This window comes from Balaenoptera musculus, chromosome 20, assembly GCF_009873245.2.
Source record: "Balaenoptera musculus isolate JJ_BM4_2016_0621 chromosome 20, mBalMus1.pri.v3, whole genome shotgun sequence".
Lineage (NCBI taxonomy): Eukaryota > Metazoa > Chordata > Mammalia > Artiodactyla > Balaenopteridae > Balaenoptera > Balaenoptera musculus.
The window spans coordinates 9,768,211-9,899,600 of NC_045804.1; the positions used below are offsets into that span (position 1 = coordinate 9,768,211).

The window sequence follows — 131,390 nt, forward strand, 5'->3', positions numbered from 1 at the left end:
AACAGTCGTGTGCAAGTTTTTGTGTGGACATGCTTTCAATTCTCTTGGGCATATACCTTGGAATGGAACTGCTGGATCACATGATAACTCTACATTGCATGTTCTGATGAACCACCAGCTGAGGGGACAGGCTAAGGCTTGTCCATCTCCTTACCCTGAGATGCTATGCTGAATGTCTTCTCAACTTTTGAGCTCTACCTCACTGTGACTCTTCCCTGGAGTTATGTAGGCACACCTGGAAAATGAAATAATACTAAGAATGTATTATAAAGGCTGAAGGCACATTTCTTGATCTTAATTTAAAGTTGATGTCTGACATTTGTTTCTTCTTCCAAAAAGGGTGGGGGCGGGGAATGACTATGCTAATGATCATTTTTGCTCCGCTCTCCTTAGCGGAAGACAGAACCATCCTTGCCACTTCCGATCTTTATCATCACTAGACTTAAGACGAGAGGTTCAAGTGACACATCCTCCCGCGGAAGTGCACCTGACAAGCACGACCTTCCTTCTCAGGGCCCATCCGGGCATGAAGCAACGCCACAGGCAACAAAGTGGTTTGGGCAGATTTGGAGTTTATTTGCTGCAGTTCCTTGGCGCTAGTTTACAATGCAAAAAAACCAGACAAACAAAAAACGATTGGAATAATTATAATTTTTTTAAAAACCCTGTCAACAACTTTCAGTCATTTCTTTATATTTTGACAAAACTTTTTTTTAAAACAAATACAAAATAATCTAAAAGGAGAAAAACTATACATGGATTATTTACACCTCTGATAAATAGACTAATACTGATCCAGGTGCCTCTCTGTCTAGGTAATATTTGTGAGAACCAGGGCCAGGGACTCGGATAGCCAGAGGGGCTCCAGCACCGGCCCAGACCCCCTGGACCTCTGCTGGCACCACCCTGGTTCTCCCGCCCAGAAATTTCAGGTTCCCAGCCTGGACCCTCTTCTGCCACCTTCACGAGCTCTGGCATTAAAACGCCTGAAGCCATTCCAGGTAGGACCTACATGAAGGGGGGGACCCCAGAAAGTGACCCCACCACTCCCCTTTACAAAAGCTATTTCCAGAGATGTGAGCCTGCCCGGAAGGTGTCAAGAGGAGCCAGGGTCACACTGGCGCTGCAATGGCCCAGCCAGCCCTGCTCTGCCCGGACTGGGCGCCGGGCCCCGGACGAGAGTCCCTGAGAGAACAGCAGGAGAGCGGCGGCCACGGCTCCTTCAGGCCACGCGATAGGAGGGCAAGGCCGACTCCAGCGGGAGGCCGACCACTCACCCTCTGGCTCCCCGCCCCCGCCCCTGCCGCGCAGACGAAGGCCCGCTCCTCTCCAAGGGCCAGCGCGACACGCACGGCGTAGTCCAGGTGAAGGCCGGTTCGGAGGCAGAAAAGGCTGAAGCCCTAAGGTGATCGGGTCAGACCTGCTCCTTCCTCTAAAACGAGGAATGGAGTTCAGGGGCAGGAGGAAGAAAAACCAAATAAGAAAAAGGTTATCCCGGAATCTCTGATGGGACTACCTTCCTCACAGTTTTGGTGATTAGGTATGTAGCTCAAGGAAAAATGCTGACTATTTTAAAGCCCGACAAGAATGAATCCTGAAAGAGAAGGAACAGCGCAGGCGGGGGGCGGGTTCCCTTCTCCCCGCAGTGTTCCCCAGGCACCTGGAAGGAAAAGCATCAGCTGGAGTGGCCGGTGCTGCCCTGCAGGCCCCGAGTCTGTCCTCGCTGCGCGGCCCCCTCTCCCCTCTCGCCACCTCCTCCCTCGCCCAGATGAGGCCCCAGAAGTGCGGGGAGGGGGCCCGCCCGGCCCCTGCCCCTGCCCGGGCTGACACGCACAGCGGTGGCCCGGGGAGCTTCTTCTCTAGGGAGAAGCTTCCCGAAGTAGACAGGCAGAATGCCTGGACAGCTCCACCTTCTCTTTCTCTTTCTTTAAAAAACAAAAATATATCTTTATAGCATGTGGCTTCTCTTCCATTCCACTTTTTTTCTTAACATATAATAAGATATGGGTACACATATTTATGGTGCAGGGTTGAAGGCTTCTTCCCAGGGAATAACCGAGAGGTAAATGGTCGGCTCCGAGCTCTGCTATCAGACCTGCTGAGTGGAGACTTGCGGGGAGGCGGCATGGCCGACAGGAGCTCTGTTCTTTTTAGAGAGAAAGGCTCAAAACCCAAGCGTGAAGGCATCAGGCCCCCTTCTCCAAGGGTGACTGCCTACCCTTCTCCCACTTAAAAAAATTAGCAAAAGCTGAAGCTAGTCTCTAGGAATTCAGGCCGATGCCTGGCAAGATGCTCCCACTGCATGGGAGGCAGGGAGGCTGCACCGGGCCTCACTCGCCGGGCCTCACTCGCCGGGCCCACCAGCCCTGCTGGCTGCGCAGACTCAATGTCTTTTCGTGGAAGAGACCTTCTTCTTCCGCGCGGCTAGCATCTCGTAGAAAGGGTCCCTGCTGATGGCTGCCCTGCAACACAGAAAAGGGGAGAAAGCAGAGGAGACTGAGGAACAGGACCAGGAGACACGACCCCAGGCAGGGGCTTCCTAGCAGCAGCCGTGCCCCAGACCCCCTCCCTGCTCGACCGTCCCTTTAAAGGCCACATCACAGCATCAACCTTCACTGTGTCCACATGTGGCGTAAAAGACAAGTTTTGAGGGAGACACGTGGTACAGGTGACAAGATCACTGTGGGGTGCTTATTGCCTGTTTCAACCAAGTAATCAATTTAAGTTGAGGCATCCTCTACACCCTCACAGCTGTGCTCTAACGCAGCAAAACAAGCGCAGTGCTTTAGTTCCGTCATGACAGTGGCGTTTGTCTGGAGCAGTGACCACCACACAACCCCGTGTGTCCCCTGGCACGTGGTGCGTCTGATTGGCGGCCACCGTCTGTACCGAGCAACTTCTGAGTCCCCAAGAGCACCAGCTCGACAGCCAAGACCCATCACTGGGCAGTCAGGGCCCAAGCAAGCGGCCAGCAGCCTGCTCTGTGTCCACAGCCTGGTGGGGAGGGAGCCCAAGCAGCCCTTGCACTGGCCCCAGAGACACCAGCACAGGTGGTGATGGCAGGCCTCAGCCACCTGTCGTCCCTCTGTATTTGTCATTCTCCACTTTTAAGCAAGGTGTGATCCACGTTTTGAAGTTTAATTTACTTTTCCTGAGAAGTAGTATTCCAGGTGCCAACTAGCTCCTGGGCCAGTCACAAGCCCACGTGACTGTGGACCGCACTTAACCAGGTGCACGACGGCTCCTGCGGGCTGACCGGGCCCCGTTCACAGAGAGGATGTGTCCGTGTGAAACAGCAACTCAGCTCCGGGGGAGGCAGGAGCTGGACAGGGCCCGGAACGCATCCCGAGGGACCCCGCCACGCAGGCATCTGACCGCTCGGAGTGCAAGGGAGGGAATCCTGCTTCCACCTTCAGAGCATTAGGGTGGGTCCACCTCCGCTTCCTGGGTGGGCCAAGCCCCCAGGGACACCGCGGCACATCTCCAGTCCACGCGACGGGGGGCCAGGGCGCAGTGAAGGGCTTGGGGCTGGAAGCTCTGCCCCGGCCTTGCACATACGTGTGCTCCTTCTCACGGCCGTCCTCACATGGTCCCTGGAGACACTCCGCCCCAGCCCTGGGAAGGCAGAGCGGAGACGACACCAGGCAGCAGGAGCTCTCCCTCAGCGGCCACCGTCGCTGCGCTGCAGGTCTGTCTGCAGAGACACGTGATCCTGTGTGACCACGTCCCCAGAGCACCAGGACCGAGGTAGCTGGACACTCCTGGGAGGAGCACTGATGAGAGAAAACGTGCCTGCAACTTGACCTTCTGCAAAACCTCTCCAGCAACATCGCAAAGAGCTTCCACCTGATCAGGTCCCTCCTCTGGTGCCTCTGCCCCAACATTTTCACTGGGAGAGCGTCAGAGCCAAGGGCGGCTGGAGCTGAGCGCCACACGTGGAGGAGGACGGCTCCCTGAGTCAGAAGGCTCGGGATGACTGAATTCACCTCGCTGTGCCTGTGTCCTCATCTGTCACCTGGGGACAACCATCCTGCGGCACCCACCTTCGCAGGGCTCTGGAGAGGGTTAAGGGTGCTGAGCTGTGGAGCTGGAACAGTGTCTGCAACTCCCACAGGGAGATGAGGCCAGCTCCGGGCAGACCCCGGGAACCACCCCCGAGGAGGCTCTGCATTCACCTCGATGGAGGGACTGAACCATTCCAAGCGTGGCCGTAAGGAGGGCTCGGCTTCTCTGGCTACCGAAGTACAATGACATGAAAGACAGAACGTACACCTGCAGACAAAGCCTTTTTGGAAGAACGATGAGTCGGGGGAGGCTACCCACAATGCCCTGTCCACACACGCTCTGATGCCCTAATGGTCACGCAGGACAGCACACAGACCCAGAGACACACGGGACACGCGCGCCGTGCACACTCAGGAAGTTGGTCCACACTAAAGAGAGCACTTCAGGCTGGGCAAGATGGACTAATAAATGGTATCAGGACAATCAGCCACTCACTTGAGAAAATAAGGTTACATCCTTTACTTCGAACCACGTGCAAAACATACATTTCATAAGGATTAAAGAGTCGAGTACTGGGCTTCCCTGGTGGCGCAGTGGTGGAGAATCTGCCTGCTAATGCAGGGAACACGGGTTCGAGCCCTGGTCTGGGAGGATCCCACATGCCGCGGAGCGGCTGGGCCCGTGAGCCACAACTACTGAGCCTGCGCGTCTGGAGCCTGTGCTCCGCAACAAGAGAGGCCGCGATAGTGAGAGGCCCGCGCACAGCGATGAAGAGTGGCCCCCCCTTGCCACAGCTAGTGAAAGCCCTCGCACAGAAACGAAGACCCAACATAGCCATAAATTAAAAATAAATAAATAAATAAAAATTAAAAAAAAAAAAAAAAAAAAAAAAGAGTCGAGTATTTTTTTAAAAAACATGTGGTAAGAAAAAGGGCACGGGGACATGGGTAAGGAGCTCTCCGTGGCCACCTGTCCCCAAGGCGCTGCTACTCCTCCACGCAGACCTCAGGGCGCGTCCAGCACAGAGGACCCCTGAGCCTCATTATTGGTGGTGACGCCAGAAACGCTGCGGTGCCTCGTGGGCTCCACGGCACGTGGGACGGCCCCTGATGACACCACACTTCCGACAGCCGTCACCACCCAGGGCTACCAGGGTCCAGGTGGCGTGCTGAGCACAGTGCTGCGGCACCTGCCTCACCCTCAGAACAGCCTTGTGCCTTAACACCATCATCCGGAAGGGCGCGGCAACGTCCCCGGGAGTCCCCCAGGAGTCCCCCGGGAGCCCCGCCTCTCACTGCTGTGTGGTGAGAAAACTGGGGGTCTGGGAGGAGGGCAGGCGACGCCGAGAGTCAGAGCGGGAACTCGGCACGGGCTGGCCTGACTCCGAACCGGTGCTCTCCTGTCCTGCCCGTCTGAACCGCACAACTTTCAGAGACTCTTTGTGTGGGAATAAACGATCTGCTCCTTCCCCCCACCATCACCTCTCCCCCCTTCAGCCGTTTATTCACTATTTAACCCTGGCCCAAACACTACACTTGTTTTAGGAGAGGTGCCAAAACCACCACAAAAACTAGAGCATGCCCAGCCCCTCAGGAGCAGGCCGCGGCCCCGGCGGGAGAAGGCCCATCACTCGGGGCGACACAGGACCTGCAGGGCCTCGGTCACCGGTCAGTGCGGCCTCACTGGTCTCCAGGGGAAGTCTCGAGGCCCAGTAATGGGGATGCCCGAAGGAAACGGCGGGGTCCTGTCTGATGGACGCAGCCCTGGCGGGGAGAGCGAGGACGCACTCCCAGGAGCAAGTGCCACCGAGACGGGTGTGGCCATGGGCGGTGGGTGTGCTGGCGGGCGGGACAGGGCTCACGGAAGCCCCAGGGAGGAGTGGGGAGGAGGAGCTGCCGGGGCAGGGCACCACCCCTCCCCCGTGATAAAGCGCGGTGAAACAGGTGGCGCGAGGACCAGGAGGAGCCCTGGACCCGAGGATCCGTGTACACCTCCCTTCCCCCAGAACCACCGCTTCCTCACAGCGCAGCAGGGAGCGTGAGGCTCTGCCTCGCAACCCCGGGTCACGGCCACGTGACTCTGACAAGCATTCATTACTTACCTTCTATGGGCCTCAGTGTGCCCATCTGTAAATGGGACGACAGTGTCTCACAGGATTAAGAAATTATAAAAGGGAACGGTTACAATCCCCGCTGAGCTGCCACCATGAAGACAAAACCCACTTCCTAAGATATGAAAAGGCCAGTCTGGCCAGTGGCACCTGTGCCTATAAGCCTGCCCACCTGTCCCCTCTTTGGGGCCATGAGCTGCACTTGGGAAACCTAGATGTGAGGCGCGCTCTTAAAAACGCTCAATGGTCAAGAATCCAGAGACCCAGGGAAAAAGTCACTGGGGAATCACAGTCAAACTACTCGCTAAGGATTCAGCATGCGGGGCGCAGAGGCGGGATGGGCAGCCCACGGGACAGCTGGAGCGTCACTATCTGAGAGGCGAGGTCGCCACCTTCATCGGCCACCTACTTGATGCACTTGATCCAGTCCTCCTTCTCCTCAGGCGTCGGGGCCGAGATGCGGTACACCGTGTGGTTCCCCTCCACCACTCGCCCGTCAGCCTCCGTCTTACAGGCCTTAATCACTTGGTCTTTGTTGTCGGGGATGTAAAGCTCAAAGCAGTTCTGAGAATTAAGAAAGAGAGGGAGAGAGTGACAAAGATCTAAGAAAGCTGCTGACCAAGAAAAAAGTTAATTTACTTCCCAAAAAGCAAATTTTTATTTCAAAAAAAAAAAAAAAAAAGTTAACTTCTTTCTTTAGTCTCACCTTCATAAAATATAGCCAACATATGTTTTCCTTTGGAAAAGAGGAGCCTAGAAGTGGAATTCTGGAGGATGTAGATTGTATATAAATAGGTTTTATTAGCAAAGATATTGAGCAGATGATACATGGTAGCTCTACTCCTAATATATAGAAAATATGGAGCGAACTGCAGGTAGCTTAATGCCTTTTAAAGCCAAGCCAGCAATACGATATTCCAAAACAGAGGAAAAATATTTATAAGCGATCTGAAGATCATAAAATAAGTGGTCCAATCATGAGAGCTTGATGCTGCCTTTTAAGGAAGGACAACTCTATACCTCGTGTGATATTCAGTAAATGACACTAAAGCTGATGGACAGAATGAAAGAGGTTATTTAGTCTCACCTTTGGCTTGAACTGTAAAGATAATTTTAGAAGTTAGGCTAACTTAAATTAAACCATATGAGTACTTCCGGGGTTCTTCTCAAGTACAGCTGACCCTTGAGTAAGGCGGGGGTGGGTGCTGACCTTCCGCGCAATTAAGAATCCACGTACGACCGACAGTCGGCCTCCGTCGGTACAGCAGTGCCTCAGCACCCGCGGACTTAGCCAAGCACACACGGCACTCTACCGTAGGAGTTACCACTGAGAACAGTCCACGTGTCAGGGGACCCACACAGCCCCAACTTTGTTGTCCAAGGGTCAACTGTAAACCTCTGCAACTTCTTCCTGTGTCCAACAGCTGCTATGCCCATCCCTTCTGTCCCCCCAAAACATCTCACCAAAAAATACTCACTGGTTTTTTGGAGTCTTCCACCTCCCGGATACTCAGGTTCTCTAATGGGATAATTCCACGGGGCTCCTTATCCTGCAGAAGAATTGGAGAGAGAAGACCTAACTGCTCAGTTTATGAACGCATGTCCTGTTACCTTCCTCCCGGCAACTCAGCCCAGCTCCCGTGACTCCTCCACGACATGAAGTCCACAGAGCAGCTTTAAAAACAAGAATAGGGTCAAGAAACGTGTGGGTGTTGTCAACATACCACATATGAATCCCTAAGACCGAAAAGCCTTTGGAGGAGGAGCTTCCACAGATGCTCTGAAAGAGTGAGTGTGACAAGAGCTGTGGGTGGCCCTCCAGTGGGGAACATGTAAGCCCCTTTCACACAAAAATTATCCTGCTTCTTTGTCTGGCCCGCCTACTCATCTTTCAAGCCTCAGTTCCAGTGTCAGCAACCCTAGGAAGCTCAAGTCTCACCCGAGGTGCCCCTGTTCTGGGCCCGCAACGCCTGGACTATAGTCGTGTCGTGTGTCACTACCTTCTCACTATCTCCAGCCTCACCTCCCCCCTCCAGACTGTAGGATCCTCAAAGAGACACTGCCTGCCTGACAACTCCACCTGGACCAGAAAGCACCTAAACTCCTGTCCAGAACAGAGCCCTGCGTCCCCTCACCCCCAACTGGCCCTCCTCCAGGGCTTCCCATCTCAGCAAAGGCCACTCCCACACCTGCCGGGCCATCAGCCTTCACCTCTTCTCCCTGATGTCCAGACAACCAATGGCCAAAGACTTTGTTCCAAGTTCAACAGTTTAACTGGGCTATGCCTTGGCACCAAGCTTCCTAGGACAGATATTCCTAAAATACCATATGCACTCTTTCGATCTGCAGATTCAGGTTTGTTTCTCCTTTTTAGGGAAATAATCTCATAACTTGTCTTTGCATTTGCAGGTCCCATTCATTCTGGTATTGGGATCACCCCCATCTGTCCTCCGCACCTGTTAGCTTGCCCTTAATTGTTTTAATGCTTGTCTTTCAGACACAATCTCTATGACTGTCTCAAGCCTCTCCTCTAGGATAGTGATTACATTTCTAGCTAATCATCCCTTAAAGTTTTAACTTATGTGTTAATAAATAAGTTATAATTCTACAGTTATATAGTCATATTCTTAATATATAGTTTTGGGTCTCATTTAAGTCTGAAACTACTGGAGAGCCAGCTATTGGTGTTCTGGCCACTTCCAGAGTCTCAGGAGAGAAGCGAGTGGAGGGATCGCCCCCCTCAGACACCCCGAGCCCCAACTCTCCCCTGGGGTGCTGGTGTCCGGCATCTCTTGGAGCTGATGCTCACCGCACACCCCCCACGGACAGTCTTCTTACATGAACACACACCCGGAGCTTTCACTGATATCGCAGAAAGTGAGTCCTGTTTTTCCACTTTTCCCGTTTCCCCGGTTTCTACCCTGCAGCAGACCTCACCACTCCTCCATCCGAAGGGGGAGGAGGGAAGAATTCTTACTCGGTTTACTTCTCCCAGACTTGGGCACGGGGAGGTCTGGGGCTGGTTGTGCCTGGCCATGCAGCAAGGGGCCTTCTGCTGGCTCCGGGCTGTGCCGCGGCCCCTGCTGCCTACTGCGAAGTGCGGTGAATGAGTTCTGCCCTTTCCTCATCCGGCTGCTACGTCCCCACTTATTTCTACTAGATTTTTCCTCTTTGTCAGGTAATTTCTGTGTGGTTATCTCCACCTACCATCTTAACCCTGAGGCTCCCCCCTCGGCATCTTCAGAAACGTTTTCTCTGGATTCCCACTGCCTGATAAAATGCCGGTGCGCTGCTAGACTGAATTCAGCTAACGCCACCATGGTCGGCGTCACGAAGAACCACAAGATTCTAGAATCTCACTGCATTACCACTGAGACTGTCCCGGGACTTAGGGGTGCACTGTTTAGATGCCCCGCACATGGTTCATATTAACCCAGAGACCAGTGAAAAAGATTTAAACAGGATTTTAAAGATGTCACCGGTCTAGAAAAAAAAGTTAATACATGGGGCGGGGGGACAGGGGCAAAAGAGAAAGAAATTTACCAAGCTGTTCACAGTGGTACTTTGGGGGGTGAAAAAAAAATCTATCTTTGTACTGTTTTGGGTATTTGAAATACAGTACTCTCATAATTGAAAGGATTTTAATAACAGAAAAGCAAAGCCAGTTGCAGAACGTACGTGGCATGGGTTTAGCCCCCATAACGCACAAAATCCTGGTCAGCATTCCCTTGGAAATTGCTGAGTGACTGAATTCTGAGCTGACACTGTCATGACTCTCACTCCCCACGTGAGAAGCCACATCCGCACGACGTCTGCAAGCTGCAGAACCACAGTGTGGAACACAGTGGAAACCCGCTTCACCGCCAGGCTGCAAAGGGCCAGGCGTGGACCTGCATCCTGGCTCCTAGCGAGCTTCACACAGACACTGCCAGGACTCTCATCCCATCTTGCTCTAATATCTTTATTATAAAAGATGCTTCTGAACCTTCGTTTTCTCAGTAGCATCTCAACTGCCCTGATTTACTTAAGACACATTCCAGTGCTGCCAGTGGTATATGGTTTGCTCTTCCGATGACCAGGGAACAGGGCAGAAACGAGGGCCTCCAGCTGTGGGGAGCCCGTCTGAGCGGGCTCCAACCTGAGGCTACCAACCTGCTGGGCCTCCTGGGGGCTCCTAGAGGGAGCTTCGGAAAAGGTTTTACTGTACAGTCTTTACTCTCATAGACTCTGTACAATCTTTATTCTCATAGAATTGTATGTATTGTAATTCCATTCCCACTAAATAAAAACCAACAAAACTTTCAGTTTAAGTAAACGTCAATTTCTTAAAACTCCAGGTAATCTCCCATTTCATTTCACTTTCTTTTCCTCTATTACATATTTTGCCCCTTGGCTGTTTCTTCTAAATCAAGTGCTTCAGTATTTCTGCTACCATAGAATCACAATTACCTTTGTTTCCCTTTCAATGGGGCCACAAACTCTCTCTTGGCCATGGGTCCAAGTTCATTCTTTCTAGCTCGGCTCTACAACCCATTGCTAAGGCCGTGTATGATGTTGTCTGCCACTGTCTCCTGGCAGGGCGCCTGGTGTCCCAACGGAGAAGTGGATGTCAGCTCTGAGCTACGGTTCCTGTGGCCAGACACCCCACACCACACCCGGGCCCCTCTCTTGAGATTCGTCTTAGCCCTTCCACTTCACATAAACTCTCCTAGTGCCCCAAAGATGCAGCAGGACAAATCTGACTGTCTCCCCCTGTGTCCTCCAACCCTGTCTCATTAGAGCCGTTTAAACACAAGGCCTGGTCCACCCCCGTCCCAGCTGACCAAGCAGGCGCTCACCGTCGTGTACTCAAAGTAGTAAAGGCAGTTGTCAGTCAGAATGAACCAGCGTCTTTTCCAAGTCTTTACCCTGCCACCTGCAGAGCAAAGAGAGATGCGTGTTGGATAGGAGTCAACCAGCCAGCGCAGGCTCCGGGGGGGGCTCGAAGCTCTGCCCCCAGAGAGGGTGCAGGACGAGGAAGCGGGGGCAGGGCGCCAGGAAGACACTGAGACCATGGCAGATTTACATCAGTAACGAGACACAGAGCCAAAACAGAAGCGCCTTTCACAGCGTGAAAGTCTGTGGGTACAAGCAGAGCAAGCAAGTTGGGTGGCCCCCTGCAGATGACATCAGGACAGCAGATGAGAGCGCGGGCTGGGGAGGGGGCTGGGACGGTGATGGACCAGAGAAGCGTCAGCAGAAGCCTATGGATGCGGTGGAGATGGGCGAACACAAGAGGAGGGGAGAGGGTCAGCGCCCTGGCTACGCTACACTGCGGGTCCACCAGCCCAGGGTTTTATCAGAACGGGACAGGAGGAGGAACCAGTAAGTAAGACATTTTAATCCCCTCACAATCAGATCCAGCTCTCCTGGAACACGGGACCCAAGTTCCTACGGTTTCACCTTCTACCCCACCTTCCTGACTGTAGTGCGTTTCTACACTGGCTTTTTAGGTTTCTGGGCCAGTGTCCTAAATTCCCCCAGAGTCCTGGGTGGGACAAAGCAGGATCCTTGGATCAGGGAAGAATCCACTGGTAAGCAGAGGTCCCTATTCAATTCTGGACTTCTCACCGGAATCTTGAAACAAAAATAACTGGAGGAGGAGGAGGCCACAGGCCAAGTGAGCTCTCGCGGGTGGCTGTGAGCTGTTGAAGGTTCCCTTAGTCCTTCTCAATATTTCTCAATAAGAAGAATCACCGGGGTCATGAAGTTATCCCAAGATGACACAAAGGAAGGGAAAGTTCACTATGGCCTCGGTGAGTGAAGGCACATCCTGCTCTCAATCTGACCATGAGCAAAGCCTTTCTTCTCCTCGACTTACACCGGGTCCAGGGAAAGCTTTCTGAACATGACCCATATGAAAGGCCTGCATGTGGTGAGATACACACAGCATTTCATAAACACTTCTTACTGCCCTGGACAGGATATGCTCCTTTGCTGACTTAACCTACAGAGAACATCACTCCTCCAAACCTCACAAAGAACAAGGACCACAGGGCGTAAATCTAGTGACCCCAGCCACGCTTCCTTGCTTGCCCCGCACCATGAACAGCTGAGCACAGGGTTCAGAAGGAGTATCCCAGCTGCCAGGACGTGGCCGTGTGATCCAGGACGTGGCCGTGTGATCCAGGACGTGGCCGTGTGATCACGCCAGGTTTCCTCAAAGGATCCGACTGCTGGAGCAACGCAAATCCTGCCACGGAAATGAAGTGTCCAGCGTCGGTCCTGGTAGCAGTTTTGAGGACTACTGGACTTTTGGGCCCCTTGCACGGCTCTGCTTGGGTGCCCGAACTCTGAGAGGTTAAGCGACTGATCACGAATTGCCGAGGTTCTCAATGGCACCGCCTCACGGAAGGAGTTTGGTCCTGAGCCAGCACGCGCTACGCCCCCACCCACACCCCCTGCTGCTGTCAAGCGAAGACCAACTCGACTCTCTGTCCACAGCAACTGTCAGCTTCTGTGAGCACGTGCCTCTGGCCCCTAAGGCCCTAGGGCGTGAATCAAGAAAACCATGGATGGAAATACGACATGCGTGAGGAAATGGGAAAGGCTGGGCAGAACCGAAATAAATCAGGAGGAGAAAGAACACAAGGAATATACTTAGAACTGGAGCCAATTTGTCATAATAAAGGAAACCCCCTGCCCCCTTTCAGAACCCGAGAAAGCAGCTCTTCTGCCTCTTGGGCCTTCACCCCCACATGGGGCTCAGCACACAGGACACCTCAACCCAGGCCCACTGCCATGCGCTCCCCTCACAGGACCACCCCGGGGGCACCTGGGGCTCAGGAGGTCATGGAAGAGGGGTCAGATGTCACAAGGAAGAAGATGGGAGGAAATCTAGGACAAAAGCAAAGCCAGACAAATCCTCTCCCTGGTGATGAAAGCTTGGCTATGTCCCTTCCCGACAACCTGCTGCATTAACGAGACCCCTACCGTGAAGCATCACGCGGTCCCAGGGACACATTTCATGTTGAAAGGGAAACAGACATGAAACAAGCAGACAGACCGATGCGCGCACCTAGGACAGTCCCTGAGGAACTCACAGGACCACCTCCCAGCCTGCGGGCCTCTACCCCGTAGATGTAAAGGCCAGACGCTGGCTCCCCCGGAGCTGGGTGGGAACCACCGGACAAGGCCCGGAAACGTTTCATAAATGTCAGTGTTGGGGCCGTTCTTTCCCTTGAGGCTCTGCTCAAGTGAGGCTGAAGCAGACACCTGAGGACCCCTCATCTAGAAAACATGTTTCCCTGAGTCAGCAAGTGGAGAGCAGATGCCAACGACGTAACTACGAGGCCAATTTGGGGGCTTGAACGATGACTCATTGAGAAAGAGGAGGGAGAAAAACAAAACAAAACATAAAAAACAGAGCCGAGGTTGTAATGCCCTCCCCTAAAACACAGGAGATTAAACGGAAGGACTTCAAGAAGGGATTTGGGGGTTTTATCTTTTTTAACTTTACCTGGCCTCATTCTGAGTTTAAGAAACACCATTTCCCTTTTTCATGCAAAGGCAAAAATGTCCTATGTTGTCTAATTTATTTATTTTCCTGGTTTGCTTCTCTGGTCACGGCACGTGTGCCCGGAGCACACAACTGCGGGGATCACAACCTCCTCCCCCTCCTCTGCTCCACGTCAGAAATCTCTGAAGTTCCTGAGTGTCAGTTTGAGTCAGTAATATAGCATACGCCTGGCCAATAATTCCGAGAGACAATTCAGTGAATACTTTGTCTGCTTTTACAAATCCACTCTTAGGGTGTTTTCTTGCACTACTGCACTTGGGAGAGTTCAAATTATCCCACATCTGGGTGCCCAGCTGTTGGATGCACTATGCACGACCCCTCCAAGGGAAACGTGAAAATCACTCCGCACCCCCAATCCTGACCAGTTCCCTAGGGACTGTACGGTAAGTTAGAAGCAGCATTAAGACTACCACCAGCAATTTAAAACAAAATAATCAAAAGTAACAAAATAAGAAAACGCTGCAGCGATTACAGTGGCCTGGGCAGAGCGAGCGAGCAGGTTGAGGGGATTACATACCTCCTGGAGTTTGGGGCAAGGAAAAGGAGAGCCAAAATCATGGAAACATACAAATGAGGGAGAAAAGAAAATTAAAACAAAGAAATTAAACCCGACTCCTTAATCTTAAGGTGCACTGTATTAGTCATTCATGTCTGCCTCGTGGGGACGGGACATAAAGACAGCAACAGGGCAAACGCCACTGTCCAGCGTGTGAATGAGGGGTTGGCCTCATCTGCCACATCCCATCTGGTAAAGACAAGATCTGAGGCACCACCAAAATCCTGGCCTCAAAGATGCCACAAATCAGCTCTCACCAAGCTGAGGTTTATTAGTATATCCTGAATCCAGAGCAAAGACAGTGAAGATTACTTTGGGGAAAATTAAATGTCTCTCTTCGGATGGCTACCTCTTTTTAAAGTGTGTGTAAAAATGCTCACACACAAGCCTGTGAATACATATGTACATATGTGTATACACAAGAATACACAATCTTACGGTTATATGCATACACAGACATATACACACAATTGCAGACGGCTGGAAGGCCTGCCTTCTGTGGCACACACATACGAAGGGGTGATCTGAAGTGTGCTACAATGAAAACACAACGTGAAGAGTTTAGGAGGGTTTGGTGGAGGTCTGGAAAAAGTAATGCAATGACCTAAAAACGAGTCTCACATTTAGTTAAATTTTTTTCTTTTTAAAAAATATGGGATGCCTCATGAATTTACATGTCATCCTGGTGTAAGAACCAAGATAATCTTCGTACTGTTCTAATTTTACTATCTGGGCTGTCAAAGCTAACACTTAGTATTAGCATTTAAACAAATTTCCCTGGAGGGGGAAGCAAATCCAAACTTGGATGCACTTTTAAATTTTCCAGCAGGTTTCCTTTTAACTCTAGCCACTTGGCAATAAAGATGCAGAGCAGAGTGGCCACCTCTGGGGTGAGTAATTTTAGAGCCTTAATTTCGAAGAGTCTACTGGCTTAAAGATACATGAAATGTTGACAAATTCAAGAGACATTTAAAACTCCGACCAGTGAGGTGGTGCTTAAGGAGAATTTATGAACTAAGTCATTATGTATAAACACGAGGACTTAGGATATGCTTTTAAAAGGGAATACAAATCCTACTGCCATCTGAAGTAGTCAGAAATTGAAGATTTCATTTCAGCGCTTCCCAGACGTGTCAATAATGGCATAGAGTGTAAGGACTTCTAATCTCACTGGGACCAGGAGCTGAAATAGTAGAGGAGGATCATTCTAATGACACCTCCTGATAATGCAGGAACCCACACGTCAAAAGGCCAAGGCAGAAGAAAACAGAGGAGAGTACTCTCTCAGTGGCCAAAAAATTAACATCATTACATCCGGGGGCTCTCTCTGCATTCTGAAACGGTTAATGAAATAATCACATGTGCATATGAATGTGTATAAAAACCTTCGTTTTGGTTACTTTGTCACCTTCATGGCAAGGCATGACCACAAATCTCAGCAATACAAGCTCACTTTTGGCAGAGGGAAGAGGAATAATTTTTAATTTTTCTGAATGAACAAAGTCATTAACGTGGCTGATTTGTATTGGAAAGGAGGGGGGAAAAAAAAAACCAGCGCCCAAGAATGAGTAAGAGTGCCGTGGATTGTGCTGCAGCCAGGGCCTTGGGTTTGCCATGCACGCTGCCTGTGGGGAGCCAGATGCAGAAGGAAGTGATGATGCACCGGGGTGGGGGAGGCGGGAGCACCAGATACAAACTCGTGATGGGAAGTAGAGAGAAGGGCACAGCTGGCCGCCCTCCCAGTGGTCCAGGGGGCCGGGAAGGGAAAAGGACCAGGTCCTCCGGGAACTGCCCCAGAGAGGAAATGTGGAGCGCAAACACATGTAGGCAATACTTATGCGGGCAAGCCTGTCCCCAGGAGTCTCTGTGCGTCCCGTGGGGCACTAGCCGTGCATTCACTTCCTTTCTGGAGGCGATCTTGTTAGAACAGTACGAATTCATACCAAAGTCTCTCCTTAGCGCCTCCTGCACCAACCCCCTTTTCGCCACAGGGCAGGCGCGGGTGGGCGAGCGTGCATACACACGTCCTTTCTTTCTAAGTTTCTGCGTTAGGAGCCCCAACCCAGACGGCATCACTTACCGAGCTTCAATAGCCAGCCTTCTCGGTCTGGGTTGAAGAAAGTGTGAGTAAGGTCATTCCCATCATCTTCTGGGATTTTAAAGGGTTCGTTTTTTATGCTCTCATACAGATTCTGGGATAAAAGATGACACTGCATGTCTCTGACCCTAGAAATACCTCTCCTCCCGCCCTTTCCCATCATTCATTTAGTAAGTGTCACTGTGTGCCACGCACTGGTAGCATGGGGAACGCCTCTCCCTTCAGGGGCTCACAGAGACAAGAGAAATAAGACGCCTAATGGACACTTAGGAAAGAAAAGAGATCAGCCCGACTTCCATTCGAGCCTTTAGCTTCAGATTTATAAACCACTTTCCCCCACTGACTCCTCACTGGGCCTCACTACCAAGTTCTTAATGAAATTCACATAATTATGTGTATGGTCCGAGCAGACACTGGATGATCCCATGTCCCTCCCGTCCGCTCCATCAGCGCCACCCGGGACCACAGTCTTGAATCAGCGCCAAACTCACCCGGAGCAGCTCCTCGGGCAGGTCTCCCCCGTCGTTGATGCCTCGATTCATGGCGATGAACCTCTCCACGGTGGGCTTGTCTTTGACATTGGGGTTATGCAGGCTGGTGTTCAACATGATGATGGCAAATGAGAGGACGTAACAAGTGTCTAAAAGAGAAAAGCAAAATCCGATAGGAAACATCCCACCCGAAAGAACAAGTAACGCCGGATGAGATAGAGAATAAAAAGCAGTGCTCTCATAAGAATGGGCAAAATCCAAGCGCCTGGGTATGCTCTAACTGAAAGGTTATATACTGTTCACTGAAAAGAGCAAGGCACGGGAAAGAACATAAAGCATTCAAGACTTAAAGATGTTTATTTCTTCAGATTGTAAAAGAAGAACACATACAGCATAGAAAACCAGAAAAGCACAATGTATAAAAAAGAAGATATAAACTACCTATAATCTCACCACGTAGTAATAACTTATTTTGCTTTCTTACATAAATGTGCCTACGTGTAAGGTATCACAAATGTATCTCACAGATACAGACTGTAACACAATTAGAATGAAAACAGATACATTGTTTTGAAGTCTGCTTTTTGGCTAATCTTATTAGCATTTTTCCATGTCAATAAAGCCTCTTAAAAACATGATTTTTAGTAGTTGCATACTTCATAATTCAGAGGTACCCTAACTTACATTCTTACTACCTTATTGTTAGAATTTGGATAGTTTCCAACCTTTTACTATTATAAATACCATTTAAAGCAATGTTCTTAGGCAAGAACCTAAGCCCTTTTGTTTTAGGAATGACCTAGTACCTAGAAGAGAACCTGGCAGGCACTGCCAACCGCAGGAGAGGACGCCCCCCCCCCCACCAGCCCCGCTCACCTGTTGACTGGAACACCCCGTGGTTGCACTGACAGTAGCGCTGGGCAAACGCCTCCATCATCCGGTCAATCTTCTGGGCCTCTCCCGGCAGCCGGAAGCTCCACAGGAACTGCCTAGGAGGTCAAGACAGGGCAAGTTATGGGACTTGAGGAGATAATTTGTTTCTCCGTGAATGATTTCTGCGGCAAAGGGAGACGTGGGGGACTTCAGCCTTCAGTCAAGTAACTCTGAACAGATGCAGGCTAGCTCCTCCACATCACCACTCTCTCGATCGGAGGGAATGCATTTAGAAAACAATTAAGATTTTCCTATTCAAAAGAATGGTTCTGCTCCTCAGACTGATACACGACTGAAATATAGATAATGCTCATTTTAAAAGAACTCCAATTTCCAGAAAAAAAGATGACATAGCAGGAAAAGAGATTTTCTATCAAAGCGTTCATGACTGATCCCTTTAAGTCAAAGAGAGACCTGTGGTCAACAGATTTAACTCTGGATTATTTTCATCTATCTAAATGACAACACAAAAGATGATATCATTTACACTAACGGCAGTGAAAATACCAAATGACAATTTCTCAAAAGACACAGGTAATAGATTTAGCAAAAAAATTAATGTTGAGTTTTTTCCTTCTAAAATGAAGGGCACACTATCTACTTCCTATCCTAGGGCAGGAAATTAAAGGGTTTTCTAAAGCGAAATTGGGAAAGATTCAAAGTGTAAATATTCATCAATTTCCAAAATGTTAAATGAAAGACCTGAGGAACAGTTCTGCAAAATCTGCTTTCAATTTAATTCCCTTTAATCATCCCATCATTTCAATCATAGGCCAACAGACTACTTTCCTTTAAGATGCTTCGAGATACTCAAATAACCGCCAAAGGTAAATTTCATTAAAGTGCCAGCCAGGGTAGACGCATAACCAAAGACCCGCCTCCCGCTCCACAAGTTGCTAGCTTTGAATGCACTCACCGTAAGGCCTGGACGAGGTTGAGATCGGTGAACTCATGTAGCTCCACAAACGCATGAAGAACCTGGATGTTAAACTCATCTCTAGCAAGAGAAACAAAAGATACGGGGGTCGGGGGGAGAGCAGAAGTCAGACACTGATGCTGAGAATCCAAGGTCATCCCGACCCCCAGCCCGGCCGCCTCCCACGCTGAGCGCTGCGGCCCCGCGGCCGGGGCGGGGCGGGCAGCCCTCTACCTGCAGCTCTCTGTCTGCTAGCTGAACACAGGAGGAGTCCTTCCGCCCCCAAGCACGCCAGCTGCTGTTCCCCAGCACCCCTCGGGACAAAGCTCGGAGCATCCTGGAGTTTGTTTCTCTAGGTAACTAACTGCTGACCAACCTGCCACAGGTGTCTCCGGAGGCCTTACCTCTCCCCCAGGTAGTCACCGATGGCTGTTTTGTTGAGCCCTTCACCTTTATACAAGAACTGGGCGATGTCTTCACAAGTGTTCTTCAGCAGATCATTCTCTATTAAGAATTGGATCCCCTGGAAAGACAGCAAAGATGCCAATGGTGCCTTAGACCCCAGGAAGGTCCGGAAAGGAGACAAGGGCACAGGAAGAATGGGTGTGAGTGCTCTGGACACAGAGGAAGTATCTACTAAGTAATTCCAAGTTCTGCAGGAAGCAGGGCTCACAACATGAGCTGCACTCTACAAACAGGCAGGTAAGCTGTCTCAGTGCCCCTGGGTTCCAGCTGACACCGTGGACACCGCCACCTTACAGACTATGGACTCTGGCTGCTGCCTTTCCACTTACTTTTTTAGGATCCATGTTGAATTTTTTCCTGCCCATGGCTACCTGTTTGTTCCTCTGCATGTTTTTCCTGTAAAACAACCACCACAGCCATTTAAGTACTCCAGGTATTCGAGAATTTTTGAAAGACTGATATGACCCCCACACGCGTCCACTGATTTGCAGGGATTTCTGAGATTTATCCAGGAAAGCACAGGCACACTTAGGTCTAACTATGGAAGGACACTGAAATCCTGACCCTGGCCCCACGCTCATTTGTTCCTCCTACCGCAGTGGGTTTCTTTTTTTAACATGATTTTTTAAAACTTTATTGAGGTATAGTTTACATATAACATACCCATTTTGAGTGCACATCTGAATGATGTTTACTAAGTTTACTAAGTTGTGCAACTATCACCATAATCCAGTTTTAGAGCATTTTCAAAACCCCAGAAGTGTATGCTATGTAAGTTAATAGCTTATTGCCTCAATCTGTTCGTCCATTCATCTGCTGGTAGACATTTAAAGCTAATTCCAGTTTTTGGCTATTTTAAATAAGAATACTGTAGATATCCTCGTGCATGTGGGCACGCTCTCATTTCTCTTGAGTAAATTACCTGGGAGCTGAATTGCTGGGCACAGCACGGATATATGGTCAACATTATGAGAAACTGCCATCCCGTTTTCCCCAGTGTTTACACTGCTTATTCTCACCAGCTCTCGGCAACTCGAGACGCCACCTGTCTATTTAATGCCAGCCGTCCTAGTGGGTGTGAAGCAGCATCTCCTTATGACTAATGATACTGAGCATTTTTCATGTGTCTATTATATACATATAAAAGTGTTCAAGTTTTTTGCCCATTTTTTAGTTAAGCTGATTTATTTATTTATTTGTTTGTTTGTCTGGCTGCGCCGGGTCTTAGTTGCGGCACGCAGGATCTTCGTTGCTGCGTGCGGGGTCCTTGTTGCAGCGTGCGGGATCTTTTTTAGTTGCAGCATGCGGGATCTAGTTCCCTGACCAGGGATCGAACCGGGGCTCCCTGCATTGGGAGCGTGGAGTCTTAACCACTGGACCACGAGGGAAGTCCCTAAGCTGTTTTTTTATTAGTAAGTTTTATGTGTTCTTTCTATAGGTATTCTGGATACAGGTCCTTTTTCAAATTCGGGTATTGCAAGTATTTTCTCCTCATCTGTGGTTTGCCTATTCATTTCTTTTAGGAGTATATTTTATAAGAGCAGAGATTGTAAATTCTGATGAACTCCTATTTGTCCATTTCTTTTAAGCTACAGTTTTTTTTTTAATGGCAAGTAAGAAAGCTATAATTCAGAACTGACAATGCAGTGACTGGATGTGATGAGCTGGCCGATTTCTGCAGGACATGCAGCTTCACTAATCCCTGATGGCCCTGCCCACACAAGTTTAAAATAACAAAATCAAACAGTCTCATGAAGCCAGACAGGGAGACTCAGGCTTAGAAAAATACAGACATGTAGCGAATTAGAAATAGCCCATTTACGACATTAAGCAGTGAGAAAATGGTCTGGGAACCCCATTCAAAATTAAACTCTCAAAGCAACTAAGATTTCACGTAGTTAAAAGAAGAAAATAACCTGTAGACACCCCTTGTCACTTTGTGCTATAATCTCATTTCTACGTTCTCTTCTCTTAAGTCTTAGGGAGGCACCAGCAAGCTTGTGATGACACCCAGACACAACTGGGCCTCCAGCCTTCTGGAACTGCACTGGCAGCATCCATTAAGCTTTTCCTTTACCGAAAAGGAAAAACAGAAACTCGAGAATAGGTACACAGTGGACAAGAGAAGGGAAGAAATAGTTCACACGACCATTTAAGGGCAGTTTAAGGCTTTGGGGGACCTGCCAAGTTCTCCAGTTCAGCCTTTCCAACACTGTCAAAAGCCCTCACATTTAGAAGTCCCTGCGCTGAAGGCAAAAAGTATGGTTACGTACGTGCTTGCTAGGCAAAGAGGGCAGAAAACACACTTTCTTCTTAAATACACCATGTGTGTACAATTGCAGGCTGGCACTTGGCGATGCTACAACCACAAAACCACTTGGAAGAGGACAGACTCACCTCTCTTCTGTGGACCCCAGGTTTTCAATTTCATTAGCTACTTCTGCTATCTCATCCTTCAGCCTCTGCAAAACACACAGCCCAGAATTACCAGGAGGAAGATACAGATCAAATTAAAATCTCTAAAATCTCACACAACTCCCTCCAACCAAAAACTAAAATAAAGCAAAATGAAATTAAATAAGATGACGCCCCCCCAAAATCTAAAAATTTTTGGAAAATTCATCTATTCAACAAATATTTCTTGGGTTCCTACCAGATAGTAAACATTCTAGGGAATACAAAGGTGAAAAAGATACCTCCTGACCTCAAGGAGTTTACAGTCTAGGACAGAAATTTATAATCATACACACTATGTACAGTATGTATTTTTCCACTGAAAACGGCGGCCTTAACACAGTCTGCTGGAGCACATCTGCAGCTCACTGAACAGCGGGTGACAGAAGATTCCCTGGATAAACCACTCCCCCCAACGCCCAGGCTGCCCGGCCAGCAGTGCTGGTGCTGGGCCAACAGTGCCGCCAAGTGGCTGGCAAAGGGAACGCCGATCCCAGCTCTGCCTTCCACCCCTCCCCCATCTAAGCAGGCCCTCAGAGTGGACGACTGTCACGCTGGAGGGGGCTTTGAGTGAAGAACTGCTAAGCTTTCCCAGCACTTACCAGTGAAGGAGGAATCAAAGAACTAGGGCCACAGTAAAGTATACTCACACCAACACTAGAGCACACCCTGTCTTTCCGACGATACACTTTGCAGCTTGGGGTTACAGGGTGTGCCCCGCCCACCCCACCCCCACCCACCCCGTCCCTGAGCTCTCAAATGTTTTACAGAGCAGAGAATTCTAAAAGAATTGGCTTCCCCAGGGGCTAAAATAATCCAACTAATGGCAACCTATCAACAGGTGTTTTCATTCCTATTTTACAGATAAAGAAACTGAAGACCAAAGAGGCAAAATTCTCTATCTAGAATCACCCTGCCAGAAAGTGGCCGCCAGGATGTGGACATGGGTCTACTTAACCTGAAGCCTGGGTTCTAGTCGCAGTCAGGAGACCTGTCACTCTAGCCTGACAGCCGGCCAGCTGGGTGCAGCTTACAGAGCACTCCTCCTCTCCGAGATTCCACTCTCACTTGTTAAGCAAAGCTGGTTATCAATACCTGCACTTTATCAGAACTGTGGTGAGACCAAGTCAGAAGGTGTCACGAGAAGACACCTGGTCGAGGTGGCTGCCCAGCTCCTACCTGGATGTCGGCCAGCAGCTCCTGCTTCCTCCGCCGAATGTTCTCCAGCTCCTGGCGCTCCTCTGCAGTCAGGTCACTGGGAACTACAGAAAAGGAGGGAAGGATTACTAAGAAAGCTTTTACCGCGCCAAAAATAAATACAATCCAGAGACCGCAAAAGGACAAAGGTACCACGGAAGAGGTGAGACGCCAGTGTCGGAAATGAACGACTGCTGGGGACGGATCTGGCTCCCATTCTCCGTCACGATTACCAAGGTTAGAAAGGATAGTGGATCACAGAGAAGAGCTCTGATAAAGGAACAGCTGTCACAAAAAAACAAGAGAGAAAAGGCTGCCTGAGATGAGATGAGGTTGGCTAGGAATGAAAGAGGAGGACTGTTGGCCAGGCCCTGGCCATTTCCATCCTGAGGGGTGGGGGGCTCAGGCCCCTGGGTTAAGCCATCTCTCTAGGCCTCGGCTCCCTCACTGGGTCCAGCCCCGACACAGGGCGATGTCCATGACCCTAGAGGGGAGCGGGAGGCAACAGAGAAGCAACGTGAATGACAGTTCTGTGCCATTCTGGAGGGGGAAGGGGAGAGACTAGTATGTACAGAGAAAAAAAATCTAGAAGGACACACCCCCAAACTGAAACAATGTTTAACTCTGAGGATGGGGTTATGGGGACTTTTCTCTCTGCTTTATACCCTTCAACATTTTTTGAATCATATTTTTAAATGAGCTCTTTTCATCAGAACGAAGTCACTTAATTCCCCATCACAGTTCTCACCACAAAACGCTTCCACATTCCTCAAGACTCCATCTCCTTTAAAAGCAGGGGCTCGGGGTAGGAAGGCCCTACAACGGTCCTTCTGAGCGCGCGGGCAGCCAGTGGTCGATGGAAGAACAGGCGTTGGCATCAGGCATGCCCGGCTCCAATCCCAGATCCAACCCACCACACAGCACTCAGGCCACTTTGCACAGTTACTGAACCTATTCAGGCCACGTTCAGCACCAATAAAATGGGGACACCCTCGCCCATGCACTGGCTGCTGTGAGGGTGAAGTCCCATAGTCACTGAAGTGCACCCCATCCCGCCTGGGGCTTAGGAGGGGCTCACAAGTGTTGGTCCCATTCCCTTGGGGGCCACAGCAAAGGTCCCCATGTTGCCAGATGGGAGGGGCAGTACCTGGATGCTTCTATCCTTCGCGCAGGCGCCTCAGTAAGTGAGAACGGCTCCGTATGATGTGGTGGTCACAAGCCGAATGTGGGTAGGAAGCACTTGAAATGTGATTAAGCCCAGTTTGAGATGGGCTGTGTGTGTAAAATACACACCACATTTTGTACCAAAAGAGTAACATATCTCTTTAATACTTTTTGTATTGATTACACATTGAAATGATAAGTTGGTAAATAAAATATATTATTTTAATTGTGCTCACAGGGGCTGCTGGAGAGTAACACTGCATTTGTGGCTCATATTACGTTTCTACTGGGCAGCACAGTGGAACAGTTCTGCTTGAAGGCATAGCAGGGTGCACGACTTGCCAAGCATGGCACTGAAACTGAATCTACTGCGATCTACTCTCTGTAGTACTGAATCTACTCTCCCCAAATATATCATAAAAATCATGTAAGACAACAGAAGAGGGTAGAAACAACAGACCACGATTAAGTCTCAGCACAGGTTAGTTAGTTACATTAGGTTCTAAGCTGATTCTTCCTTTTTTATCCAGCTTTTTTCCCCACCCTTGTCTAGAAAAGTGTCTTTTTTAAAAAAATAAATTTATTCATTTTTATTTATTTTTCTTTTTTTTTTTTTAACATCTTTATTAGAGTATAATTGCTTTACAATGGTGTGTTAGTTTCTGCTTTATAACAAAGTGAATCGGTTATACGTATACATATGTCCCCATATCTCTTCCCTCTTGCATCTCTCTCCCTTCCATCCTCCCTATCCCACCCCTCTAGGTGGTCACAAAGCACAGAGCTGATCTCCTGCTGCTATGCGGCTGCTTCCCACTAGCTATCTATTTTACGTTTCGTGGTGTATATATGTCCATGCCACTCTCTCACTTTGTCCCAGCTTACACTTCCCCCTCCCCGTATCCTCAAGTCCATTCTCTAGTAGGTCTGCATCTTTATTCCCGTCTTGCCCCTAGGTTCTTCTGACCATTTTTTTTTTTTTAGATTCCATATATATGTGTTAGCATATGGTATTTGTTTTTCTCTTTCTGACTTACTTCACGCTGTATGACAGTCTCTAGGTCCATCCACCTCACTACAAATAACTCAGTTTCGTTCCTTTTTATGGCTGAGTAATATTCCATTGTATATATGTGCCACATCTTCTTTATCCATTCATCTGTCGATGGACACTTAGGTTGCTTCCATGTCCTGGCTATTGTAAATAGAGCTGCAATGAACATTTTGGTATGTGACTCTTTTTGAATTATGGTTTTCTCAGGGTATATGCCCAGTAGTGGGATTGCTGGGTTGTATGGTAGTTCTATTTTTAGTTTTTTAAGGAACCTCCATACTGTTCTCCATAGTGGCTGTATCAATTTACATTCCCACCAACAGTGCAAGAGGGTTCCCTTTTCTCCACACCCTCTCCAGCATTTATTGTTTGTAGATGTTTTGATGATGGCCATTCTGACTGGTGTGAGATGATATCTCATTGTAGTTTTGATTTGCATTTCTCTAATGATTAATGATGTTGAGCATTCTTTCATGTGTTTGTTGGCAATCTGTATATCTTCTTTGGACAAATGTCTATTTAGGTCTTCTGCCCATTTTTGGATTGGGTTGTTTGTTTTTTTGATATTGAGCTGCATGAGTTGCTTGTATGTTTTGGAGATTAATCCTTTGTCAGTTGCTTCATTTGCAAATATTTTCTCCCATTCTGAGGGTTGTCTTTTCGTCTTGTTTATGGTTTCCTTTGCTGTGCAAAAGCTTTTAAGTTTCATTAGGTCCCACTTGTTTAGTTTTGTTTTTATTTCCATTTCTCTAGGAGGTGGATCAAAAAGGATCTTGCTGTGATTTATGTCATAGAGTGTTCTGCCTATGTTTTCTTCTAAGAGTTTGATGATGTCTGGCCTTACATTTAGGTCTTTAATCCATTTTGAGTTTATTTTTGTGTACGGTGTTAAGGAGTGTTCTAATTTCATTCTTTTACATGTAGCTGTCCAGTTTTCCCAGTACCACTTATTGAAGAGGCTGTCTTTTCTCCACTGTATATTTATTTTTGGCTGCATTGGGTCTTCGTTGCTGCACACAGGCTCTCTAGTTGCGGCGAGCGGGGGCTACTCTTGGTTGCGGTGTGCGGGCTTCTCATTGCGGTGGCTTCTCTTATTGCAGAGCACGGGCTCTAGGTATGCAGGCTTCAGTAGTTGTGGCACGCAGGCTCAGTAGTTGTGGCTCGCGGGCTTAGCTGCTCTGCGGCATGTGGGATCTTCCCGGACCAGGGCTCAAACCCGTGTCCCCTGCATTGGCAGGCGGATTCCCAACCACCACGCCACCAGGAAAGTCCCTAGAAAAGTGTCTTTTAAACTTCTCCAAGACCCACAGTTAAGAAATGTATTTGATTTCACGACCCAATCTCCCCCATACACAACAGTATCAAAAACGATACCCTTGGGACTTCCCCGGTGGTCCAATGGTTAAGACTCCATGCTTCCACTGCAGGGGGCATGTGTTTGATCCCTGATTGGGAAACTAAGATCCCACATGCCGCACAGTGCAGCCAAAAAAAGAAAACAAAAACAAAAACAAACCCCTCACCACGTGAAATCCATTGACATTTTCTACTGTTTTACTCTTAGTTTTCCTAACAGCCGCTGTGGCCCACGAAACTGATTTCGTAGCCTAATGAACGCACTGAGTCCTGTAGTTTGAAATACACTCCTAATTCACTAGAGGCTGGAAGACAGAGCCATCCAGAGATTCCAACAGACCACCTACACCCAGCCCAGGCCTTCCAAGTGCGGCCTCAACTGTGTCTCTGTGAACTCAGGGGTGAGCATTCCAACAGCTACTTCAGGAGAAAGTTAACTAACAACAGATCAGTTCTAGTTAGAGCGAAAACCACTCTAAGAAACAACACAAACTCTACTGACTCATACCCCATTCTAGAGAAAAGCACGCCTAAAGGAGTTCACTCTGCTTCTTCTGGACTTCACAAACCAGAAAAATTTCTAGTCCATGAAGATGAGAAGTTCCCTTTAAGAAACTAATTTCCTGAGCTTCTAACATAACATGGTTTTGCAAATTTGAGGCAATAGTTCATTTCTTTAATAGCTATTCCATGGGGGAATGAATAACCAGGCTTTGACTCTGAACCACAGAGAAGGCTTGATCAGATCACTAAGGAGTCTCGCCCCAATCAGAGGCAAGACTACGGTCCTCATAACAAGGCTGATGAAAAACAGAACCATGATGTGAAAAATTTGTATCTCAAGACTGCTGGATACCCTGAGAAGCCAATTTCTATTGTTCCAAACTGGAAACTCTCAGTGGTGGCTTCCTTTTCAGAATCTAAGCACCCAGCCATTCTGGGTTAGCCTTCGCACAAGACACTTTTTCTGGAAGGTCGCAATCTAGTTTCTGCAGTAGAAGTTCAAAATGTGCCTGCGGTCCTCCACCTTCTGAGATGCTGCTTTAGAGAGAGTAAAGGAATAAAAAAAGGTACAATCCTGCAATACCACAGAGTACGGGGAGAGGGGCCATCGGCAAAAGAGGCTTCAACGAATTTCCAGGGCAAAGAAGGCGGAGCGCCAACACCTCCCTCTGAAAGCAGACTCCACGAGGGCAGGGACCTTGCATGCCTGACACTGCCGTGTTCGCAGCACCCAGCACAGTGCCTGGCACCCAAAGGTTCTGAATATATATTTGTCCCCAGGCAAAAACAAAGGAGCTGGACCGGCACGTGGAGAGCAAGCATGGGAGAGGGTGCCCAGGGCGGAGCCTCGATGCCTGTATTTGGGAGGCCTGGTACTGCCCTGTGGAGAGCAGACTTATGCCCCAGGCCCGTCCCCACACTTGGAGCTCCCACTCAGCCCATCCACCGTATCATTCTTCCGCGCACAGAGATGGCTGAGCCTCCGGCCCGAATGGCAACCAGCAGGGCAGGGAGCAGATAATCTACCCTGGAGCAGACAGAGATAATTAAGGGAACAGAAGAAAACTCTGAAAGAACAGGAAACTATGAAAAGGCGACAATTACAGAAAAAGAATAAGCTCTTGGAAATTAAACATATTTTGCCCCTCTAGCCTCTCCCAAAATAAAAAAAGTCAATAAAAGGATAAAAGATGAAGCTGAGGCACTCCTACAGAACAAAGTGCAAAAGAAAAGACTTGAAAAAAGAAGCAAAACAAAATATAAGCAAGAAGTCAGTCCATTCAGTATAATAAAGTTTTTTTTAATCTCAGAGAAGCCCTCAGAGTAAAGTTCAGAAGTTGAAGGATTAAAGACGATCCTAAAACCTCGATGAGGAGTAAAGAGGGGAACCAGACCACCCACAAAACAAGAATCGGGCTGGAGCAACAGAGATCCCGGAAGACAGTGGAAGGGGCTTTCAGAGTTCTAAACAAAAACGATTCTGACCCGACACGCACGCACGCTCACAGTGTGGAGAGGATCCGATTAGAACAAGAGGCCAATGGGCTGCAAGAAGACCATCCTCAGGAAGAGTGGACGAGAGAATGAATGGGAAAGAGCTGGAGTGTTTACGATGGGAGAAGGCATCACTTGGGTCTCCTCTCAACAGAAGAACAAGGTAGCTAGAAACAGGAAAAACAAAGGCTAGAGGGAATCAGGGTTCAAGCCACATGCCAACGGGAGGCAAGAAAGGAGGCATCGACCTTGGTGCTGGGAAGAGCTCCCAGGAGGGCACACACTCCTGTCGCGGGGAGGGTGCCAGTGGGGAGCACGTGGCACAGAGGCCACTTCAGGTTCCAGGACAGAAGCTGTATGTAGTCAGCTGTGAGCATGCTGAAATGGGGAAAGAGCTGACGGAGGTGTGAGGGCCCGAGAGAGGCAAGGAGCACACGAAGGGCAAGCGGGGTCCCCGCACCTCCTCTTACAAAGGAGCAGGAGGCACACGTGAAAGATCACAGACAGAAATCAAGGTTGTGAATGTGTGTATGAGAGTCTCAAAGATGAAAATTAAGCGACCAGACATTTGTGAAAAACTATCAAAAATGGACAGGGAGAGAGTGAAGGAAAGAATGCTGCAAGTGAAGGAAATCAGGAGATAATCTTTGACTTTGATAAAATAATCAGCAGGAAGAGAATATCAATACAAACCTGGCAGCATCTACCAGAAGATCAAAAACCAGAAAAAGTTCATTATGAGTGGTTGCTTCTGGGTAGGGGGGTCTGGGAATGGAGAGAGATGGGGCACATGAGCTCCTGAATACTTGCTTAAAAAAATACAGTTAAGTACTACTGCATTTTTTAAATGAAAAATAAAAATGTTAGTCTACCTATGGTCACTAGAAAAAGACAGGCCTTCTATTGGGCTGGCCAAAAAGTTCGTTCGGGATTTTCCATAACATCTTATGGAACATCAATATGTCCTGGTGGTCAGATGGAAGATACTTCTAGCCAATGTGCAGTTAGAACCAGCAAGGCATTTATCCACATTTACTTTGAAGCTGTCTCCTGACATTAACCACGCGATTTCTAAATCGCTTCTCCATTCCACACTTAGTACCCTTAAATCACAGCACTGCTTCCCTTTTGGTTCAACAAATCACCTAAGAACTAAAAAAAAAAAAAAAAAAAAGAAGCAGATTTAGATCTCATTTTTCTAGTGGAATTTTGCTCTGAGGTGAGAAAAAAAAAATCCAGCATTTTAACAAATGTATTTTCCTCTGCTTAAACTTATCAATGCAACACCAAATTTTCAACTCAAGCCCTCATTCTCATGTTGCCCATGAGGAAAAGAAAAATTCCACAGACAAAATGCTTAATTTCATTTAACAGCATGAAGAATCAAAACCATGGCTGGAGAGCCAGAGGAGTAAGTGATCCCTAGGATCCTAGCTGGCGTCTCAAGGACCCTGGAAGGCTGCCACCAGGACACGACAGGAACAGCTGGTACTCAGAAACCACCGCATCCACTCGGCACCCCGAGTTTCTGAGAAAGCAGCGTGGGCCCCTGGGAAAGGCATCTATCTACCCAAGCCCTGGCGTAGCCATTAGGGTTAAACTGTAAAAGATCTGATGGGCCAGATGGCAGATCAACAAACAACTCCTCCCCCCGCACCCCCACCCCCCGACTGCCACGTGCTGCAGCCACGCTTCTGTGCCAGGAAGGCAGCTAAACCCTCTTCTCCTGAAAAGAATGGCAACTAGGGAGGCAGCGGCCTGCGCATAAAGGACACGGGGCAGAGGGCATGGAGGCCTTGGGATTTCGTGCCTGCAAGGGTTAATTTCAATACAAGGTGTCCTGCTTCCAGCACGGGGACCCGTCCAGCAGCAGCCCCTCACCATTCCCTTGCAGGGCTCCAATTTAATGAAGGGGATTAAAGAGCCTACAACAACAAGAGACCATTGTGCTCGGCTGTGAATAGAAAAGCCACACAAGGGGACCTTCTATTTATTTCTTTATTTAAATGTTGCTCTGCGGATTTAACCGGCAGAAACCCAGGGCAGCAATGTGCTCCATCCAGCGCATACAAAGGAGGCTCTCTTAAAGGGACAGCGCCCTCCTTCCGGGCTGGGGGCGGGCAGATATGCACATGCGGCATCGCTAGGTCCAGCTTCTCCCTCTCCAGCGGTCACAGTCACGGGCAGGTGCCCAGAGACCTGCCCTGAAGTCCAACTGAAAAGGCAGATCTTCTGACAGCAGTTTCTGCTCAACAGGAATACAGGCGGCTGCCAGCCAAAAGGGACCACGTTGTCTGCCCTTCGTCCCCAGGGGTGACCTATATCAAAGTGTTGGAGGTGCACTTCAGGGCCCAGACACAGCTCCCTGAGGTCCTCCAGCTATACCAGGTCCCTCTGCCTAGCTTTAAAATACATCATTTGCGTTATTTTTTCCACCATAATCATCAACCATCATCCTTCTTATATATAGCCCTTGCCTTTCGGTGGATAAGAAGGGTCTAAATTTAAACCAGCACAGCAGGGAAACATTTAAAAAGGTGAGGCCAAGAGTCCATAAGGCCCTCCCTTTTCCCCACGTGTGGAGAAAGTAGACAGACAGGTCTGGTCTCCACGCAGCCCAGGAGGGCGTCGGTGTACAGCAGAAGCGCTTCCAGGCCTCCGGAGCCTGCGCCGGCCAGGGTGCCCTGCTAAGCAAGGCCAGACCCTTTCCAGGCTGGAGTTTCATGAAACTGAAAACACACACAGCCTCAGAAACCACCTGCCCACCTGGAGCCACAGCAGCCTGGTAAAGTAAAGCATGAGGATTAGCAGACGCAAACTATTATACACAGAATGGAGAAACAACAAGGTCCTACTGTATAGCACAGGGAACCATATTCAATATCCTATGATAAACCACAATGGAAAAGAGTATGAAAAAGAATACACACACACACACGTATATATATAACTGAATCACTTTGCTGTACAGCAGAAATTAACACAACATTGTAAATCAACTATATTTCAGTAAAATAAATGTTCTTAAAAAAGAAAGAAAGGTAAAGTAAAGCACTGGGCCTTCCTGTACCCTCTCCAGAAACTGTTACCAGCTCCAGAGGGAACATGAGCTATTTACAAACAGCTCTTGGGTTCAAGAGCGCAAATCTGGGAAGCTGCCCACGGAGTGAAGGCGGTGTGCCTCCAAAGACAAAGATCAAAGGGCCTGCGTACAGAACTCACGGTGTGGTGGGTGCTGCTCATACCACCAGGCACTTTCTGAATCAGCCTGTGCAGATCCTCCGGTCAGATCACTCACTCTGCCCCACCCTGGGGTAAGTCACGTTGGTCTCCCAAGAGATCCCAGTGCCTTCCAATGTGAAAAAACCCAAAAGACTAGAAAGAACTCAGGCTTTGGTGACATACAGTCAGCAGACTTTCACAAAACTCTCAATTCTATGCTGACGTTAGAAATACATGAGGTCAGATCTTCATGATGGGGATAAGAAAACAACCAAAATTCACAGGGTCCTTAAGTAAAGGCAACATAGAGATGAGTGAAACAGAAAGCTACAATGACTAAGGGGCTTCGCTGACAGCCTCACACTTAGAGACAGACGTCAGGGTAGTTGTCAAGACCAGAGGGCACAGGAGGACGTAGCAAAGGGATGTGACCGAAATCTGAAACTTGTGGACACACATACGGCCAACAGTCTGCTGACTTGACCACCTCACACCTTTACAGAAAGTCTCCCGACTTTGGGAAACAATTCCTTTCCCCTCCAACTAAGTCAAAACTACAGCAACCCTCTGTATAATTTAATACCATATTATTCTGCCTCGAAAAGGAAGGAAATTCTGACACGTGCTAGAGCATGAAGGAACCCGGAAGACATTATGCTAAGTGAAATAAGCCAGCCACAAAAGGACCAATACTGTACGATTCCACTTACATGAGGTCCCTAGAGAAGCCAAATTTACAGGAACAGAAAGGGGAATGGTGGGTGTCTGGGGCTGGGGGAGGGGAGAATGGGGAGCCAGTGTTTAACGGGGACAGAGTTTCAGTTTTGCAAAACTTCTGGAGAGGGATAGCGGTGATGGTTGTCAACAAGGTAAATGAACTTAAGGCTACTGAACCGTTCACTTAAAAGGGTAAAGTTTATATTACATATATTTCACCATAATTAAAAACAAATGAAACAAAATTTTAATAGCAATATCCTGACTTGCCTATTTCTGCTTACCTTAGTCCCTTTCCCAAGAAGCTATGATTTGACTTTTGTGTAAAGCACTGGAAGAGAAGTGTCTCACCACCAATTTACAGCCTAAGTGATTCTAAAAGAAAGAATTAAATTGGCCCGTGGCTAGCATAACTGACATTCAACACAGGAGGTGAGAGGTGCCTTCTAGCAAATTGCCCAGGTGAATATTTACTCTTCTCGCTTAAATTCCTTCCACACAAAGACCACCCAGTCTCCCACCTAGAAGTAAGTATACTAAAGATTTTATTACCATAGTCTGCATCTTTAAGGAAAACTTTGTTCCTGTCTCAGTCTTTGAGACATCTCATCTAACCACTAACCTAACAACTCAGGCCCCCTTAACTGAGATGAGACACTGCCCAGGGATTGGGGAACGGGGGGAGGGACACCTGTGTGGGGCTTCACTGCCTAGTTGCTCTGTGACCTGGAGAAACCACCACCTCTCCCTGCCCTGGTTTCCTTAAGCAGGAATGGGCATGTCAGAATCCTTGTCCTTCCCAATGAGAGGGTGTATAATAAACAGCTCCATAAACTGTCTCATGAAAGCAGGGTATTTTATCATCTTACCTTACATAGAGGAGGGAATCAACACATTTTATCTAAGAAATCCTAGAACTCAAAGACCAGTCTGCATAACCTTATGATTCAACCAGCTAACCAAAGGGAAAATGAAGTCAAATCTCAAGGTAGTAAAAGAAACAAAGTCATAAAATTTCATCCTAAAAGTTTGGTTTAGAAAAATAAAGTTAACATCTGCTTTCAAGAAAAGCTGAACACTAGAAAATAATCATTTTAAGAACCTCAAGCTTTTCTAAAACCTAGCAGTGGTACTATGTGATCCAGCTGGACTTCTGCAGCAGTTTCTCTCCAGCACTCATACTTGCGATCTCTGTCTCCAAGGCTGTTTTGGAAAGGGTCACAGAGACTGCAAGCAGCGCCGGAGCCAGCTCGGCAAGGAGAGCCATGTTCTACCTCTGGCTCCTTGAGACATCGCGCAGCCCTCGTGCTCTCAGGGCGAGTCTGGGAGCTCCCATCCCAGCAGCAGAACCGAGCATCAGCGCCCCTCTCCTCCCTCCCCACACCAGCTGCCATCTCTGGCACTGCACAGCTGTGCCACCACACCCCTTCCCTCCAAAAGAGAGGCTCGGTGAGGGCGTGAAGAACTGAAGAAGTCACTTCGCTCTCACTTTACCCGCCTTCCTAAAGCCTATGTGTACGCTGGCCCTTTGTAAAACCCTGAATACTTCTGCAGACTGAAACATTGCCCCCCACCACCACCTTGGCTGACAGCTGGAACAGACCCCTGGCACCAAAATAAACGTGGGTCTCCAGCTCCTCTTCTGTGTGCATTTTTGGAAAGAGGGCTACCATACCGGGGGAAGGTTCCAAAGTTCTTAATGAGTAAAATAAAAACTCCTAGGGTGGGCTGAGAGGGGGACCTTGCCGGATTTGCCCCTCTGCTTTCTGCCAGCCTATTTGTAACCTCACCAGAGCAGGACCACAGAAATCGGTTATTAGCTTGTTCCTCAATCTCAGGCCTAGAAGAAACCACACTGAAGGCTTAAACCTCTATTTGAAGAAGCTACTGGAAAAACCCTAGGAGGAGAGAGCAGAATGCGAAACCACAAGACAGACATGCAGAGAAGCAGCCGCTGCACACATCACGCTGCTGCCTGCTCCTGGGTGGGAGAGGCCGGCAGCGGCGGCGCATAATAACAACAACAGAGGGATCCGCGCTCTACAGGAAGCTGCACACGATGGGCTCACACGCGCCACCCACCCAGCCTCTTACCCAGGGCGAGTCCCCTCTCCGGCAGCCCCAGGATCCCGGCAGCCCCAGGGTGGCAACGTCAAAGCCCAGGCAGCCGGCAGCTCTCAGCTTCAGAGGCCATGGTGGCCCGGCACCGCGACCCCCCAGTCCCAGGCCCCCGGCTGCCCCCACAGCGCCGAGCGGAGGCAGCGATGGAGCCCGCAAAGAACGTGCGTCCGCACAGCCAGGGCAGAGGCGGCGGCTGCGGACACAAAAGCTGAGCGGAAACCCGGGTGGAGAGGGAACCGATGCTGGTGGGGAAGGCAGGCGTGGACGGAGATGTCGCCGGGCTGACACTTGGAGCGTGTGCTCCGTCCTCCAGGCTTATTTCCATGAATGCGATGACAGTGCCCCGCCCACCACGCCCCCACTCGCGGCCTCGGAGGGGGGACGCGCCAAGAGCCTTTGCTCACAGGCTGCAGCGGCTTTTTTCTCCCCCTTGGAAGCAAAAAGCTGATGGTGGCTTCCCAGGGAGGATGTTAACCCTTACTTAAGGGACCCTCTCCCTTCCTGAGTGGATAAACAAGCGGGCAGGATCCAGAGGGCAGGCTGTCCTGTCACCCTCAGCGCAAGGCCACCTCCTTTGCCCAGCCCCGTGTCAGCAGGCAGGGACGCTGACCACGCCGCTCCAACACCATCCACCCCCCGCCGGCTTCCCGTCCTCGGAGGCCCTAGGCCCCCTGTCTCCACGTGGCACGCTCCAGCCTTTTTACTAAAAAGGACCTGCCTCCCACTCAGGCCATGTGCTAGCCGCTCTCTCCACACACGGGCCATAGGTGTTTCCGCACCAGAGGCTGCAACAGAGCGTTCCAGTATATTCTGGCTAGGCTGAGTGAGGCAGGTGGGTCCAGGGACGATACTGTAAGATGGCTGGTGACAAGAAACGTCGCTACAGCCTGAGAGGAGTGGCTCTCAAACTGCAGGGCGCGAGGATCACCAAGGGCACCATCAGACACACAGATCTGGGACCCCAGGCTGAGACTCGGGTTCCAGAGGCTCAGGGCCCCGTGTTAAGCCAGAACACAGGGTGACTGGAAGCCCTGTCTGCAGACCCCTCTGGGAAGCACTGCCTTTGACTAATAAGGGAGGAGACATAAGGATTTTAAAACAAGTGCCAAATAAGCAAGGAGAAAAAAGAGAAAATAAACCACTACACTAGATGAGGTTCTCCGATCTCGGCACTATTGACATTTTGGGGATCATTCTGTGTCGAGGGCATCCTGGTGCCTTAGAGCACATTTAACTGCACCCTGGCCTCCACCCACTGGATGCCAGTAACACCCCACCCTATCCCCCAGATAGGACAACCCCAAACGTCTCCAGATGTTGCCAAATCCCCTGAAGGGCAAAAGTGTCCTGCTTAAGAAGCACTGGTCCAGGCACATGACAACAACAGGAGGAAAAACACTTAAAAATCCCACACCCTCCCCTGCCTTCCAGTCCTCTGCCCTTAGGAAACCGCTGACAGGAGGCATCCTCCCCCACCACACTAACGTGCGATCCATACTCTGAGGTCTCCTCATCACCAGGAGGGTCACCAGACCTAACCAAACACTTGGGCTTTGCAGCCTAGCCTGTCTTTAAAGAAACAGCCACAATATGAACAATTTTATTTTTGTGTCGAAATGGCAGTTCTCATCTAAAAGAATCATACCAAATCTACGAGAAATAAACCCTAAAATTATTTATGAGATCTTTGCTTTAAGCTGCAAAAGGGAGACAAGTTTTCAACAAACACATGGACTGAGAGTCCCTAACTGACACTCAGTCTGGTGAGCTGCCCATCCCTCACCCGGCCCCAGGGAGAGCCCATCCTCCCTGGTCCACCAGAGCACCTCGTCCCCAGCCTGTTTCCGTTTCCTTGTCATTGTTTAGAGGCTCATCCTGGCCAGCCATGAAGAGCCACCTCTTACGGGGAGAACTCCCTCAGTTCACACAAATGAACCCTCACTTAAAGGCCTTCTTCACACCGTTTCCTTGGAACAATGTTTGTATCATGCAGTTTACCACCTGGTTGGACACTGTCCTGTTCCCAGGGGGTTATCTGCCCATGAAATTAAGCTCTTGCCTTCCAGTAAAATACCATAAATATTCTCACAGCACTCTGCACAGTCCTAAGGGCTATGTCCCCCTTTCTGAGCTAACATCAAAATACACACAGACACACTCCAGGGATTTAGAGGTCCCAGCAGGCAGATCCTGACCTATCACTTTCTGTGCATGACTCGGTCATAAGGCACAGGCTCACTGTGGCTCACCCTTAACTCACCAGCTACAATTCAGCAACAGAGGATCCACCACTGGGCTTGACTTGTAGCGTGTAAACCAGCAAAGGCCTCAGCGTGAAGCCAGGCCAGACTGGCTGGCAGCAAAGGCTGCACCACGGTCAATTCTTGGCACAAACAGTATGATCCAAGGAAGCAAGGAGACAAGAAGTGAGAGTGAAAAGCTACCGACAGGAAGTCTGCAGTGTGGCCCGCCTCTTCTCTAAAGACAGATCTCGATAAACGGCCCCACAATCGAGTTTATGAAATCACAGCGATGATCAGAGAAAAAGACTGTTCACTGGCTAGTAATCTCAGGAAATCTACCAACAGAGAAAATAAAAGCTTTAAAAAATTACTTTCTCAGACTTGTAATCTAACAAACAATCTTTGGGGAAGAAATGGTTACCACCCATAAACCAGGTACCCTATTAGTAACTACCCTATTAGTTACCGTAGAAGATACAAAGATGGTAAGACATGGTTCGGGCCCCCAAAGAGCTTACATGTTACTGGTCCTTTTAAAGAAAAAAGAATCAAGCAGCAAGTAAGCGCCAAATGAATGCTGGCGACAGGCGTCACGGGGTCAGAGACAGCCAAGCCCGCGGCCAGGTTGTCCCAGGAGACCCCACGAGAGCTGAGGCTGGGCCATCGGTGAGAGGGCCCTCGAGGCTGGGGACAGAGGACAAACGGGGACAGGGGAGAACAAGCTGGAAATGCCTGGAAAAGCTGCACAAGTCAGACCATGCCCTTTGAGTCTGGCATGAGGACATCTGACTGTCCTGTTGTCAGGCGGGAGGCAAGGTAGAGACAGAGTGGGAAGGGGCATGGGGGCACCCGGAGAGACGGACGGGGAGCTTTTCCGCGGTGGCCAGGGAGAAGTGACAGGAACACAGGGCGTTCGTCCAAGGCAGCGAAACTTGGGCTCAGAAGTGGGAACAGAGGACTAAGTGTCTTCTGCCCCCCTGGTAGCTCAGAGCTTCCACGGCCACCCTGTGCGACACCGCTCCCCACACCACGCGCCGTCTCCCCAGGGCTGCCTTGAACCGGGCCCTCCGCCACGCGCGCAGGGTGGTCTGCAGCACTCGCTTATTCCACAGACAGCTCCTGAGAGGCAGTAAATCAGTGTCTTTCAATTCACCAACATCACAGACTTGCTAACCCTACGCACTCGGCCTCCCCGAGCCCCGCGTCTCCTGGGCAAAGGCCCTGCACCAGCCCATACCAGGCGTGGAGCCCTCCACACTCAGCATCCCCGCCTCCCCTGCTTCTGTGTCACACAAAACTCAGGCATGGAGTTTCAACCATTCTACCCTATTCCTTATGCTTTAAAATGCTGAATTGCTCTTTAGTAAAAGCTAGGAGCATAAATGCTTCTTCAAAGAAGCCGAGACTGGCTTCTGTCCCCTCTCTGAGAAAGTCCTGAAGCAACCGAGAGGGTAGCAGTTCCTAACTCTAACCTCAAAGTAGAAAAAGCCAGCTCCCGGTGCCAGACATCAACCCTTCTCAGAGCTGCCCGAAGTCCAGAGAAGTGCCCCTGAGGTCTGGGAGAAGCCCGAGAGGAGCTGGAGGCACCGACCCAGGCGCCCGCGCTCCGGGTCCCAGTGGCCCTGGGTCCGCTCACAGGCAGCAGAGCCGGGGCAGGCAAGGGCCAGCCTCCCTGACGGGGCCTCCTCCCGGCACCAGCGCGGGGATCTCATCCCTGCCGGGGCTGCCCTCGGCCGTCCTCTCCCTCCTGGCCTTTGCAGAGGGCGCGGCAGAGACAGGAGGAGACTGCAGGGAGGAAGGAGGGGAGGACTGCGGGGCCACGAGGAGGCTGAGGCAGGCGGTGGGCAACGCTCTGTCCGCGGAGACCCAGGGCGGCACGGTGCCTCAGAGCCGCCAGCTCAAGGAGGCGAGCTGACCCGTGAGAGGGCGGGGCCCTCCTCCCTCCAGTACAAGCAGATCCTCCTCTCTTCTACCCCCAAACACCAGCAAATTCCCCGCAAGCCAGCGCACGTACTGTGCCAGGAGCAAGTCACCAAGAAAACAAGGAAGATCTGAGCACGGGCAGAGAGACCCCTGCGGGAAAAGCTGTCCTCAGTATGTGCCTCAGTTTCTAAAACTATTTACCTTACCAACAAGAGTTTCACAGGAGCGCAACAGATAAAACGATATTAAAGTTCATATGGAAAATGTATGTATGAATAGCCTAGAAAACTATGAAGAGGAAGAAGGGTAATGTGAGGCGAGCCTCTGCCAGAGATTAAAGTGTTGAGACATCAATAATTGGAAATTTCAGCACTAGAGAAGGAAAACAGCAGAAAAGGAACTCAAGAAATACTGAAACACACAGGTGGCACTTCAAGTCATAAAATCTCATAAAGAAAATATTTTTAAAAGATACAAAAATATAAAGAAAAATAGGATTATTCAGTCAACGGTGGGGGGCAATTAGCCAGCTACCCATTTGAGGGAAAACTAAGCTGAATGTCTGCCTCATTTATATCAGAATAAATTCTAGCTGAATCAAAGCTTTTAATGTAAAAAAAGAAACCACAAAAATTCTAGAATAAAGCATGGATTAATATGGTCATAATCTCAGAGAGTCTGTTCAGTTTGCTACAATGAAATGTAAAGCTTCAGAATGGAAAATAAAGTTCTATGAGCTAAAAGGTAAACAACCAGGACAACAAATGTGCAAAATATATGACAGAGGATTAACTTCTTTTCACAAGGAGAGCAGCATATAGAGCAGTAAGACAAAGGTGGACACAACCAGCGAAAGACATAAAAAGCAGACCCAGAAAGAGAAACATAGTGGCCAGACATGAAGGACGCTTAAACTCTCAAGGTTAAAGCACGAACACCACACCGCTCCCAGTGAGTCTGGCAGAAATGAGAGCATCGGGGCCAAGGGCGCGGGAGTACACAGGCGGCCCAGGCTCTGCTGGGGGAGTGTAAACGGCGCAACCTTTCTGCAGTACTTTTCAATTCAGCAATTCCGTTTAAGAATTTATCCAATGGACATACTCCCAAAAGTGCAAAAATGAAAACTACTTACACACGATTTGGTCATGAAAAAGAACGAGCTGATCGGTAGATGCCAGCACAGAAAGATCTCCCAGACACTGTGCCACGGGAAGGAACAGGACACCATGCGCGTGGCACCGATGCTGGTAAATGCAAGATCTGAGAAGGACGCACTTGAAACTGTCAACAGGGACCCTGTTCAGAGACGAGGAGTGTGGAGAGGGAGCAAGCAGAGGCGGCAACGCCGCATTTTATACCTTTCTGTGTATCTGGATCCACAAATGAGGCAAAATTGTATGTTGAAATTTCTATTCAGAGAAAATATGGAAATGTCACCAGCCACTTACCCCAAAACATTTGCTCAGATTAATGACTAATTATTCCTTTAGTGGAAGGAACATACTTGAGTCCTGTTATAATGCGTGTGAAACCCCTGAGGCAACTATACCATCATGCCACGCTGTCTACGTGGGATTCCAACGTATTTCTATGAATCAGAATCCTGAACGCTTAACAGAAGAGACTTCAGGTGCCAGAAAGAGAGGAGACGCAGAAACAGCCACTGACTTAGAAAAGAAATGCATTGCATTTTTCTAGGTCAGAAGTTAAGCTTTCATGATTTCTCCATAGGGTAAGGAAGGAAGAACATACAAAAGTCAAGAAATTATCTTCATAAGAAGGGAAGGAGTGGCTGGGCAAGTCCTGACCATGAGCAGAACTGAGGGCAGCAGGACTGACTTCTGTCCCCGTTTTCACTAGTGTGTCACACCCAGCACGGGCTCAGGAGGAGGAGACGTGGGTCCCAAGAGCAGCGCATCTCAGCAGTGCTGCCCAACGCCAGCCCCGGCGGAGTTCCATGTCCCCCCCCAGGAGCTGCGGACCCACAAGCCTGTGGCCCCTCTGCATCTAGTGACTGTCCCAGCTGCAAAATGAACCCATCTGAATCCCCATGAGCGGAAGCTCTTCACAAGGTAACAGGAGAAGACAGCAGCAGTTACAAGAGTCTTTTTCTAAAAAGGAAATCTCAGCTGGGCTGCAACAAACAGAAAGAGGAGCAGAGACAAGAACAATGTAAATTCAGTAAAGGTGCCTTTGGAAGGCTGTCAAAATGCAAGGGAAAAGTGAGAAATGGATATTATAAAAAACTTCCAGGACGTCTACCCCTCCACATTTAACATTACCAGCAGCAAACTCTATGTGGGTCCTGTGCTGCCAGCACCCCCCCCCAACATATTCAGCGAATCTTCCAGAGCCACAGGAAGGGCTGCACCACAAGGTCCTGACGCCTCCTGTCCAGATCTACCGCACCTGCCTTGTCCTCGTCTCCACTGCCCACTGGCAGGCTGGGGGCTCCTAAGGCCCCAGACCGGTGTCCTGCCAAGACCCACACTCCCTGCCTCTTCTTTCCACAATGCTGGCTCCTCAGACAACTCCACCTGCTGCCCTCCGCACCCCACCTGCCTCCTGGACGCTGGGTCCTGACCTCTGGCAGCCAGCCCTATGCATTTATGTTCCGTACCAAAGAGAACTTGGGAGGCTGCAGAAAGCCTTAGACGATGGATAAAGGTCCGCTCTTTTCAGAGCAGAACCCGAGGCCCATTTCTGTTCATCTCTTTCATCAAGAAGAAAGGGCAGTCCTGACCCTCTGTTCAACGCTGCGGGCACTCACGCTGGTGCGGTCCACAGACAGCCTATGAAATCCAGGCTAGAGCCTATGAAATCCAGACCAGAGCAAGTCCCCTTCAAAACTGGTCCCAGCAGATGGTGATGCAGGTCTGCTGAGATGTGTGCTTTGTACAGCGCCAAGCGCTCTAGCTTAAAAGTAAAGATGTAACCATTTTTGATTTCGCAAAATACAAACTCAACTCCTAAGGAAGGGAGTGAGGAGTATCTACAGATGTTCACTTACAGCACCTCTGCTTTTCTGTTTAATACTCGCCTCGACCTCAGCAACCTGCCCAACATGAGGCTGGCATAATGACAAGGAACGCGTTTAGAGGATGGGATGAGGGGTAAGTTACCATCAGAGAGAGTATTCTAGACGCAACCTGAAAATCCAATGTCCTAAGGGAGAGGCACTCTATTTAATTCCATTCTATTCAGCATATTTTCCTATAAATAACACTATCCTATACTCACATAGTATCCATGGCTTAAAATCTTTTTCCATTTCCATTTTTATTTGAACTTGACAACAAAGTACGACTATGAACTCTGTGCATTTCCTGACAATGGACTATGCACTGTTACCTCCAGTTTATAGAGGTAAGACTCAATGAGTATAAATAATCCACAAACAGACCAAGCCCAATTCACTCACTGGCTGAGCCCTCAGCTCTTTATTTTCTCTCACGGGAATAATAAAAGCCACGTCAGCTCAGCGTTTACTGTGCATCTGCATATGCCCAGCCTGTGCTCGGAGCTGGGATTCAAAGAGCTCCAGCCCATGCCCTGCACAGAAGGGAGAGGCCAGAGGGGTAGGCGAGCGAGACTGTGGTGGTAGCACATGCTGCCACGGCGGCCACGCCTGCCCAGGGCTCAGAGGACACCAGGGACCGAGCGGCTTCAGAGCAGTCAAGCCTCTGAGCCAGGAGTTGAGAACAAATGAGTTCCCCAAATGGAGACGCAGAGACAGCGCGGATGCACATCCCAAGTGAGGGGAGAAGGCCAGGGAGTAGCTGGGTTCCTGGAGACAGTGAGCACACCTTGGGTCAGCGCCCAGGGCACCCGGCAGAGAGCCTGGGCTATGCAGGTGAAGGCCTCGTGTCACACACACCAAGGAGCTGGGATTCCATCCCAAAGAGAAGGCTCAAAGGCAAACCAAGGAGGACCGAACACTCAAAAGGTAAGATTAAACGGCTAAAAAATAGCCCCAGGCAGTTAAGAAAACAGTGCTCAGTTCAGTACAGTGGTTAAGTCTCGCAGGCACCTGCACAACTGCCACTGGTTAGTCCTCACTCACACACACCTGCATAAGTGGAGTAGAAATTGATGAGCGTAAGTACCAAGTCAGGACAGAGGCAAAGCCACATCTGTAACTGAAGGACTGTGGATTAGACACTCGTGCAGCAGGTAGGATCTGACTTCTTTAGACATTTTCTTTTTTTAAATAAATTTATTTATTTATTTAGTTATGGCTACGTTGGGTCTTCGTTGCTGCACGCGGGCTACTCTTCATTGTGGTGCGCGGGCTTCTCATTGCGGGGGCTTCTCTTGCTGCAGAGCACGGGCTCTAGGCCCGCGGGCTTCAGTAGTTGTGGCTCACAGGCTCTAGAGCGCAGGCTCAGTAGTCATGGTGCACAGGCTTAGTTGCTCCATGGCATGTGGGATCTTCCCGGACCAGGGCTCGAACCCGTGTCCCCTGCATTGGCAGGCGGATTCTTAACCACTGCACCACCAGGGAAGCCCCTTTAGAGACATTTTTTAAAACTTCATTCCCCTGTGTGGGGCAGCTCTCTGGGTAACAATCTAATCAATGCAACTGCGTGAGAAGCACACGCTGACACTTAACCATCCCTCCCCGGGATGCTTGGGGACCTGCCCGGGAAAGTCCATTTGCTCCCTTCACTTTCACATCTGCCTGATGCCATTTCTGCATCTCACCTCAATACCTAGGGGTATCTATCTTAGCAACACTGCCCTCCCTAATGTCCCAAATAGACAACAAGATGAAACATTCCCAGGAGGGTTGAGGGAAATGGAGAACCACCCTCTCTTGAAGGCGACTTTTTCAAAGCAAAGTTGCACATTAATCCTACCACTAAAATCTGATCTCTAAAAGCCCTGGCCCTACTCCCACCCCTGAATCAAGGGCACACACACTGAGCAGTTTATGTTGAATGTTAAAGCCTCTAGGATGGCTAGAGGCTGACGACATGGGACCCCTTGATTTTGACTTTGAAGCGACTGTTAGCACCACCTCGGTGGGTCTGAAGCCAGGCTACCCAGAAGGAGCAGCAGTAGGTAAGAGGGTAGAACTGGCTCCGTGAGCAGCGGTCACCATCTGCCCAGGCCAGGCCGGCGCGGCCCTACAAACCCAGGGTCAGCCGCCAATGTCCTCTTCCACTTTCACGAGGCTCCCCTTCTGAACGAGAGACCTTGGCTACCCTGGACTCACCTTTCAGATACAAAACCTCCCATGGGGGCGGTTCAGCCCTGACCTGGAACTGCCTCATTATCGTCCCCTCTTCACATGCCAAGGGTCATTATCAACACCAAATGCCCTCTCTCCCAAAGGCTTTCACACACAGTACAGCTTTTCAAACCACCCTGTGAATATGGTCCAAGATACTCTGTCTGACATAGAGGTAAAACTTGAAAATACTTTATAGTGAACCAGATAAGGAAAAGCATAAAAAGGACCCCCAAAGTTTATTATCACTTTCACAAAATCCATTTTGAAAAACAGCCTAATATTTATTTCTGACTTATTCATATCATTCAGTACCAGCTACAAACCAGTATACATTTTGCTTTTTGTCTTATGGCATTAAAACATGGCCATCTGATGAAAGCATCACAAGAAAACATACACACATCCACACACAAAACTTAACCTCAGAACATTTGAGAGCCTGGACCTAGGGTGCTTTAAGCCAGTTCTTCTGCAAAAGCTTTTGGGATTTATAATCCACAAAATTTGTCACCCCTTTACTCATAGCTTCACTGTTTACAGTGTGGGTGTGGAGAAGACGAAGGAAGTTCCCCAGACCTGACAAGGCTTCAGTCTTTACCTAATACCAAAAGAGGAAGATCAAATAACTATGGATATTCTCTTTGTTACATTTTTATTTAATAAAAATGGTTAATATTCATCTTGAACCTCACCAATACTTTCACCCTGGTCTCTAACATCTTTCCTTTTTAGTGTCACACTCACTCTGGGTATACACGCAACTTCCAGAGCTTCTAAGACTGCTGCTCAGATTCAGGAAATCAGACACGATCACCAAGTAGGAGGGCACATGCCACCAAGACGCACCCAGGGGGATCTTCAATGAAAAGTAAAGAGTGGGGGTGGGGGCTGGGGGACGTCTTCAGTTTAAAAACACAGCCTCTCTCTGGCTCACGCGCTCTCTCTCTCTCACACACACACACACACACACACACGCACACACAGAGGCAAGAGACTGTCGGTTGGTACTTCTTCTCAAGAGGCAGTAAAACTATCGTCACAGAATTTCACATGTCAATCAAAAGAGCTACTTAAACCCCACCCCATACACCCAAGCCAGGACTGGGACTCACCGTCCTCTTCTTTGGTTTTAAGGACCATCTTTTCTGTCACAGTAGGACCCTGAAGGTTGCTGGGTTTTGTTCTTCAAAGGAGAACTCAGAGCAAAGACTCCCTGGGAGGCAGGGCCGGGTGAGGCAGGAATACCTGTGAGCTGTCCAGCCACCGGGACAGCTCAGAGCTGCTTCCTGGACCGACAGGGAACTTGCTGGCCGCACTCCTGGACCAATCAGCCTCCAGCCACAGAAGCGTCACTCCCAGTTCACGGCCACCACCCAGTTCCTGAAGTCAAGCTCAAGTAGCTTCCGAGAGGTTAACCACCTCCTCCCTGGAAGCAGTCTGAGCTGGAGTCCAACGAGTAACAGAGGCACTTCTGGTCTCAGATTCGCCCAAAGCAGCAGACAGAGCTGGCGTCTCTCTCTTCACTTCCCAAGTACCTTCTTAGAATGGAATCACTTAAAAACCCCTGGTTGTCTCACAAGGAGATAACAGCGCATTTCCCAAGAGCATGACTAAGAGATCGTAATCATGACAGTATGTTGTGAGGTCACAGGATAAAAGTAGAAGGCGGATTTTAGAGGCCAAAAAAAAAAAAATCTAAGGGCATTATTCCCAATATAAGTTCAATTTCATCCCCATTCTATGTTCTAATATATTGCACCAAACTGTTCTTTTCTCTTACTATAGTCATGACACATGTTTATTATTGAAATTAGATTACAGTAGTGGCGGGGGGCGGGTCACCCAGGGATAACCACTGATGACATTTCAGTATATATTCTTTACATTTTTCCAGATTTTTGTTTTATGTATTATATTCTTATTCTCTGTGTTTTACATGTAAAATTTAACTATATATACATTTCTTTATATCTCTATATCTCTCATATCTGTCATAGTTCATATGTATAACCACATATATTATACAATATATGAGATATATTCATCCTTAAGATATATTTACCTCAAGAGATAAGTATACAGACAGTCCCCGACTTACAATGGTTGACTTTTTTTTTTTTTTCCACACCGTGCGGCATGCAGGATCATAGTTCCCCGACCAGGGATCAAACCCATGCCCCCTGCAGTGGAAGCATGGAGCCCTAACCACTGGACAACCAGGGAAGTCCCACAATGGTTGACTTATGATTTTTCCACTTTATGATGGTGTGAAAGCAACACGCATTCAGTAGAAACCATACTTTGAACGTTGCTCTTTTCCGGGCTAGCGGTATGCGGTCCAATCCTCTCCCGTGATGCTGGGCGGCAGCAGCAGTGAGCACAGCCCCCAGTCAGCCCATGATCACGAGGGTGAACAACCGATACACTTACAACCATCCTGGACCCAGACAACTGTTCTGCTTCTCAGTGTCAATACAGTATTCAAGCCATTACATGAGAAAATCAACACTTTATTACAAAATAGCCTCTGTGTTAGATGATTTTGCCCCACTGCAGGGGGGCAAAACACACTGTGTGTGTTTTGAGCACCTTTAAGGTAGGCTGCGCTAAGCTATGATGTTCAGTTTAGGTGTATTACATGCATTTTTGACCTACAACATTTTCAGCTTACAATGGGTTTATCAGGATGTAGCCTGAAAGAAAGCCTCCAAGAATATCCACGTAACGTTCTGGGAAAAGTCTTTTTCTCAGCACAATACCCACGTCAGTCACAATCCCAAGGAGACAGAGACGCACTCAGAGTGGGAGTCTGGAGAGAAGAGAGGGACTGTCTATAAAAGTGAGGGTGGAGGGGCTTCCCTGGTGGCGCGGTTGTTGAGAATCTGCCTGCTAATGCAGGGGACACGGGTTCGAGCCCTGGTCTGGGAGGATCCCACATGCCGCGGAGCAACTGGGCCCGTGAGCCACAACTGCTGAGCCTGCGCGTCTGGAGCCTGTGCCCCGCAACGGGAGGGGCTGCGATAGTGAGAGGCCCACGCACCGCGATGAAGAAGTGGCCCCCGCACCACGATGAAGAGTGGCCCCCGCTTGCCAGAACTAGAGAAAGCCCTCACACAAAACGAAGACCCAACACAGCTAAAAATAAATAAATAAATAAATAAATAAATAAATAAATAAATAAATAAATAGAGTAGCTATAAAAAAAAAAGTGAGGGTGGAGTGTGGGGAGACCACAGGGAGAGACGCAGCAGCAGGGCCAGTGAGAGGGGGCGGCCCTGACCCAGGCCAGGCCTGTTGGGCAGCGGAGTAGAGAGGCCGCTGGCAGGACCACAGGTAGAGGGTTCAGCCGACCTTAGCTCCCTGGTGGGGAGAAGACACCTTGACCTCACTGTCCCCTGGCCCGCCAGTCTCCTACATAATCCAACAGGGCCAGAGGACCAGGGAGAGCATAGAGAGTGGAGCTGTGAGGGCACAACACAAACCACAAGGCCCCAGGAACCGGCCCTGAAGAATTCAATGGCCTGACATCTGCCCACCAAGTCTCAGCCCCGTAATCACCAGTTTCAAGACCCCCTTCCTGGGACCCTGTGCCTCTCCAGGCTCGTCTCTCACCACCGTGCCTGGTTTGTTTCTCTAAGCAAAAGATGCACACATCATATAAAAAGCAAATAGTACCTAAGGCTTAAAACAGAAAACCACGGCTTCCTGCCCAACTCCCCACCCCCCAGCCCCGACTCATGCTTCACAGACGTAGGTCTCTTGACTATTTCTTCTGTTCATCACCTCCCTGTTTTGAAATAACTAGTTACACTACTTGTTCTCGAGTTTTCACCTCTAGACGTCAACTGCCTGCCATGGAAGATAAAGACTCGCCTTTTACCCCCACCCCCCTCCCACATGCACACACACACACACACACATGCCCACTCGGTATAATTACACAAACATTTCTGGTTAAATCAGTATTTAGTATTCCCATAAACACTGCTCACAACTCAGCTATATAATGTACTATGATTAAAATAACCACGGAATGGACTAAGTGTCCTTTGTTTGTTTCTGTTTGCTCACGCCAAACTCTCTACCAAGCTATGCAACTGTCAAGACGGTCAAACGCGCCGAGCGGTCTGTTTTCTGAGACGGCCTCCAGAAACCTCCACACTCCTACTCAGCCTGGTCTTGTGGCTCTTGAGGCCCGCGTTCGGGGCACCACCCTGAGCACTCCCCCAGACATTTCCCACCGCTGGACCTGAGTCTCTGATTCCATGGTTTTTTTCTTTCTTGGACTGCTTGCTCATTTTGGTGGAGCACATTCTCTAACAACTAGCAGAGAGAGGCTGTGGAGGGGTGGGTTTTCATCGTCGTTGTTGTGAATTTTGCATGTCTCTTCTCTCACACCTGACATTCTGGCGGGGTGTGGCATTCTAAGCGAAGTCACGTTTCCTGAGCATAGTGGAGGCATCCACTCATTGTTTCCTCTTCCTGTATTGCTCATAGTGATGGTACCATTCTGATTCCCAATATTTTGTATGTGACCTTTTTCCCCCCTCAGGAAGCTTTTAGGACCTTATCTCTACACTCAGTATTGTGAAATTTCATACGTTATGTTAGCCACCAGGTAGAACCTATGTCTGAAGTCTTATACTCTTTAATAAATTCCTGTCCTTTTTTTTTTTCCCAGTTCTTGTTTTTTGGAATTTCTATTAGTTAGACACTGGGCCTCCACTGTGAATCCTTTAACTATTCTTATCTTTTCACTCCTACTTTTCCTCTCCTTTTTGAGCTGCTTTCTAGGAAATATTGTTGCAATGGCCTGAATGTCTGTGTCCCACCCACCCCAACTCATATGTTGAAACCCTAATGTGATGGTGTTTGGAGGTGGAGCCTCTGGGAGGTGATTAGGTCATGAGGGTGAAGCCACCTTGATGGGATAAGTGCCCTTATAAGAAGAGGCCGGAGAGTTAACTAGCTCTCTCTTTCTGCCATGTGAGGACACAGCGAGAAGATAGCCCTCTATAAACCAGGAAGAGGGCCCTCACCAAGAACCCAACCAGGCCAGCACTGAGATCTTAGACTTTCAGCCTCCACAACTGTGAGAAATAAACATTTGTTGTTTAAGCCACCCAGCCTGTGGTACCTTGTTACACCAGCCTGAACTAAGACGATTCTCTGCTTTATCTTCCAACCTTTCTATTGAATGTTCTATTTTTGCTATTTTTAATTTGCAAGAACTCACTCTTAATCTCTGAATATTCCTTTTTGATAGCATCCTGTTGTTTCAGTAATATAATTTCTGAGACTCTTAAGTATATAGTTTTTTTTATATATAAATTTATTTATTTTATCTGATTTATTTTTGGCTGCATTGGGTCTTCGTTGCTGCACGTGGGCTTTCTCTAGTTGTGGCGAGCGGGGCTACTCTTGGTTGCGGTGAAGAAACCCCCAAAACAGACAAGTAAAACCTGCTGGGATTGTGATTTGCAGTGGCAAATCTACATTGAATCTGTAGATCCTCTGGGAAAACTGACATCTGAGTGTGCTGGGTCCTGAGTGCACTTTCTCTCTCCATGGATTTAGGTCCTCTTTCAAGTCTTTCAATAAAATTTTAGAATTTTTTTTCCACTAAACTCTTGCACATTGTTGATAGATTTATCGCCAGGTATTTAATTACTGTTGGTTGCTAATATATTGGAATGCATTTGTGCTTTATATGTTGACTTTGTGAACAGCAGCTTTGCCAACCTCTGTGAATGATTCTAACAATTTATCTTTAGGTTTTTTACCTTTTCTATATGGACAGTCAATCCACCTGTGAGACAATCGTTTCCTTTTTTTCCTCTTTACAATCCTTGTGCCCTTTTTCTTGCCCCGTTTCCCCGGCTAGAGCGTTCGGGCCCAATTCTCCTGGGGCTCCGTGGCTGAGAAAGATTGGGCTAGAAAACCCTGCAGCACAGCACCAGTGAAGTTGCTGAGCGTGGACACCCTTCATTTCTTCGCCATCTTAAAGGAAAAGCTTTCTACATTCCTCCACACAATATAACATTTACTATAAGTTGTAAATACCTTTTATCATGTTAAAAAAGGATTCCTTCTCTTTCTAGTTTGTCAAGAGATTTTTTTCAGTTATGGGTGGCTGCTCAGTTCTTTTAGTAATTTTCTTGCAGGTACACATGTGATATTGTTCCAAGAATATACAACCAAGTCATGAACTAGTCTAGCCCTGCACTGTCACGTGTGGTAACCACTACTGAGTTCTTCAAGTATGTTCTAAGTGTAACACACACCCTGGATTTTGAAATCCTAGCACCAAAAAAATGCAAAGTATCTTAATTATTATATTGATTATATGTTGAAATGATAATGTTTTAGATATATTGGGTTAAATAAAATATATTATTAAGGTTATTTTTACCATTTATCTTTTAGCTGTTTAATGTGGCTACTAGAAAATTTTAAATTATGTATTTGGCCCACACTATGTTTTTTTGGACAGCACTGGCTAGACACACCAATGTGTGCGTGCAAATTTAGTCTATAATAATAGCTAACATGTATTGTGTCTACTAGGTGTCTGCATTGTTTTAAGCACTTTTACAATAACCCTACTAAGTGGGAAAATTTTCTCCATTTCCTAGATGAAAAAACTAAAAGACATGGAGAGAGTAAGCAGATAGCTAGTGAGCCGTGGAGCCAGGGCTGTAACCCAAGCAGCTGACTCCTGGGCTTGCGCGTTTAGTCACTACCTTGTACTGATCACGTGGTATTTTAGATCAGCAGGGAAAGGATGTGCTCTTCAATAAATGGTGATGACAATTGACTATCCAGAAAAAATTTAGATTCCCTTTGCCATTCTATACTTAAAAAAACAAACAAAAAACCTCCAGATGGATTATAGGTCAAAGTGTATCTTATATGTGTATATGTACTTTGACCTATAATCCACCTGGAGTTTTTTGTTTTGTTTCTTTAAGTACAGAATGACAAATATAAGTATGTAAATATAAAAAGTATATATTATATATACCTATATATGTACATATGTACATTTTTAAGTGAATTTTTTCTAATTTTATTGCAAAGGAACATTACTTCCTAAGCAGGTCACAAAAACCTAGAAGTCATAAAAGAAAAAACAATTGACCAACTTGACTTCATATGAATGAACTTAATATATAAATATATTATTTATATTCTATTTTGTATGACAAAAGCTCTCATAAAAAAGGTAAGACTGGCAGTATAGTTGGAGAAAATATTTGCAACACTTACAAGCAAAGGATTACTATCCAAAATATATGAAGAGTACCTACAAACCAATAAAAAGACAAACAACAGTAGCAAAATAGGACAAAGGATATGAACAATTCAGAGAAGAAAGACAGACAGCCAATAACCCTAATAAACAGGGCAGTATAAATTACAATAGCCAGTAGACTACCAGAGTGTTAAAGAGCATTGGTGAGGTTGTAGGGAAGGGGACAGTCTCATAGTGTGTGGTGGGGAGCAGGTGGTGCCAAGTTTCAGAAGGCAGTTTGGTAATGTCTGTCCCAGTTAAAAATGTTTCTACAGTACGCCCCTATGCCCAGATCTTGGTTTCTAAATACCATTCCCCATTAAAAGGAACCTGTGATCCTTGGGGAAACGGTTGATTCCAGGGCTGGGTAGGGAAAAATACAAAATGAGCCTGCCCGGAAAATCCTGTGATGGCAGGAAGTGAGGAAGTGCTCAGAGAATGATGGGGACAGGTTGAAAGACACAGAAGCCAACTTGAGGAAGCACCCAGCCGTTGACACGAAAATTGGGGGGTGAGAAAGGATGGCGAGGAACAGATATCCACATCACCCCAGAGCATCTCCCAACAAGATTCTTAGGAATCACAAAAGGACAGCCAGCCACAGAAACTTACAGAAACCTGGTGGACTCATCTTTACCAGATGTTCAAGGTTAACATCACTAGTAAAAGGATTCATCACCATCATGGACCCTGACACAATGCACTAAGAACACAACCTCATTCTTGCCAAAAATGCACAGCCTCAATTGAATCAGGAGAAAACTGCAGGCAAATCCAAATTGGGGAACATTCTACAAAATAATCGAGAAATCCTCTGTGAAGTGTCAAGGTCGTGACACACAGGACTGGGAACTGTCGTGGTCAGAACTAATTGCAGTGGGGTCTTCTGAATTAGATCCTGGACCAGAAGAAAAGGACCTTAGTGAGAAAACTGGTGAGGTTCCAGTAGGACTGCCAGATTGCTTACTAGTATTGTATTGGTGTTAATTCGCTGGTTTTAATAACTGTACTGTGGTATGTAAGATAGTAACCTTAGGGGAAGTTGGGTAGAGGGCATATGGCAACTCCATGTTTTTTCAATTTTTCTGCAGGTCTAAAAATTTTCAAAATAAAAAGTTAGCTGCCCAGACCTGTTGACTCTGTAATTCAGCGTTTCTGAATCTCTTCTGCAGGTACAGAAAGATAGAAGTAGAAGAATGTTGATTGCACACAGCCTGTGACAGCAAAGTACTGGAAACAAAGTTTTATCAGTACAAAATCGAAGTATAGTACAGATTTTGCTGTGGAATGTACCAGTTTAAAAAAATTGAGGTAGATCTATGTGCTCTAAGACAAATTAAATGAAAAAAAAAAAAAAACTTGTAGAAAAACACACACTGTTTAACCTTGTGATGTAGGCAGTAAAAAAAAAAAAAAAAAAGACTTTTATTTTTGTATTTTATGTGTTCCGCACTTCCCCCCCACCCCAGAACATAGTAATCATGTATTCCTTCTGTAATTTAAACAGAAGAAAGTAAGTATGATATATTCTGCCTTTAGTGAGATAATCTTTTTGTGTTAAAAAAAACTCAGAATTATCATTTAATATTTATGCTTTTTTCTAAACACGATTCCTTTTTTAAAATAATTAATTAATTAATTTTTGGCTGTGTTGGGTCTTCGTTGCTGCACACGGGCTTTCTCTAGTTGCGGCGAGCAGGGGTTACTCTTCGTTGCGGTGCACGGGCTTCTCGTTGCGGTGGCTTCTCTTGCTGCGGCAGAGCACGGGCTCTAGGCACGAGGGCTTCAGTATTTGCGGCACGTGGGCTCAGTAGTTGTGGCTCTCGGGCTCTAGAGCGCAGGCTCAGTAGTTGCGGCGCACGGGCTTAGTTGCTCTGCAGCATGTGGGATCTTCCCGGACCAGGGCTCGAAACCGTGTCCCCTGCATTGGCAGGTGGATTCTTAACCACTGCGCCACCAGGGAAGTCCCAAGTATATAGTTTATAAGGTTTTCTTCCATGACCTGTTTCCTCTAATTTCTTTTCTTCCGTTTGCTTTGTTCTGTTGTTAATGTTTGGGGATTTTCCTTAAATGTCTAGTAAACAGAGGCTGTTTCTTTACATTTAAGAGAGAGGCACTGACAACCCGATTAAAAGCTCTGTGTAGTAGCTGTGACCTATTGAGTGGGGGGTGTCTTTGTAAAATAATAAAGCAATAACATGTGGATATCCCACATGTAGGACTCTGTAGGTTCTTTTTTCTTGGGCAATGACCTAAAGAAGTGATCTCCAACCTCCTACCTGAGCTATGTGGGCTATAAACCTGGCCAGCAGCATCTGGGAAGCTAGGTAGAGGAGAAAGGGTAAGGAGCTCATAAGTAAGTACACAGACTTTCACTCAGTTTCCTTACAGGCTCATCTTCATGTTTTACCAAGGGGGAAGAGAAATCGCCTTGCTACAGGAGATGGAAGAGAACTGGAAGTCTTAACTGCCTGCCATGACTTCCAACCCCCCCTCCAGTTTCTAGCCTCACTCCGTATCTCTATTCTCAGAGGCCCATGGTGCCTTAAAGTCTTTCTGAGATTTGGAGATAAATTGTTTTGCTTCCTGATGGCCTCCTTCTCTGTAGCTTAGATCTTTCCTGATAAGCTGCCAATAGGAGAGGGGCTTAGAGCATGCAGTCACAGGAGTGTCCTCAAACCCCCAGAAGTGCATCTGTAAGCTGGGGTGGAAAGTGACAAAGACCTCAACCTTCTGCAGACAGAAATCCAGTTGCCTGGAAATACTGCAAAACTCTTTTAAAGGTTACTTCTACTTCCTGGATTACCTGAAAAACATGGATTTGTACTGTTTTTCCTCACAGACACAAACAGCATCAAATCAGTATTGCACAAAAAAGACTTGAGAACAAAAGAAATACCATGTGTGTGTCGCAGAGAATTCAAATGAAAAATTCCTGGACATGCACTTACTTTGCACCTGATCACATCTGCCAGTGCGTACTTCATGAGGCAGAATTTTTGGCAGTTTTATCATCAAAAGTAAAAATCAATTAGATATTTTTTTTAAAAAGCCCAAACCATGCCCTTTTAGCCTTTATTTTATGTATACAATCTGAATTTCAATTTTTTCCAAAAAGAGTCATTACCTTTTGCAAGAAAAAAATGAGAAAGGTGCAATTCTTCACAAAATCTGGTCTTATTTTCTATGTGAAGAAAATCCATTATCAATGCCATAAAACTGAAAAAACACGTGGTTTTGAGTTTCTGTGCTTTTTTTCCTTGAGAAGGGGTTCGACAAATCACCAGACGCTCAGAGAGGACCCTCGTGTTGAGGAATCTGCACCTGGACCCAGCCCTCCAAGAGTGGGTAAGGGCAGCACCATCCCTCGGAGAAGCCCGGGTAAATAAATGATTACCCACTGCCTGGTGATGATGGAACGATGCCTCAAAGGACTCACACCTGCCGTCACGATCACACTCGGAAACGTGTTGTGTACGCTTTAGAAAACATGAATTTGACATATTCGCGATAAACAGAAACATCTTCCTTCACAAGGACAGAGGAGCAACAGTACGACTCACAAATGAGAACGAAGTATACTAAACTTGATGCTGATAAATATCGAACTACACCTGTAAGCAGTTGCTGCAATTTTAAATGCCGTTTAAAATAAAGTCAAAATTCCGGATATGGTCAATTCAGTCTGTGCTGCCCTCTGCTGGCTACATGAGAAGATTGTTAAAAGGTTTACAATTAGCCATTTTTGCAAATAAATTACCTTTTGAATGTATACAGAAGAAGAAAGTCATGTTCTACCTAGTATACAGGTCATGCATGCTCTGGTGATATGCAGCAGTTCTCATTTTCTGAAGGGTTTTTTGTTATATGAAAATTGGTTTGCCCTTTGTCTGTACACTGTGACTAATTTATGGGAATGGGTGATAGCCAATGGGAATTTATGTTATATGGGCAGATACAGACAACAAACAATATACACAATAAATAATAAATTAACTAGCACGCTAGAAAGTGGCAAGTGCTATGTGGAAAAGAAGGAATCAGGAGTGCGTACGTGGGAGCGGTTATTAAAGTATTCAACGTGGTGGTCAGAAAAGGCATCACAGAGGTGAAAGCTGAACCTCAGTGACGCCCCCCAACCCAAAACAAAAACACCATACACAGGCTTCTCTTGTCCAGAATCCTGTGGTGTGTGAAATGCATTTATATTCTCCTCTGAACCTCCTACTTCCTGTTCCTCACCACGTGGACTAATGAAATTAAACAGGCACCCTCTGCAAGATTGGATTCCCAAGGCCATTTCCCCGTGAACAGACCTGAGCTCCGGGACCCAGAGCGACTGTGGCGGCTGAACCTCCCACTTCCTGTGTCCATTTAGGAGAAAGTCTCATCACCTGGTAACCTGAGGGTCTCTTACTTTCAACCTGAAAGAGCCTAATACCCTTAGGATACCTGCCCCCCATGTTCTAGCTGCTGCTCACACACACAGTATTCATTATTTGAAAACTGTAAGTGCTTAGTACTCTGCATCCACTCAAAAAGGACTTGGGTCTCTACCGTGTGTTCAGTTTGAGCACCACACTAGCTGGGTGCTGGGGTGCAGAGGTGAAGAGAGCACAGGCCTCTGGAGGCCCGGGCTGGTGGCAGCAGTAGCGGTCACCTAAACCACCACTCACGCTGCTCAGGACTAGGACGCGAGGGCCGGGTGCTCCAAGTTCTTGGAGGAAGAACACCAAAAATCAGTCCCTGGGAGAGGCGGGGAGAATGGGGATGTGAGCAGTCCAATAACGGAGAGTGACTTGGGAAAATCCACAATCTCAGTGGCATTATCTGGTATTTAGGAGGAGATCCAGGGAGATTCAAATACCACTTTGTGGCCACAATCTTAAAGGAAGAAGTAGAGATGACCTTTGGGGTAAGCAGGCGCTGCGTGGGAGAGGAAGGGCATTTTAGACAGAGCTGCCCAGCACAAGAGGCCCTTCAAGACCTGGTCCTGCGTGGCTCCCCACCCATCTACTGTCACCCCGAGAGAACCCCACCATCCACAGAGACCCACCTGCATTTCCGTCATTCGCGTAGTGATGATTCATCCTTCCAGGAATGTGGCCCCAAACTTAACTTCCCTCCACTGAACAAACCCTCAGTCCAGTTACCCTACTCTTTTTGAAAATGATTTTATACCCAAAGTCACAGAATGACATTTGTGTTGGCTGGGCTGCACATTCTCTTCGCAGCCAGGAAACCTACCTGGAGAGAAGTTTGCAAGAAAAAGGGACTTAGCAAATGCAGATTCAAAGACAAAAGGATGTGGAATTCCAAACAAGAACCAGGCTCACGGAACTGCTAGACAGCCTGAGGTCTTGTCACCCCAACTGAAGGGACACGTGCTACTGCACCATAATCAATCAGGTAACTTTGAAAAGCTGTATCAGTTTCCAAAGAGACACAGAGATATTTTCACAGAAATACAGGATTTCTTGAGCATCAAAACAACCCTGGAGGAGATCAGGAGGCACCCCTGCCACCACCGTCACCATCCCCTTCCACAATGAAGGAAGCTGAGGACACGGGAGAGTGGAGGAGCCACGCCAACCACGGCTGCCACCACCAAGCCCAGTGGGGCCCTCCCGGGGTGGTGCCCTCGCCCCCATCTGCTCTCTATGTGCTCCCCCAGCCTGATGGGATGCACTCTCCGGGCACAGGGACCAGATGCCCCTAGTGAGGAAGTCATCAAGAGTGAGTTCCCTTAACTCTGAAACTGCCTAAGAGACAGCCCCTCTCGACTGAGATAAGTTTATAAAACACAAATATGAACCAGTAAGAAACTTCTCCTAAAGGCTGAATTCTGGTCTTTTTATCAAAGTAAACTGCTTATGAAATAAAGCATAAATAGGGACTAATAGCTGACAGCATCTGTTAGCTATTAACAGACTGAGTTTCCTATAAATGCTGCTGGGGATACACCCTTCACATGAATACCAGGAAATATGAATGTGAATGGTCACAGCAGCATTTGTAGCAATAACCCCGAAATGGAAACCACCTAAATGTCCATTAAAAGTGGAACAGACTTTTTTTAAATTGTGGCATACTCAAAAGATAAAATATCATACATTTGTAAAAGTGAACAAACTATAACTACATGAAACAACATGGATAAACCTCATGGCCAAGCAAAAAAAAAAAGCCTTTAAAATCAGAAGAAAACTTTACTACAAGAATTTTATACCAAATCCAAAAAGTGTTAAGTACAGACCAAAATATTTTCTAACATGCAGACTCAGAACACCGACCTCCCACATACCCTTTCCTAGGAAACTTCTAGAGAATATGCTTCTGTAAACTTAAGGTAAACTGAAAACAGGAAAGACACAGACCAAGGAAAAGGTGATCCAACAGAGAGGGAATGCCCAATGACTCTGGGGGGGGAAACGGAAACAAAGGCCGCACAGCAGACTTAAGAGCAACTGATCTAGATCTGAGCGGAAAAATCATGTGCACTGTCCAGGGGGACACAACTGACTGATGTGCTCAAGCAGATAGAAAGCATCATAGGTAAGCTTGGGGCAAAGCTGCAGTATTTTAGAAAGCAATTGATAATTTCAAAGAAGACCAGGCAAATTTAATTAATTAATTTTTAAAAAGGATGCATGTAAATTTTTATGTGGTATATGATCTTTTAAACTATGTGTATATATTGTATCACTGTGGTAAAATAAACTTTAAAATATTTTCTATTTTTTTCTACCTGAATTCTACCTATTCAAATTCCAGTTCCAGAACCTCCTCCCGCGACCCTCTCACCGTCAAGCCATATACAGGAAACAAAACTAAAGATGCTGACTCAGATTCATGGTAAGTTTCCCCTCTAAACATTTTCTGATTCTGTGAACTAAGACTCCCCTTCTCAAAGATGAAAAGTGTCTGCTGAACCAGCGTTCTATGCTCTCAGGTAATCACGGAGCAATCACGTTAGGTATTCCATCAGCTCAGTGTAATACTCATCACCCACTGCGTGATGAATGGATTGTTTTAACGCTGTCCTGGGTTGAAAGGAAAATGTTTACGGATCAAACAAGCCTAATGGTTTTGTAGGGGACAATGGTGACTAAGCTATCAGGCAAGTTCATTCTTTAACTGGAGTAAAGTAATACATGACAAGCACCAGCTATTTAAAATAAATGCAATTGGTATTTCCAAAAATGATCTTTCTGGGGACTTCCCTGGTCATCCAGTGGGTAAGACTCCACGCTCCCAATGCAGGGGGCCCAGCTTCGATCCCTGATCAGGGAACTAGATCCCGCATGCATGCCTCAACTAAGAGTCTGAAAGCCACAACTAAAGATCCCGCATGCCAAAATAAATAAATAAATAAGAAGATAAATTTAAAAAAAAAAAAAAAGAAATGATCTTTCTGGTACTTTTACTACTTAGGGGAATGGTGTTCTGTGTACTTCTAAACCAAATTCAATTAATAACTTTTGGAAAAAAATGGCCAGCCTTCAATAAATACGGAAACAACTGCCATCATGGTGCGAAATTTAAGCGTGTATGAAAGCAAAGTTCTCTGACAGCTCAAACAGTAAGGACAGATAAGGCTGGGGAACACAGGAGCTTGCCTGCCCACTCTTCGTTGCTTTGCACATCTACTCTGATGCACAAGCACTGTATATCCTCTTCCTGTTTCCTTCGCTCCCTTTCTGCCTTACTAATTATACATCACCCCCTTTCTTTGTAAAACCACAAGACCAAGTTACAAAATCGGTGCACTCCACCCATCCTTTTACTCAGCTGACAGAGAGCAAAGTGAACCAGTGAAAAGAAACCAGGGCCCTGCTGATGCAGCCATCACATGACAGAGGAGGAGGAAGACAGACCACGCCCACGCTGTGTCAAGGGGCAGAGCAGAGAAGGCGGGAGGCAGTACCACACAAGCAGCCCGTCCAAACTTCTTCTTGGTACCTGTCACTGATTTTAAAAACAAACTAATCGGAAACCATGGTTTTGTCTAAAATCTAATCTCCTTGTTTTACAAGGCAGGTGGTTTCAGTAAAATGCAAAGCAAATAAGGAAACTCTAATAATCTATTCTTGAAGGGGCATTTCTTCAAGATATTCTTCAAGCTCTTAAACCACTATGCAGATGTTTATTTTCCCTAAAAAAAAAAAAAACCCCTCCCTTCCAGTCTCAAAAATATTCCTACCAGGTTTGGAGGCAGGTCTCTGTTTGCAGAAGCTACCATCACCCAGAGTAACACCAAGTGCTCCCACACAAATCCTCTGGGTCCACCTGAAAAGGGACAGCTAATCAGGTGCCCAGAAGGGGGAGAGCATGGGATATGGGGGCACAGTGAAGTCCACACAGGGAGCTGGAGTCACATCCGGGGAGCAATACCAGTGATCCCCACTCACGTGGCAGCAGGAGAGACGGAGAAAAACAGAGGACTTTAGAACGTGTTTGGAAGTAGAATAGACAGCACTACTAAGGAACTGGATGTGGAAAACGAGAGAAAGGGAGGAATCAGGGTTGATTTCTCAACATGTGATTTGCACACCACGCGGGCAGACATGCTGTTTCCTAGGATGGGGACAGCTGGGGGCTCTGCGGTGCCACACTGAGCATGAGGCCCTGTTCAGACATCTCGGGGGGATGACAAACGATGCAGTGAGCCATCCGAGCCTGAAGCTTAGGGGGAGGAAGAAGGCTAGAGGTACAGTCGGTCCTCATAATTCAACCAGTTACGTCCTAGAAAGTCTCTGCTAACCCAGAATTGCCAAACACTGAACCAAGGTCCCCAGGGGAAATACAGGGCTAGGTTCCTGCGAGCCCCTGATCCCACTTCCTCAAAGGATCAACACGTAAGCTTGTTTCAGGACACCTCACTGACACTGAACTCATGCCTGAAGGAGGCTCATCAAACACATGTGTGTTCTCAGTGGGGCACACCACAGCCTTCTTGCACTGGGGAACACCAGACAGCACGTCAGCACTATGCGTGGGGCCATTTTAAACAGAGAAATCACCAGCAGAAAAGGCAAAAACGTGGCACTAAGCAGAGTGCATCCAGGGCCCTTGCTTAAGGCCTGAGCACTGAAAGGGGAGGTAGAGGGCCCTGGGAGCCGTGGTGGACCACCCGCATCTTTCACTGCCCTGCGCACGTCCACACACAACAGAGAGAGCACCACTGTCGTGTTGATTTGGGGTTACAAACAGATTCTAGAGAGAAGGCAAACTCACAAATACGGAATCCACAAATAACGAGGACTGGCTGTATAAGCTCAGGAGACATCAGAGGATAGGCAGTACTTAAAGCTATTGGTTATACCAAATGGTGATGCCAAATGTTCAGAAGATCCAATTAGGGGGAAGAAAGAGGGAGAGATGTGACCTACTTTACAAACTTGCAATCTATTCCCAGATGCCTGGAGTTAGGGGGACGCCCTCTCTTCACCAGTTATAAAGCTGGTGATTTGATCTCCACTTTCTGACTGCTTTCTCTATTTCCAGCAGTTCGGAACTTGAAAGGGAAAGAAAGGACTGTTATTCATTGCTCTCTCCCACTGAAAAGGAAAGAGCTTTATCATATGCATTTCATATCAATTTCCATAGAAATTACCTTTAAAATGTATCTAACTGGAGGAAAACCTCTATCATCAATTAACTGGTTTCTGATGATCAGGACAAATAATGCTGTCAAATAAGACGACAACTGAGAACTTTGCAAAAGCACATCAATGAGTTTGTAACTGTGACCTAGTAAATGGAGATAATGTCACAAACCTCTTATCATAAAGTGATGGTACAGATTAAATCCTATACTGAAAATGTAAAACGCCTACTTAAGTACAAAGCTAAAGGTAGTTCTGCAGAATACAAAACTTCTTGTTTAGTAAAAGACGGTCCTGCCAAAACGTCATGTATAATCCTGGTCGAGAAACAAGACATCCAAGAACACATCAAGAAAAAGAGTACACGCAGGGGTTACCCAATCTCCCCAGAGATTTACTCCTCCTTTAAGTCTTCAGGCACGTGCCTGAGTGAGCTGGGTGACAAAAGTCACCAGCAGCACGAGGACACTGGGGCCAAGCCTCTCATCCCACCCCGAAGGCTGACAGACTGTGAACGAAGGCTCAGAGGGCTGCTGGCATCCCTAGTTCATCATGTGGGGTTTACACACTGACCTGAGGGAATCCTGCAGGAGATCACAACCATTAAATTAAGCAGTACTAACAATTGGGACAGAAAACGGTACATAACAAGGTACTAAGTGGACTAAATCGGTGGTTTGCCACACCGCAATTATGAAAAGACCAATTTGCCAACTTTAAGTTAAATTACTTTTAACTCCTGCCATCTAACTTGTCTGCGGACATAAATCACTGAATCTTTAGAATAACCTTTAATTAATACCTTAATTCCAAGGTAGAAGGCTTTCTGCCTGGTAGTTCAAACACCAAAACCCCCTAAACAACAGAATTGTTCTAAAAATATTTTACAGAATAATCCCTTTTAAAAATATATTAACACCCGCTCCCTCCTTTCTAAAAGAAGATTTACACTTTGAGTGGCAGTGGTGCAAGCAATCTAGTGGGTGGCAAAGGCCTGGCTGATGACATGAGAGGGTGCCTATCCTCTGGCTACACTGGGGGGAGGAATAAAGTGACCATCGAAGGCTTGTCTACGTTGTGTTTGTCTCACAAACATCATGGACAAAAGCCACGAGCTACCAGGGAGCAGCTTACCTAGATACACAGAGCAACTCTGCAAAGGGAAAGTACAGGAGACACAGGCACACAATGCTGAGAGAACCTTCCTGAAGGCTACCCTGCCCTCACGCCTGATTCTGCTGTGCTCCTGGGTGCATTTGCCCACCTGCAAGAATTTATACTTCTGAATTTTTGTGTGAAGCTTTCTCTCCAATTTTAAGGAAGTACAAAATTGTGATTTTGTACAAGAACAGAAAAAAAAAGTTTGCATTTACTTTGTGATTGTTTCAAGTTTTACGTCACTTTTTTTCTAGGAAAATCCAGTATTTTTTTGATTGATGCAAAATGATAACATACTAAAACATACTTTCACTGATTTGCATATTATACTTACATTAAATAAAAGCTTTTCTAAGACATTTTAAAACTAGTTACATACCATTTGTACATACCATTCCTTATTACATTTTACATATAATAAAACGTTTTTTAGGAGAAAAGGAAAACCCCACGATACAAGCCAACCATTCCATCCATGGATATTAACCCAAGAGAAATGAAAACATGTCCACACGATGACTTTACATGAAGGCTCACAGCAGCTTTATTCACAATGGCCCCAAACCAGAAACCATGCACACGTTCATGACAGGTGACTGGATAAATACACTGTGGTCCATCCAGACAGTGGAACACCACTCAGCAATAAAGAGAAAAGACTGACATCCCAAAAATGATCTCAATTACTTCATGCTGAGTGAGGGCCAGACACAGTAGAGAATACATTGTATGATTCCATTTATATAAAATGCTGGGGAACACAAACCAATCTGTAGTGACAAAAAGATCCAGGGTGCCTGGGGTAGAGGGAGGGATGGGCTGCAGATGGACGTAGAGAACCTTTTCATGGCAATGGAAATGTTCTGTATCTTGACAGTGATGGTGGTTTCAATGGTGTACAAATCTGTCAAATATAGTTCATCAGACGGTACACTTCAAATAGATACAATTGATTGTATGTAAATTATACCTCGATAAAGTTATTTTTTAGAAAACTACAATAAGGGGGAATCAGAAAAGTTTGTAGCAAAAAGATAAATGGAAACGAATGTACTTGTTATCACTAAGTAAGATGTTTCAATGTCACCGCTGGTATCCTAGTTTGCTGTGGAGGCCCTACCAAGCCCTCCAGAATGTCCGCTGATGATGGCCTTCACAGCGGACACTCCCCAGGCTCCTGTTGCATGTCACCCCCCTGCCTGATGTACACGGAGCACCTCACTGGACCCTTCATAATGCCCTGCAAGGCAGGTACAACTGTGTTGTTACCCCAAGTCTCTGCCTCCTAGAGAAGACAGATAATCTGCCCAAGGCACAAGTGGCCAGGGTAAAAATTAAGGCTGACTGATGAAAAGTTCATGACAATGCACTTTGCTCTTTTTTTTTTTTTTTTGGCCGCGCCACGCGACTTGTGGGATCTTAGTTCCCCGACCAGGGATCGAACCCAGGCTCTTGGCAGTGAAAGCACGGAGTCCTAACCACTGGACTGCCAGGGAGCTCCCAGACAATGCACTTTGGAAAGAGTATTAAAAGACAAAGTTATCAAACCAAGTTTAAGCTTCTTTCTATCAGAGAGTCCCTCAACAGGCACTGTCCTCCCTATCCACACAGAAAAGGATTCTAAAACCTATCTGTTCAGAATTACATCGTGGTTTGCGTAGACTCACTTTCAAAAGTCTTTAACACAATTTGTGGACGCAGATGTCTATAAAAAGCCCCTTTCAGTCACAAGGGGACACAGGAGTGCTGAGAAGTCAGGAACACAAAGCTCAACCGCTGGCCTGTGTCCAATAAACACAAGGTGGGAAGCAGATGAGTTCTCACCCTAACTTAACTCTTAAGAAACCCTCATCTGAACTCAACAGAGAACACAGCTGGATGAAACATACCCAGAAAAACCAGCTCCTTTTCTTGGTTAAAGGTCAAAGTTCTCCTTCCATCTAGAACGCAAGATCCCTGAGAACTCTGTCCACGTCTAAATTCCAAGACCCACAGAGCGCCCAGCTCCTAACTGGTACTCAATAAATATCTGTTGACTAAATTAACAAGAAATGACCTGGGAAAGAAGCTGCTATAATTCCCATTCTGATTTATACGAGCACTAGGCAAGGTCTTAGAATAAAGCTACCCCACCAACACTGAGGAGAGAGAGAAAAAAATATTTAAAAGTTACATCAAAAAACTAATGATTAAAAAACAATTCAATGTTTGGAAGGATAAATTAACAAATATCATCATATACTAGTGTGAAATGTAAACGTAAATGTGACAGAACTTTCTGGAAAATCACTTGACAGTACATATCAAGAGACTAAAAAGAAGTTTTTAGTCACTGACCCAGTGATTCCACTTACAGGAATCTAGCCTAAGAAAAGAATCAGAAATGTAGACAACGTTTTACCAACAATGATGTTACAGGGTTATTTGTTACAGGAACAGAGAGGAAACTTCTAAATGACCAACAAGAGAGGACAATTAATCACATCAGGGCGCCACCATATTATACTGCATTCGGCATAGGTAGGCCACCATAGGGCCCCAGCATCCCCACACGTCTTTTGTCACATTTGGTTGGTCAAGGAGACCGCAGTGTGACCTGCTGGCTCCCAAGGGAGGGCTGGCTTGTCTGCTGCTTGCTGCGGAAGGTGCTAAGCCCTGGGGCCCTGGTCCCTCAGCTGCAGACCAACCCAATTCAAGCGTGCCCATCGTTTGGGCTCATCCCATCACCCTGTGGGACTTGGTGTGGGGGAAGCAGCAGCCCCAGCCTGGGTTCCGGTGTCTGCTGGGCTCCACGTGATAAACTGTCTGGTTCTGACCCAGTGAGGCCTGCCACCTACCTCCAGCCCCTCCTTTAGACTCTTGCTTTTCCCGCTGTCCGCTATGAGGATGGGGTCCTTCCCTGGCAGATGCCACCAAAAATTCATCCATATATAAATTTTAATGGCACAGAAAAACACTTATGTTTTTTTAAAAAAGCTACAAAACATTCCACAGAGTGACTGGAACTAGTTTTTAAGCTTTTTGTTGTTGTTGTTGCTAATAAGATCCAGATATATAACCCCCAAGCTTCAGTTTATCTAGTAATTCCAAATTTCTCCTTATCAAATCTTACACTCCACATTTCCGCAGCTGTTTTATGTAAATTACTTTCACATGCACTCTCTTATTTGACCTTGCAACAACCGTGCAAGGCAGGTAGGAAAGATACCACTGTCTACACTTTGCAGGGGACGTGGGGATGCTAAGTGACTTGCCCAAGATCCCAGGGGCATTAGAGACAGTACCAGACCCAGAAGCCAGGCCATACTACACGTGCAGTGCTCTTGCTGCCATACCCTTCACGCCTGCTCAGCACTATATAACCAGCCTGCTAAAATGTGATAAGTGGAGTGCATGTCCTCCCCTTTCTCTCTGCTAATCCACTTCCCTTCAAGGCGGGAACTTTTCTGAGCAGCTGCTCTGTTTTCTATTTCATTGATTTCTGCTCTTTTATATTCTCCGTCCTTCTGCTTGCTTTGATTTCATTTTCTCCTTTTGGCTAGTCTCTTAAGATGGAAGCTGAGGTTTAAGCTTATTTTTTAAATCCTACGTTTTCCAAAAAGGACTTAAGGTTGGTGGACATGTAGGAATATGCATGAAAGAAAACTATACCAAAACGTTCACGGTGACGGGTCCATGGGAGTTCGTTACACTCTTCCCTGCACTTTTGCATGTGTTTGAAATTTTCCATAATGTTAACTTTTCAAAGCTCGCCCAAAGTGCTAAAGAGGACATATACAATTACAGCCAGCCTAGCACGGCCAGACTAGCCACCAACAACCCCTGAGGAGAGGCTGAGAGCTCCTCGGAAGACGCTCTGGCAGGTGGCTGCGGGCCTCGGCCCTTCCACAGGTCTCGTGTGCCTGGCAATCCACGTCCCAAGTGGGACATGGGAAGGCTCTTTTCAGGTCACTTCCTCTGCTGTGCAGATCAGGGCTCCAGGATGGCGCCTGCCCAGGGGCTGCCCAGCAACTGAGCAACACACAGGGAAGGTGTCTTCTAAAAGGAGCAAAACTAAAACCACACAGACACTTAGGGAAGCTGAAGTGGGGAGGCAGATAAACTTGGTGGCTATAATAAAGGAGTTTAAAAAAAAACCCAAGCTTGGTTATTTTTTGCTCCTTTGATCTGCTGAGCCTCTTCTTACAAACCTCTGCTTGAAAGCTCAAAATCCTCTAAGGGGAATTCTGAATGGCCTAAAGCAAAACCACATCAATTAGATGGTTACCGTTGGAAAAATGCATTTAACACTCAGCCGACCCTTCCTACAATCCTTGACACAAATCCTCACACCATCATTTCAAACAAACACAGGAAATAAAGGGAACCATCTTTAACGCAAGCCAGGGCCAAGCAACGTGACCCCAAAGAGAGCAGCGCAAGCTTCCTGAGAGTGGGTCTTCTACATCTGGGCTCCTCGAATTTAGGCTCTTTGAAAATATGTGTGTATGTGTGTGTACATATGTATGTATGTATGTATGTATTCATTCATTCCCGGATCCTACCCTGGAGGGTCCTGGTTCATTAGCTATGGCTATAGTGGGGCCCCAGAGTAAACTGCCTTTTAAACTGACACAGGCGATTCTGTAGATTAGCCAGGCGTGGACACACCATTCTAATCCCTATTTACTAGATTACCAACTCAGATGGGCAGGTTAAACAGACTATTGATACTTTTGTAATTTCAGCCTGAGTCCCGCAGCAATGCAGGAGCACACATCCTGGCTCACACGGTCTCTACGTGCGAGATCCCCCGACTTTTGCGTTCAAACGGTCCCGAACTTATTTTCTCCAAGTGGCAAATCTCCAATCACAATTCAGTCTCACAGAGACTGTTTTCTTCAGTTCTGTGGCTCCAGGCAAGAATCGGGGGATGTGTAACCTATTTTTGTGTGGAAATCAACTGACCTTGGGGATAACACAGAGAACTAAAACCGTGCAAACTTCCTAGAGCCTAGTAAAACCCCTTTAAAAGTCAAAAGTGACTTGCTTTTACATGCTTTTCTCTATCAATTGTGTTTTTACCATAGGGATATGTTACTTTCATAACTTTTTAAAGTAGTTTAAATTCCTCTTATGAAAACGCTATATGTACACATGTTTACATGTTTAAGAAAATGAGAGATAACAGCAAGATCAAAAAAGGGAAAGAACAGTAGTATTTAGCCAAAAACTCAGTTTTGTATCCTTGAGATCCATTCAGGGTGGAAATCAAACCAAATGAGCCTTTAACACGAATTTGTGAAAGTCACACCTAGCCTGCTTCCTCTACACGGATGCCCATCAAGTGACGTGAGGAAAAAAGGCAGATGACTGGGAAGATAATCACCGAACAATGTCATGTCAATATATTCCTCTAGAATAATGAACTCCTTTTTCCTATCAAGCTCCATTGTTCAGGGATGTTTCCATTACCTGAAACCAAAAAACAAATTCTCTTTGCTACCAAAGTAAGTACAAAAACATTCCTAAGGACGGGCAGCAACAACATAGCCTTCTGACTGGAGACCTTCTCTGTTCTGGCAATTTGATGACAAATAGGGCTGCTGAGGAGCAGAACAGGACATACAGGTCAGAGTTTGTTGCTGCTCTGCATGTGTGCTGAATGAGGAACACTCTTCTAGGACAAGAAATGCTTAACAAAACTAGAAAAAGTCTACACAATACTGTAGTCCTTCCTATTCACGTGGAACATCTCCTCAAGAAGAAAAAGGTCCCTCCTCATGAGAAACAGCCTAGGAACAAAAGCGCTAGGGTGATGTGGTCTGCAGAACACGGCCCCCAGAGATGTCCTGACCCTAGTCCCTGGACCATGTGGATCTGGTAAATTCCACGGCAAAGGGGAATTAAGGTTGCACATGGAATTAACGTTGCTAATCAGCTGACCTAGAGATGGAGAGATTATCCTGGATTACCTGGGTGGGCACAACGTGATCACAAGGGGGCTTAAAAGTGGAAGTGGGGCAAAGTCAGCACCAGAGTGATGAGATATGAGAAAGACTTGATCAGTCATTGGTGGTTTTGAGGATGTAATGAGAGAAATAAAACAAAACAAAACAGATGTAATAGGGCCACGAGCCAAGGGATGCAGGTGGCTTCTAAAGGGTGGAAAAGGCAAGGACATGGAGGCTCCCCTAGAGCTTCCAGAAGGAACAGAGCTGACACCTTGATTTTAGCCCTGAGACCCATTCCAGACTTGTGATCCACCCCCCAGAACAATAAAATAAATTTGCGTTGTTTTTTTTAATAGATTTTTCTTTTTTTTTAAGTATTTATTTATTTATTTATGGCTGTGTTGGGTCTTCGTTTCTGTGCGAGGGCTTTCTCTAGTTGCGGCAAGTGGGGGCCACTCTTCATCGCGGTGCGCGGGCCTCTCACTATCGCGGCCTCTCCAGTTGCGGAGCACAGGCTCCAGACACGCAGGCTCAGTAATTGTGGCTCACGGGCCCAGCTGCTCCGCGGCACGTGGGATCCTCCCAGACCAGGGCTCGAACCCGTGTCCCCTGCACTGGCAGGCAGGTTCTCAACCACTGCGCCACCAGGGAAGCCCTGTGTTGTTTTAAGCCACTAAATTCATGATAATTTGTTACAATAGCCATAAGAAACTAATACAGTGAAGCCACTTCTTTTGTCTCTCTACGGTGCTGAGGGCGTGTCCAGAAAAGATCCAAGTCAAAGCAGCATCCTACCAACATGCCCAGTTGCTTTCCTGATTTTTTAAATCCCGAAAATTTTTAATCCTTGTCAAGATACATACATTTGTCTAATACCTTAACACTTCCTAAAATAAAGGGGACTCACACCAGAAGTCACCTTACTGTAGGTTATGTGAGCCCTCCTGAAGAATTTCCTCATCTCACCTGTCTTTCAAGAACAGAATAATCATATGTTTTGTCCAAATATCCCTTTTTTAAGACTTGTACTGAAATCTCTGAATGCATAGAAAGCGTCCCCGTAACCCTTGCAGCAAGCCAGTAGTGTGGAACTTCCTAACTGGTTATTACCACAACCAGCTGCAGCAAGAACCAAGCCCCCAAATAAACCACAAAACACAGAAGAATGAAAAAGGACAGAGCACGTGTGAAATAAGAGGGCTAAATTCTTATTTCAACAACAACTTGCAAATTTACAGGAGCAATTTCAATGACCTTAGTTTCCACATCAAAACCAGATGGGCGAGAGAGAGTGTGGACTCAACAATTCCCTCAACAAACTCTGAGAGCCTACGGTGTACGGGGCCCAGTCTTAGGCACCTGGGTTGTGTCTGGTAACAGAAGATGAAGATTCCTGTCTCCGTGGCGCTTCCATTTCAGCTGGAGAAGACCAGCCACGTGTAATAAACATAATAGGTAGCAGGCGATGAGTGCCTGGGGAAGGGGGTGGGAGTCAAGCAGAGTTGGGGGGCAGAGGCGTGCAGTGCAGGCTGCTTAATTAACTGCGCGCAGGTCTGGGTAAGCCTCCCTGGGAGGAAGGGAACCTAAACCAAGGCCGGTAAGTGAGGGGACTGATCACGAGGACGTCCGGGTGGGAAGCATCCCGGCAGGCAGTGGTCCGAGTGGAGAGAGCAGAGGTGTGGAGGTCTGCAAGGGCCTCCCTGGAGACCATGGCCCAGAAGGTGTGCCTCCGGAGCTAGACCACAAAGGCTAGGGCAGAATCCCTGTTTCTCTGAGAATATTGTAAACCCACAAAATAATCTTTCAATTCCAACCCTGCAGTCTTTTCAGAAATTCATTTCCTCCGTGCTTTGTCTGGACACTGGGGGAAATCACTGGAAGTGTTTGTCAAAGTTACTGAATCAGCTGAAGAAGTCACCCTTGCCCACCACCGGTAAAAGTCACCATGAAGAAGGAGAGCCACTCCAGGGAGGAAGCATGCCTGACGCGGCCACTAAGGTGACCACGAAGTCCGGGACTCTGAGACGACAGCCCAGGGTGCTCAGGAGCTGCTCCAACCCCACTTTATCGTTGGGTGTCATCCTGACACAAGAGTGATGGTCCAGGGGAGGTGAGACTTAGGAGGCGAAACGCAAGAGGCGTGAGAATGAGGACGCTGGGGTCCTGGGCTGCCTGGGTGTCCTGAACCACAGCCTCTTGCAGGCGGCTCCCGCAGCTGGGCTAGGAGCTGTCAAATGACCAAAGGCTGGTTTCAAAAACTCCTGCAAACACCGTCATAAATCAGCATGCTCACTTGGGAATCTAGGCCCCAAAGTCTTTTTGAGCCTGCAAAGCTGAAGTCCTGCTCCAGAATCCTTGGAGACCCCTCTAGGGGACTGTCGTACGGACGAGGCCCTAACAGGAGGCACAAACTACGGAGTTAGAGCAGCGGTGGCGGACGGGGGGGGGGTGGTGATGCTGGAAGGTACCATCATTCCCCTGAAGAAATACTGTGCCACCACCGCAGTCTCCTGTTTCACTGTTGGGTTTCCTCTCTCAACAGGCTCTTATTTTTATTTTTTTGAATTTTATTTATTTTTTTATATAGCAGGTTCTTATTAGTTACCTATTTTACACATATTAGTGTATATACGTCAATCCCGATCTCCCAATTCATCCCACCACCACCAGCTCCCCCCCCCGCCCCCGCCACTGTCCCTCCTTGGTGTCCATACATTTGTTCTCTACACAACAGGCTCTTCTACTTCGTCCTAAGGGGTGAAAGGTGAGGAGCCACACCAGAAGGCGCCTGGAACTGGCTGAGGGGCCAGCTTCGGGACAGATCTGCAGGAGGCAGGACTCCTGTGTTAACCTTCACCTGGTTACCTGGGCTTCGCATATAAACTCTGGCTGCCCAACCACAGGACGTGTCTGGCTCCAGGGGACCCTCAAAGGCCAGGAGCGTGACTCCTGTCGCCACACCAGCCCCCATTTACCAGAGGCCCCAGGAGAAGCCAACACAACCCAACAGACTAGGAGAAAGAAACAGGCTTTACTGTATGATCTGCCTAAACCCTCAAATCTCAACCCTAAAATTAACAATGGGCTCTTTCAATATACGTCTGTTCAATAACCTGCAACATAGGTTTTAACCAAAAAAGTAACCAAAGTGTATCAAGACATGGAACTCATGGAATTGGAACTCCTAATTCCAGGAGAAAAACAGAAAGTTTAGAAAGTTTATAAAAAGTATACAAGGTATGTATACCTTTTACATGTATAAGCATGTAAAAGTGAAGAGAGGGGTGTGAAATAATAGGAAATAGGAATGAGCAGGCTATTTGCAGCAACGTGGATGGACCCAGAGATGATCATACTAAGTGAAGTCACAGACAGAGAAAGACAAATATCACATGATATCACTTATATGTAGAACCTAAAAAAATAATACAAATGAGCTTACTTACAGAACAGAAATAGACTCACAGAAAACAAACGTATGGTTACCAAAGGGGAAAGTGGGGGCAGGGATAAATTAGGAGTTTATGATTAACAGATACACACTACTATAAATAAAATAGATAAACAACAGGGACCTACTGTACAGCACAGGGAACTATATTCAATATCTTATAATAACTTATAATGGAAAAGAAGCTGAAAAATAATATATATATATTTGTATAAATGAATCACTTTGCTGTATACTGAAACTAACACAACATTGTAAATCAACTCTACTAAAATTCAAAAAAAAAAAAAAAAAAAAGAACAAGCAGGCCGGCAGCAGAAGTGGTGAGCACACAGGCTCTGCAGTCTGAGAAATCTGGTTCCAGCGCCAACTCTGCCACTCATCAGCCAGGTCACCTTTTATAAATAAATCTCTTAACCTTTCTATCTTGTCACCTATTAAGAGGGCCACTGTTCCTCCCACCCAGGATTACTGTGAGGACTAAATAAGACCGTACAAAAGATGTTCAGCAGTGAACTTAGTGCACGGCAAGCAGTTAACTGCTGCTGCAAAAATAGTTATAGTGGTAACACATGCTCTGCAATGCTCCCACCTTATTTCATCCCAAAGTTAGGTGGTTTACTCAAAAGTATACCTCACCCAGAACACACTGAAAACTAGAACCCTCCAGGCTCCCACAGCATTTGTTTATATCTTCATCAGAGCATCTGTCATATATTCTTCATTGAAATTTTTCAATTCACCAACCCCCCTACACTGTGAGCTTCTTGAAAACAGGGCCCGTATTTTAAAATTCTTCGTAGCCTCGGCATCAAGCAAATGCCCCAACACAAAGAAGATAATGAAAATGGGATGAATAGATGGATAGATGATGGATAGCTGGAAAATAATTTAGAAGGCAAGAAAGACAAAGGAATCAAGTATTTTTTCAAGCCTGAGTAATTGGAGTGATAAGTAAATGGGGATAAAAGTTAAAAAAAAAAGGGGGGGGGAAGTCTGGAGAGGAGAGTAGAAGGGAGAGAGGCAGAAGGTCGCCTTCCGATGCTGAATTTGAGACGATAGAATACCCAGGGGGAAACGTCAAGCAGGCAGCTGAAAATGCAAGAATACAGTTAAAAATCAAAACACTCTCTTAATTTCAATCATTAGGGCTGTTGGAAAAAGTATTTCAGGGAAGCAGAGATCATAAGAGAAAGTAACTTAAGCTAAAAAGGTTGCAAACACATGCAGTCCGGCAGCGGCAGCTGCTATGTGTAAAAGCCTCAACAGACAAAATGAAATACGAGCCCCATCCTACATGGGGTTCACAGCACATGGTCTATGAAAACCTTAATCCAAGACTGGTTCAGAGTAGTTTTCAAAAAAGAGTCTATCCACAGTCTTAAGTGTCCCCAAATTTAAAACAAAAGCCTCTCCATTCTGCATTGCGTTCTAGCTGCTGCCCCCTCTCTGTTCATTTCATCTAGTTTCTTAAAAGGGTTCTATATATACATATATAGAACTGCACAGTCTCCTTTTCGGGCCGCTTTCCCTGCCCAGCCCTTCAACGGTGGCACGCCCAAGATGACGTCCCTGGACCTCTTCTCAGTCAGCACGTCACATCACCCCTTCCCTGCTTCCACTCCCACTCGTGTGTTGGTAATTGCCTGAGTTCCAGTTCCGAATCCAGCTGCCTAAATGGACCTCCCCCCGTGGAGGGCCCGTACGAACCTCACGACTCCACTCGGTGTGTCCTCACCCGAGCTCCTGCGCTCAACTCTGCACACTCAGTCCAGACACTCTCTAAGTGGTCGGTCTCCCCGAGACTCATCCTATTTCCTTCTTGTCCTTCGAAGCTCTGTCCCTCCCAAACTCTGGCAACCAAATCCTATCAATTTCAGGTCCTTACCCAGTCTCGTGCTTGTTCCCCCCTTCCTCCCACCCCTACTGCCTTAACTCAGGCCCCATCCTCTACCCCGCCCGGATGCCTACAACAGCTCCCAAAGGAGCTCCACGCTGCCCAGCTGCACCACACCAGACGGGGGAATCTTTCCAAAATGCAAAATAATCACCTCGAAACAGCCCAGCCCTACCCCTCATGGCGCCTCGTGGCACAGAGAAGAAAGTCCTGGGTCCCATGGAGGAGCCCTCAGGACCCTCCCCGCCCTCCCCCCCAGGCACACAGAACCACCTGCAGCTCCCCACAGGAGCCGGTTACTCCATTCGCCTGGCCTCTGCTCAATCTCTCTGCCTGAAATGTATTTCTTTGCCATATCCACCTAGTTAGCACCAACTCATGTTTCAAAATCCAACCCAAGTGCCAGCTCTTCCGTGAACTGTCCTCTGCCCAATCCGGTCCCACCCCGACCCCAGGTAGAACTGCTCTCCTCTGTGTGCCTGAGTTTTCCTGTACACCTGTCACATCCACTCTAATACTCTCCTTCACAGCCTTCTTCCACGTCTGTCTCCTCCTTCTCGGCTCGAAGCATCTGTGACGGTAGGGGTTGCGTGGTGTGGTCACTAGTGCTTGCTGACTGAATAAGCCTTTATAAACTGCTCACAGAAACCAAGCCTGTTTCAGGACTACTGAAGGGGAAAGATTTTTAATAGCATTAAACCAATTCCATCATTCATACCCAACTTTAATAATTACAATATAGGCTGCAGGGGCTTCCCTGGTGGCGCAGTGGTTAAGAATCCGCCTGCCAATGCAGGGGACACGGGTTCGAGCGCTGGTCCGGGAAGATCCCACGTGCTTCAGAGCAACTAAGCCCATGTGCCACAAGTACTGAGCCTGCACTCAGAGCCCGCGTGCCACAACTGCTGAAGCTCGCGCACCTAGAGCCTGTGCTCCGCAACAAGAGAAGCCACCGCAATGAGAAGCCCGCGCACCACAACGAAGAGTAGCCCCGGCAACTGGAGAAAGCCTGCGTGCAGCAACAAAGACCCAACGCAGACAAAAATAAATAAATTAAATAAAATAATTTTTAAAAACCACACAATATAGACTGCAACAATGCGAGATAAAGGCATGCTTTTGAAATAGAAACGTCCTTTTTTTTTTTGGGCCGGGCCACGCCACACGGCTTGTGGGATCTTAGTTTCCCAACCAGGGATGGAACCCAGGCCCCCAGCAGTGACAGTGCAGAGTCCTAACTACTGGACTGCCAGGGAATTCCCATAGAAATCTTCTTGAAGACTCAAAAAAAAAAAAAAAAGTGGAAGACACAGAAAGCACTGGGCTAAGGAAGGTGACATCCTGACCCTTGCTAAAGGAGCCAGGCCTCACAGGAAGCAGCTCACAACCATCTCACCACCACAAAAGCAGAAAGACACAGCACTGCACCATCTTGCATAATGAAGAATAACAAAAATCCCCTACACAGCCTTCACCCTATATTACATTTTTTTAGTCCATGGGAAGAGAGAAGGAAAACAACACTACCAGCAGTTTCAAAGAATGTGGGATTCACTTCTTGAAAATTTCTAAATAATTTTCCACCTCCTCCAGACCTCTATTATTGCAACTGAAACTGAGCGACAATAATTAGCCAATCGAGAGGCAGTGTGGCAATGGAGCAGATGGACAGGTTCGGGCAAAGTGCTTTTCTTTCAGAGCCCCCTGTCCACAACTTTTGTCTCGGAGGGTGAGCAGGAAAGGGGTGAAGAGGGCTACAGGAGTGGAGACTCCACCAGCCACACGGCTCTCAGGCTCAAGCTTTCCATCCTCTGCCTCATGTCTCTCTCATTCACACACACACACACACACACACACACACACACACGTCCCCACCCTCCTCCCCCGCCAAGTAACCTCTATGTTTCCTCTCACGTTGGAATAAGAAGGCGCTCTCCTTCTAGTTCTTACTGGAGAACTACCTAATCTTGAAGGCATGAAATACATAAGAAAAAACTCTATTTGGCAAGATGGGTTTTGACTAACACCCAGGACATTCAGAAAGGGGCAGGTATGAACCCTAAGATTCCACAGACTGAACTATTTATCATTGTAACCCAAACCAATAAAAGCCACTTAACTCGCAATCTCTCCCCTAAAGGAAACATTTTGTATTGGGCCAGGAGACAATATATTGGTTGAGAGATCTTCAATCTTTAAGACAAAGACTAAGGAAAGGTAAATAAGCGACTCTACAAATGGTCAAAATCTGACCCAAATCCCAATCAGAACAAATATATGTTTTCCCCATGCTTAAAATACCAGAGTGAGAAAAACGTAAATCAGCTGATTTAACAGAGGCCTTAAAGAAGGAGTTAATCTCAGGTAAATAAATAAAGAAACCATCATCTCACTTGAACAGCCAGGTCATAATACACAAATATACAAAAGAAATTTTTTTTAACCTAGCTAGTAATCAACAGATATAATGAGGTGCTATTTGTAACCATTAAATTAGTTTAAAAAAAAAAAAGCTTTCATATGCTAATCCTCACCAGTGGCACATTTGCAGTGATACTGGAACACATACCCCCATACGAGGCTAAGAACAGGGTAGAATGATACAGCCCTTTTGGAAAGCAAATTGGCACCAGGCATCAAGAATTCTCAAAATGTTTATATCCTCTGACATGTTAATGTCACCCCTGGAAATCTACCCTAAAGACCACAAAATGTGTAATTATGGTAACCTTATGTTCCAGATTTTCTAAGAAAGCCCTGACTTCATGTAATTGTATTCTTTTCAATTAACGCAAATCACTAAGAGTGGAACTACCCTGGAAACAATGAAAGTCATCAATATCATAGAAAAATGAAGAAAACTGGTTTGGCACAGGGTCAATCAGAAAAGTGTTCTAGTTTCTGTTTGGGATGGAGGGTTGAAGACAAAAATTCAAGCTCAATGAATGTTAACTTTTGCCACATGGAACCTGCTTCAATCTGTTATTCCCTCAACAGTTGCTGAGCTGCTTCTATTGGGTACCGGGCCCCAGGCTTGTTCTGGAGGCACAAACACGAAACAGCAAATCTCTCTAGACGCCACGGGTTCCCACGCACCATCCTGCGGCAGCGCATGCGTGTCACTGCCCACGCCTCACTTTAATCTTCTGAGAACGGCAGGTGTGCCTGGTTAAGATCAACTTCTCCACTCTCTCAAGAGAGGCTTATTTCTTAAAGACCTCTTCTCCCTCGTGCTGCAGGATAGGGATCAGCCTGAAGCTAATAAAAGCCGAGAGGAGTTAAGATCTGTGTTTGAGAAGTAAAAGCCTTGAACGGCACGCTGAGTTCAACGATCTTAAGAACCCATGCTCAGAAATTTGATTATTTTGTCAGAGTCATCACCACTAACATTTCCGATGTTACTACTAGATGGACCCTGCCCATCTCTACCTCGCGACCTGTCCTAAGAGAGAGGCAGGCAAACACACAGGCAACCTCTGGAGCAGCAATTCCCGGAGTCAGAGCCGTCTGAGAACCGGATTCAAGCTAAAGACTCTCCAAAAATGCACATTCACAAAAACTCTCACATACAATCTCAGAGGGGCCTGAAAGCCCATTAAGGGGCAGGTTGCAGGTTAAAAATGTCTGCTCAAGTTCAGAGGTCACAAAGAGGAACAGAGTCACTGAGTCTTTTCTTGGGCAGGGAGCCCTACAAAGGCAAAAATACCTCTTCCTTTTGCAAATGAGAATTGTGACATCCAGGAAGTACAGTCATCTAATAAGAAGGTAAAATGACCGGAAAAAAAAACCTCCCAATTATTTCACAGTGTTTAGAAAGAAGCTGCCGGGGGATAAAGACCAGCCAGCCACAAGCATTATGAACATCTTTCTTAAAGTGTCAATTAAGCATTTAGAAAATCACTAATTCCACACTTTTCCAAAAAAAAAAAATAAGCTTTAAAATGACTTTTATCGTTCCCACCCCCCACCCCACATAGGTCTTCAGATTACAGTTTATCATACCACATGTGCAGTCTGAACCACGCTGCACTGGTCTAGTGAGTTAAGACCCTCCAAATAAACAATTCAGGATCACAGGGAGTATACAGGAGAAAGGGCTGACGAACTCAGTGGTGTGGTCTCTGGGTCCGTACAGGGCACCAAAGAGTATGCAGTCAAGAAAGGCCTTCTGGTGAGTTTTCGAAATTCTCTTTCATTGAACAGAGAAACTCTAAGACTAATTCTCTTTCTTTAGCTTATTATAAATGAGCTATGTTTCAAAGGTTTTTTATACCAAGGTGGTAGCTTGGAAATCATAACCCATTTCCCCAAAGATACAACGTGAAAAACAGTTCTAGTGTCCCAGGCTGACCCATGAACCACCAGTGGTGGTTCTGAGGGAAGCCCTGGACCTGGCATTCTATGTGCTTTATGAGGCCGTAGCACGCACTTCCTTTTGAAATGTGGAATCTGAACAGTTGTCTTATCTTTTGAGGTAAATTCTCTGTAAAACCTAGGAAAGAAATGGACAGTTCTGGAGACTAAGGCAAACCTTAAAGAACTGGGAGCCTTATTCTTCGTATGATCATCTTGAGCTATTAGGTACTTTTTGTGTGGTAAACCCTATGGGTAGGGAATCTTCTTTAAGTCAACATTTCTGGTTCCTCCAAAATACAAAGAACATGATTTTTTTAAATTGCATAAAGAGAAAGAAAGGAAGAACTTCTTCCTCATCTTTATGTGTGGTCAGCAGAATAACGGACCCCAGAGATGTCCCTGTCCCAATCCCAGAACCTGCGAACGTGTTACCCCTACATGGCAAAAGGGGGATTACCACTGCAGAATTAAGGTTGCTGATCCTCATCCATATCCAGGTGGGTCCAATGGAATCACAGGGTCCTAACTAGAAGAGGCAGAGGTCAGAGAGAAATGAGAAGATGCTACCTGCTGGCTTTGAAGATGGAAGGTGGCCACCAGCCAAGGAATGTGGGCAGCCTTTAGAAGCTGGAAAAGGTAAGGAAACGGACGTTCCCTTAGGACCTCCAGAAAGGAACACAGACCCGTAAACACCTTGATTTTAGCTCAGTGAGAGCAAATCTGGACTTCTGACCTCCAGAACTAGAAGATAATAAATGTATGTTCTTTTGAGCCACCAAGCTTGTGCTAACCTGTCACAGCCACCAAAGGAAACAAATACCCCCTGCTTCTATTCACCCCGTCCAAGCACAAATTCACGCCACTGGTGGCAAAGCAGTCATTGTGTTAAAAGCAACCAGACCAACAGCTTCCTGCCTCGCCCGGTGGGTAAGAACACCAGAAGAGGGCACAAGAAAGCCTGGCAGAACACTGGGATCTGCGAGAGATTAAACAGCAAGAGAAGGCACAGCAGCAGGCAAAGCTGGAGAAGACTTCTCCTGGGTGGGCAGAAAGACAGAAGCCTGCAGGAGCCAAAAAATCCTTCGGGACCAGCCAGGAGGTGATTTTTTTTCAATCACAGAAGAAAAGCACACACTACTTTTACTTGGAAGGTTAACAAGGGGACATCTGATGGGTAGCCATCCCTCACATGCTCTGGACTTCAGGCCACGAGTGGTGGCCCTTCCCCTGTCTGCCACTCAGGGTTGTGGGTCATTAACCCACCTTTTCTGCGGTCAGTGGTTCCTCAATGACTTACTCGTAAGTAAACAGAAAACCATAACAACATGCTTCACCCGTCTCATTTTAACATACTCTATGACAAAGCTTGCTCCCTCAGAACTTAAGAAACAAACACCACCTATGTCAATTAGTCAATAAAGCAGGATTCGGTTCCCTTTAGCCACACAAGTATTTTTAACTGTGCTCTCTGTACTCAGCTACCAAACCACGGAAGTTCACCACTTGTTCTATCTGCCATTCTTTCATCTCTCAGGAATAAAACGTTAAATTAACTAAAGCATTTCACAGAACCGTCTAAAACTCCGGCGATCTGAAGCTATTTGAGGGAGGAATGCCCTTCCGATGGCCAAGAGTTCCCAGCATAAGATTAGCTGATGGAGGATTTGGAAACTGGTAGTTTTGTCAAGTTTTCCCTGTCTGTGTGATGTGATGACTATGCCGCGTCTCTGTGCACAGATGAGAAAGCAAACTTGCGTTTCTCCGCGCCCCTCGGGCTTCACCCGCAGGCGTTCTGGACCAGCAGCCCGTTCACACGGAACGGCGGGCAGCGATCGTCAACCCGGGCCTTGGAGTGGCCACTGGCCGACGTCCTGGTCCCGATGGCACCCCCTGGTCGCAGCCTGTCCACTTCGGGTTCGCTGCCTGTGTTTTCTCATTTTCGTTTCTGAACAAAGACATGGACCCGGGCACACAACTTGCCAACACCGAAGGGGCCGGAAACTACGGAGAATGCCCGGGGGGAACTTGAGCGTTCGCGGGGGCCCGCGGCGGGGCTGTGGGGCGACCGGGCCTGCGCCGGACAGAGGCCCGCGACCCCCGCCCAAGACCCTGGCCCCGAATTCGCGGCCCCGAGACACTCTCCTCGCGAAACCCGCCCGAGACCCCGGCCTCGAGACCCTCGCGCCGGAGACCCCCGCCCCGGAGACCCAGGCCCTGAGACCCCAGTCCTATGAACCCGGCCCCAGAGACCCGAGCCCGGCGACCCCCGGCGCCGACCCCGGAGACCTGGGCACTCCGACGCCGACCCCTCAGCGCCCCTCAGCCTTCAGCCTCCGGGCCCCGGGTGACCCCTGCCCTGCGGAGGTCCCCGCCCGGCCCGGCCGCCCTAGGCTCGCGTCCGGCACCACCGTCCCCGGGAAACGCGAGCCGCCAGAGGCGCGGCAGGGCGCCGGGCCGGAGAAGGGAGGAAGCGAGGGAGAGGGCGTCCGCCGGCCGGGCCGCGGGCCGTACTGACCGTAGCTGTCGTCCTCGTCCATGGTGCCGGCGCCAGGCTCCGAGCCGGGCTCGCCGCTCGCCCCTGGACCCGTAGCTCCTGGCCCTGCTCGCCCAGCGCGTCTCGGAGCCCCGCCCCCGGCCCCGCGCCCGCCACCCGCCCCTTGCCTCCCGCGGGGCGCCCCGCCCGCCGCCTGCGCGCCCCGCCCGCCGCCTACGCGCGCGCACACACACACCCCAGCACGCGGCCGCCTCCCGGCCCGCGCCTGCGCACGCGAGCCCGGCCAGGCCCCGCCCCAGGCCCGCGGCCCCGCCCTCGCCGCCCGCGCGCCCACCCTTTGGGCTGCGTCCTGTAGCCTGCCCGCGCCTGCGTACGCGCTCCCGCCCAGGCCCCGCCCCTCCGACTGGCCCCTCGACCCGAGGCCCCGCCTCATACCACGCCCCAGCCCGAGGCCCCGCCCCGGCCGCCTCCAGGGGCGCAGCGGGTTTAGGATTTCTCAAGGGCGGCACAGGCCCGGGGTACACAGCACGGAGCCTGGCGGCCCACAAAGGCCCAAGGTCGTGTCCGGCCACTGAAGGGCAGGGTGGTCCTCGCTGACGTCAACCTCGCAGGTCCGGCCCTCCCCAGACTGCCAGAGACGGCCGGTCCTCGGTCAGAGACCAGAGCATTTGAATTCATTATTTCTGAGGTCTGAACCTTAGCACCGTGAATGTCATGAGCTCACTGCCTTTATACTTCCTTTTATTTGTCCTCTGAATTTACCCAGATCAAATTTCAAAGAGAGGCACCTCATCTCCCAGCATTTCAGGATTTTGGTGACCTTGATTCCTGGGCCTCTTACATGTTTTATTTGCCTGCCCTGGGCGGACCAATCCCCTCCCACTGGTAAACTGAGCTGCCCTTCGGGGAGTGTGAGCAGTAGCTCTTCACCCGGAGGTGGGCACCTCCCCAATTTTTAATTTAGAAAAATCAAGGAAAATGCCACTTTTTCCAGCCACTTCTGGATGCGTATGTTCTTTCTTGGTTTGGTGCTACCCATAAAAATTATAAGTGCCTCAGTTGGAAGGAATCTCTGGATCACACATCACACAGGGATGGTCCAAGACCCTCCTGGGGGGTCATAACCCTGGACACCGAGCCAACGTGCTGTACCCAGGGGCTGCTGGAGGAGAGCTCAGCCCAAGGACCTGGCAATGTCCCTGGCAATGTCTCCATCAGGGGGAGTTGTGACCCTCCTCAGCAGCCTGTTTCCTTAAGGGTGAGCCCTAAAATATGCCTCCCAAGAGACAAGAAAGAAAAGTAATTTCCCCTCATGGAAAAGGGATAAATGAATGATGAAACTCTAGGCTTTCTTTCCAGATCTGCTTCCTATTAGCCTTTTGACCTGGGCAAACAGCTCAATGCCCTGAACCTGTTTCCCACCCACACAATGGAGCCTCTGCCTGTAAAATCCAGGCTTCTACCCAATATTGATCTCTGAAGTGACAGATCTGTCGTTGTCTTCCTCTTGACTTCTGCACATGGATGGATGGATGCATGGATTTCAACATATCACCCTAAGGGATCCTAATCTTTACATTCCATCAGGGTGCAGCTCTGGCCCACCCTTCTGGTGGCTAAGAAAATTGCACATTCACAAACAAACATCCCTCTTACTCCGCTGAGCTGTCTGACCCAGCCTTTGGTGGAGAAGCTTGATGTCTCCGGAAAGTCTAAGAAGATGGTCTCCATTTCCTTAGGCAGGTGTTTCTTTCGAATAGTTCCAGAAATTAGACACTTCCCTTGTATAGATTGTTATCTTACTCCTAAAAGGTTGATTCTGGTGGACCTAGCAGTTTAATCTTCACTGATTTCATCTAACTCTTGCTCAATGACCAAAACTTGGGAAGAAAAGCAATTGAGGCCACAGGTTAATTCTCACTATGATCTGAACTCCCAAACCCAGTACCTTTGGATGGGAAGGAATACGGGTGTGAATGCTAATCACTTCAATTAGCCTGGTACTTAACTGTTTACAAATTCCCTTAACTTACATTGTTTCGTTACAACAGTGTTTTCCAATGGCAGGTCCTGACTCTGAATGGATGAAAAACCAATCACCATTGGATGAAGAAAAGATAGAATAAGATAGAATCAGTGTCCATCACATACCGTAAGGATAATGTTTGTTTTGGTTGTAGATGAATGCACTGGGTAGGGACGTAAAAGGTACTTGACTGCAGGTCACTGTCAAAGACCCTCTGTTAGTTCACATTCCTGGCTCAGGGGCTTCGTTGAACTGTTATCTCCATACCGCAGATTTGGAAACTGAGGCCCACAGAGGTCACAGTGTAGAATGGGAGCCACCAGGTCAGCTTCACTTGCTACTTGTGTCCTCAGCCCCTGGAGCATAGTGAGACCTCAAAGGAAGAGCCAGAGGCAGGGAGCAGAGGAGCTGAGAGGGCACTGGCCGTGGGTCTGGAATCTGCTGGTCTGCTGCTTCCCCCCAGACCTCTTCCCCCACGTCAAGAACTTTGAAAATGGGTCAGGGACTTCCCTGGTGGTCCAGTGGTTAAGACTTCGCCTTCCAATGCAGGGGGTGCGGGTTTGATCCCTGGTCGGGGAGCTAAGATCCCACATGCCTTGTGGCCAAAAAACCAAAACATAAAACAGAAGCAGTATTGTAACAAATTCAATAAAGACTCTTAAAAAATTGTCCACATCAAAAAAAAAAAATTGAAAAGGAAAAGAAAATGGGTCGGGGCTCCCTGCCGGCCTCTCACTGTGGTCTGTTGCTTTTAGTGGTTGATCCGCCTGACAACTTTTTTTTTTTAAGTTAGTTCCTCCCTTCTGTCATCCTTGCCTTACATAATAATTTCAAAAAGTAGAATGACGAAGGAAGGTTTTTGAGCAGAGGTAACCCAAAATATATTTTTTTCCTGTGCTTATACTGTGATGTTTAAAACTTTTTCAGAAACAGTATTCAAAAAGGGACAGGTTACTGGGTCCTGTCCCTTTCATACAAGGGAGCACCCACAGGCTTTTAAAAGATTGAGGCTGATTTCCGCATTTACTGACGTGAGACGATTCCCAAGCTGTATGAAGTGGAAAAAGCAAGGACAGAACAGGGGTATATAGTATATTTCCATTTCTAACAAAAATACATCGACCTGTGATGTACATTTACATTGTACGTTCAGCCATTTGACAAATATTTGTCGGGGGCAGGGCGCAGTGCTGTGCCATGCGCTGTTCAAGATGCTGAGGACACAGCAGCGAAGGGAGAAGCTGGAAAGCCATGCCCTCTCGGGACTCCCAAACTAGTGGGCAAGCGTGGACTGTGGCTAACAGGGCACACAGGAGACTGGGGGCCTCCCTGCCTCTGGGAGGAGAGCCAGCTGCCAGGGAAACAGGAGTGGGAGACTCTTCATTAAATACCCTTCAATACTCAAAGGGGTTGAATTGTGAACCCAAAAACCTAACCTCCAGTACCTGTGAATTGTGATCTTATTTGGAAATAAGGTCTTTGCAGATGTAATCAGGTTAAGATGAGATCATTAGGCTGGCCCAAATCCAATAACTGGTGTCCTTCTAAGAAGAGGAGATTAGGACACAGAGACACAAAGAGAAGGCCATGTGAAGATGGAGGCAGACACTGGAGAGGCCAAGCAATGCCTGGGTCACCAGAAGCTGGAAGAGGCAAAGAAGGATTCTTCAGAGAGAGTGCAGCCCTGCCAATACCTTGATTTCAGACCTCCGGCCTCCAGACTGTGAGAGAACAAATTTCTGTTGTTTTAAGCCCCCCAGCCCGTGGGACTTTGTTACAGCAGCCCTGGGAAATACACAGCTTTTAAATTAAACACAATATGGCTGTATTACCTATTTTATTTTATTTATTTATTTTTTAATTGAAGTATAGTTGATTTACAATGTTGTGTTAGTTTTGGGTGTACAGCAGATTTCAGTTATATATATATATATGTATATATTCTTTTTCATATTCTTTTCCATTATGGTTTATTATAGGATATTGAATATAGTTCCCTGTGATATACAGTAAGTCCTTGTTGTTTATCTATTTTATATATAGTGGTGTGTATCTGCTAATCCCAAAACTCCTAATTTATCCCTCCCCTAAGCCCTTTCCCCTTTGTTAACCATAAGTTTGTTTTCTATGTCTGTGAGTCTTTTTCTGTTTTGTAAATAAGTTCATCTGTGTGATATTTTAGATTCTACATATAAGTGATATCATATGATATTATTACCTATTTTAAATTAATGTTTTAAATAAGAATTTTAGAGGGGGCTTAGATATAAGATACCATGGTAAGGGACTTTACTATTACCTTTTTGTTCTTCCTTGTGTCTATATTTCATCCGGTTCCTTTTTCTAAAACAAATGATTCTATTTCCTCGCCTTTCTCTTCTCCCATCAAGATGAGTGAGACAGCAGGGGGCCAAGTGGGCAGTGCAAGCTGGAGGGTCTCGTGAGAAAGGGGAGGACGGTGTCCCCTCCCTGCATGAGCAGTGACACCCCTCCACGTGCAAAAGGAACAACTCGCACCACCACCCCGCACATGCTGAAGGAACACGGTCTGCTGAGGCCAACAGAACCACAGGAAGCACCACGTCCTAAGGCCTCCCCTCCATATAGAATTATAAATGGCTACCCGACGAGCCACTACTCAGAGCTCCGCCAAGGCCAGGGCCTGGGAGGGGGGGACAGTTACCTCAGATAACACCTGCTTCACAGAAGAGGAATGGGCTCAGCTGGGCCTGCCAGCCTCACCCTCCAACTGCTATGTGAACCCTCCATTCTCCCTGAGACCAAGGTGAGAGGCTGATGAGGCTGGGCAGCGGCGCTTCCGGAAGCCAGCCTCTGAGCCCTCCCCATGCAGGTTTAGACAGGTGTCCTCAGTAACACAAGACAGGGCCTGGGGGCAGCCCCCGCCAGCCCCGCCAGCCCCGCCAGCCTCTCCAGCCTGCACTCGGGAGGGAGGTGGTGCTGGGGAAGGAAGGGCGCTTGCAGAGACACAAACCGAGCCGCTCACACTGGGCCGAGGCTGGGGCATTGTCTTGCTTTGAAAACCCCCAGATTTTATTCTGCTAAAGCTTGCAGTTTCTTCTGTGTGTGAATGGCCCTTGAAATCTGTTTGTAATGGATCTTGATTGTGTCCAGCTGTCACAAACGGTTCCCCTGCCGCCCGGCAGACAGCTGGCCACGTGCCACACCGTCCAGGCTTTCACTTCAAATAGAGGAGCTAATGCTCCAGTTCCCGCCAGACCTGCCAAAATATTTGCACTTGTGCAAAAAACAAAGGTGGGGGGGACGGGGGGTGGGGGGCAGGGGCTCAGAGACAGAAGCGTCGGGAGGACGGCGCAAGGAGGCCTCTGGGCCAAGGACATCAGCGGAGGTGGGCTGGCTGTGTTCTGAGGGGAGTCCAAGGGCACGGTCACCAATCACACTCCTGTCGGGCTTACCCCTTCCACCAAGACTTCCTGGGGGCCTGGAATTCGGGACCCACCGAAGGCAACACCCACCGGTCTCTGCCAAGGGGAAGTGTCTAGCCGAGGCCATGTAAGGCAGAAAACAGCAGAGCAGTACACGTAAGAAGGGAGAATAAAGTACATGAACCACGGATCATTTCTATTACTGTAAGAGCAAAAAACCACATCAAGGTGCATTTTAACAGTCCCAACGGTTAGCGCGGGATGATAAAGGCTGACACATCCTTTCAACAACACAGCTGTGACAGGTGCTGGGAAACCTGAGGACAGGAATGATTTGATTAGGGCTTCTTGTCTTGAAGGACTGTCCTGGGGGCCAGGAAGGCAGACCAGGAAGCAGGTCCACTGGAGCTTGGAGAACTGGTTAGAAGACAATTCGAGTCCAAGAGAAAAGTGGTGGCGACTCAAGCTGAGAGCCAGGCGGTGGGGACGTGAAAGAGAGGACTTTCCGGCAGCCAGAATTCTGTCACTGATGCGTGGGGGTAACGTGTAGGAGGTGCCGAGCGTGGCGGGCATGTTTCTGGCTTTGGCATCAGGGTGGATGGTGGGCCCCCAGCCATGGGAGGGACACAGGAGGAGCAGGACACAGGTAAGAGGAGGGCAGACAAAACAATGAACTCTGTCTGGGCCACAGATTTGCCAGTAGGATATCCAGGAAAAGATGTTCCTTGGGCTATATTGATTAGACAATGGGGTGTATTGATTGGAGTGGATTGATTCTGGCTACATCTAAGTATCCAGGGCTCACCAGATCCAACAGATTTAACACTGAAGGGACAGAAAAAGAAGAGCTCTTCAGGGAGACGGGGGTGAATAGTGTCCAATCCCGGAAAGAAGTTGTGGCAAAGGCTCATCAGATTTGGGAATTGGGTCACTGAGTGGAGTGATGTGGGTAGAAAGCAGACTAAGGACGTCCACTGAGTGGAGAAGGAAGCAGAGGGCAAATCGAAGCTTGGGTGAGGGAGAGGGTGGCTGGGAGGGGACACGGAAACAATGGCCCTTTTTTAGGATGGCTGACACTTGAACATGTTCATGAGAGAAGGAAGGGGGAAGAGCGAGACACAGGAGGCAGATGGGATAATCACTGAGGCGAGGTTCCCAAGGGGTGGAAGAGGTCCGTCTGGAGAGCACATTGAGGTCCCCACAGGGGGTCCTACAGACCATCCCGTGTAAGAACCATTAGATCAGAGCTGTGAGTGTGGTCCCCACCCAGCAGCGGGTTCAGCATCCCCTAGGAAGGTGCTAGAAATGCAAATTCTCAGACCTCACCCCAGACCTGCTGAATCAGAATGTCGGGGGTTGGGGCCCAGCAACCTGTGTTTTAACAAACCCCTGGTGATTCTGACCCTCTCTCAAACCCGGGACTAGCATAGCAGTTCTCAACGCTGGCCGCCCGGTAGAATCACTCGGGAAGGGTTTGCCCAAGGCTCACTCTCGAGATTCTCATTTCCTTCACATTTGTATTAAATTAAATTAGTATTAACTAACTCTCCCAGGTGATTCTGGGCTCCGTGAGTGTTGGAACCGCTAGGTTAGAGGGAGAATAGACCACATGGAGAGGGAGAGAAGTTGCTTATGGTTTTGGTTTCCTCGTGTTTCGCTGTTTATTTCGGAGTGGGAGGGAACTCTTGCAGTGGGATGAAAATCATTTGCCAAGAGTAAGGGGCACACAGGCGGTGGGAGGGCACAAACGTGCAACAGCCACTAATGGGATGGGAGAGAGGGGCCCCCTGCGACAGAGCCTAATGAAGCATGGCAACCAGCTTTGGGCAGCTGGATGGTCCTCCCTGACGGTACCAGCCGGTCCTGATGCAGGAGTGGGGAAGGAAGGAGCACGAAGCAGCTGGGCTAAGCAGAGTCTGTGCAGCAGGGGCTCCTCCAGGCACGAGCGTGGGCTAAAGGGAGGAGCCAGTGCAGGTGACCGGCCATGAGGCCCCGAAGGCAAAGGGAGAACCACACCGCTGAGCTCCCACCAGGTGTCCCATGACACATCCTCAAGCTGCCTGGGATTACCAGAACCTAGTTTCACCTAGGTCCCATCTACATGGAGGCTGTCCACGCTACCAAGACGGCAGGACTTGTACCCTGGCCTTCCTCACTCCATCGTACCAGCCAGCCTTTCACTGCTCACTCCTGACTCCCGAGGTCGGCCGAGCTTCTAATGGATGTTCACCTGGTTCCCCAGGTGTCCTGCACTTTTTAATCGGGAGACTCCATGCTCCCTGGTCACCTCCTTCTCACACCTGTGGTTCTCCCCATTCTGTTCTGATAATGCAGGCTTGGCTGCATCACAGCCTTGGAATCTGTCACCCACCTGCCTCTCTGGTACGACGTGCCCTACCACTCAACTGACTTCCCAAGCCAGAGGTCTTCCCCCAACCCTGAACCTTCCACCTTATCTGTTACCTTTGCTCTTGATTCCACCTCCAAATACCCAAGTGGCCCCACCTCTTCTGTTACTACCATGTCATAGTTCCAGACATGAGCACTTCTTGGCCAGCCTGTTGGACTGGTCATCTTCACCTGTCTTCTCCACCCCCGCCCCTGGCCTGCACGCACACTGCCATCAGCCTTGGGTGTGTAAAGAGCGAATCCTACCTTGTAGACCCTTGCTGACCACGCCGCAGACACTCACTGTAACCCGAAAGACACACAAAGAAAGGCTGGCATCAAAGGTTCCTACCGAAATTATCAATGGAGAAGCATCCTGTGCTTTTGCCTTGTCACCTGACAGGGTCGTTCAAGTGAGCCCCACCAGCTGGAGCCTACTCACCTGTCAACCCTCCATTCACAGCCTCCCCTCGTCCCCGAGGCCACACCAGGCAGAGCTGGCACGCCCTCCTCCTGGTTCCCACTGGAGCCGGCAGCTTTGTGCTTGAGACCACGGGCTGCCAGTGGGAAACTTGGCCTTATTCATCTTCTACACACCCTGAACCATGTTGCTACTGTTGGGAAACAGTAACAACATGGAAAAGCTATGGTCTTGCTTGTATGACCCCTGTGCCCAGATTTGTAGTGGATCAACTCCAGCTGCCTCCCAGCCTGTGATGCAGAACCTTTGGACACAAGTTTGGCTGGTGAGACAGGCCCATGAACTGCATCAGTCACCCCAAACTCTGTCCCATCTGCCGAGCACCCCCTCTGGTTTGGGTCCAGATGTCTCACCTCACCTGTTCTTACTCTGCTGTCCTCATTTTGAGCTGTCTGGCCACCACCCCCCCCCCGGCCCCCGCCGCAGTGACTGGAATAGAGTCCCGGTGTCAGAGGGGCATGTTTGGGTGGGGCACTGTGGGGTGTCACTGAAGGGAAGGAAGGGGTAAGGAGCCGCGGGGCTTGGGCACCAGAACCCACTCAACGGAAACCTGCCTTCGCCTGGGACTACACTAGCTCCTGTCACCCACTCACAGGCACTGCTCCTGCCACCTGTAACCTCCCGATCACGGAGCGCTCTGCAGGGACCTGTGCCCCCTCCTGGCCTTACCCCGCTTCCAGGACATGTGCTCTATCAGCCAGACCCTGCCTCTCCTGCTCCTGTCAAGCCTGACAAGAGCAGCGATGTCCACGTGAGTCCAAATTACATTCTGTATCAACACTGAATTCCAGTCCGCACAGGAAACGAGTTTTCCTCACCACGGCCTCCAGCATGTGGCTGAAGCAGCAGCTGGGCGTGCCCGCTCGGGTCAGGGGAGACTGAACGGGCACTGACCACGTCCCCGTGCCCTACCCACCGCTGCGCACAAGCCAGGCTCAGGAGGGGGTCCCCAAACCAGAAGCCTGGGTCGTCCCTGCCAACCGTGAGGAAAACTCAGTTTAGCAAAACCTATGATTTCTCCCTCATCTTTCCCTGCAGAAATCCAACCATTTGGTTCAAAAAATTTTCAAACAAACCTCAGTGGAATGATACTGTTTCCAAGTTTCAATCTGGTGCTCATTGAAAATCACCCTCAAAGCTCAGGGAGTCACTTCAAAGGATTTCTCCCTTCTTAAATTCAAATAAATGTATGTATTAAGACATTCCAATAAACCTCTTTATTCCCCCTTTATTCTCAACAAAGACCTGTTCTAAGCTTTGCTGCACAGACTGCTAAAGGCACCTGGCTCCCACTCACAGACAGGTGACCAGAAAGTGCCTGAGGCCAACCTCACATGCGAACTGGGACAGCAGACTGGGGTCAGGGTGAACCTTTTAAAAGTCAAAGGGAAAAAAAAAAAGACACAGGCAGGACTCACAAAAACTCGTTGTTTTATTGCACCAAGATCTTGGCAACATCTCGGGCCCCTCAGCCCCTGGAGCGGAGGTGCAGGTCACGTGCCGTGGGCTCGACGCGCACACGGGGCCGAGGTGTGAGCAGGGCCCCAGCCAAGGGTCAGGGAGTGAGAGGGCCGAGGACCACTGGGAGGGGTGACCCCCCAAACACGAAGTTAAATTAGACCCATGTTCTAAGTCAACAAAGTCTAAGACCGCCACTATAGAAGCTTTAGTTCTTTATACACATACACCTAGGATCTGGACTCGATTTCTGGGCCTATCCTTTCCCTCCCAGTTTGGCCGATGATTCTCCGTGGGATGGGAGGACTTGTCTACTTAACAGCGATACTTAAATGCTGCAGGGTCAGGCCAGTGCTCACCCCTGCCCAGGAGAAAACGGGTACGTTTTCCTCAGGAAAAGGCTTTATAATTATATAGTGGAGAAAGGAAGAGACTTGTTTGGAGAAGAGGGAGAGAGAGAAAGGAGATCAATTCTGTGCTAGCAAACAACTGAATTTTTCTTTTTTCAGCTACAGAACATGATAAAAATATGGTCGGGGAAATAGTTCACGCAGGAATGGATGTCAACATCTCAAGAGAGAAAAAAACCCTGCCCACGGAGGCACCTGCCTTCCCTCCTGAGATGACAAATGACAGAGCCACAGGGCACTGGGGTGGGCCCCTCAGCTTTGAGCAAGGTGTGGTTGACATGCAGGAATCAGTCCTCTGAAAAAGACAAAAAGGCTCCCGGGCCAGTCCAGGCAGAGCCCGGTTCCCATCTGCTGGGACCAGAGCAGCCCTAGCGCAGGCCACTGGTATTATTCTCCCCAACTGTTTAAAGAGAAATACAAAAACAGGAAGAAAAAAACATAAAGAACGACCCACATGAAAAAATTAACATAGCTCCCCGTATAAAAAATGTAACGCTTTTTCGATACCACCAGGATCCCCCAGGCCCCAGAACAAGCAGCAGAGCAAAGGGCAAGGCTCCGTGAGGAAGAAAGTGGGGGCCAGACAAGTGCATCGGGCCTCAGGCCGAGGAGACCACTCGAAGGACAGGACCAGGCATTGGTCCACTCCCACACGAAGTGATACCAAGAGGAGAGGAAGCGTGGACATGCGCTGAGGGATAATCTTCAGATTTACTTCCATACCTTCTACCACTGGGACATGCATCCTTTTTCTGGACAGTACCACCTCACTGAGGATTTCCCATATTTATTAAATTATAAGTTCGCAGGCACAGCTTGAACAAGATAAAAAAGTGATTGTGATCTTCTCGAGTAATACAATCATCTAAATTCAAAAAGCACTCACAAAATTGAGCAAACGAAGCCAGTATTTGCATATTAGGGAGAGGAAACATATTGCTGATGGAAGCCACAGGCCTGGTGAAAAATAAATGTTTTATATCAAGTAGTAAAATAAACGGAGAATCTACCCCAAGACCACCACCTCAGTAAGGACCCCCGGGTTACTGCAGCTGCAAGGGAGGGTCCAGCAAAGCCACCTCGGAACAAGTAGCAGCCTGAGAAGCAGATGTGTTGGCACACCTTTTCGGCCCCAACCTGCCCCACTACAGCCACCTGCTCTCCAGAGAGGGTCTAGAGTTTCTTGCAAGAGAGAGATGCACTGGCAGGGCTGCCCGCCCCGCAATTCCACAAAAGGGAGAGGCAGCGGCGTGGGGCCGGCCCGGGGCGCCGCCGACTCTCTGAGGCTGGACAGGTAAGGCATACAGAGCCCCCACCTGAGGAAGCGGGAGGCGCAGGATGAGTTGGCAGCGCCAGCCGCCAGGAGTGGGGGACGGAGGGCCCGTCGAGAAGGGCAACTGGCTGCACGCCGTCATCTCTGGAGCTCGAGGTCACACTGGGAAGGCGCAGCCGCCGTCCTCCCCGCTGTCCCCCGCAGACCCAGGCCAGACGCCGCCGGCCAGCAGCACAGGGCGCTCAGGCCCATCCCGGGTCCCAGTTGCTGTGCTGCCCCTGCTCTAAGAGTCCCCGTGTCCGTCACAGTGCATGTTGTGTCACCAGAGGTCCTGATCCACAGAAGCCCGGGGCCTCTGCGGGCCGTCCCCCATGGCAGGCCTGGAGCCGACAGAGCCAGCAAGTCCTCAGCAAGTGGCTCTTCAGTCCAGATAGACGGTCCCCGGGAAGGGACCGCGTCTCTGGAGGCTGTGAGGCAAAGAACATCATTCTTGAGGGAGAGAAACGAGACCCTAGGAGTCCCACCACCAGCCCTGGAGAGCGTGTCCCACACAGGCAACGACACTGACATGAGATGGAGCCTGGAAACAGCCTGGTCCTCAATCTGCGAGTGACCGGTGTGTGCACACCACACTCCACGCCGTACACACCACAGCCCATGCACGACTGCACACACACACACACACACACACACACACGCACAAACTGACCCATCTTGACAGCTGCAAATTCAGCGGCGATAGCTGAGACTGGAAGCCTTAGCTGGATGAGTCACAGACCAAAAGTTCCGTCTACTCTGAAGTTTCTGGAAGGCGTTGAAGTTTCTTTTCTTCTCTCTCTTGAATTTTTTCAATTTCTTTTCCTATGTCAAGAATCACAGTGTCACAATTCCCAAACAGGGCTCCCCCGGGTCCCGGTGGCTCCTTTCCAAGTGCTTACTACGTGCCAGCACGAGTCTCAACGTGCGACCTAAACGAACAGATTTACTCTCCACATGACCCACGGAAGGTGTCCCCATGACCCCCACTTCACTGATGGAGGAGCAGGAGCAACTGGAGGACAGAGGCTTCCTGAACCCGGGCAGCATGGCTCCAGTCTCGCCCTCGGCCACTCTGCAAGGCTGCTGCCCCTTCAAACAGCCCTGAAAGTCCAAGTCCTCCCCAGCGCCCCCCGAGCTGAGCTACTCCGCGGCGCTCCGCCCCCGCCAGGCGCCACCACACATCATACCTTCCCTCGGTCGAACTCTTCGTCCCAGTCGTCGATGACTGTGGCCATGCAGGCCAGCCTGCTGTCCTGAATGGCGTCCTGACTGACAGCTGACACCTCGCCGTCCCACGTCAAAACTGCAAGACAGACACTGGCATTGCGACCTGTGGGGGTCCCCAGCTGCCCTGTGGATTTACTTCAAGGGTGAAGTTTACAAACTAGGCTGGTCTACTCCTAATTATTCAAAAAGTTTTGAGTGCCACCTTTTGGTGAAAATGGATACACAGAGAAGGAAAAGGGGAGGAACAGAGTGGTCTCCGGTGTGTAGGCCAGTCAGTGATCCCATCACTTAAAAGCAAACACTGTTAACCCCAAATATTTAGTTCTTTTTAAGCCCATGCCCTCATCTGAGAAACAAAGATCTTGTGTTCTTTCTCAGAGTCCGAATTAGAAAAATAACGTTCTAAATAAAAACTTACAGCATGAGTGCTGGATGAGTTTTTCGGTCTGTTGCCTACCCCGACTCTGGGATTCTAACGCTCTCCCTGGCTGGCCTGCCCTGCCCTGCCCAAACGCGCCCACCCTGCCCTCTCCCCGGCTCCCAGAGCCCAGGGGGAAGCTGCTCTGGATCCCCACCGCAGACAAAACCCGCCTGCAGGGTTCTTGATCTGCATGCAATGGCAGCAGGGTCAGAGAGGGTACAACAGACATGTACATTCCTCTTCCCGTCTTCGGAGCCAAGCAATTCCTAGGCACAAGGCTCAACACAGGAGGTCTGTTTCAGGCCTCCCTACCTCCTCATAAGCCAACTGCAGAAGACAGAAGTCAAGTCTCAAAACCAGTACCTCTTCTCCCGTAAGCTTTATCAGATGAATATTTGAGCAATTCCTGGACCACATCGGATTCTCTCTCTCTGTCCCAGGATACAAGAGGAGCCTGTCCCAGCCCTGCAATCAGAATAACATTTACATACATTAAAAATAAACCACCGAGGAAACGCTCGCACACCTTTTACTTACAACAGAATTGCAGAACTTACTAATGACAAATTCTTTAAAGAATGTGTAAAAGCAAGCTCTTCCTGCCTGCCTGCCTGCCTGTGACAAGGGAGCTAACGATTATTCTTTCTCAAGAGAAGAGGTTATTGGTCCAAATCAACTCTGCAAAAGATGAAAACCTGAACACCGAAAACAAAGCAAAAAACCTACAGGCAGCAGTGAGCCCTCGGTCTGAAGGAGCAAGGGAGGGGAGCTCCCGCTGGAGGCTCCTCGCCTGCAGGGAAGGGGCAGAAACCCGGAGCAGCGCGAACTGGAGGGACAAGGTGCCGCCGCCACCACCACCACCGCAGCAGCAGGGCAGCTCCCACCTCCCTGCCCCCAGGGAGCCTGGCCAGCAAGGACATCTGCACAGACAGCACTGACCGCCCCTCATCAGGGCTCTAGAAATGACGTCTGAGCTGCTCCTGGCCTCTGCCCAGTCCCCCTAACCACCCACAACTGTCAGAATAGACTCACCTCCCTAAACACAAGCCTGACCTCATCTCTCTGGTCCGCCAATTTGGCAATGACCTGGTGCCCTTCCGACTCAGTGCTCTGAGCAGGACAGCGTCCACTGTCTGCCCCCAGCCTGTCCCCCGCACGCCCTCTCCAGCCGCTCCTCAGCACAGCTCGGGCCTGGTGGTCACGCGGAGCCACCTGCAACCCAGGCTCTGGCCTCTTTAGGGTCACAAATGCCCGCCCCCATTTTGGGATCATGAGCAAACACACGGGGCGCTGGGCGTCCCTGCAGCCCCAGCACCTGCCCGCCGCGCACTTCCTGCTCTGCACTGGGCAGAGAGCCTTGGGGCCTGGCAGCACCTCCCACTTGGCTGACGTGCTCACCAAGTGACCCCGTCTGACGACAGCCGGTCTCTGCAGCCTTTTCTCCAGTGACACACGGGCTGCCTGAGGTGGCCATTCCCCACTGCCTAGCAGTTAGTGCTTTTGCGTGTAATTAACGGAATTCCGTGTTTATTCATGAATTCGTTTCTCCGGAGTTTGAAAAACTACAAACCCATCCCCGGGAACCAGTGTGCCCCCAAAGCACAAACAGCAGACCCCAGACGATCCACCACCTGGGGGCCCCTTCCTGAAGTGCTGAGGACCTTCTCTGCCCTCATTTAACAGACACATTCCACCAGGAGAGCCTGGTGAAACGAGCCAGCCCACTAAGGAAAAAGAGAAAACGAAACATGAACGAGGCGCTTGGTGGAGGCCTCAGCCTGGGCACGGCCAAAGCACACAGAACCCCAACAGCAAAAGGCCACACGATCTTCAGGAAGGCCGGCTACAAAGAGAGGCAGAGGGAGGTGAGCTTCTGAACCCAATGCTGCAAGTTCAACTGGCAAAGAAAAACGCCAGGCTGGGCGGCCCAGGAGTAATTCCAGTGGGAAGGTTTAGACGGGAACAGCCCTGAACCAGAAGAAACCCTGCGCTCACAGAACGTGTAAAGTTTACATGTACCCCATCTTTTCCTACGGGGTAGTTCGGGCTGAACGATCTGCCAGGTGAGGAGGCCCAAGTGGGCAGACAGCTGGCACGAGGGCAGAGGTAAGAGGTCTTCCAGCGGGCCCCTCCCAATGTACCGCACCTGCCTCTAGACGCACAGGGCAGGCTGGCTCCCACCCCCTGCTCCCCTGGCGTCCCCTCCCGGCCCAGTGCACACCTGTGGGGCCTCTGGGAGCCTGGCCATTCACAGCTGTCCCTGGCCTGCTCCCAGGGACTACAGAGCCCCTCTGGCCCTCAGGCTCATTCTCTTCTACTTCCTGCTGTGACTCCTGCTTCCTTTTTTTCTTTTTCTTTTTCCTTGGTGATGCTGCAATGGTCTCTGGCTGGACGACATCTGAAGAAGAGCAGCTCCTAGGAAGTCAGAGTTGACAGTCAGCTCCTAGCAAACTGAGGCCCAGATACCCCGTGAACTTTGGTGCATGTGCCTCAGCCCCGCAGAAGAGCCCCAGGAGACTCCACCCGAACCTGACCAGGACCTGCCCACGGCCACAGTCCAGAAAAGCACACAAGTGCGTTTTTAATCCGAGGCAAGTCCTACAAAGTGGACGACAGGACCCCAGTGCAGCCCAGCCCGGGTCACGTGACCTCCCAGCACCTACGGGGCTGGCCAGGTCCAGAATGCTGTTTCCACTCACCACCCGCCTGGGACACCTGACAATACAGTCACGTCCCAGAGGGCCGGGCAGCGCCTGTATTTCCAGACAGCACCCACTGGGAGTGGACTGTGTGTGAGCGGCGGTGCAGGGCTCCTTGCTCTCACCCATGCCGAGGTGGGTCCTGGCGGAGGCAGTCTTCTCCGCCAAGGCCCTCAGCTCCCTTCCTCCTCCTCTTCCTGCGGCTCACGCGGTGGCCGTCGCTCCCGCATCCCACGGGCCAGCCGTTCCCCGGCTGCTGTCCGCCCTCTTCCTCCGGTCTGCCCACCGACGGCTCCGCCCGACCCTCCTTCCTGTGCGCAGGGCTCCAGGGCGGCCCTGCCGTGCGCCCCGCCTGCAGAGGGGAGGCGTCCGTGTCCCCCGTGTGCTTCCTCTTCCTCCTCCTCCTCTTCCTAGGAGGCCCTGGAGGGGCCGCCACAGCCGTGCAGGTCTCTGAGCCCTGGCCCTGGGTCTCTCCCACGCGGGTCTTCTTCCTCTTCTTACAGAGACCCTGGGGGGGCTCGCTGGCCTCTGGCAGCTGGTGTGAGGGGGCCCGGAGGCCCCCGTTGACCTGAGGCAGGGGCGCAGAGGCGGGCGAGTGGCTCTGTGGGTCTGATGTCCGGAGAGGCGGGGGGCTACTGGACAGTGACAGGGCGTGGGGGCCAAGGGGGGGCTTCAGATGGCTGGATGGTCTGGGAGCAGGTGACACAGCCCTGTAGGGACAGTCAGGTAGTGAGGACAGGCTGAGCTCTCCCTGCCTGCCCTCCCTCAGCCCCTTCCCTCTCAGGTCAGGATTTTATAAGACTTTCGCCTGTAAACCTCAGATATATGTACATTTCAGCGAACGTTAGAAAATACACGCTAACAAATTCAAATCTTAAGATCAAAGTTAATAAAAATCGTTACATATCTCTTAGTTTCTTGTCACCAACCAGTTCAAAGTACTTTTGCAAACCCTAATGTTTCAGATTCTCAATACAAATGTGTTGGGAGGAAACCTCCACTAAGCAATAAATGTCCAGCCTCCGCAAGTATCAGGTGTCTGAGCACAGGCGGTGAGTCTTGTAAGAAAGGCGGCTATAAGCCTACGCATCTTCCACTATTACCCTTCGAGGATTTTCCTCTGAAACTTGGGGTTCAGGAAAATCAGGGAAATGACTTTCCAGTCAGATGATACAGCACGACAAGTAAAGGGCAGGATTTAGAGCAAATCAAGTGAGACTCTGGGATCTCCTCCTGCCAGCTATGCGACCTTGGAAAGGTCAACTTTCCACTCTGGGCCACAATTTTCTCATCTGTGAATGAGTGACAATAATACCCGTCTCCAAGGGTTGTTAATTAAACAGGACTGTCTCAACATCGTCTAAACTAGAACAAACTCTGATGGCAACATACAAACTGCACTACTACTCTGCGTTTTCTGGAATTAAAAAAAAAGTGATACGTCAAAGAAACAAAGAAAAAATACCCAATAAATGTCTCGGACATTTAAGGATCTAGCACGTGCAAAATCCCCGTGCCAGGACTGAGAGCGGGAGGGGGGCTGGACGAAGGGAACAGCGGGGCCCCGAACGAGGAGGGCAGGGAGGGCAGGGAGGGCACGTCGGCGCCGCGGCAACGCCAAGCCCGCCCAAACCACTCCATGGCCTCGCCCCATCTTCCTTCCTTCCTTCCTCCCTCCCTCCCCAGCTGCCAAAGGCCTTGATAGCCCCTCAGCCCTCAAACAAGCCGTTTATCGGTAATTCTGGGCCTTTGGCCCTGGACTCACAAAGGAACACGAGCATCCCTGTACGGAGCGGGCCAGGAGGCGACAGCCCAAACCTCCGGAGGGGCATCTCCGCAGGAGCCTGAAAAGCTCCCAAAGAACCTCGCCTCCCGCAGCAGCCTCCGCAGTGCACGGGGGGCACCTGAGCCCACTCGGGAGGCCCTCAGGGCCAGGGTGACAGACCCCACCCGACCCGAGATAAGCCAGGGAGCGCGGCTGGGAAACACAACCAGCGCACAGGACCCTGAGCTCACGCAGGGTCTGTTCAAACGCCCCCCCTCTCTTCCACCTCAGGGTCCCGTCACGGGGCTGGGGGGCCATAGGCAGATCAGCTCACAGCACACCCATCACCACGAGCACGTGGCAGACGACGGAAGATGAAGACAGAGTAAAAAAGCCAGGGCCTGAGAGACCAAGCTGCCTCTGCCCTGCCGAAGCCCCTTCAGCAGGAGGACAGAGGAGACACCGGGCAGACCTGTGTGCTGTCCCCACGGGGGAGGAGCGGCCGCCCCGCTTACCGGATTGTACTGACAGGCCAGGTGGAGGCGACGACGGGGTGAGTGGGTTTCCGGGGGGAGGTGAGGTCGGAGGATGGAGAGAGGGGAGGTGGACGGAGGTCATTGCCGGTTGCCCTCCGCAGGGTGCTGGCCTGCAGTTATTGACATAAATAAAAACTTGGTGCTCTAAAAAAGGTTGCCGTGAGTGAAGAGAAAAAGTAAAAATAAAATTAAAAAAAAATAAAAAATAAAAGAGCCCAGAAAGAAGGATGAGAGGACAGAAGAACAAAAAAGGGGGCGTGAGGGGTGAGAGAATGGTAGAAGAAGAATCAGAAGTGTTTTTGGTTAGAAACAAAAAGGAAAAAACGAAGGAAGTTTAAACAAAAATCTCAGTACGACAATTATATCACGGAGCTTCGAGGTGCACACAGAGGTGCCAGCCAGCCCGTGTCCTGTGCGTCCCCGTGCTCAGAGCTCCCTGCCGGGGACCATTCCCCAAGGCTCCCTTAGGACATCTGTCCACAGATGGAGACAGAGGATGGCTGTGTGGCCCTGACCCTCCATTGGCCACCGGCCTCACCCAATGACAGAGATGCCACAACCTGCCCAAGCCTGGACAGCCCTCCGCCACCTAGGGAAGCCCAACGTCTCGGCTCCTCGGGCGGCCAAATGCCCCTGTGCTGCCGTCCCACCCCCCAAACTAAAATCGAATCCGCTCCTCAAGCCCGACACCCTCCCACACACCCACCTTCCTGGCAGAAAGGGCCAGCTTTTTGGCCGGCGGAGGAGACATGGCGTTGGCAGGCTCGGGGGCGGCGCTGCTCAGGTCGGGGCACTTGGCCTTCACCAGCTCGGCGTCCTCTCGGGCCGGCAGCACCTTGGCGGGGCCGGCAGAGTGGGTTCCCTGAGAATCGCTAAGAGGGGCGGCTCCACTCTGGGGGGCCTGGGGGCGCCTGGAGGGGCCACCGCCAGCAGGGTGCTCAGGGCTGGAGCCCCTCCTCTCGGCGGCGGGGCCCTCATCACCCACCTTGGGCCCGAGCCCGTTGGCGGTCCTGGCGGCCGGGGGCCGAGGTGAGGTAGAGAGGGTGGCCCTGCCGTCCCAGGAGCTGGGCCTGCGGCCCTCACACCTGCTGCCGCCTGGCTCGCCAGTGCCGGGGGTCCCCGGGGAGGTTCTGAGCGGTGGGGAGAAGTGCTGCAGGGGAGCTGGTTTCTTGACTTTCTTTCCAGGCTTATCCAGAACGGTTGGCGCGTGGGTAGGCGTTTTGCAGAGTTTGGGGGAAGGGGACCCCAGGGGTGGCTTGGGAGGAGTGTATCCATTCTGAGACTTCAGGCCCGACACAGAGCCATTCCTGGCAACGGGCACCCCGAGCTCTTCAGGGGTCTGAGGCTTCTTCATTGTCACAGGGTCTGGTCTCTAAAGGGGAGCAAAGCAGAGGAGGCGGTCAAAGCCGGAGGGAGCATAGCCGGCTGGCCGGGCCCCCACAGGGAGGCAGCAGGCAGGGGCTCTGAGGAGCAACTCTAGACAAATTATTTATACGGACACACGATACAGATACTGCTATTCTTTTCAGCATCTTTTGAGTTGTGCACGTATGGGTGTGCCTCTTTATAATTAACTTTACTATGAAAGCAATACATTTTCATCAAGATTTGAGAAATACAAAAAAGTATAAAGGGAAAACATTTACCAAGTTCCATCACCTAAACATAACCCTCCATTAATAGGCTGGTGTCTTCTCCCTTTGGTCTTTTCTTCTGACACAGGTGCACAGGAGTACCTCAGTTTCACCATATGCCATTATCACCTTCATACTCTGGCCCATCAACAAAGGTCTTTAATGTTTGACTAGCGACCATCTCATTGCATGAAGAGTTTATCAACTAGACTGGCTCCAGGTCTCCTTGACATACCACTAAGGTGCTAAGTGCCCCATCCTTCTCCACAGCACCATTACAACTGGGTCTACGCCACTCACTCACCGAAATGCTCCCCGAGGCCTGCGTCGGTGCTGTTTACCATGACACGCCACCTCCACCCCCAACCAGGTCAGGGTCTTAGAGACTATGTGCTGAAGGAATGGTCAAAAGACTGAATCTTCTTCTGTACTTAGTACTCCATGCTAATTTTTTAGAAATGGAATTACTAGGCTGTTAATATTTTCATAAATTAGGATGCATACTGCCACACTGCATTTACTGTACTCTTGCCGGCCACAATTTTTTCCCAAAATACTTGCTAATTTGATACTATTTTGAATCACTTAAACATCCATATCCTCTGCACAGGCAACAGAGTGATTTTAAGTCACTTAGGTCATTATTTCTTTATTAGCATTCTTCCTAAAAGGAATACATCTTCCCACTGCGCTGCAAAACCTGTTCACTTGTTGAGCATTTAAGTACATGGAACTTATACAATGTTACTTAGAGTAAAATAACTTCTGTGCAGCTGCAGTGTATTTGGAAAGTTATTTTCATGATGAAAACACGCAGGGTCAGTGAAGAGGCCTTGAGGTGGCCTGACCAGGGGGGGGGGGGGTGGGGGCCGGGCTCGCCCTCAGGCACCCCCATGCCCGTCGCTGTTCCTCTGGGCAGCACCCGAGGCTTCCGGCTTTCCTGCTCTGGCCACAGTGACCATCACCTTTGCAACCAGGTCATGGCTTGTCATTGCTATGTCAACTCTAATACTTCCATTTCAGCTTCTATTTTCTTGAATGTTGGAAAGGAAACAGATTTGCGTAAATGACTAAAACCCCTGTAGACATGTGAAGGCCCTGGCAGCCTGCGTTTGGATTTGATCTTCAGACTGAAGGGAAAGGATCACAGAAATAGTCAAAAGAGAGGGCCGTTCTATTTTTGAATTATGAATTATGTTATAAGGAAACTGCTATTATCTTGTTAATAAAACTGAGTTCTTTACTTTTTTTAGTACAAAATTTCAACTACATACAAAAATAACTTCAAGGGTATTCCTTAATTGTTAACACTTCACCACATTAGTTTTCTTGCTCTCTCTCCTTCTGTATATATATGTGTGTATGTATGTACATATATATTTTCCTAACTATAGGAGTTAAATTTTAGACACGACGTCCTTTTACCTCCATATACACCCACGAGTATTCCTAAAAACAAAGGACGTTCTCTTAGCATAACTGGAATATAATTATCAAAATCAGAAAATTAACACTGGTACAAACTACTCACATTTTTAGTATTAAAATGTGGGGATAAAATATTTTTTTCCCAGATGCTTAAGGCCAGAGGTTTGTTCGGGGAACCTGTCACTGCACTTCTGCGTAGCAGCTGCTCTAAGGCAGGGACACACTAGGAGCTCTAAGTCTTGATTTGCTGAGTCAGGTTTTCTCATCACTTGTCCCCTCTTCCTCCTCACCATTGTTGGCTCCGTGACCCACTTCAGAAAGAACGTGGAACACAGCAGGACTGCTGTCTGCACTCTCCTTCCACTGGGCCGAGCTCCCCAGCATGAAGAGGTCTGGGGGCTCCACGATCCCCTGAGAGGCACAGGCACGAAGAACGGCAATGATTACATCGATCCTCTTAAACAAGTACCTTTCCAGTCACTGATGGGGATGTGGTCCCATTGCTGATATTCTTCCTGGCGTGGTCTGGAACCACCCTGGAGTGGCCGGGAAGGGAGGACGCTGTCCTGCAGATGGAGCCCTCAGGACTCTTCTTAGAGCCTGGAATCCTGTCAAAGGAATAGAACAAAGTCAGGGAGTGTCTTACTAAAGCTGCAGAGGCTTTACCGAAACTTAGTGTGAGATGGAATCAGAATACAGAAGTCAAGGTTACAATTCCATTCCAAAAAAAAAGAGCAGGCAGGGAGTTCCCTGGTGGCCTAGTGGTTAGGATTCCAGGCTTTCACTGCGGTGGCCCGGGTTCAATCCCTGGTCTGGGGACTGAGATCCCGCAAGCCACGCTGCACGGATAAATAAAAAAGGGCAGCAAAGGCAGAAAAACAGCCAGAGGGAACCATGACTGTCCCAACGTGCTTCTCTGAAGCTGACTTTGCCCTTAAACCATGAGAACTTACTACGCAGCCTCAGATTCTGCTCAATGTAAGCAGAGGGCAAATTACTCAGTTCTTCCGAGATTAGATTCTCAGTTTATCAGAAAGCCATCCTGGAGCAGCAAAACACCTCCCTCTCCACATCCTCATCCTCCAGGTCGGTGACAATCAGTCCCAAGAAAAGGCACCTTCCAAAGGCCTACACCCTCTGACAACTAAGCCTCTACCCTCTGACAACCTACCTCACTGCCCACCGTGATCACTTTCCCCACAAAGGAAGGTCTGTACGCCAGCCGATAGCCAGATGGAACGCATCTAATTTGGGGCAGTAATGTAATAGACAACCTTCCAATTTACATTCAAAGTCACCTCACTGTGGGGCAGATGAACTCCTGCTCTGACCTTCCCACAGGCTCTGGCTTTGACTCAACAGCCAAGTGGACGTGATCTAAGTGTCCTTCCCAGCGGCCGCTCTCCACTACACCTGACTGGCAGGAAGAGAGCTGCTCCAAGAGCTTCCCTCCTGCAGAATTCCAGTCACTTTCACGCAGAGAAAGGCCAAGGAGGCCGGTCGGGGCGAGAGCAGAGTGAAGGCGAGCGCTCTGGGGGGTGAGGGTGGGGAGCCGGTTACCGCAGGTAGAAGAGGACGTAGGCCTGCTGGTTCAGAACCACCTTGATGTTGCTGGAGTGGACAAAGGAGTCGTTCATCTGGTACCACTGTCCATTGCTTGCCTGAGCAGCGCAGGGTGTGGACGAAACAAAACACAACGATCAACACTTCCGCGATCCTTACTTTTAACAAGGGAAGGAAAAAACCTTTTAGCTGCCACATGTATCCCAGTGCTGATGAACTAACTAGCAATGATTTCATAAAATGTCAAGTATCTCTCTAACTCTGAACGTGCCCCCAAGTGTGCTGGAGTCTCCTTTCCTTCCTGACACCCCGAAAGACGCGAGCTTTCCTTGTGGAAGGCTATTTTGGCAGGTCTGCTCAGCACAGCCTCTCCCACCAATATCTGGCCTTCCGAGTCTTCTCCAGGGGTCTAAGGGCAGGGCACTGGCAGCAGCCCCCCTCCAGTGTCTCATCGCAAGGCCAAGGGTGGGACAGATCCTAGTGGGACAGGTTTAAAACACGTCTTTGCACTCCACGAAGAAACAACAATAGGACCTGGACCAACCACAAAACACGGCCACTTTCCACAGAATAAACATTCTGCAGAGATCACATCTGGACTTGTGCAAACAGGCACCACAAACCTGCCCCCCGGAGGTAGCACACGTACCACCACCTAAGACAGCCTGACGTGAACACAGGAGCCACTGACCTTCACGTAGCAGTAATAGTGCCCGGCGTGGCAGCTATAGCCCGAATGGACCAGGACAGCATACAGCCCGTACATGACAGGCTCACCATTACTCTGGGACATATACGGACGGATGTTCAGGAATTCCGGATATCCCACATCCTGTTTGAAAACCCAAGGAAAAGACAATTACAATTCATCATTGGGAGTAAGGGTCACCTTGCCCTCTCCATCAGCTGGTCTTTAACAATGTGGGGCAACGGGCACACAGCAAGGCTGAGGCGGGGGCCTCCCTTAGTCAGTGATTAAAAAAGAAAGCAGAAAACTGCAATCTTTCTATGGGAGTTTCTATGAGAAACTCTTTATTGTCCTGACAAGTGGTTTATGGTCCCCTGTCTTGGCTGTGCATCCAAATTAGTTCTCTCACTACCTGGGTCCCACGTGTGAAAGGAGAAGAGTTGTTCATTCTCCTCCCTGCCACCATGCAGGAACACTGCAGGGGGAGTCAGGGATTCAGGAAAACAGGTGCTGACTCCACACGGCCAACTGAAACAGCAGGTTAAAATTTTAATGGAGTGGCTCAGGATGAAGGTCATGCCATAATTTATTTTAGAAATCAACAATTTTTCATAAGAAAATATTATCAAACATGATCTTTGAATGATACAGATATAACATACTTGCATTTCTGCCTGTGCACATACAGACTTTTAAAAAAATGAAGTACAGCGACTTCCCTGGCAGTCCAGTGGATAACACTCTGCACTTCCACTGCAGGGGGCACGGGTTCAATCCCTGGTCTGGGAACTAAGATCCCCCATACCGCACAGTGTGGCCAAAAAAAAAAAAAAAAAATGAAGTACGGTTTACACAGAGTGAAAATAGGAGCACAGTTTGGTGAGTTCTGACCAGTGTACACTGATGGTAACCTACACTCCATTCAAGAGACAGACACGGACCCAGAAAACCCCTTTCTGTCCAGTAAGTGCCCCCATGTCAAGCACCCACTGTTCCGAGTCCCACGGCCAGTGGTTACTTCTGCCTGTTCTTCGGCTTCATACAGTTGGTACCTGTTTGTCTGGATCAACAGAATGTCATGATATTCACTGACATATCTTTTCCTGTCTATTGACAATTTCAAAATCTCAAAAGCCAACACACCCAATAGGCTCAGGAGCCCCAGTCCAATCGTGCTAGACATGGGGCCGAAATCAAACAGACCAATGTTTCTCAAACTGTGTCCTAATGGAAAACTAGTTCCAGGAGATTTTATGGCGGAACGTGAGCTCCTCAGGGCAGAAGCAACACGACCTCATTCAGCACTGATTATCTCCCACTGATTTCCCAGTGCCTCGCATGGCATGGTGCAACGTAAGCCCAAGTGTTAGAACGGAGGAATGAGTGACTCCCTCAGTAACTGAATTTAGAAAATTCCTCATAGTAAATTCCCCTTGGAGATTCAAAATACGACACAGCTTAATAAAGGCTCTGAGAAGGTCTGTAATTAAAAAGAACTATTTTAACTTCGGCTTGGCGTTTCCCAAACTCAGCTGAACACAGAACACGGAACACTTTTTTTCAGGGTACCATACTACCGTTCTGCAGAACACCAGTTTGGGAAATGCTGACCTAACCACTACCACTGCCAGGGAGGAGACTGAAAGCTCAGACAAGTGCCTTGCCCCAAACCACACAGCTAGGCTCTACCAACCGAGAACACATCTCCAGACCCTTATGAGACAAGGCATCTTCTATTAAAACACCACTGTGCAAAAAAGTAAATTATTACACTCCACAAAAAGGCACAGCATGCAGCTGCACCTGCTTTAGAGACAAACAGGACATGGGAGATGAGAGCTGCAGGGCGCACTGTTCACCACACTGATTCTTGGGCCACCCAGACCTTCTATAGCAGGAACACCCCCCAAGCACAGGAAGATGCTAGGAAAAAAAAATGTTCTTGAACTTCACTGCATAATGATCATTTAGGGATGGTGCAAAAATGTGGACTCCTGGGCCCTGTCTTCCAGGGATTTGAATCCACTCAACCTGGAGTAGAGCCTGGAATCTTTCAAAAAGCACTGACCAAGCAGCCTGGGCACTGTGAGTGCTCACCTTGGTGATCTTCCCCCCACTGAAGTTGGCAAAGCGCTTGAGTGAGAGTGTCAGGACGTTGGACGTCCTGTGGATGGTGAACCGCTTGCTGGCTGGAACCTTCTTCTTGCATCTGCGAGGAAGGGGAGAGGAAGAGCTATCAGCTCGTGCTCTGAGGACTGCTGTCCTCACACTAGGTTAGTATCAGAACATCAGGAACTGCACTTTAAATAAGGGGTCTTCTTAAATGAGACTGTGCCCTCTGCACCCCTAAAAACCAATCAACACCACTTAAGGAAAGGAAAGCTACGGCAGGGCAACCAGGACTAGAGAAAAGGTGGAGATTCTAAAGCAAAAACAAAATACTTTCCCAACGAGGAGACTAAAGAAGATGCGTGGAAAAGCAACTTTGGGCTAACACAGGAAAAGCAAATTCGAGCAGATGTGGCCAAGAGATAAACAGGCAGGCAGGAAATCACCGAAAGCAAAGCCAGAAGACAAGGAAATGAAGGGGGAGAAGACAGAGGCAAAAGTGAACAGCTTCTAGAGCTAAAGGAGGTGAATTGAGAGGGATAAAAAGCAGGGTTTAGGCACAGAATCATCCACCTGAAAAGCATAGTGAGAAAAACTTTCATTAGTGATTACAGCTTTTAAATGACCTGGATATAAAGTAACACACCCACACACTGAGACTGCACAACCCTAAAGAGGACAAGGTCAGTCACAACTGCTGAAATGGAAAAATGCCGAGGACAACTCAAGTCAAGAACGGAAGCCACAGAACACGGCTTTTCGAGGAGGCAGGACGGCCTCCGGAGCAGACGGCCATGTCCAGTCACTCCACTTCTGTGCCTCAGTTTTCTCCTCCTGTGAAATGGGGGTAATAACAGTCCGTGCCTCACGAGTGAGTGCACGCGAGGCCCTCAGAACAGGGACCAGCACGGAGTAAGTGCCACATAATGAACAGCAGCTATGACAACCACGGCTATCCCTCCACCTGTGTTGTTTAGAGGTTTTCAGTTTTAAGACACATCTGTGCCACTCAAGAATGTGGACAGCGGTTGGGAGTTCCCTGGTCCAGTGTTAGGATGCGGCGCTTTCACTGCCGTGGCCTGGGTTCAATCCCTGGTCGAGTAACTAAGATCCCGCAAGCCGTGGGGCGCGGCCAAAAAAAAGAAATGTGGACAGTGGTCACCTCTGAGGGCGAGGGGGAGGGAGGGGACGGCAGCCGTGTCAGGTTAGGTGACATATTTTCTTTCTGGCCGGCTTGACCTTTTTGCCACGAGCAAAACAAAACTTACTTCGCACACATATAGGCGTTCTCTCCACTCAGGACATCTGGTTTCACAAAAAGTTCCAGGGCACGCACGATATTTGCAGCTTGCTGAGAAGGACAAAAACAGGGAATAGAACAAAGAGCGGAAGAAAAAGGCTGACTCTCCAGAAATGCCAAATGTAAGGTCTTTTTTCAGGCTGACGCAGCAAATCACAACATCTCACTTGCGTACGAATTGGCCTGCTAGCTGCCACCTTCTGGGAGTCAGAACGCGGCAAAGGAACAGGGAGCCAGGCTGTCACCCCTCCTCTGTTGACGAGGATCACAGCCCCGGGGGTTTATCAAGGCCTCAGAGGGTCCGGTCCAGACCTCAGGCTGAGGTGAGCTCACCTCCTGCAGAGTCAGAGCGGGAAGAAAGGAAGGCCGCTCCGAAATGCGCAGCCTCTGTGTGAAAGCTGCCCGCAGCACACCGGACAGACCTCCCTGCTCAAGCCCTGCACTCAGTGTGGCCGCTATTCATGCCTCGGGGCACAAAACTGCATTATTCTCCCCCTTCTTTTTGAAAAAAATAGAACACGCAGAGGGAAATGGCTAGGAAGAAATACACGAAAATGTAGGACTCCAAGTATTTCTTTCCTGATCTATCTGGATCACATGCTCTCATAGGTTTTTGTTCTTTGGGTTCTTTGCCCTCTGGCCTCCCTGTCCTAATGCAAACGAAACAGCATGACAGGGTCTATACCCGAATCTCCAGCGCCACATCCAAGTAGGGATCGTAGGTGTCTGAGACGCTCTTGCACACGGAGCACTTCACTGCGAGAGAACAAGGGGGGCAGTGGGGTGGGTGCAGGGCCTCCAGGGCACCACCCCTGTTTCCAAGTCTGAGAACTGGAGGCAGACCACCAGCTCACCAGCCCCCTGAAATCTTGGGATGGGAAGTGCTCAGGAGGAGAGGAGGGCAAACCCCGAGGTGACTTCCCAGCCTGGCCAGCTGCCCCAGGGGTGCTCACTCCCACCCCAAGGGCAGCGGCCACATCTGAGCAGCTATGGCGTCTGAGGAAAAGGAACACCACCCGCATCCACAGGCTCCTGATGCTTTGCTCCAAACCCCCTTCCAGGAACAGGGCCCCCAGCAAAGCAGCCGGCAGGGCTGCGGTGCACAAACCAGGCTGTAGGCCTCCTGGGCCTGGAGGGTCAGCCTGGGTGCCAATACCAAGCATTTCTGGTTAATACTCTAATCCCCAACAAGAAGGGGCAGAGAACGTTTCTCCACTTACCTCGCGATCGGAGATAGCCTCCAAAAATCTGATGGACCAAAGTCGTAGCCTGCGTCTGACGATCCAACCTGCAGAAAGGCCATGACTTTCAGGGGGAGGACAGGGGCCAAGAAGCAGGCCGGCAGCCCCGCCAGCCCCTGTGCCGTTACCCACTCAGTGCGAGGATGGGAAAGGTCCCACCTGGTCAGCGGCAGCTCCGCCCGGAGGCCTCCCCACGCGCTGACCCGCGCGGCCTGCTCCCCACAGCAGCCGCCTCAGCTGCCCTCTCAGCAGGCAGCCTCACCTCCCACGGCACAGGGAGCAAGAGGCCGGATGGACCTGTACGTCACCCCACCCCCGGCCCACCCCTCCTGGCTCCAGCGCAGCCCCGCCGTCCCTCGTGGGCACCGCACACGCTCACCTCTGGGGAAGGGGAGCGCAGAGTGAGCGGGGACAAACTCCCCCTCTGAACCCTCTCAGCAGGACAGCAGTGGGCACGGGCGTGGGCTTTAGGGTCCGGCAGACTTACATTCAAACCCCCAGCCACAGAGCCGCGAAGCAGAGCTCCAGAGAGCACCTAGCGCAGAGCCTGCACCCACAGCGACTCATGTAACGAAGATTCTGGAAACAATACCCTACATCTAGCCTCTGCTCCTGGTTTTGCTTGCAACCCACCGAATCTGACCCACTCCTCTGCAGCTGTCCTGAGTCCCCGAGACCTCCAGGACACAAACACAGCTGACCTTTTGGTCTTTTTGGTCTTTTGGGCCACAAAAGCACTACGTGGCAAGGCCCACTCCCTGCCGGGAAGAGCTTCCCCATGTCCACCCAGGCCCCACTCTCCTGCCCACCACCTCCTGCAGATGCTTCTGCCTCCTGGGTGGGGGTGGGGGGCGGCCTGAGTGCTGCTAACCCCGCACCTCCCTCCGCAGGCGGCCACCTCCCACCACCGGCAGAGCGAGCCAGGCGCCCTGGTCTCAGCCTCCTGCTCAGGCCACACGACTATTCATGGCCGCGCTGCCCAGACGCACTGAGGAGTACAGCTCCAAAACACGTGGGGGACAAACACAGGGTCAGCAGATTTTTATTCCGCAAGTTGGGAAAAGAAAAATCAGCTGCCACCATCTACACTGTCACCACCACTCATCAAAGAAGGGACATTTTAGGTCCCAAAACTAGCAAGGACATAACCTCAGAGCAGACTGAAAGCCTCTGGGCGTGATGCAGCTGCTGAACTCCAGGTCACCCCCCAGGTCACCGGAAGCCCGTCAGGACAGGAGCCCAGAGGACCACATAGGACCCACCCTCGGTTCAGCCGGAAGCAAGGACAGCGCAGACATTCAATCACCCAGAAGTAGGAAAATAAAGCCAGATCAAAAAGCTATCCCAGACGCTGCCACTGAGCGTCCCAGAGGAAGGGAGGGAAAGGAGAAGGGACGAGGGGACCTGAGGCCGGTGCGGCACCTCCTATAGGTGAGGATCCCAAGCGTCCTGGCAACAGGATGTGGCTGGGAAGCAGCCCCCAAGGCAGCGACTCGGCGGGAGGAGGCAGGCAGGCTCCTTGGGGAGCAGGGGGTGCAGGGCAGGAGAACAAAGGGGAAAACCAGGGTCCTGAACAAGAAACATAAAAATACTGAGGCCACACGCCCCTTCCGCCCCGAGAGGAAAAGCTGCCCACTCCAGCGTGTGCTTCGCGGTGTGGCCAGAAGGGGGCGCCCGAAGCAAGAGCCAAGCGAATCGCCAAATCCTCGTGATACGGAAGCAAAGGTGGTTCCTGTAGAAAATGGTGGAGACTTGACACCCTACCTGATGAGAATCAGCCCCCCGGAAGCAACATGAAGCAGGAGAAGACAGTGACACAAACTCCAGGCTGAAATGAAGACCCCAAACAAGCACGTGGGGAGACGGAAGACCACCTTGAACAAGCCTTAAAACTAAGATAAAACGACCAAAAGGAGGGAAAGTTCACTGAACTCAGGAAAGAAACAAAGACTGAACTTCGAGGGGCACGTGGAGGAGGGACTCAAAGGAGATGGAGTGAGGGGCACAGGAAGCAGGGGTGGGGGGGTGTGCGGGGCGGCCGCGGGGAGGGGGCGGCTGAGACATGAGAACACCAACAACCCGGCACCCGAAAGGGCACCGTACCATCAAATACATAAAGCGGAACACGAGAAACATTCCCAGGCGTTAAGGGGAAAAAAGGGCCTTTAACCCAAGCAAAAGCAATGCCAGCGTGTGTTCCCGAGGGGAGAGTCACTTCCCAACCAGTGCAGGGTCACCGAAGACAGATCACTTTACAGGGCTATGGGTCAGGTTTAATTACATCAGAGTTTCACCCGTTGAAACAGAGGTTTCCCATCCTCGTGGCTACAACTCAACTAACTTTCCCAAAGGATGTTCCAGATATGACTCCTGAGTTGTATTTCCAGAGTCCAGGACTCAGTTCTATTCCAAGCCTAGGCAGCATTTCCTGCCTCCTTTCTTCTCTCTGAACCCAAAAACCCAGGAATGATACAAAAACACTGTTGACAGTAGCTGTTTTACAAAAGGGAAGACTAAGCAACGAACCATCAATCCGTCATGTGCATTTGTCTATGCTCTCAAATTTGGGCAGAGCAAAACCTCAAAAATCATAATCTCCTTACCCTCAAGTTTTCCTGCAGCCTTTCAAGTTCTTCCATAAACACATTGTAATTCCTACCATCCCCATCCTCAGCACCAAAATAATGAGGTGATTTTTAAAAGATGGCAAAAGTCCCAGTCAGTAGCGTAAGATCCTCGAAGAGATCTATTGAAGCATTTCCCAGGACTTCCCTGGTGGCGCAGTGGTTAAGAATCCGCCTGCCAATGCAGGGGACATGGGTTCGAGCCCTGGTCCGGGAAGATCCCACATGCCGCAGAGCAACTAAGCCCGCGAGCCACAACTACTGAGCCCGCGGGCCACAACTACTGATGCCCGCGCGCCTAGAGCCCGTGCTCCACAACAAAGAGAAGCCACCACAATGAGAAGCCCGCGCAACACAACGAAGAGTAGCCCCCACTTGACACAACTAGAGAAAAGCCCGCGCACAGCAATGAAGACCCAACACAGCCAAAAATAAATAAATAAACGTTTAAAAAAAACAACAAAGGCATCCCTCCATGAGTTGCTGGGACAGAGATGGCCACCACCTGCCCTGCAGCAGGAGGAGCCCTTTCCCGGGAAGCAGAGTGCGACCCCTTGCTGGAGCTTCAGCTCAGGGCCACGGGGCTAAGGTCCACAGAGGCAGCCTGGGGCGGGGGGAGGAGCGCGTACTTGGCACAGCCGCTCAAGCAGGCCTTCTGCATGGCATCAATGGTGTACCGCAGAAACTCGTGTGCGTCCTCTTGGTTCCCGAAGCGGAAATGCCGGGCGATCTCTAAGGAGGAAAAGAAGAAGCATCAGGCTGGAAGGGAAGAGCTCCTGCCTGCTCTCCAAATGTCCCACTCCTGTCGGTCTCATCACCAACTCCTAGCGGACCCAGGACTAAACCCAAGTGAGGAAAAGGAGCCTGCCTGGCTTCCTACATCCCAGGTACCACCCTCATGGCAGTTATCTTCTCAGTGAGACCTAAGGGCTTAAACCCTCTACACTTAACAGAAAGCACGAATGAACACCAAGCATTAAGGATATGAGATCCACTGATGAACTAAAGCTGGTTTTCCAGGAGCCAATACAGACCATGGCAGATTATCACCATGTCATCGCGATACAACTTACACGGGCTTCAAAAACCAATGAGCCCATCTTTTCTGCTAAGGGAGATATCTGACTGTCACAGCACGTGGACACTGGTTTCTCTGACGTTGAGAAAAGGCCCCGCAGCCCTTCCTTACCTGCTCCCCACCTCCAGGCCCATGACACACAGCTCCCGGCCTGGCCAAACCCGCCTGATCTTCGGGGTGGGGATCACCACCACCTGGCGTGGACCGCCCCACATCCAGCCCCAGGGCTCGCTTAGTCTGCTACACTCTGTGCGTGCAGCCTCCCGAGCCCTCCCTCCTGCCCCCACCCACCGCCAGAGAAGGAAGCCGCTCTTACTTCTGAGGTCTCGGATGAAGGACACGGGCTTGATGGCGTTGCCACTGTTGGCGAAGGCCTGGATGATGTGGTTCTGCATGACACACAGCATGCAGAAGCTTCCTTGGTGACCTGCGGGCACGGACAGGCGGTCGTGGTAAGGCGAGAGCTCCCAGGAGAGCTGACGACATGGCCTCCCGCCCGGCAGAGACAGCAGGAGCCCGACAGCCCGGCCCAAGCCCCCACGCCGCCTACAGCACCCGGGACCCGGTCTCTCCACAGTTGCGGGCTCGGCCGCAACCCAGCCCAAGGAGTCTGAGTTTTCAAGCACCGTTTAGAACAATGTTTTCTCTGACTTCCAAACTGCATCACGTGGTCAACAGGCTAGAATATTTTGGGCTTCCCGACACCCCTTTCATGTGCTCTTCAGCGTAGGAACCTCTGCTCTGGTTTCCAGGAGACATAGGGGCTCGGCCAGCTCTGGGGAGACCCCGGGCACGTGCTCCCCCAGCCTAATGGCCCGACTCTGCAGCTCTGGCGCCCCAAGCGGCCCCAGGTGACACCTACACGGTAGGGACGGATCCATAAAGACCGGCAGTGGGCCACACAGAGCCCCCATGCTGTGATGGGGCCCCCAGGCTGCGGCCAGTCCCCGTGCTCTGGATAAACTATTTGTCCCCCAGGAATTAGGCAAGATAGCGTTATGCTTCTACCTCTACTTACAATTATGATCTTAAATACATAGAGAAGAGCAAAGACTACACCCCATTTTAGGTGATTTTTAAGTCAAGTACTGGTGTGATAGTTGAACTCCCTCTCAACCTCTCACAACCCTGTTCCCCACGTGCTTCATCCTTCTCCCCAACCAGGTCACCACTGTTCCCATTCATGCATTCACTGTATTCCACATGTGGCTCTCACTTACCAGGACACTGCAGCTTCATGTTGAAGCTCACTTTCTATCAACTGTAACAAACCGCTCTTTAATCCCTGCTCCAGACCACAGTTCATCCACACGGCCCCCCTGCTCCTGCATGTCAACCTCCCCCCTTTTCCTGCTACCACAAATGCTGTGGTGAATGGTCCTTGTGCGCATGTCAGTTTCTCTAAGGCATATACCTACAAGATACATTTCTGGGTCCAAAGGCAAGCACATCTTTAGTTCTACAAGATATTGTAGTCGTGTATGTAGTGCACGACCTTCCTAAACAGACCCAGCGCCTAACACAAAATTCACACCAATCCATTATTCTCCCCCTGAACACCTCCAATCACCCAGTTACTTAGACCTATCTCAAATTAAAAAAGGAAACAGCATGCAGCCTGTTTACCATATACACACAAAAAATCCTAGTATCTACAAACGAAAAGGGCCCCTGTTGGTAAAGATGTTGAGAAACTGGAACCCCTGTACACTGTTCGTGGGAATGTCAAATGGTGCAGCCACTGTGGAAAAGAGTATGGTAGTTCCTCAAAAAATTAAAAATAGAATTCCCATATAATCCAGTTAATTCCTCTTCCAGGTATTTACCCAAAAGAAGGGAAAGCAGAGTCTCAAAGAGATACTCATACACCCACATTTATAGTATTATTCACAAGAACCAAAATGTAGAAGCAATCTGAGTGACCACTGACAGATGAATGGATAAAGAATGTGGTCTATAAATAAAGTGGAATATTACTCAGCCTTAAAAAGAAAAGGAATTCTGACACCTGCTACAACAAAGAGAAACCTTGAGGACATTATGCTAAGTGAAGTAAGCCAGTCCTAAAAGGACAAACACTGTGTAATTCCACTTACATGAAGTACCTGGAGCAGTGAGAGTCACCGAGACAAAAAGTAGGATGGGGGCTTCGCTGGTGGCACAGTGGTTGAGAATCTACCTGCTAATGCAGGGGACACGGGTTTGAGCCCTGGTCTGGGAGGATCCCACATGCCGCAGAGCAACTAGGCCCGTGAGCCACAACTACTGAGCCTGCGCGTCTGGAGCCCATGCTCCGCAACAAGAGTGGCCGCAATGGTGAGAGGCCCACGCACTGCGATGAAGAGTGGCCCCCGCTTGCCGCAACTAGAGGAAGTCCTCGCACAGAAACGAAGACCCAACACAGCCAAAAAATAAATAAATAAGTAAATAAATAATTAAAGGTGCTAATAATTTAAAAAAAAAAAAAAAAGTAGCATGGAGGGTACCAAGGATGGGGGCTGGGGGCGGGGGTTGTTTTTAATGGGGCCGGACTTCCAGTTTGAAAACGTTCTGGAGATGGATGGTGGTGATGGTTGCATGACAGTGTGAATGCACTTAATGCTACTGAACTGTACACTTAAAATGGTAAATTTTGTTATATGCACTTACCATAATGCAAAAAAGTTTTATTTTTTAAAAAATGCTAGTATTTATACAAAAAATTCTTCTTGGAGGGAAATCAAAAAACCATTCATGTGATTAATGCCTTTACATGAAGGAGAGGCTTTTATTTTTCATTTTAGAGTTTTCTCAACTCTAACTATATCCATTCATTACTTTTATTTTTTAAATGGCAATAATTGTGGAGAAGGCTCAAATTTAGGCAAAAAACCTAATGTTATTTAAGATAACAAACATAACAAATGTTAAGCAAACAAAAAGAGCTCCCATTTACAAAATCTAATTCATGTTAAGATACTCCTATGAAAGTCGTGTGGAAATTAAGCCTCTAATCATTATCCAAAACGCTGAGACTTTTAGACTAATAAATCATCACTCTTAAATAGGGCAACTGGGAACTCCCTGGTGGTCCAGTGGTTAGGACTCGGCACTTTCACCACCAAGGGTTCAATCCCTGGTCTGGGAACTAAGATCCCGCAAGCCGTGTGACTCGGCACAAAAAAAAAAAAAAAAAAAAAAAAAAATAGGGCAAGTAACAATTTCACCCAGAAATACCTGAAACAGGATTTCCCAAATCCCTGGTAATATGCAAGTTTAATTTAAACAGCCCATGGACACTTTCTTCAGGTAATTTAGGAAAATGTATCATAAAAGTTGTATCCATGATTTTGGGGACACTGCTACTTGAATTTGGGGAAGAATGTACGAAAGAATAGGATTTAATCCTCCTGGATATTTTACACAGTGTTTATTCTGTGGGTAGATCCTGAAGTGGTCCAGGCACGTTGCAGGACTGGGGCTCCGTGTAAGCAGCCCCTTGTCATGTTCAAGCCATACTTCCCTGGACCCCTGAGAATCTTCAAACAGTGAATTCGAGGAAGAGAGGACAGCCCAAGCCCACTTAGGGGTCACTTGGGGATCCAGTCAGGTGCCAGGAAAAAAATACTAAAACTTCTCTTAATACATTTTACTCTAAAAAAGCCAAGAAATTAAGGCTTACTGACATTTCACAGAGTGACATGGAGGGACACTGGCACCCTCCCCAGGTCTGCCTGCGTTGCTCACAGGAGGAGGGGCTGCTCCCAACTCAAGCCCTTGCCCCCACATACTACAGTTTACTTGTGCCAGGTTACACGGACTTACAGATGTTACCTACTTTTACCTGTATTAACCCTTGCAAAGTTGCAAACAGCTCAAAGATTCCTGCAGAGAAACCAACAGCGGAAGCACAGGGAACAAGAAAACGGCAGAGCGACCTACAGGCTCAGGAGAGAGGCTCTCACCGCCAACGTCATGAGATAAAAACAAAGACAACCCAGTCAAACCTTAGTAAAGTCCACCCAAAACAACCTCAGCCATCACCAAGGTAACTACCGGAAACAGATTTAGAATCAACTTCATCTTAGAAGTGTGCACTGTGCCTTGATACAGTAGCTAGTGCTGCTGTGAACCATTACAAGACATTTAAAATACTACAGTCGTTCCCATAGCCTGGCCTTCTTTCATTCTTTTTTAATAATATAACTAATATCCCTGAACACGTCATGCAATCCCAAACTTTTATCATAACGATGTTCCTCCCACGCTCCCATGTCCCTGCCTCTGGTTCTGCCCTGATTTCTAATTATTTACCTACTTATAAAAATCACTTTAGGGCTTCCCTGGTGGCGCAGTGGTTGAGAATCTGCCTGCCAATGCGGGGGACACGGGTTCGAGCCCTGGTCTGGGAAGATCCCACATGCCGCGGAGCGACTGGGCCCGTGAGCCACAATTGCTGGGCCTGCGCGTCTGGAGCCTGTGCTCTGCAACAAGAGAGGCCGCGATGGTGAGAGGCCCGTGCACCGCGATGAGGAGTGGCCCCCGCTTGCCACAACTGGAGAGGGCCCTCGCACAGAGGCGAAGACCCAACACAGCCATAAGTGAAAATAAATAAATTTAAAAAGGAAGGGTGTTTAAAAAAAAAAAAAAAATCACTTTAAGTTTTATCACATATATGTACACCTAAACAACAAATTGTCTGCTTTTCAATTTTATAAATAGGAATTCATGCTGCATGCAGTCTTCTGGGACTTTTTCTTCACTTGACACTATGCTATTGAGACTCATTCATGGAGCAAATCCATTCTTCTGCACTGCCGTATAATATTCTACCATGTGCCTATATAATTCAAGTACCCATTGTGTTGATGGGCACCTGGGTTGCTTACAATTTTTTGCTGTAGGTTTCCTGGTGCAGATATCAGAGCTTTTCTGTAGAATTGCTAAGTGTAGATTATGTGACAGAGAACACCAGATTGTTTTCCAAAGCAGTTATGCCAACTAAGACCAGGAGTTTACAAAGAATCTCATTGACCTCCATCCCCTGTGGCCTTCGGTACCGTCAGACTTCCGAATCCTCATCGACCACAAAGGTGTAAAGCGTCTCCCAGATTACGAGGTTACTAGCAATCTCCTCCTCTGCTCCGTGACCATGAGTTTCCTCTCCTATAAAATGCCTGCTCCTAATGTTTATCTATTTCTTAATATGTTATTCTCTTTTCCTTGTTGATTTGTGGTTTTGTATATATTCTTGGTACCAATCCTTCATTGTTTATGCATCCCAGGTGTCATCTCCTCGTCTGTAGCTCCCCATTTGTATTTTGTTTTTTCATGAACAAAAGTTCTTAATTTTAATGCAGCCGAATTCATCAATTTTTTTAATGGTTAGTGCTTTCTCCCAACCCAAGGTCAGAAAGATACTTGCTCACGTCTGTTATAAAAGCATTGTTTTTACTTTTGAGAAGTTTTTTAAAAAATAAATTTATTTATTTATTTTTGGCTGCGTTGGGTCTTCGTTGCTGTGCACAGGCTTTCTCTAGTTGCGCTAAGTGGGGACTACTCTTTGTGGCAGTGCGCGGGCTTCTCATTGCGGTGGCTTCTCTTGTTGCAGAGCACGGGCTCTAGGCATGTGAGCTTCAGTAGCTGTGGCACGCGGGCTCAGTAGTTCTGGCTCCCAGGCTCTAGAGCGCAGGCTCAGTAGTTGTGGCGCATGGGCTTAGTTGCTCCGCGGTATGTGGGACTTTCCCGGATCAGAGCTTGAACCCGTGTCCCCTGCATTGGCCGGAGGATTCTTAACCACTGTGCCACCAGGGAAGCCCTTTTGAGAAGTTTTAAATCCATTTTTTGGTGTGAGTGTGCTGTGAAATGGGGCTTCTATTTCATTTTTTCCGTATGTAAACCCTAATTATTTTTAAGTTCCATTTATTTAAAACAGGAGACACATGTATATGTGAAAAAATGGTGTGTAATGCCACATGTCCACGCATTCGTGGCTCTGTTTCTGGGCTGTCTCTCCATCGGTCAGTACTTCCCTCCCTGACTCAATTCTATGCCATTTTAACTTCTCTAACTTTACAAGACTTTACAGCTGCTAGAGTATACCTCTTCTCATATTCTTTACAGGTGTCTTGGTGATTTTGGTCCTTTGCTTTTCTTTTCCACATAAATTTTAGAATCAGCTGGAGCTACAATAATCTCTATATTAATTTGGGAGAGAACCAACATTTTTATAATATTGAGGCTTCCCTCTGTGAAGGCAGCGATCTCCATGTGTGTAGGTTATCATATAATGCCCTTAAATTCCCAGGCAAGGTTTTCCACATATATCTTGGTAATTTGGGTCTCGACACTTATCATTTTTGTTGCTGTTATACAATTTTTTATAATAGCAAATTTTTTTTAAATTAATTAATTAATTTATTTATTTTGGCTGTGTTGGGTCTTCGTTTCTGTGCGAGGGCTTTCTCTAGTTGCGGCGAGCGGGGGCCACTCTTCATCGCGGTGCGTGGGCCTCTCACTGTCGCGGCCTCTCTTGCCGCGGAGCACAGGCTCCAGACGTGCAGGCTCAGTAGTTGTGGCTCACGGGCCTAGTTGCTCCGCGGCAGGTGGGATCTTCCCAGACCAGGGCTCGAACCCATGTCCCCTGCATTGGCAGGCAGATTCTCAACCACTGCGGCACCAGGGAAGCCCCAATTTTTTTTTTTTAACAATTTCTTGTTTGGTGTAGACAAATTCAAGTAACTTTTTGTATATTGATGTTATATCTAGTCATAGTGCCAAATTTCTTTCTTATTCCCCCGAATTTCTGATTTGTCTATGGATTCCTTTGTTTTTCTACGCAGGAGTATCATTTTCAACCAACAAGTGTTACTCCCTCCTCTTGTCTCCTGTGTCACTGCTCTGGCCAGGACCAGCATATCAAACACAAGTACAGAGAGTGGCCACCCTTGCTTCTCTCCGTATTTTAAAAGGTGTGCTTCTACTATTTTCCTAATTGGAATGCTTTTTTGTAGTTTTTGCTGGATACCTTTTATCAATATTAGTAAAAAAATCCCTTCTGTTGCTACTTTGCTAAGAGTTTTCTTTATCATAATTTTTTGGGGCATCTATTTTCAGGTGACCTTTCTCTCTTAATCTGTTAATAAAGTGACGGCAACTAAGGTAGCAAGATTAGCAGTCACGGATGTAGAACTTACTGAGTGCCAAGTACTATTCTAAGCACTCTACACAATTCATTTAAGCTTTACAAAAATGCTGTGAAGGAAATATTATTATTACTTTGCAGATGAGGAACAGGTCAGGTAATTCTCAAGGACTCAGTCGCCAGGTGGCAGAACCAGGATGTAAACCCAGCAGGCCAGCCTCCAGAGTGGTGCTTGTAACTGCTGTGCTATACTGGCTCCACAATTACATTTGGAGGTTTTCTGATATTAGAACATCCTTGTGTTACTAGGATGAACACAAGTTGCTCACAGTGTTTAAGACTACTGAATTTGCTAGTATTTTATCTAGAATTTTTACATGTATATTCATGAACAAGAGGGAACTGTAATTTTTCTTTCTCATATTGTGCTTTTTAATTTTGTTATCCAAGTTAAGGGAACCTCATTGAACGAGCTAGGGAGCTTTCTCTCTTTTTCTTTTCTCTGAAAGAGTTCAGGAAGCATTGAAATGATCTCTTTCTTAAAAGTTTCATAAAACTTACCCATAAATTGTCTCAGCCTGGTGTTTTCTTCATGGGAAAAATTTTAACCACTGACTTAATTTTGTTAATGGTTGAAAGGCTATTCAGACTTTCTGTTTTCTTCAGTTTGGGTAAGTTATATTTTCTTTCCCACTTTGGAGGATGTTTTATGATGTACATAAAACACTGCTACAAAAACAGGTGTATAAAACAACCGAATACACGTATTTCAGAGGTATCTTTTGAAAACCCTTTTCTCTCTTTAGGTAATTACTTTCAGACCAATTTAGAGACCATTACTCTACCTGATTCTCTTTCACGGCCCATCCTGCAGCTGGCACAATTCAAATGTAGGATTTACCAGTTACTATAAAGCGTTACTATTTATCAGTTACTACTTCACTCCTGAATTGGACCCGGGCTGTACTGGCAGCACCGTTGAGCACACGGGTTTGTCCACTTAGGAGACCATCTGGCCCTGAGGACCTAGGGTCACCCCACTGCACGTGCACACTCGCCGCCATGCGTGTGCACAGCCCCCCCCCCCCCCGCGCTCACTCACAGCCTCGCGTGTGCTCCTTGGAGAGCAGGTAGTTGGCCAGGGGCGGCGTGTAGGTCAAGCACTGCACGGTGGAGTTGAGGAAGCAGGTGTTGCCGAGGTTGTGCAGCCCCGCGCCCACACGGTAGACGCGCCCCCAGCGCAGCGACAGCCGCTCCACGGGGAAGAGCACCTTCTGGGGCGCGGGGACGCCGTCACCACAGCTCTCGTACACGTGCTCGCTGCCTGGAGGGGGAGTGATGGGAGAGAGGAGGTCATCTGACTCCGTGCCCAGGCAGACCACCGAGAGCAAGTGCCGTGGCACACTCAGTGGGCACGGGCTCAGAACGCGGCATCCGGGGGTGACTGGGTTCTCCGGGGGCAGAAGCCCAGGAGAACACCTGTCACCCCACGGCTCTCCCTGACGGCGTCGGTCTAGCGCCCCAGGACCCCTCTGTGGATGAGAGGACGAGGTCCCGAGAACCAGCAGCTGGAAGAACTGGGCACTGGCACTGAGCCCACCCCCCTTCTCCATCCGGTGTCCAAGGCCTGCTCTTGAACCTCTAAGGACACAGATCTCTTTCTGACCAACCCCATACCGTTCCTTCCATAACTAAAATCTACTGACCCCACGCACGACATTCACAAGTCACCACACTCCGTTTCTGGTCCTACTAATCAGTCAACGTTTCGTCCCTCCACTTGGTCAGCACAGAGCGAGGCCCTCTCACAGTACCCTGTGTCCTGGCCTGTGGCTCATCCCCGCTCCTGTGGCAGCCGGCTCCCTCTGTCCTGGGGTTCAGCAGCACGTATTTGCTCTTCAGTGACTCCAGCTGGTAGGAGAAACTCTTGCTGGCCGGCTCAAACTCCAGCTTCTGCAGAAGGACCTTCCTGGCGGAGGAGGCCAGAAGCTTCCCCAGCTCCCCATCGTCAGCCGAGTCCCTGCGGCCAGGCTTGAGGGCTTCCTTCAACTTGTCGACTATGGGCATGGTGCATCACTGCGGGGATAAGGAAGAACACGGAGCGGCGGGTAAGCGGGTCCCAGGAACAGAGCATCCCTTCCCTGACCACCCCCTCCTGGGCGTTATGGATGTGACCCACCATGAAAGCGGCTCTGGATCGGCCGCCAACCTTACAAAGGAAGGGTGACACGAGACGTAGTACTGACCACTTGGACACAGCGATGCCCACGCTTCTCCTCTCAAAAAGACAAAGTGCCTCCGCAAACAGCACTAAACGGACTGACACGGCCCGGAGGAGGCGAGACTACCTTCTCGGCGTCTTCTCTTCAACAAGTACCATCAAGTGACTTTGGACGTCATACTTGGTGCAATTTCCCTCAAGAGGCGACCATGTGGTCCTAACGTCTGCTCAAAACCAGGAAAACACTAATTCTCACAAGACACTCTGGTTGCACACACAAATCCATGTAATAAAGGAATTCGCACGGAGAGTGAGGTGGGCACACTCGTCTGCTCAGACCCGTACTCTTCAAAACAAAGGCCACGAGCCTCATTGGGCCACTGAACAGAAGAAGTGAGGCTGGTCCAAACTGGGATGTGCTGTAAGTGTAGAACACACACTGGATTTCGAAGACTCAGTTTGCAAATGTAAAACATCTCAGTAATTTTAAGACTAGTTATATGCCGAAATGATCATATATATACATATATATTTTTGGCTGAGTTGGGTCTTTGTTGCTGCATGCGGGCTTTCTCTAGTTGCAGCAAGCACTCGCTTCTCTTGTTGCAGAGCACAGGCTCTAGGCGCACTGGCCTCAGTAGTTGCGGTGCATGGGCTCAGCAGTTGTGGCACACGGGCTCCAGAGCATGGGCTTAGTAGTTGTGGCTCTTGGCCTTAGTTGCTCCACAGCATGTGGGATCTTCCCGGACCAGGGCTCAAACCCGTGTCCCCTGCATTGGCAGGCGGATTCTTAACCACGGCGCCACCAGGGAAGTCCCCAAAATGATCATATTTTACATATACTGGGTTAAATAAGTTATATTGTGACAATTCATTTCATCTGCTTCTTTTTATTTTTTAATGTGGCCACTGTAAAACTCAGTTATACTTGTGGCTTGTGTTACTGGATAGTGCTTGTACAGATTATCTTTTTTTTTTTTTTTAAACATCTTTATTGGAGTATAATTGCTTTACAATGGTGTGTTAGTTTCTGCTTTATAACAAAGTGAATCAGTTCAGATTATCTTTTTAAAAGTGAGGGAGGGCTTCCCTGGTGGCGCAGTGGTTGAGAATCTGCCTGCCAGTGCAGGGGACATGGGTTCGAGCCCTGGTCTGGGAAGATCCCACATGCCGCGGAGCAACTAGGCCCGTGAGCCACAACTACTGAGCCTGCGCGTCTGGAGCCTGTGCTCCGCAACAATAGAGGTCGCAATAGTGAGAGGCCTGCGCACCGCGATGAAGAGTGGCCCCTGCTTGCTGCAACTAGAGAAAGCCCTCGCACAGAAACGAAGACCCAACACAGTTAAAAATAAATAAATTTATAAAAAAAAAAAAAAAAAAAAAAAGTGAGGGAGAAGAGAGAAGATAGTAATAGGACTAGAATGGTGTACACAAAACGCCTAAACTTAAGGGGGGGTGGGGGGCAGAGCAGGCAGGGGCCGTGGCGGCAACTCAGGCTCCAGAAGGCGGCAGGCCTGGGTTATTCCAGCGTGGATTAGCTATAGACTCCAGGGACAATCACTGTGACTGCGGGAGACCGTTCTTTGTAAAATAGGAAAAAAAACAGTGTCAAAGGTGCCTGTGAGCTTAATGGGGAGACACACACTGGGTGAGAGCTGACTGCTGGCTGCGGAACAGTCCCTAAAGCCGCAGTGTAGAAACTGTAACAAACCGGAAATCCCCATCACCTCTAACTGCACACACTACCTGTCAACTCAACCACCCCGGCCAAAGCTCAAGGACTATTTGAGTCACAGTTAGAAAAATAGTTCCTTACACAACTTACTCCCATCAGAAAAATGATGACTTCCCCCGGGTATGTGGTCGCTGGCCTGAGCCAGGAGACCCAACTAGTCAGGTGGATCCAAAACTCTGCTCGAGTGAAAGGACCCTGTCCAGCACCTCTTGGTAAACCATCCAGATTTATGGTTATGGGGCACCTAATTCTGTATGTGGATCCAATTTCTTTTTCTATAAAAATTTCTGTAAAGAACAGAAATGTAAGACCATTATTTTAAAAAAAGCAAGCACAAGTTCTTTGACATGAAAAAAATAAAAGCAGCTTTCCTAAGGGGAATTATCTAAGAGCTCTCACCAACTGAACAATGGCTGCTGGACCACATGTGGGCTTACCTGGGGTGTCTGAACTTGGGCGTGCTATTCCTGCAGCATGGGGTCAGGTGCTTGGCCGGACTGGGCAGGTGTGGTGCTGGGCCCTCAAAATCACGTGCTCCCAGGCTTTGGCCTGTTCAATCACCAGAGCCACAAGCGTGTCGTCCAGAATGGGTGTCAGAGTCTGTGGGATGAACACAGCATCACATGAGGCCAGTTCTCTTCCCGCTGTCTCATCAGCCCCACTCCCTGGACGCGGAGCAGGAAGGCCAACCATCTACCGGGAACAGTCAGCATTAAGGCGGAAGGAATATGGATAGTGCGGGACTTAGAAAGAGTGAAAAGCTGAGCTAACTAACTACAAACAATTTCGATGGACATGATATGAAAACACTGCCCTTTGTTCCATACCTTAACCTTCACGCCAGTGACAAGCCCAGTGAACAAAAATCTCCCCACATGCCGGTCAACTCCAGACTCCATCACATTTGCAAAGACTAAGAGATAACAGATAATCATCTCCAACTTTCAGATGACATGAGCCAGTAAGATTTCCCAAAAAAATGGCGCAATGAGAGTTGCCAAATTTTCACTCTTTTTTTTTTCTTAATTACCAACCACAATCACTGTGATTACAGAAAATTAAGGTACTTAAAAACTTTTTACTGTGAAAACGTTCATTCACAATGTAGAGAACATCACAGGGAACCGCCATGCTCCCCTCATTCAGCGTCAATAATTATTGTGTAGGACCAGTCGATTCCTCTCCTGAGCCCACATTACTTTACAGCAAGTTCCAGATATACCATGTCTGATGTCCATAAGTAAAAGCATATTAACGCAAAAAGAAAAAAAAGAAAGAAAGAAAAACTAAAGATCATAATAAACATGATCTCAGAATGAAGTCAATCTGTAAAGATTTCTGTTTCATGAAAACTCCCTACAATGTCCCTCTTCCTGTCAAGATCACACGTTGCTAAGGACTCTTGTCATGGGCGGATATGGGTTTGGGAACCCCTCGAAGCTAGAGGATAAACAGAACTTGGGAGATTGAACCCAGTTTAATTTGAGATAAATAACTTAAAGAACACCCACCCATCCCACATAGCCCACTTCTCAATGTGGAGTCAAGAGATTTTGAACAAATAGAATTTTTCAAGTTTCAACAGGAAGATCAAACCTCTACATCACCCATTCCACCCGAAACATTAAGCAACAACCTAAAAATGATTTATTTCTGAGGTGCAGCAACCCAGAGAAAAATGTCCCTGTAATCATCACAAGCCCTCTAATGTACACACTTGCTTCAAAACTCAGGAAGGATGCTCTCTCCAGTGCACGTTCCTCACGGGCCAGGACCAGCTCACGTTTATCTGTGCACGTTTCTACCTCTACTCAAATAAAGCTTCCTTAAATCAATCACCATTCAAGAACATTTTCTCTTCCTCCTCCCTTTAAATGCATTTTTCCAGCATAAAATGCACTGGAGACTCACAGGGTCAACCACGTGCTGGCGGGGAGGAGCCCCAGACAGCACAGGGCTGGGGCCTCCCTGGGGCGCTTTTAGAGGGGGCTCTTCTGCAGAGCAAACATCGGTCCCCAGCCAGGAAAGAGCAAACTGAGCGCCCCTCTGCTTGGAGGCCTGATTCTCCGCATCCCTTACAGACAGTGGACTGTGTCAGAGCCAGGATGTTTTCCTCTCTCATCCGTCTCTGTTTTAGGACGCTACTCTAGCTCCTAGAACCCCAGGGGAGACCCAATACTACCCGCCCAAACCAAAGAAACAGATATTTTAAAAACTCACATCTTGTACCCATCCCCTCACCAGGACCATGACCACGACCACGACCAAGACCATAAGTAATGTTACCCTCTCCAGAGGTGAGCTTTCCCACATCTCTTACTACAAGAGAACAAACATCAACTCTGCTGCCAACTGAACGCCCTCCCCTTTATTTGGAATTAAGCCATTCCAAAGAAAGTCTGAATTCTGCATACATGATGCTTCTGTGCGTAACACCGCCATAGGCTGCTGCCTCCTCCCCTGCCTGGGTTCCTGGACGGGGCAGCTCTTCCCTGCATCGCGGGTCGCTCCCGGTGTGTGGAGAAGAACAGAGAGCAGACCCGAGGCAACCCGGACCGAGGACACATTTCCAGGGCCTCCCCGTGCACCCCCGAGCCCTCGGAGACGACGCAGCCCTAGTACCTCCCCGTGGACGCCGGAGACCCCCGTGGACGCGCAGCCCGGGGCCTCCCCGTGGACCCCGGAGCCCCGTGCGGACGGTGCAGCCCTGGTGCCTCTCCGTGGACCCCCAAGTCCTTCGCAAACAAACACCCGTGTCTCCCCGGAGCGTCCGCCGGTGCGCCCCGCGTCGGGAGTCACATTCCCACGCCCCGCCGGGCGGAAGCTCTCCACCCGGCCCTCGCGCCGCCCCAACCCGGCCCCAGCCTACCCGGCCCTCAGCTAGCTCGGCTGCTGGCCCGGCTGCAGGCCCGCAGCGCTGGCGTCTGCTCGGCACGGGCCCCGCACACGCACCATCCGGGCCTCCGCCGCCTCACACACGTGTCACGGCGACGCTTAAAGGAGCCGCGGTCCGCAGCCCTCAAGGCGGCACACCGAAAGGCCCCGGCAACTTTAAGAGGCGGTGCTAGCTTCCGCCCTATTCCCTGGACCCGCCCACAGCCACTTTACGCGCCCGATACGTCACCTCCCCATCCCGCGGCCCCGCCAGCCTACGCGATGACGCAAGCACGCAGAGCCTGAGCTGCCCCGCCCCCTTGGCCGGCGCCCCACGAGTTCCCGCAGAGCACGTGAGGTGCCTGCTTCCGGGTCTGGCGAGCCGGCGCACCTAGGGCGGCGTCCGGGCGCGCGTCTTTCTCACCTGCAGTAGGGGCGGTGGTGCGGGAGGCTTGATCGCACCCTCTAGGGCATTTAGTGACCAAGACACAGGCCCGGCGAGAAGAGGGCAGCGGGCCCAGTGAAGCCCGGAGGGCGGAGCAAAGTGCTCTTGGGATTAAGGGGTCGGGAGCGATGGTATTTGACCTTTGCAGTGTCCCGGGCCCTGTGCAATTCCTTGACCCCACTCCCTTCCTCCAAAAGCGTCATCCCGTGATGACTACGTTAAAGTTTTGGTTGAATGTTTGCAAACGCGCTTTGCTTTTGCAGTATTTTTTAAAATGCCTTTCACCTAATCCGCTTGGTTGCGTCCGCCCCGTTCCGCAGGGCAGGTGGAGAGAGTGCAGTCCCAGGCCTGACCTCCAGATACTCTCACATAAGCAAAGGAATATTGTTACTCCACAGAAAACAACTTTTCCTAAAAGGGAACACTTGGAGTACACAACACAGTCTGCTGTGTCCTTGGCAGACAAGTGTGAAGGGCAGGCTGGGCGATCCTGGGTGAAGCAACTAGAAACCTGGAGCTAGTCGTTATGTTCCTTTCCCGCACAGTCCTTCAAGCAGGGACTGGCAATGGAGAGAATGGGTGTAATTGGAACAAAATTCACCTGTAGTTATCACTTGGGGAGTGCTGGTTTTTGAAAAAGCAAACAAGTATAAACACACCCGCAGGAGCCTGAGGTTGAGCTCTGCCCTGTCTGTGAGAATCCTCAACTACAGAGATTCAGATTGGGATTTGTCCCGGAGTCCACTCTGAGCCCTAAAGCAATGATTCAGACAAAGACCTTCTCACTCTTCCAGGTCTAATACAATGTATAAATGAGTGATTAAAAGTGTGGGAGCGGGTGGGAGGCGGAGGGCTGGCAACTAGCCCAGGAATGAGGAGACCTCAGTTTTATCCCAGCTCTGCCCTAGTTAGCAAGTTGCTTTGGACACTTCTTTTGGGCCTCCATGTGATCATCTGTGAAATAAAGATGATCTCCAGCAGATCTTTGATTCTAATAACAATACTGATGACATTTGTTCCTGTTGCTGAGTTCATATTATGTGCCAGATACCAAGCTGGCCACTTGCCCACACTATCTGATTTAATCCTCATGGCAACCCTACAAAAAGATATTGTTTCCATTTTACAGATGATAAAACTGAGTGTGCAAGATCCCAGCAAGCAAGTGGTGGTTTAACCCTAGGTTTCTCAGGCTCCAAGTTCACATCTTTAGCTCAGGTCCTCAGAGGTAACCCCGAAATTTTTCTTAGATAACAAAGCTATTGCCTGAAAAGGCCCGCATGCTGCTTGAGAATGTGATCTGAGACCTGGATGTCAAGAGGAGCCTTTGGCCACCCACACTCCCACCCTACTCCCCTTTCAAATTCCCTCCTAGAAGGCTTCCAAGTGGAATCTCCTAGAGGTGTGTTCACATGGCCCATAGGAAAGTCTTTTCTAAAATGCTCCATCTTGGGCTTCCCTGGTGGCGCAGCGGTTAAGAATCCCCCTGCCAATGCAGGGGACACGGGTTCGAGCCCTGGTCCAGGAAGATCCCACATGCTGCAGAACAACTAAGCCCGGGCGCTACAACTACTGAGCCTGCGCTCTAGGGCCCGCAAGCCACAGCTACTGAACCCATGCACCACAACTATTGAAGCCTGCGCGCCTAGAGCCCGTGCTCCACAACAAGAGAAGCCACCGCAATGAGAAGCCCGTCGACACAACTAGAGAAAGCCCGCGTGCAGCAACGAAGACCCAACGCAGCCAAAAATAAATAAATAAAATAAATAAAATTTTAAAACATGCTCCATCTCAAACGTCACCAGAGAAATGCAAATTAATACCACAATGAGTTAACATTCCACACTCATGGAACTGCTAGAAGCTAAAAGACTACACATTGGAAAGAATGTGGAAGCAAATAGATTGTAAAACTGCAGGGAATGTAAAATGATGCAACCATTTGGGAAAATAATTTGAATGTTTCTTTTATGTAACATACTTACCCTATGAGCACATCCATTGCTGTCACCACTGCAACTAACTACTGCCTGTAGGCTGGTAAATTCCAAATGTACCAACACAGAACTCTCTCCTCCTCATCTTTGGAAAGGTGGGTCCAGTGCCTCCTGGACACCCCCTCCCCAGAAGGGGGTGTCCTTTCGAGGTGTCCCACAAGCACCTCAAAATTCACCATGCCCAGAAACGCCCCCCCCCCCCCACCGCCCCCACCAAGCTGCCTCTCCTTTCTGCCCTGTTGCCTACTTGGGCTGCTGTGCTGGAGCTCAGACCAAATCCTTGCCCTTTTCAGCTGGTTTCCCAGTGGGTCCGGCCACTTGGGGGCACTGCTGAGACTGGTGGGCAGAGGAAAGGAGAAGCAGGCCTTTTCTTCCCCTCCCTCTCTGCTTTGAGTGGAGTTTCCAGCAGCGGCTTCAACGCCATCCAGAGAGACATACTGTGGTTGCAGCCTCCCACCTGGCCCCTCCCTGGGCTCTGGTAGGGCAGCCTACAAGAGCTGCCCCTCCTTCTGCCCCTCCACCCTCGAGGTGCTGACAGCTTCCGCTGTTCCCTTCTTGGCTTCCCAGGGAGTTTCTTCCATCAGGCTGTCACCAATCCCTACCTTAATCCCTGCTGTTTTAAAGGCTGTGCAGAGTGGTTTTGGAGTTCCTGGTTGGACCTGGACTGATGCACACAGTAACCCCAACAATCACCTGCCTGGTCGCATCCTGGACTCCCCCTCTCTCCCTCACCCCGTGTAAATTCTCAACAAATTTTGCTAATTTTACTTCCCAAATATTCCTCAAGCCATTCCCTCCCCTCAGTCCCATTGCCCAAGTAAAGCCGCTCTCCGCTCTCTCCTGCATTACTGGCATAGAGCCAAGTCCGTTGGTCAAACTGCCAAACAGAATAATATATTCAAAAGGCCTACCTGAACCCATTTCACTCCTGTCTGAAACCCTTTCCTGTCCACCCCGCCCCCTGCCTCCTGCTGATGGGAAAGCCAAGCTCCTTCGCATGGTCTCTAATAGCCTCCCAGGGGCTGGCTTTTGCCTGCCTTTCCCCCTCCTCCCCAGCCATTCCCTGCCCTACATCCTTCAGCAGAGCTAAATCCAAGTGCCCCTCAGGCCCCAATCAGGCTGTCTCTACTCCAGGCTCAGGTTGGTCTTTGGCCTAAAATTCCCTTTCCCACTTGTCCTTCAACCACCTCCTCTGGTGCCACCTCCTCCAAGAGGTCTTCCTGGATTCCCTCCATCCCTGCCATTAGGTTGGTGTTGCCTTGGGCTGGCGGCACATTCCACTTATACATTCATTTGGAATGTTCTCTGGACTTCTCCTTCCCCCACCATGTCTCATTTCATTGGTGTGTCCCTGGGCCGGTGTGCTGGAGGTACACTGTGGATAAATGTGAAATCCAACTAAATGGCAAATAAAATGCTAGAGATGAGACAATTGAATAATCTCTAAATCCTGAAAGAGGAAACTGGAGAAACACTGAAGATGAAAGAATAAAGTATTCTCAATTTAAAAAAAAATAAAGCTGTAACCAAAATGAATCAAATTAGAACTTACCTTAAAAAAGATGCATTAACAAAGTAACAGTATTGTTGCCCAGAAGTCACCTGGGGGCTCCTTACTTTGGAGGTCGAGGTAAAAGGGACTGGACCCCTCCCCCGGTTTCACAGCCTGTAGATGACCAAAGATTTAAGCTAATTTCTGGAAAGACCTATGTCACATTTCTAACTGTAAAGTAATCATTGTTCTTCTGACTTTTACGTCAGTCACTGTGAGTTTTGGTTCCTATGAGCCACTCCTGCTGGGCCTACACAACCCTGACAATTTCCAGTTTCTAGAAGCTGCCAAATTAGATCCAAACCCGGGTCTGGTTGAACTCACCAAGGAAAAGCCATGTGACAGGGCTCCCAGAGTTTTGTTTTAGGCCTTCTTTCCCCTGCATGCAGATGGGCTGCAATGGAATTGGGCCTGTGTTTGGTGGTTTGGCCAAAAAGTAGCCAATGGACCTTAAAAACCTGTGCTGGCCTTAAATGCCTGTGTTGTCTGTGGCCACTCGCCTGCCTCTTCCTTCCCCTCCCGGACAAAGCTTCCTCTCTAAGAAAACTCACCCAGCGTAAATGCCACAGGTGTGTATTTTCCCTGTGTATTTGAGGGCAGCTTTCCCCACCTGCTAATACTGAAATCCTGCTTGAATCCTTACGGAAGCCGTGAGATCCCCCATCCCCACGGCTCTCATGACACCTCTCTGCATGCCCGCCTGCCTCCCCCAAACTCACCCACAAGGCCTCTCACTTGAGCCATGTCTGGGACTGCCTGGGAAGCAGGTGGGTAGAGGCAGAGTGGCCACGGCCAGAAGCTGCCTGTTGAATGGTGTTGAATTGTTGAATGGCGACTCAGTCTGTCTAGTACCTGGGAGTGGAGGTGGTAGATGTCACCCCCAAGCCAGAGAGGCTAAGAATCTATGGTGCCTCCTTCCCTCCTCTTTCTGGCTGAAAACCAAGGACTCCGAGGCTCCAGAAGGTGGTGAGGGACAGAAGGCAGGTCCTGAATCAGCCATGGAGGGCGCCCACCAAACATCCCCATTGGTCTTGGCAAGAAATAAACTCCTTTGTGTTAGTCCCTGGGATACTGGGCTCATTTGCTATGGTATCCAGAGCTGCCTTAGCTGGTACACCTTCGCTCTCAGATCACAGGAAGGTAGGATAAGGCTTTTGGGCCCCAGGGTTGTGGGTGTACTGCATCTGAGGATGAGCCCTAGCAACTGGGAATACAGCAGAGGGGGTTTGATATACCTCGTGTGGATGGAAGGGGTCCCATAATGACAGGGTGACACTGCATAGCAGCTTGCCCAGGACAGTGCTGCTTTACACCTCTTGATCCTACTAATTGTTAACAGCACCCGCTTTCTCTCTCAGAAGTGTCCTGGTTTGGAAGAGAAAGCACATAGGGATGAATTTCCCAGATAATTGAATTTTATTCTTTTTTTAAGTTTAGAAATTACAACTTGGAACAAGGTATCTTGGTGTGATCAAGTGTCTTCACTGAGACTAGGATTTTGCTGTTATCACTGTTTCAAAATTCAGAAAAAGGGAGAGAAATTTGCCTTTGTCCTGGGGGGGAAAAACACATAAAAACAAACCACTACAAGGCTCTTCCTGCAAGTGGAAGGAAAGGGTCCCCACCTGCTGCTGGGTGGGCGT

At 48.9% G+C, this 131,390-nt stretch overlaps 2 protein-coding genes and 1 non-coding gene across 9 annotated transcripts; all 3 read right to left on the reverse strand.

Annotated features, from left to right (window-relative positions):
• Positions 1-563: 563 nt before the first annotated feature.
• Positions 564-80,139, reverse strand: CYTH1 (cytohesin 1). Of its 4 annotated transcripts, none has more exons than XM_036836812.1 (13): positions 80,030-80,139; positions 22,766-22,848; positions 21,530-21,594; positions 19,462-19,528; positions 19,072-19,190; positions 18,668-18,748; positions 17,695-17,807; positions 16,819-16,967; positions 16,309-16,421; positions 10,954-11,032; positions 7,594-7,665; positions 6,525-6,679; positions 564-2,462 (listed from the first exon to the last, which is right to left on the reverse strand). In XM_036836812.1, the coding sequence occupies exons 1-13, from the start codon at positions 80,049-80,051 to the stop codon at positions 2,384-2,386; spliced, it is 1,197 nt and encodes a 398-aa protein (XP_036692707.1). In that variant the 5' UTR covers positions 80,052-80,139; the 3' UTR covers positions 564-2,383. The 4 variants fall into 4 exon arrangements, with proteins under 4 accessions (XP_036692707.1, XP_036692706.1, XP_036692708.1 ...); XM_036836811.1 differs by lacking the exon at positions 80,030-80,139 and adding an exon at positions 44,930-45,153 and having other exon boundaries at positions 10,954-11,030; positions 16,310-16,421; XM_036836813.1 differs by lacking the exon at positions 80,030-80,139 and adding an exon at positions 34,389-34,523.
• On the reverse strand, positions 14,876-14,979 carry LOC118887637. The gene has a single exon (XR_005018112.1). It is a non-coding gene; the product is annotated as a U6 spliceosomal RNA (small nuclear RNA).
• A 9,582-nt stretch (positions 80,140-89,721) lies between the features above and the next one.
• USP36 (ubiquitin specific peptidase 36) lies at positions 89,722-125,898 on the reverse strand. Of its 4 annotated transcripts, XM_036837369.1 has the most exons (22): positions 125,749-125,898; positions 123,317-123,479; positions 120,738-120,999; positions 120,026-120,247; positions 112,117-112,227; positions 111,352-111,454; positions 108,078-108,145; positions 107,543-107,613; positions 106,826-106,908; positions 105,546-105,657; positions 103,452-103,592; positions 102,758-102,858; positions 101,667-101,805; positions 99,121-99,507; positions 98,842-98,970; positions 98,115-98,245; positions 95,960-96,544; positions 95,357-95,550; positions 93,499-93,600; positions 92,675-92,790; positions 92,158-92,309; positions 89,722-91,915 (listed from the first exon to the last, which is right to left on the reverse strand). In XM_036837369.1, the coding sequence occupies exons 3-21, from the start codon at positions 120,988-120,990 to the stop codon at positions 92,178-92,180; spliced, it is 3,180 nt and encodes a 1,059-aa protein (XP_036693264.1). In that variant the 5' UTR covers positions 120,991-120,999; positions 123,317-123,479; positions 125,749-125,898; the 3' UTR covers positions 89,722-91,915; positions 92,158-92,177. The 4 variants fall into 4 exon arrangements, with proteins under 4 accessions (XP_036693264.1, XP_036693262.1, XP_036693263.1 ...); XM_036837367.1 differs by having other exon boundaries at positions 98,842-99,507; XM_036837368.1 differs by lacking the exon at positions 125,749-125,898 and adding an exon at positions 125,294-125,644 and having other exon boundaries at positions 98,842-99,507.
• Between the last annotated feature and the right edge of the window lie 5,492 nt (positions 125,899-131,390).

What these genes read in the sequence shown, in the direction of transcription:
- CYTH1 (XM_036836811.1), bottom strand. Translation starts at nt 44,957, where the DNA reads ATGGTCCTTAAAACCAAAGAAGAGGACG. An exon ending in AGCTGCTGGCCGACATCCAG is followed by an intron (nt 21,595 to 22,765) that starts GTAGGAGCTGGG and finishes TGTGTTTTGCAG; the next exon opens with AGGCTGAAGGATGAGATAGC. An exon ending in ACTACTTTGAGTACACGACG is followed by an intron (nt 7,666 to 10,953) that starts GTGAGCGCCTGC and finishes ATTCTTCTGCAG; the next exon opens with GATAAGGAGCCCCGTGGAAT.
- USP36 (XM_036837367.1), bottom strand. Translation starts at nt 120,990, where the DNA reads ATGCCCATAGTCGACAAGTTGAAGGAAGCCCTCAAGCCTGGCCGCAGG. An exon ending in ACTATTACTGCTACGTGAAG is followed by an intron (nt 102,859 to 103,451) that starts GTCAGTGGCTCC and finishes TGCGCTGCTCAG; the next exon opens with GCAAGCAATGGACAGTGGTA. An exon ending in TAAAGCTTACGGGAGAAGAG is followed by an intron (nt 92,791 to 93,498) that starts GTACTGGTTTTG and finishes TCTGTCTTGCAG; the next exon opens with TTTTGACGTGGGACGGCGAG.